We start from the raw sequence: 144,179 nt of genomic DNA, 5'->3' as shown, positions 1-144,179 counted from the left end.
GCTCATCGCCGCTGTTTGTCCACTTCCCGTAACAGCGGGTGCTTTTCACTACTATCCGCGCTGCGAGAGCGGCGGCAGCAAGCACGGCTGCAGCTCCTGCTGCTGCTGCTACGAGGCCCATGGTGTCCATGACGTCCATTTTCGAGGCTGATGCTGAGAAACGACAACGTACTGCTTTGACTCCGGTCTTTCTCCCTTACGGAAGCACACCTCTCCACTATTTCACAGGTACACGGGGCACGCAGTAGCCGTGGACCGACGCCATAGCAAGGGGCACCGCCGACCCAGCGGAGGGGCTCCCGTGGGGCAGTGCGCGAGCGCACAGGGGATTGGCTACCGACCCCCGCACCCCCCGCAGAACCCCGCCCCCAGCCCCACGTGGCGGCCGCTGGCTTCTGCCCACCCATACGTTTCAGTTGCCCCTGCCGCCATCATCCTCTTGGGCCCACCACGCGTGCCCACCACCATCTAGATTTATTCCAGAATATCGTGAAACTCCTAGAGCCATATATTCATTCATGCTTTCTATCTGTAAAACATGAGGGTGTGAGAATGATTTTTCTAGTAAAAAGAGCTTAAAGTACCAGCACAAAAAGACAGTCGAGGCTGGTCAGGAGCGAGGCATCAGCACCGAATTCTCTACAATTACTGGGAGGAAACCTAGCGGCTAAAAGGACGGCAGGCTTTGGGGTCGCAGACTCGGTTTGTAATCCCAGGCTCGCCTAACTTACTAGCAGTAGGACCTTCCGCTCGTTACTTAACTCTACAAAGAGCATAGTGTATTTGAGGAACCAGAAGTTACTGGTATGCCTGCAATGCCTAGGACACGGACGATGTACAGCTGAAGCTGAGCTAGGTCATGAAGGATAAAGTATGCCATAAGAATAAGAAGTCTGTATCCTGTAGACAAGGAGTTTACCTTCTCAAGAATGGGGACCCCTTTTTAAAAGTAAAAAACAAAAAAAAAATTATTCTCATTTACTGAAATAATGTCCACTTACTATAAGTTCATATATCTGTGTTTTGTTAATCCCCAAAGCTTGTACATTTAATAAAAATACTACATATATATTTTAAAATCCAATTTTCAATTTTAGTGGGCATATTAACTCATAGATTACTTGTAAAAACTTCTCTCTAATATCCCCCAACGGAGGCGACCTACAATTCAGGATGTACTGCTATAATATGAGACATTTAGGTAGAAACTGACACAATCAGATTGGAGTTTAAAAAATATTTTGGTAGCTGTGTTAAGAATGGATTAGAGCAAGGTGAGATTGGATGACAAGGGTCACTTAGGAGACTGTGGCACTCTCCTGGTTGTCTTTCAACATCTATTATTTTGCCTTCTACACGTGGCTGCTCAACTACACACTGTATTTCCAACCTTCCAGAATGGCCATGTCACTAAAGCCTAACCAATGTGTATATGTGACATGGGCAACTTCCACCTTACCTGGTTAAAATCCTTTCCACCTGCCCTCTTTCTCTTTCTTTTCTTGCAAATGGGGATATAGATTAGCCAGAGACCCAGCTTCAACTATGCAGATATTACAATGCTCTAGTATGAGGTTCTTTCCCTGGGGTCCCCAGATCCCCACGGAATGCACAGATAGATTTAAGGGGGCATTATCTTAAACTAAGCTTTAACATGTATTTCAATTATGAATGTAGGCACAAATCACAGTAGTATTAACAGCATGTGATTTTTCCTACCAATAACAATCAGGTATTTTCTCTCTTTTAATGCAAAATTGTTCTAATTTATTTTTCAGAAACTATTATAATTCACAAACTTCTGCATTTGGTGATTAACTTTCAATTACTTCCAACACATTTCATCACTCAAGACATAATCTAATCGAGTCACTATTTTACAGATGCAGCGTGAAACCCAAGAAGGTTGATTCTTCTGATCTGCCTCCTGTATGCTCTTTGCCCTCTGTGTTACCGACCAGAGGTTTAAATATAATGCACCTGGGTTTTAAGCCAATTGTCACCTTTCCTTAGGTAATTCAAATAATGAATTCTACTAGTAATCCAAACCTCCACGATAGGAATCAGATTTCCTGGACTGGGTATGTCTCTCTGAGGATAAGAAAGCCTCTATCTGACTTTTAAAGAGAGTCACCTTAAGAAGATACATTTGGGTCCATTTCGCTTCTGGGTCTCATCTCTAATGCAGCACTACTACTCAGATACGTGAAGATATGCCCATCTGACTTAGCAACCATAGGTTCTCAGAAATCATATATTTTCATTCTACATTGTAATTATTACATATTATTTCAAGTGACATTGATGATTATTAATACTATGAAATCATAGTAGTTATTAGAACACTGGATCTTGTAAATGTTAAAAAGTAGTACACATTACTATATCATATCACAAATTCGTTTTAATATTATAATCATATTTCAAATTTTTAATAATCCTATGTATTTTATTTTAGGCATTTAAAAACTATTACAGTATACAAGGTTCATAAGCTTTACTAGAGTAACAAAGGTGACCATGGCATAAATAGTTGGAAGACTTCCAGCCAAGATGGAGGCGCAGGTACACACACTGCGTCTCCTTCCACAACCATAAGAAGAAATGCAAGTACCTCAAAGCTAAAAACAACCAGAGTTTCCAGAAAATAGAACTGCATGGAAGTCCAATAAACACAGATATAACGAAGAAATACTCATCTAGACAGGTAGGAGGGGCAGAGTCAGGGCAGAGAGCAGTGTGGCGCAGCGGCGGCAGTGGCTGTGGCCAGCTGTCGGAAAGTGGAGTCACACATAAAAGTTGGGACATCTACGGAGCAATCCCAGCCTCAGAAGAGACGTGCAGCTCACGGTCCCGGCGCCAGGGAAAATAAAGCCTCATTGCTTCTGATTGTGAAAACCAGTTGGGGTTGGGGCGGTGGAAGAAACTGCTGGTCTCTCAGCAGAGTCCACTTATTTAATAGAGGGCCCCCATGGTCCTGGAACATCCACAAACCCACCCACTCTGGGAACCACAACCAGGGTAACAGCTGGAGGGGCGCCAGTCCTATATGGAAGTGTGAGAAGTGCCTGGAAAAGGGGCGAGTGCTGAGCAAGTGGCATTGTTCCCTCTCTGACCCCTCCCTCACACACAGCACCACAATGTGGTGAAATGGGTGGCCCCACACTGACAAATACCAAAGACTCTGCCCTTTACAATGTAGCAGATGTTGCAGCTCTGCCTAAGACACAGAGACAAACACAGGAGGCTGTCAAATTGAGGAGACAGAGAAATATGGCCCAAAAGAGGGAGCAGAGCAAGGTTCCAGTGGGAGAACTAAGTGACAAGGAGATAGCCAGCCTAACAGATGCAGAGTTCAAAACACTGGTGATAACAATGCTCATAAACTTAACAGACATGATTGAATATGGCAAATACATAAGGGAAGAAGTGAAACGAAGGAAAATCCACACAAAACCAATGGTGAAGGGGAGGAAGCTGGGGTTCAAATCAATGATTTGGAACATAAGAAATAAAGTCAACCAGTACAGAATGAAGACAGAATTGAAAAAATATGGAGAGGTTTAGAAACCTCTAAGACAATTTTAAATGTACCAACATCTGAATCATAGGGGTGCCAGGAGAAGAGCAAGAAACTGAAAACGCATGTGAAAAAAAAATGAAGGAAAACTTCCCAAATTTGGGAAAGAAATAGACATACAAATCCAGGAAGTAACAAGAGTCCCAAACAAGCTAGACCCAAAGAGGACCACACTAAGACTCATCATCATCATTAAAATGCCAAAGGTTAAAGAGAGAATCTCAAAAGCAGCAAGAAAAGAGTTACTTACAAAGGGGTTCCTATAAAACTGTCAGCTGATTTCTCAAAAGAAACTTTGCAGGCAAGAAGGAACTGGCAAGAAGTAGTCAAAGTGGTGAAAAGCAAGGACCTACAACCAAGATTAATCTATCCAGCAAAGCTACCATTTAGAATGGAAGGGCAGATCAAGTGCTTCCCAGACAACGTAAAGCTAAAAGAGTTCATCATCTCCAAGCCATTATTATATGAAATGTTAAAGGGACTTATTTAAGAAAAAGAAGATCAACACTATGAACAATAAAGTGACGACAAACTTACAACTATCAACAACAGAACCTAAAAAATAAAAACAAAATCCGACTAAGCAAACCAGAATAGGAACAGAATCATACGTATGGGGATTATTTGGAGGGTTATCAGCTGGGAGGGGGAAGGGGGGAAAATGGGGAAATAGTGCAGGGATTAAGAAGCATAATTGGTAGGTACAAAATAGACAGGGGGATATTAAGGATAGTGTAGGCAAGGGTAAAGCCAAAGAATTTTCATACATGATCCATGGACATGAACTATGGGGCATGAGATTGCTGGAGGGAAGGGGGATACTGGGTGGAGGGGAAGCAAAAGGAAAAACCAATGTGGGAGAACTATAACAGCATGATCAATAAAATATACTTAAAAATGATTAGGAACCCCTGCTTTAAAAGATTAGAAAAGAGTGAAGGAACGTACGAATCTGAAGGAATTCCTGGAAAGGCACTCTGCTATCTTTGCTCATTCCGATCATTTAAGAGAAACACATCTTACACCACTGTATTTTTTTTTTTATTTTAATTTTTCAATTAGTTTACATTCAATACTTTTTTATATTAGTTTCAGGTGTACAGCATAGTGATTAATCATATTCTTTACAAAGTGTTTCCCCTGGTATTTCCAGTACGCACCTGGCACCATGCAGTCATTACAATAGACTATTCCCTGTGCTGTACTTCACATCCCTGTGACTATAACTACCAATCTGTACTTCTCAGTCCCTACACTTTTTTCACCCAGCCCCCTACCTTCCCTCCCCTCTGGCAACCATTAGTCTGCGCTCCTTTCCTATGAGTCTGTTTCTATTTCGTGTATTTAGTTCTTCAGGTTACATCTATAAGTGGAATGACATGGTATTTGTCTTTCGCTGTTTATTTCACTTAGCTTAATACTCTCTAGGTCCATCTATGCTATAAACCACTGTATTCTGAGTCTCTTTGTTACAGCAGTTTAGCCTTTACCCTCAATGAGGTTATTAAAAGAGCATGTGTTAATGACAATAAATCCTGGATTAAGGCAATGGCAATCAAAATGGAAATAAAATATTCTAAGAAATCTTAGGAAGTAGAATTTATAGGAGTGGGTGGTTTATTTGCTATATGAACTGAGGCAGAAGGAAAGCAAAGATGGACTCCTTGATTTCTAGTGTGGGTAAGTGGGTAGAATTGCTATGTATTTTTAATCAAGATAAGGGTTATGGAAAGAAAAGCGGGTCTGATTTGAAAAAATGAGTCAGATTTTAGAAATGCTGGGTTAGAGAACTCTGTAATTCATACAGAGAAAGGGGTGCAAAAGACTATCGAATTGCATTTGGAAACTCTTAGAGGAATCTGGGCCAGGCTAGAGAGAAATCTTAATGTCACTGGTATAAAGATGGGATCTGAAACTAAAGGTTTAGAGGAAACCAACTGGGGAGTATATGTAAAGTACAAAAGAGCTTATGACTAGCCCCTGTGGAATACTAACATTTAAGATAAGGGTGGAAGAAAAGGAGCCCTTTGAATTTACAGTTAGGCTAATCAGCTGAAGAGGAACACAGGTATCGTTTCTTATTTACGTAACACAATGTATATGAACAACACAAACTACGTGTATTTCAGAAGTTCTACTTCAAGCACATTTGTATACAAACAAAGGAACTATTTAGGGCACAATGTTTGTATATGGACAAAGGGATTGTTTCAGGTTTGAGTTCAAGCATATCAATGTACTATTACTGTAAATAATGGATCCACAGTAGAAATATAAAATAGTAAACATGTCTTCAGGAGCTTCTGGCCTCTTAGTACATGTTTTTTTGTTTGCTTTTTCTCTCTCTAGCAAAACCTGCTGTGAGAAAACAACATGAAATTTAGCAAAATAAAGGTAGTTTCAGTAAGAATAAATGACTACATTTAAAAGGTTATCTTTTTATTGAGAATGTATTTTAATGAATTAAGTAAAGATAAGCTAAAAGAATGAAGCTCTGAGAATGAATTTTTTGGCCTTATTTGGGATATAGTTTTAGGACAGGAAATTAAAATTCCAATAAGATGCAGCATTAGTAATTTAACACACAAAAAAATTGTACACATTTATATATACTTTAGCTATGCATTTTTCAAACACTTGTGTTAACATTAAGTTATTTCCTTATGAAATCTTATTATTTTGCTCACTATAAGTCATAATATACAGTCTTGGATTAGTCCCGGATATTAAGTAACATTTTACATTTTTTTTTTTTTTGGTCATAACTATGTATCTTCCAGGCTTCACAGAATACGCTTTTGGGCTTAGATTTAGTAGTTAAATTCCTGTTTGTCCTCTATCTATGCCATTTGGGATTTCAAAGACTTCTTTCCTCTAAGCATGTCTCTGTACAAGTGTAAAACTTTTATATTTTCTCAGTTAACCTTTATTTGGGTGACTATTCCTAATATTTGATTTGATGGCTCCACTGTGTATATTAAAAGTTATAGTTTCAATTATTTTCTTTGAAACATACTTTGCCCCTATGTGCCAGGAAGTTTACTCACCCCATTTTTGCCCACTCAACCCCACAAAATATTTCTGTAGTTTATCCCCACTGCTTAACATTCCACCCACCAAAACTTTAAAATCCTGGGGATTTTAAATATACTCTATTCCACAACATTTCTGAAAACAACAAGTCAGGCTCTGGTACAAAACCTTGGAAACCCTGTCTTCTATCTCTAAGCCAGTTCCCTATCCTGACAAACATGTGCTTCTCTATGCTTATTAATAAAGTTAGAATTAAAAAAGCTCAGATTTCAGTTTTAAACTTCCTTTATTATCAATACAAGATACACAAACTAATTTTCAAGGGGACTTCTTTTGTTCTAAGATATATTCACATTAACAAGAGTTTATTTTTAAAACAAAAGTTAACAGATATGCCATTTTATATCTTTTAATTTCCAGCTACAGGTTTATAGTGTCATTAAAGTCATTATCAGTTTTATAAGATCTAGAATCTGTGGTTATTAAAAACTATGTAATAACATAAACACTATGCTTAGTAATAAACTGAGCTGTCTTAGTAGAACTGTTGTAGAAGAAAGCTTACTTATGCCCACAGATATAATGATGACATTTTTCAATAAGCTTTTAAGAAATATTTGTCATATCATATGATTTTAAAAGATAGGAGGACAATTATTATTAAAAGAATAGCCCTTTTGAATTTTCATTTCTTATATTTTAACATTATACATTTTAATTTTTCATCACAAACGTAAGGATTTTAAACTAATAAAAACAGCATATACTAATTATACATAAAATGTCTCATTAAAGTGAGTTTGAGTCTAAGTGGGAAGGAAACACACATTTATCTGATTTTTAGTATTTACATCTTTGAAAAAGCTCATACTTTATTGCAGTATTACCACTTAAAAATACCGACAATAACAAACTATCAAAATTTATACGAATGGCAGCTACGTAATTCGTATGTTTAACACGTTAAATACATACATTTCTCAATTTAATCTCCTGACGAACTCCCTCCAACATCAATATTGAGGAATTCCTTAATTTTATCATATAACACCAACACTAAAGCACCCCCGGTACCACGAAGGACATTGGAGAAGGCACCACGGAAAAATGCACTGATTCCCTCATGCCGGTATATCTTCGCGAAGCAGTCTACAGTGCCTTTATACTGCCGTTCGGTCTCACCACTCTATAAAGACAAACGGGTTCCTATTATCTTAGTAGCTTTTAAGTTAAGAGAGGTTTTACTCAGCACCAAAGACCGATAAGAATAACGCTGTGTTGAGTAAGTGTGCTGGGCCAACGAGCATATATCGAACACGGTACATCTAGTGGTCGGAGAGCACTCATGTTTTGTAAACACACTTGAAAACTGATCAGGTAGTCGTCGTCGGCAGCCGTCCGTCTCGAGAGACGATGGTGTAGCTTCTTAAGAGTCTATCTGCACCGCCAAGAATGGTTGTGCAGTCCGACTCGGGAGTGACACGGTATCTGTCTCCTCCCGTGTTGAATCGACATCTTGCGATGACGCTGGAGTGTCCTCTCCAGTGAAGCTGAAGCTACAGAGCCTGGGCAGGGTGATATGGAGGGTCTGCTGTTGCCCATGCAGGTAGTAGGTTTAACAAATTTCAAAAGACGGCAACATATACCATGATTTATCCCTCTCACCACAATGAAGTTTAGTGCTAAGTCAACAATAAAAAAGATAACTAGAAAAATATCATATGTTTGCGTACTCAGAAAAACATTTAAATATTTAAAACCTAATAATAACCACAAAGAGAAGGAAAACTCTGATTCCAAAAAACCTCCGCTGCCTTGCGGCATACCTCTTCAGGGGAAAGGCTAAGGGAGTAAACCCCGACAGAAAATCCGGAGCCGGAGTCCCTAAGGCGGTTTGACGTTGTAGTCAACACCGGCAACTCCTGCGGCGCACCTGAAGCCAAGCTGTATTGACTCCGTCTTTCCCTTGGATCCTTCAGCTGCGAAGAGAGGAGGGGTCTGCTGCATGGGCAACAGCAGACCCTCCATATCACCCTGCCCAGGCTCTGTAGCTTCAGCTTCACTGGAGAGGACACTCCAGCGTCATCGCAAGATGTCGATTCAACACGGGAGGAGACAGATACCGTGTCACTCCCGAGTCGGACTGCACAGTCATTCTCGGCGGTGCAGATAGACTCTTAAGAAGCTACACCATCGTCTCTCGAGGCTGTAGCTTCAGCTTCACTGGAGAGGACACTCCAGCGTCATCGCAAGATGTCGATTCAACACGGGAGGAGACAGATACCGTGTCACTCCTGAGTCGGACTGCACAACCATTCTCGGCGGTGCAGATAGACTCTTAAGAAGCTACACCATCGTCTCTCGAGACGGACGGCTGCCGACGATTAGAAAGAAAAGGCTGAACATTAATGAGCAACCTAAACATTTTTAGACAAAGAGTAAACCTAAAGAAATTAGAAATAAAAAGTAACCAGCAAAAATAAAGGAAATAGAAAATAAACACAACAGAAAGCATAAAAAGTCAAAGGCTAATTATTTGAAATAATTTACTGACAAATTTCTGGAAACACTGTTTGAGAAAAAAATTAAAAAGGGCCCCCAAATTATCAGAAATGACATCAGAATTATTAGAAATGGCAAAAGTAACATTACTGCAGATGATCCAGAGATAGGAGGAAGATGGTATTACAAACAAATTCATGGCAATTCTTCTGAAAGTTCAGAAGTAATGAATAAATTTCTTAAAAAGCATAATTTACCAACAGAATAGAAAAAACTGGAATAAAAAGTGCATTAAAGAAATTCAATCTGTTGTTGAAAATGTTCTCATAAAGAAAACCACCTGTCCAGATGGCTTTATCTGTAGGGTCTACTAAACATCCAATAAACATTTTTTAAAAGATTTTACTTATTTATTTTTAGAGAGAGGGTAAGGGAGGGAAAAAGAGAGGGAAAGAAACATCAATGGGAGAGAAACACGCTGATGAGCGGCAACATGGCTCGTCCCCTAATGGGGACTGAACTGGCAGCCTTCAGCTCTGCAGGGTGATGCCGAACCCATTGAGCCACACTGGTCAGGGCCGTCCGATAAACATTTACCTCTAACCTTACCTAAACTATTCTAGAAAAGAGAAAATTGAGACACCTCCCCAACGTATTTTATGATGCTCACATAGCCTTCATGCCAAATGAGAATACAAGAAGGAAAAATTCCCACCAATGTCACTGAAACCTGAATGCCAAAATCCTGAATAAAATTAGCCAATCCAGTTGAGTAAGGGACACAAAATATAACACATCGTGACCAAAACTGGATTTATTTCTGGCATATAAGGCTGGTTTAGCTCTGGAAAATAGATTAATGTAATATAATGTATTAACAAGTGAAAAGAGAAGAATGACATGATCATCTTGATATTGAAAAACATGACTGACATTCATAATTAATAACTGTTATAACCCAAAACAGAAAAGAACAGCCACAGCTTGACAATGAATAAATACAAAAAACCCAGAGCTAACATCAAATTACGTAACACTGAAGGCACTTCTGTAAAATTAGAAAAAAGAAAAGGTTGCCAGTTATTACTTCTTTAATATAACACTGCATCATAGATCTCAGCTAGTGCATAAATACAAGAAAAGGAAATAAAAAGGGTTTAAGTGTTGATTAAAGAAGCGGGGGTGGGGGTGGGGGGAATCCTTGTATTTTTTGCAGATTATAGACTTGTGTGTTTAAAAAGAAATCTTGAAAGAGTGTACTAGTGGATTAATGCTGGTAATAGCATTTAAGAAGACTGTGGGATATAAAATAAAAATGCAAAAAATTAAACAGTACTGAATTGTGTTCCCACAAAATTCATATATTGAAGCCTACATCCCCGGTGCACTTTGGAATGTGACTATGTAGAGAGACAGGGTCTTTATAAAGGTCATTAAGGTCAAATGAGTTAATCAGGGTGAGCTGTGATCCAATACGGCCATGCTTATAATAAGAGAAACAGAGAGATCCACAGGAACACATAGGGAGAAGAGGGCCATCTGAAGTCAAGGAGACGTGCCCTCAGAAATGACCAACCCTGTTGGAAACCTTTACTTGAACGTTGATCTTCCAGGACTGTAAGAAAATAAATTTCTGTTGCTTAAGCTACCCAGTCTGTGGTACATTATGGCAGCCCTAGCAATATACTAAATACACTAAAATACAATTCTTTTGACAGTAAATTGTAGATATATTATGACCCTTATCTTTAAACACTTCAATGTACATTTCCTAAGAATATTTTCTTACATACATACCTAAAGTACAGTTATCAAAATCAGAAAACTTAACATTGATACAGTATCATTTACTAATCGAGTCTATATGCAAATTAATTTTCCATTTTAAAAAGTTTCAATGTATTACATTAGAACTAGATACAGATCAAGAGGAAACACAGATTTAAATGGAGTAACTCTGAGGAGGGTCCAAGAGTGATGTAATAGGTTACATATGTTTTACCCTTTCAGGTGGCCTAGTGGGTTCTTCTAGGACCATTTCATAGACATAAAATAAGGATAATGATAGTAACTACACCTCATACCATTGTTTTGAGAATTAAATAAGTTAAACTGTAAAATGCTTAGGACAGTACCTGTCACATTAAATGATACAGTACTTCACTAGCTTTCTGGCCTCATTATTTTCACTTGCCCTGATAAAACTTATCACCAGGGTATATTGAACCACTTCTCAAGTACACCTCTACGTACTAGGTGTGTTTCTTTCATTCTGCTTAGAAAGTTCGCTCACTAGAGAGAAAAGCCTGTTTACTGAGATTTCTCTCTCCAAGAGGCCACGTGCGATCGCTTTAGGCATCTGGGCACACCTCCTCTATTGCATTCCTGGGATCTATGCACGTTTCCATTTAAACCATTAACTACAGGCCTTTACTACTACGCTACGGCTTTGGGTGCAGGTTTGCCTTATTTTATCTGTGTCATCATAGCTTTGCATAGATTAGGCAGTCAAATATTTGCTGAATGAACGAATATTAACGAGTAACAGCAATGCATACTGAATGCACCCAAATTTTGGTTTGGGGATTTGTATTTTGAACATAGATCATTATAAACAAATTTTCATCTTTGAAATTAAAATTATTTACTTTTATTAAAATATACAACAACAAATGGTATTACATATGTCAGTGGCTTGTGACTTGGCTTATTCTACTTGATCTAATATTCAGTGAAGACAGACATACTCACCGAATCCCTGCAATCCCCCTCCACCCCTTCAAACAACTAGGCTACAGGAGTGGAAAGCATCTGTTCTGATAGCAAAAGAAAAAGCTTTGCTGGATGACGGCTGTTTATAGTGACAGGGAAGACTGCAAAACAACCCAGCATGCATTTGTTTTAAAGTATTCAATTGTGTAAATGTACTACAGTGCCCTGACCAGTGTGGGTCAGCCAGCTGAGTGTCATCCTGCAAAGCGAAAGGTCACCAGATTGATTGGTTCAATTCCCAATCAGGGCACAGGTCTGAGTTGTGGGCCTCATCCCTGGTTGGGGCGTGTGCAAGAGGCAACCTATTGAGGCTTCTCTCACAGATCAATGTCTCTCTCCCTTTCTCCCTGGCTTACCCTCTCTCTAAAAATAAATAAACAAATAAATAAAAACAAAGGTACCATAGCTTTTTTATCCACTCATCTACTGACTACGGGTACTTAGGCTGTTTCCAGATCTTGGCTATTGTAAATAGTGCTGCAATGAACGTACAAGAGTACTACACAGCAGTAAAAAAGAAGGAACTCTTACCTTTTGCAACAGCATGGATGGATCTGGAGAATATTATGCTAAGTGATATAAGCCAGTCAGTGAAACACAAATACCACATGATCTCACTTATATATGAAATCTAATGAACACAATAAATTAATGCGCCAAGTAGAAACACGAGCATCAATGCATGGAACAGGCTGACAGCTGTTGCGGGGGGTGGGGGGGACCAGATGAATGATGGTGGAGGGACCAACGGAAGAACATTCATGCATGACCCAGGAACAGCGATATGGGGCTTGACCGAGGGCGGGGAAGGGTAGGTGCAGGTGGGACGAGGGAGAAAGAGCAGGAACAACTGTAATAGCATAAACAATTTAAAAAAAATGACCTATGCCTTTCAGCCAAAATTTCTCTAAAATTTGAATAAATTGTAACTGAATGTCAGAGATAGGGGAAAACTCAATTAAACTTTCAAATAATAATATAAAATACCTGCATCATCATACGCCTTCTAACTGTGTCAAAGGGATAGGAGAGTATTCCAGAGCACGTAGTCACAACTTGGGCAATGAAAAAGGAGACAAGAAACGGGGTTTCCTTTGGTTTGGGTAGTAAGCCCTGTAGAAGAATAATGTATAAAGTAACCATCTAAATTTCTAAAATATCTTAAATCCTTAAGTCAATGAATAATTCTAAGGAATAAATGAAAGAGGGCTCAATTATACTTAAAATGTGATTGGAAACACTTGGATTTAGTGTGGAAAAATTAAAATATTAGCAGGGGGTCAGTAGAATGAAGAATGTCATATATGACTATACTTTGAAAACATACTAGAAACAGAAAAGCATATTTTCTATTTTATTGATCTGTCATTAATGGCACTGAAAACTAGGGAAGATAACAGCCAGGGACCAAAAAAGTTCTTCCATGGCTTTTCACAGATTTGAGAAAAAATGAAGTAATGCTTGCTATTATCATCAACAGGTGCTATTTCATTTGATAAACAGCTTTAAAGATCTAGCTTAGTGAAGAAACATTCCTAAATTTCACAACTACGACATGTAATAGAGAAAAGAGGGAGAGTACACACAAATTTTTCAGTGATTCAATAAACATACATAAGAAAAAATACACTACAAACGTTAAGTTATATGTCCAGATCACAATAAAAATGACAATTTGATGGAGGGTCGAGATAATTTATAAAACTATTATAAAATTTCCATCAATTTTTAATCTTATTTAGTAAATAATACTGATATTAATTTCATTGTTTAATTTTGGAAGCATTACGATATAGTAATTAAGGGTATGGGATTTTTGCTTGCCACTTAAATAAATTACTTAACCATTTCTAGGTTAGTTATCTTTAAAATGGGGATATTAAAAGCTAACCTAGAACACTGTGAGGATGTAAAAAATTTAACAAAGTTCCTAGAACTAAATAATAGCTCAAAAAATGGTAGCATTATAATCTTTCTCTTTCCTATCTTTTGAAAATGCTATTAAAATCTGAAATGAAAAGGCAAATTGCTAAAACAGTTAGAGAATACAGTAAAGAATCTAACAGTATCCAATAGACAACTGAGCTATAGTACTATTTATTACATTTAACTAATTAATTAGCCTTGCCTACTTTCCAAAAAATAATGAGGAAATTTACTATTTGTATGTAAAAAAAGGGATGATAAAGTAAATGTAAAATCAGAAAATTCTGTCAGGAGGCTTTCTATATGCCAAAGAGTTGATTATGATATAAGCCGAAATATAATGTTTCATATTTGCAATGTGATGTATAATAGTCTTGCAGTGCAAACAGCACAAAAACTTAATGTTTGGGTTTATGCTTTGTATCTAAAGTCAGATCCACAGTAGAGTTATAACTTAATTAGGTTACGGCAAGGTTTGATTAAACAGAATTCTATAATGTCTCTTACTCCATCATTTATATAATTAAAAGTAGACATATCTGCTGAACATGTTACTAATGAAGCAACAACAAGAAGAAAACCCTTTGTTTACTATATACTAGTTAGAGCTCCAAGTTACCTTAACTGTGTCATAAGCTCCAAAATAAGAGGCGCGGTACACAATGATGCCCTGCACTGAAACACCAAACCCTTGGTATAAACCAACAACTCCGTCTGATTTTGCTATTTTCATAACACAGTCACCTAAGCCCTTGAATTGTCGCTCCTCGGGACCTAAAATAAAGCCATTTAAAATTTATTAGCAGCATTATATATCAGATGAATACTTCAAACATTTTACAGATTTTAAATATTTGGAATTGCCACTTAGAAATCTTTCTAACAAAACAAAGCACACATCAAAATCTTCCCATTCAGTAAAAAATAATTAAGGTTTCAAGTAGTATCTTAAAAAAAATTAAAATATTAATCTCTTAGAAAAGCAATCTAATTCAAGCAATATGATAGGCTTTAAACATTTCAATAAAATTACCAGAAGTAACTAGAAACATAGTTACTAGGAATGTAGAAATCTCTACTTTCATTAGGAATGAAAAAGTCTATGACTTGTTTCAGCTGAAGAGGAACAAGACAAAGCAAGAAGGAAAAGCTAAAAACTAGTAACTGACGGATCATTAATATTTTAGATGGAGCGTCATATGTTTTGAGTGTTTGTTTTGTTTTCATTGTCCCCTAACTTAAACTCTTTGACAATATTTGTAAAGTATTATATGTAGAATATAATCTTTCAATATAAACTAAATTCTCCCATTTTTGAGAAACAATGCTACTGAACTTGAAGCAAGATAACTTAGTTATTTTCACTTTCTTGGCAATAACAAGAAAATCTGGGCTGCCAGTTAAACATAAGACAGAACTCCTATTTCCATTTTTGCCCAACTGCTACCCTTTCTAAGGTATTTGCTCTGACCACTTATCTAAAATCGACGTCATTCCCCTCTCCTAATTTTTCTTCATGGCAATTATTGCTAAGTGACAGCACATTTTAGTCATTCACTCACTGTTCTATTTCCCATGTCCCCCACTAGACTACAGGTCCCCAAGCCATGAGCTCCATGTTCTGTATGGCGTGTGTCTGAGACATGTACACGTCTTGTATCTGAGGCAGGACCTGGTTCACAGTGTGCAATGAAGAAACATTTATTAAATAAATCTCTGCTTCCTTAAGACACCCTATTAAAATGAAAATAAAGAAATAAATCAGGATTAAATCCATATAAAGAAGAGTATGTGACAGTGAATAAAATCCACATATTTTAGCAAGATGGAAAGCAGGTGGAGAAGGGGAACCTCACTAAGCAGAGCTGAGAAAGGTGGAACTTGTTTTATTTTTTAAATTTCCTTTTTATCCTCACCTCAGGACATTTTTTTCATTGCTTTTTAGAGAGAGAAACATTGACATGAGAGAGAATCATCGATTGGTTTCCCCCTGAATGTGCCTGCACTGGGGATCATACATGTCCGGACCGGGGACCGAACCCACAATCCAGGTAGGTGCCCTGAGCGGGAATCAAACCCATAGCCCTTTGGTGATGGGACGATACTCCAACCAACTGAGCCACATGGCCAGGGCTGAAAGTTATTTTCTTGCAGAGGGAGATATTGTTGAGAAGTGAGCACTGGACCCTAACCTCAGAAAAGATTAGAAATTAGAGGAACTAAGTACTATTTCTGCGGTGAAAGCAAAGTAGCACCTGGGTGCTCCAAATGCACAACTTTACCCTGAGCAGCCAAGTGACTTATCTCTTCTGTCCTCAGAACTGAACACAGGGCTCCAGATTGAATGGGGCCAGTTGAGTTACCTCCACTGTCACCAACAAAAGACTCACACAAAGACACATCTTGTGAAATGTCAGGTCATCAGGGATAGAATGTAACTAAAAAGAAGAAAAGGCATGTACAAAAGTAGCAGCAATAAGAGCTCGACGTCTCAAGAGCAATATTAGAGACTAGAATCTAGAGTACTGTTTCAAAACTGTGAAAGAAATTAAACGCTGAATTTTTTTAGATGGCCAAGAATAAGAGGGTAAAACAGAGACATTTTTAGACAAGCAAGATCTCAATTTACCTCCCGTTCTATCCTCACAAAGCTCAGAAAGACACCAAAGAACATAACCTACCACAGCACGAGTGTAACACAAAGATAAGGAAGTCTGATAAGTAAAATGACTAAGGACGGAGGGGAAGGGAACCTCTGGGATGGGCGCTGCACATCTGACCCAGAGGGGAGCCGCAGCCCAGGCAGGGACCAGTGACTGAGGAGCCCAGGAGGCGGCCCCCCAGGAGCACGGTGGCAGTAAGTCAGCAGCCTTGGTCGTGGCTCCTTTGTTCCTACGGTGCGGGCCTTCCCCTGCTGCCTTTGATGGGAGAAAAAAAGAGCAGTAACCTTTAGGCCCCTGGAGCCGACCTACCATTCGGTTGAAAATAAAAACTTTAAGCTCTAACATTGTTGTCACAGCATCACTGCAATAAATAACACATTGTTCAAAACGCAAAGGAGGAGGAGTGAGTCTGGGTAAAAGTCCCGTACCTTTTCCAATATCAGCACCGAGTCGGGTCCGGGCAAAGTCTAGCGGATACACCACACATAAGGATGTTGCCCCAGCCGCTCCGCCGGAAAGCAGGTTGGCCAAAAACCACCTCCAGAACTGAAACACATTAAATTAGAAAGTGGTTATTGAACTACAGAATCTGACGGTGTGAAATCCTCATTTTTCTAGAGCTCAAAAGGCCACATTTACAAACAGCTTTTCTAAGGTGAACATACGTAATACCATATATCATACGGCCCAGAATACTTCTCTTCATGTCACTGTCACCTTTGTTTCTTCCCAGCCAGTCTGGGAGGTGCAGTTTAGATGGTGACACACTGAAATTCTAAAATACTTTAACGGCCTCCAGCAAAAGGAGCCCGAATCAGTGAAAGTGGCCACATGAGGTAGTCATCTCTTTAGATTGCATGCACCGTGTGCTCTAGTCTCAGCGAAATATGTCCTTAGTCATAAAGAAGAAACAATGAGATAGGAATACATATGTCTTGACTGTTTGTTTGTTTAATAAAAGAAGATAAAATACTGAATTTTCCTAGTGCAGTAAATTATAAAATTATAAAATATAATTTACATTACATTTAATATTTATTTGGGGAAATACTTCACTGAAATAAAAGATTCCTTAAATATTAAAACTATGTTTAAAGGTTTAGAGACAATAGGTACTATGTTTTAATTATTATTTTTTTCTGCCACTTGAGCACTTCCAATATCACAGGTAAGACGAATCCAACGATTTCTTAAAACATTTTAGCAATATTAAAAAAATACTTGCCTGTTTTTCTTTATTAATTCCAGACATGAAAATTTGTTTGTATTTGTCCTTAAAAGCAAAATTTAGAGCTTGTGTTGGAAAATACCGAATGACATTTGCCAGATTGCCACGCCAAAAACTGAAGAAACCTACAAAAGAAAACATACTAAATGTAAACTTGTTATTAAATAATGCCGTTTTAACAAACAGCTATTTGAAGTATTTAAAACTAAATCCCTTTCTCATGAAAAGAAAAGTTTATGTGTGTCTCCACCAAAGAAAAAAGGCACTTTTAACTCCATGTACCTCATTCCTTGAAACCGACGAACCCATGGAAACCATTATCAGTTGAATACAGGGCTCTTTACTAAGAGAAAAACAGTTCAGGAGTATTTGTCAGATAAGTTAGGAACCTTTAGCATAATTTCCAAGTCACAATTCCTGTAGTGGTAAGGCTGCTACAACAAAAATTGGTTTGTATACATACTTGTGAGAAGGAGAAAGGGACAGAGAAGTCTACAACATCCTCATCTTTATGTTATGGTGTTTAGACATAAAAGGGAATAATTTCCATTCAAGGGAGTATTCAGAGGCCTGAAAATAAGAAAAAGTTACCAGGCCACTTATTGGTCAACTAGCAGCTGAAAATGGAAATGGTATGCACATTTGGGTATATATTCTAGACTAGTAGGCCCCAGTACATTTGGACAGAATGCCTATCAGAAAAGTCTATGAATATGTAGTTATTAGCATGACTCGTAAATAGCTACATGTATAATTTAAAAAAGTTATATACCTTTGCTACTATCCTTGTTTTGTACATTTTAAAGAAATACCCAAAACAGAAATTACAGAGTAAGATAAAGATTGTTCATTTTAAAAACTTTTATTTGGTACCTAGTATATAGCAGACCTGCTGAGGATAGCACTAGGAACAAAGTTCTGGGTCTTAGGGGCCAGGGAGAGACACAATGAACAAATAAATATGTCAGGTGATCATAAGAACTACATAAATATGTCAGGTGGTCATAAGAATAAAAATAGAGATGCAGAATGACAAAGGGCTATTTAGATAAAGGGCCTGGGGAAAACTTCCAGCTAGAAGATATTAGAGCATAAATGAGCACTTATTTGAGCAATATTTTCAGGTATCTTGATAATCATGATGTTTTCATGCCATCATTTGCAATGATCTCAAGGCATCCTTAGGGTGAGGTTACTTCTTAAGAATAGTGTACATGAATCTATATTTCAAATAGTCTTGTAGACTACTCAAATAGCCTTGTCTCTATAAATTCATCTACTTGAACAAACATACACTATAAAGTTTATTATGTAATTGAGAATTAGCGCCTGTCATCCACTCTACACTGGGTAACTAACTTACTCCTTCAGAATGCCTTAGTGTCCTGTGATTTGTAACTAACATTTGGCCCAAGTACCAACGCCAGTGTGAATTCACATACTAAATATCCGTACAGTTTATTTTCCTATTTTATTTAAGTGAATAACTAATATTTTATTTGCATGCCCTAAAACATAATCTTCAAGAAGGCTAGAGCCTTCAAAATATTCTCGAAGGCTCTAGCCTTCAAAAAAATGTTTGGAGAAGTTCAGATTAAAGATAGTGACCAGGAACTTCTAAATGAGAAGAGTTCTGGTAGGCTCTTAAAAATGAGGCTACATAGTTCAGATCTTTAAAAGGCTATTTTACAATATATTAAATACAACAATTGTATTAATTAAGAATATATTTGCATATGCATATTTTGTTAGTGAAAAATCATAGCATATACACCAGAACGTTAACTGTGATTTTAGCAGTGATTTATTTTTACTTTTTGCTTCTCTATTATATTTTCTAATTTTCTATAATAAACATGCATTGCTTATGTAATAAAGATTTTAGCAGTATTAAATAAAAGTGCACATTCAGGGCTGGGAGATCAAAAAATCAACTAAAGCACAGAATAAACCTTTAAGAACAGCAGTCAGGATAAATCCAGAAGCTTTCATAATCCAAAGAAAGCTTATAAAAAGTATCAAAGACACTCAAAGAGATGTTTAAAGCTATTTTCAGACCAAGGATAAAGAGATTTATCCTTGGGATGGAAAGAAAGCAGAGAAAAGGTAAGAAAATAAGAGAATATCTAGTTGTGTCTTCTGAGTTCACATTTCAGACTCATTCCATGTTGCCTAAAGAAAGAAAAAGTTAGCAAAATTTGAGCAAACATAAAAAACAAGAGAAACTTCAGAACACTTGAAGAGTGGATATGTTTTGACTTTCAGGAAAGAGACAAAAGGTAAAATCCAGAAAATAACCACCTTAGAATGTGCTTGCCTACTAAATTCCAAAATGATCTAGTATGGCGATTCTAAACCCTACCAGGTTCAGTTCCTCTCTATATAAATATCTATTGTAAATACTTTACTCACTAGAAATAGACTTCAAAGACAATGACCTCTTCATTAATTTTTAAAAAATCAATATAATGCCCTTACTGTTATATAAAAGAGAAGATAAAGGAATTTATAATAAAATATGTATTTTAATTACTAAGTTGGTGAGGGATGATCACATTATAGACATAATAGATACTTGCTTCTACTTATAACGAATCAGTATATTTAAGATACACACTGAATTTGGAAAAAAGGGCTCAACAAATATATTTATGTATCTATATACAGTGATCATGAATTCAACAGTTAACAAACGCAGATGACGTAAGCGGTGAACCAGTACCACAAGCAGAATCGCTGGCATATTTTCACAATGAAGAACTCTCAGTACATTTGTGAACAAAACAAAGTTCAGCCTTCCCCCTATTTACACAGTAGCTGCACGGCTGGAATCAGTGTTTACTAGAACTACACCCAGATAGTTTGTGTTTATATGTAAAGAAGAGTTAAGCTGACAGCCTAGATAATCCCACAGAGGTTTTACTGCTACCTGACGGTCCAGCGGGAGGTCTGAGTCTTGCAGGTTGCAGGTTACGTCTTCGGTGTGTAGGACTGGCCGTGTATAGCAGCAAGATGTTCAGCCTCCCCGGCTTTTGCCTTCCACATCATTGCAATGAAAGATTTCACCCCTCTACCTCTGTGCTGAACAAAAAGTTCCCACAAGTTTCCATAAAAGCCCCTAGATGGCAATATCATCCCTGCTGTGAATTACTAACCTCTCAGCATTGGATGTATATACACCACAGTGCATTCCTAAGAAGGCCCCATATATAAGAGAAAACATTGTCAAGTTCTGCTCTTACCAGCTCATCTTTGAAGGTACAGAAAGCAGGAACCGGAAATAAACAATTCAGAATCATCTCAATTAATAAGAGCCATATTGAATATGTTCAGACTTAAATATTAAGAAGAACGTTTAAAATATAAAATAAATTAGCACTGGTCAACACAACCTGACCAGAATATTTAACTGGACCCAGCTAAAGAGTTAAAGCAGACTAGCTAATAATAAAGCAGCCTCTACTTCTCTGAGGAGGTCTTAGAATATAAACCAAGGAGAGCGAGGTTCCGACTTTTCCTGTGAAAACCTCAAGGGAAAAGAGCAGCTTGCTCGGATAAAATAAGCGGAGTGTGGAGATGCGAACCACTCGCTATGAAACATCCGGCTCGGCTCTCAGGTGGGCATTTTAAATCCACAATTCACGTGATGCCTCAAGAGTCGGCCTCGGGCCCTAAATACCGCGCTATACATCCCCAAGGAGAGAGTAACGCGCTCCCCACTCAGGCGTGGAAGGACGGGCTGCGCTGGGGCTGAAGCCACTTCGCTCTTGTTCAGAATACACAATAAACTAGGCCTATGTCCTTTCCAAAGTTCGTATCAAGTTTTCAGTGGAATCCAGTTACATGGGCGGATTATAGAAGGCTTCTGATCAATTTCTCCCGGTGTCCCTGAGCTAACATACGGGCCACTCTGCAACAGGAGCGCCTTCCATGGTTAACGGAGCACTTCCGCGACTTATCCCTTGAAATCGTTCACTATTAATGGGAAAGAAAAAGGCCACAATAAACAAAAAAGTTAAAATTTTAAAGACAGTCTGTGCAAAAAAAAAAAAAAAAAAAAAAGAAATCGATAATACTGATTTCTTTAAAATCTTATTTTGCTCATCTTGGATTTAAAAAAAAAATACTGCATTAAAACGCTATTTGCCTTTATTATTTAGCACCCGCCCCCCAAATTTGTGCACAGGCGAGCGCCTCTCAGGGCTCAGCCCTCGTCTTGTGTTCCCTCAAGAACAAACAGAACCTCTCTTCACTGAATGGGGGGCCCGAGTACCAGGAGGCTGCGATGGTCACATCTTCGGACACCTCTCGAACCTATCCTTTAACAAGTATGGAAGCAGCGTGAGCACCTGCTAACGCGGAGCAAAGTGCCCAACAGCGTCTCCCGTAATCCCGGGAGCCGACCCTGCCCACTGGGCCGGGCACGGGGGCGCCGGGGTGCAAATCCCACTCGGGGGGAGCAGTTCAGGCGCAGAGCAGGGGCGGTCTGTGCTGCGCCCGGCCCGGCCCCCTGCGGGCCCCCGTGGCCCTGGACGGGTGACGGCAACCGGCGTCTCCACAGCGGAGGAACGGACTCAGCGCGCAGCCGCAGACGCGCCGAGGCCCCCGCAGGCGCCCCCGCCCGGCACCCCCACGCCGCGGGGCCACCGGACGCACCCTGCTCGCGGGGAATCCGCACCAGGCAGTCCACCATGCCTTTGTACTGCGCCTCGGGGCTGATCTGCTTGGACGACGCCTGCACCTGCAGCAGCAGCTTCACCCGCTCGATGGGCGCCACCGCCGTCTTCGACACGGCCGCCGCCACCCCCGCCGGCCAGCAGGTCCTTCCCGAAGGACGACGCGTCCAGGAGCCGCTGTTCCTCCTTCTTCTCCGGCTTCTTCTTCGGAGGCTCAAGCTGCATGGCGGCACGTCAGACGCGAAAAAAATAAAAACAGCGGCAGCGGTTAACAATGAACCCAGAGAGCCGGCGAAGGGCCCAGGAAACCGCGGCAGCTTGGGCCTGGCGGGAAAGCAGCGCGGAGCACGCTGGGAGATCGGCGCGCCACGTGCGGGCAGGGGAGCTGCGCATGCGCTTCCAACCGCCTCCCGCCACGCCCGCGTGACTCCGGGCACGTGACTGTACGCGCAGCCGCGCGGCTCGGCGGTGGCGTGGGAGTGGGCCTCGGCGCTCCGGCTTCCCGCGCTGCGGCCCGTGCGCGCAGAGCGCGTGGGTTCTGGGCACGGAAGCTGCAGAAAGGTACCCGGGAGAACCGTTACATTTCGGCGTCAGGACGGTGTACAACCCGGGGCAGCGCAGTGCCCCCGGCCGCGCGGGGTTACCCGGGTGTAGCTTTAGTTCCTCGGGTTATTCTAGACATTTCTCCTAGAAATCACCTTAATTCCGGCTTTTATTTTACGGGGGTCCTTTAGTCGCCTGTTGCTGGTTTTTGCTGATTGCACCCCAAAGGCTTAAGGCATCATGTTCCTTTCTCCTTTATTTTTATTGAAATTGGTGATTCTGTCCAGAGCGGTGCTTCTCAGTCCAGACCGCACCTGCAAAGGAGGCAGGGAGCCTTTACGTTTGTTTAATGCTTGGATTTGGGGAATTCTAATGTGCGGGTGATCAGCCGCCCATTCTGGGGCAGCGGTTCCCAGACCTTTTGGTTTTAGAGCCCTTTTCACTCTTAAAAATTAAGAACACAAAGAAGCTTCCGTTTCTGTGTTACATAAAATGTCCCATCTCAGAAACTGAAGAATTTAAAACTATTAATTTATTTAATAAAAATACACAACACAAATAACATTTGAAATGATTGTTCAAAACAAAAAAATGTAGTGACAATACCCTTGTTTGATATTTTTGGAAATCTCTTTAATATCTGAAGAAAGAAGAGCTAGAATTGTGTACAAGGTGGGGGGGGACCCCCCCCAAAAATAAAACCAGAATTATCTCTGGAAGGCAGGCCCCTTGAAGTGCAGGCTTCCTCTGCTAGGTGAGTGTTCTGGGGACCCATCTGTATCAGTGGACCAGCTGGCGTTGTTGTGAGAGGCTGCCTTTGCCTTCACTGAATTTTTTTCTGACGTGTCTTTCAATGCATTTGCCCATTTCATGGCGGGTGATGTACAGTGCACCTGCCCACACAAGTTTTTGACCAGAAATGACATGATACCCTTCCCATGCCCCACCCACCTATTCACTTGGTCTTGTCTGCAGTCACTTTGTTTATTTCCCCAGGTGAAAAAAAGCCTTCAAAGGGAGACATTTTGCTGCCGTGGAAGAGGTGAACTCGAAAACGGTGGAAGCATTAAAAGGCATCAAAATCGACGAGCTCACAAACTGTTTTAAGCAGTGGAAAAACATCTGGAGAGGTGTACTGTGTCAAATGGAGCGTACTTGGAAGGTAACTGAAGTTTAAACGTGTAAGAATAATACACAATTTTTTTATAAATTACGGGGTTTTGCCGCCCCCCCCCCCCCCCCCATCACTTTCAGCCGGTTGCAATGTCACACCTCATGTGGCTGCTGGAAAACTCCACTGAAGAGAATGAGAATGAGAATGAAACTGGCAGATGCTGTCTTCACATTACAGATAAGGGAAGTTCTGACCTCGTAGAGGCCCAGATGTCTTGGTGACACCTCCGTCTCTGCCCACCACACTTCAAAACTGGTTCTGAGGCTGCTCAGACTGAGGTTACATGTCTTTGGGCGAGAATACTCAGTACACATGAGTATTCTGTCTGTTTCTTCCCACCTCGCTTTTGAAAAATTTGTGTATTCTAGAGATCCCTCTGTAATAGAGTCCCCGTTCCTTTTTATAGCCTGTAGGATGGTTTCTTATAAATGGAGACATTATCATCCCTTACCCTGTAGGACCTGAAGAAAACTCGAGTGAACATTTTTGAATTTAGGTTTTAATTTTTCCTTCATTATCTTAAGTGTGTTATAACACTTTTCATGCTAGTAAAAAACCAAATCTGTAGGCCAAAAGGATTCCAGAGTAGGAAATTTGTTACTATTTTGATTCCCTCAAGTAAAACAAGCTGGCAAGTCCTACTGGTCTGGTGTTTCATGCTACTTTGCTTTCCATAGCGGCCTATTTGGCTAAACTGGTTTTTCAGCCTGAGTCTCTCCCGTTTACATGTTGCCATTAGATTCTCTTTCTGAAGCAATTGCATTAGTCATTATTCCTAGGCTTAAAACATGTCGTCTTTTCATTGCATTGACTTCAGGGTCCTTTGTGAAATCCATTGCAAATTCAAGAAATAAATGATTAGTGTTTTATTGGCAAAAATCTGAAAAAAGGTTTCAATCTCCTTGAAGGGAATTTGAAACGTTAACAAGTACACAGGGAGAAACTTACGGGGTGATTACTTGAATCTCACTCCAAGGTGCCAAGAGAGGTCGAAGGAAACATCTCTGGTTACAGGGAACATAAGTATCCCAGAGGACAGAAAAAAGGGAGGAGGAAGGAAATAGAAACAGACACGATGTACTGAGTATTCTCGCCCAGAGAAGTCTAATCTCAGTCTGAGCAGCCTCAGAGGCGGTTTCAAAATGCAGTGGGCAGGGGCGTGGGTGTCACACCTGGGCCTTCACGAGGTCAGAACTTCCCTTAATCTGTATGACTAAGACAGCATCTTGCCTGCCTTTCCTCTCACCCCTGCATCTCACTCTGCGGTTGACAATGTTTATAACATATTCCTTTATGATATTCACTGACAGAAGATGGCAGAACTGAAAGTACTTAGAAATGTAGGCTTTTTGTTTGTTTTTTTTACCTGAAGAGCTTTAGATCAGCTTCTTTAAATTGACTGAGCTGAAAATGTTTATTTTAACTTGCTGCATTGCATTTTTTTTTTACTGATTTAGGGAGCAGAAACAGTTCTGGTGATTTATATGTTAATATTAAAAAGTGTAGAGTCTCAAGGCCTTTGTGCTCCCCACTCCCATGAGAGTAGGAACTTTTAGCTGTTTCTTTGTTTATTTTTAATTTTTTCCCAACTCTGCATCCCCAGCATCCAGAACAGTGCTTGGCACAGAGCAGAAATTCAATGAACGTTTTTTGGACCAATGCATGAAAAGGCAACACACCACAAACAAACCTCCAAGCCATCTTTATTAAAAACAATCCATATAGTATAAAAATAGCTTCAATTATATAGAATATAGACATATAACTATGCAAATTAAATTATTTCCACACAGTTTAGTGTATAAAGTTTTAACAACATTTAATAATATTTTTAAAAATAACCAAAGTATAAATCCTCATTCTCCAAAGTGTTTAGTGCTGAACACTGTTCCTCAGCTTCTTTCCAACATTTTGTGCAGTAGCAGGGATGATCTAGCTGACTCCTTGGTTTTCAACCAATGGATATTTGGTAATAACAGTAGCGGCAGCTAACACTTTTATAGCACATACACATGTGCCAGGCACTATTTAGAGGGAATCACACACACAACAAACAATTATTCACGATATTCAAGAATGTTCAAAGCCAACAAACCTACTAAATTGGTTTCATTGGTTTTCCCATTTGTATTAGAAATATAAAAAAGCAGACACTGCAAGTTTACTATCTTGCCTGAATGCATCAATAGTCCCTTGGCACAAGTAAGGGCTTCTCCCTTGCTAAGTACAATTCTCTAACCCCACAAAAATAAACCAATGACAGTTAAAGGAGGAGGAGAGAGGGGAGGGGAGGGAGGAGACTGTAAAATGGAATTTGGGGGAGGGGACTAAAAATATGGGGTGGGGCAAAAGCAGGTTTACAGTTGTGAGTACACAAAACACAACTTATTCTTATATTATTCATTAATTATTGTACTATTCTCTATACAAACAATTATAAACCTACTTTTACCCTCCCCTGTATATCATGGTGATAAGACAGTACTTCATATTTTTTTTAATGGTGTTATATAATCTTTTGCATTAAGAGTCTTGGTGAAAGGGACCTTTTGCAGGATGCTGACAAAATCCAACTTAAGAATGTTTCTATACGTGCTAAAGAGATATGCCTCTGTGGTATCTGCACTGTCACTCTGTCCCCTTTATTTAATAAAGTGGTGGTAGATAGGCATTTATTATCTAGTAATCAGGTTGATCTTCTTTCAGATGTGACTATGAACATCTTTGGGAAAATAGTCTGCTAAGTTTGCTTGCAATGTTTCCCTAAAACCAAGACAATGTTTGGTTTCTTTTTTTAAAAATGCAGTCTCTTCAACATGGACATTACAGTATACATCTATATTATAGCAAATTATTTCCTCTAATTAACATCAGTAGTTTACTTTGTCTTTTTACTTCAGTTACTTAATGGTGGGCAATATGATTCTTTGATACCAGAAAAGCTGTTCAATAGACTAAAATTTCATTAAATGAAGCAAAAAAAAAAAAAAAAGTCCACTATGATAAAACCCCAAGTTTTCAGTCTGTTTGAAAATTTCAGGTGATCAGTAGTTCATTTATTAATAATTCTCAGTATTACATTAGGTCATGGTGTTTTGGGGGAAAATATCAAGGAATTTAAGACATTTAAGAAATTCTTTTAAACAAAGTGCCTTCATACCTATGCTACCTTAATGCCCTGAGCTCAGACAGGTACAAAGACCTGCTCGTGGTCATGGCAGTACTTAGTTACAGGCCCTGATCATAGTCCCCAATTTCATGAATGTGATTCAATATTAGTCTTGAGATAAATACACAATGAATTGAGTACTTTTCCAAGATAAATATTTCGTATATTAATTTCATATAAAACACTTAACATTATTTCAAATAAATTAATGTTATATACCAAAATGGAAATAAGTTAACAATTCCTTCTTCATATTTTGATCACAAATCTTTTCAAAAGTCTCACAATACTCCACAAGATCTAGTGCATAAAATCCAACAGCAGATGGTCCCAATATTTAACAATATTATGTTCAGTATTGAACAGAGAAAAGAAGCTAGACCTGATCTTCTGTGTATGGACGCAGCAACCCTGAGACTGCCCGGTGCTCCATGTACGGTATTGCTGGGCAGCCAGAGAGCACCGTTACAAGGTCAGCCCAAAGAACAGCTTAAAAGCCATTTCAATGGCAATTTCCGTGACTGAGTCATGAAAACAGATGTAAAGTTCTTGAACTTTGGGATGAAGAAAGAGTCTCCTGTAGAGAAAAACACTTATTTTAGAAATTCAAAAAACAAAGGGGAAAAATGTTCACTTTCAATTCATTTCATTTTTTTGGTTTGTTTCTGAAAGTATCAGTAACAAATTAAAACACTAATCTAAATCTGTAGTAGAGGGAAATGCAGCTAGATTTACTTTTAAATAAATAAAATAAGCTTAGGTCAATTATTTTTATTTTTCCAGAGCGTAAAAAGCTTATTTTACCAATATGTATTACCATATCCTTCAGTTTTTAAGTATTAAAATTTAGTCATTATGATAAAGCCAATGGTGGCACCACCATTTTAAGTATAACAGTTATTAAACATTGTCATTTACTTTCTAAAGTTTATTATTAAAACATTTTTATACACGATAGCTCTTTTTCCGCAGTGTTGAATTAAGATTAACAATGAACTTTTACTTGGTTTTCCAAAAGAGTTAAAATCTAAAATTAATACTACTGTCTATAAATCAAACTATTTAAATCGGGGGGAGTTCCCCCTGACTTCCATAAATGCCTCTATTCTACACAGACCTGCATCATTAGAATTCAACACCTCTTGAATCTTTCTGTTCCAGTTGTTGTGAACGCTGTTTGGGCGCCACCGCACCCCGGCGTGTGCGCCTCACTTCCCATCTCTGTTCTCTCCGGAACCTATCCGCCCCGTTCCATTTGCTGCTCCCAGCATAACTGTACTGTAGCACACAGCTCTGATCACCGTACACGGAGCCGAGCTTACGCTCACACTCCCAAGCCTGGCTGGTTGCACATCAGAACCACAAGGGCGCTTACTGGGGTGAGGTACAGGCACCTCTGATTTTAACAAGTGACTCAGGTCTGTCTGTCCGTCTGTCTAACTGTGTATCTCTCTATAGATATATACCTATATCCATATAATACATCCATAAATAAATAGATAACTGAGCATAGTTCGCATTTCTTCTGCTAGATGTAAGACTGTTAGACATAGTGAGTGTGACTTTACCTCTCTGTTTACCGTACCATCCGCCTACCACCACAGTTTGCCAAGCAAAGCTCTGTTTACCAAATTGTTACACATTTATCAACATACGTGTTGGGTGTCAGTGGTGGTCAAGAAAGACATGATTCTTGACCTCCTAGAGCTGACATTATAGTGAGGGGCAGAAAGACCATCAACGAGAAAATAAAGAATAAAGGGGTTACATAACAGAGCATCACCGGGTAGCCCTTTTAATGCAGGGAAGAGATCATGGGTCCTTCTCTGAGGAGATGACCCGTCAGCACTGGTGTGAACATCAAGGAGCCGGGTATTCCAAAGCAAACCTCCCACACAGGAGGAACTGCGGGAACGAGATCCGAGACTCAGTCGTGCCAACGTGCTGTGTACATGGGATGGAGGAGGAGAGCGACAGGCAATGGAAACAGAGAGTGGGCTGGAGCCAGGTCAGGCAGGATCTTGGAGCTGGTGGGGGGTGACAGGGGAGAGTGAAAGGAAGAGGGAAAGAAACAAGGACAGAAGAAAAGATGGAATTGTGAAATTGTTTTTTAGTTTATTACTAAAATAATTTTGTAAGATAACCGAGTAAGCTTTTTGTCTTTAGTAGAAAAAGACCTGGGAGGAATTGAATGGACATACTTAGCCAATAAAATAATTCTACAATGTAGTAAAATATGAGAGATTAGTAATTGCATGCCTACATCTTAAAGCTTTGTCTCCTTTATAATTGCTTTTCTAACATTTCACTTCACTTTCGCATGCTTTTACCCACTTACCCTACGACCCAGTAAGCCATGACTGGAGGTGCTTTTCTCTGATCAGGCCCGTTTTCGGGGGAGCACTCAAACAGCACCCCGTGTTCTTTCACAGGGGTTAGAGAAGACCCCGAATTTGTAGAGCCTGAATGATCTGCAGCGCGTAGTGCTTTCTTTTTCTGTAAATTAATAAGTATTATTAATATTAACTGGTATTAATAATGTTACCCTAAAATGTTTTCACATAGAGATCTGAATTGGCTGATCCTAGTACTTAAGCGCCTGCAACAACACTGTTCTCCTGACCTGCAGGAAAGTTGGTGCTCTTCCTCACGCTTGCTTTAAATACGATCTCTTAAGAAAGACTTGATGGAGAAAGTATCGCTTGACTCTCCCAGGGAAACTTCTGGTCCTAGCCTTAGATTAGTATTTACATTATGCTATATTAGCAATTTATAGGTCTGTCTGCCCCAGTGCATGATATGATTCTTTTTCAGGGCAGAGACAATATACTACCATCTTTGTATTTTTTTGAAGTGCCTGGTACATAGTAGGTGCTTAATGAATAGATTACTAAATAAACAGATTAATAATGTACTGAAAACACATTGAACTTAAAACAGTATTGTCTCTTCCCGGATGCACACTTTCTCAATTTCCCATTGACTAAATCATTAGTGAAACAATGACTTACGTGGAATATAAAGACTTTTTGTGAGGCTCGAGCCGGAACAGTGGAGTGATCCTTGGTTCTTTTTTCTCTCATAATCCTTATCTGACTCATCAACAACTCCTTCTGGCTCACCCTCCAGAACGCATCCAGAATCCAGAAACCACTATGTTTCTTGCTTTGGGACTTTCCATACGCCACCCTTGCACCCTGCAGTGCCTGTTCCCCCACAGCAGCCCGAGTGACCCTTTCAAAACAGAGGACCATGTCCCAGCTTTGCTCAGAACTGTGCGGGAACCTCCCCGCTCCCTGGGATCAAGCCCCAGGGTCCTTAGGCTGTCAGGCCACGCGGGACCTAGCCCTGCTGCCGTGGCCGTCTTCAGCCTACCCTCTCCTGCCCACGCGGCCACTCCAGGGCTCTCAGGACCCCGACCTCTGTGGCTCCACACCTGCGGTTCCCTGTCTAGGAGCTCTGCCTCTGGATCCACCCCTTGGCTCGCTCTCACTTCATTCAGCTCTCCGTTCACATATCGCTGGACATGATCTGAAGGGTCTTTTGAAAGAGTAGCTCTCACCTCTCATCCTCCCTGTTTTATTATTCCTTTTGAAACTTATCTGATGCATTTCGCCACCTCCTAATTCCTTAGCAGCCCCTATCAGAATATAGGCTTCATGAGGAAAGGGACTTTGTTTTGCTCACTGCTATATTGCCAGCACCTAGAATAGTATCTAGTGAATAGTGGGCGCCTCAATATTTAAATAATATGGGGAAGACTAATTTACATTATTAAATATTATTGACTAAGCTAATGAGACACTCCCTTATAGAGTCTGTCAGTTGCATGAAATGGGAAAGGAGGAACGTAGGAAGGCGAAGTGCATAGGGACATGTGGGTAAACGTGATATCCTTCTGTCATCTTGAAGAAGAAATCCTGTAAGACACAGACTTTTACTGCTAACTGAGCCCTAAGAGATTATATAAATCCAGGCCCCTCACTTTACAGCTGACGAAACAGAAAGAGGCGAGGCTCAGTCCGGGATTCCTATTCCTATCCCCATGTTCTTTCACCTGTAAACCCAATTTCTTCACAGATTTAGACCCTGAATACACATACTATTATATACATTATAATCAGCTTCAGAGTTATTTGGGGGCGGGGGGAGGAAAAGATGTCTATGCCGAGTGACCAATCACAAGTAAACTTCTGTATGCGTGTCCTTTTCTAGAAGTTAATACTTACCTTTCCTGCCATTAAAACAATCTGATATTTTAATTGTATACAACATTACTACTTATCCAGAAGGTCCAATATTAAATATTTCATTCTGGATAGAAAAGCAAGTAAGCACCCAATCAACCAACTGGCGAAAACATTTACAACAGTATTGTGTCTGCTACTGTACCTTATCCCATTATGTTCCAAAATACCTTATACCGCTGGTTTAATACTTAAAGAATTATGAGAGTTAACAATTGGTAGGTACTACTGTCCAAGTAATGGCTGAGTTATAGATATCAAATATGGAGCCTAATTTACAGTCTAAGCTACGACATTCTACTTTGCTATATAAAAGCACAGGTCCACCATTTCCTGAAACAGTAATCTAGGACATCAAACTCAGTATTATAAAACAGATCTTCTGGTTAAGGACTGTGAGTATAATCCTTATACCATGAAATTAGATTGGATGAGTTAAAAAATATTAAATGAAAATGGTCATTACTGGACATAACGGATTAAAGGACTTTTAGAAACTAGAGATCTGGAAATGAAAGTGTCAGGACAGTATAGTTAGAGCAGTGCCCTACCTCTTCCCTCAAGGTCTGTTGGAAAACTGCGCGGATGGAGAGACAGCACTGATGGAAGTTCTTTATTAGCTGAGGGTGGATGGAGCCGCCTAGCTGGGCCACTTCTTCGTGGGTAGGAGTAATAAAGATCCCTTGCACTGTTTCCAAGGCAACATAGTGGAAAAGTGTGTTCTCTGGACCGGATGTCAGTCTTGAAAAAAAAAAGTAAAAGATAAAAAGATGCTGAAATAAACTTAAAAATACTGCTCCATTTTGAATTGTGTAGACTCCTAATAAGTTTATTTTTAAATCTGCAATATAATATTGGGAGTATAATTAGGCAGGGGAAACTAGGCCGAATATTTAATTCCCTCTTCCTCCTTAACTCAAGTACAGGCGAGGGTTATTCTCCGTTCCCTTCATGGAGGCAAGTATTACATATTATGCAAGGATAAATAAACGCCAATTCATTTGCAAGTAACTTAATCGTCCCTTTGCTAAACAATCCAAACTGGCCAACTTCCTCTTTTTCCATTGTTGGTAATGAATCACTCAGCCCGTGTCTGGCCCAGATCTCTGCAAGTTATAAACATGCTATCAGTTGAGGGTGGATCACATATTTAAAAAAATCTTCCAATAAACTAAACACATTTAAGTTAGCGGCATTAAAGCCTTATCACATAACAGTTAAATTGATGATACTGAAGAAAAATAAAATTATTACCAACTGCAGAGCTCGGTTAATATTCTCAAAGACCATGACAATTACTAGTTTTATTCTATTTCCCATTTTTACTTCTTTTCTGTGTTCTCTTACCATTTTCATTTCTCCATTCTTCTTCTCTATCCTTTCTGCCCCAGTTTGGGTCATAGGCCAGCAGGACTTACCCATACTGCTTATTTCTACCATTGGTGCACAGAGCTAAAGAACAACAAGGTAATAACAATGCTCTGAATGCCCTCTATGGGCCCGGGGAGGTGCTTTAGAATGTCTTGAGTCTTAATTATCATACTGATGCTGCGGGTTATTAAATAGCACCATCCTCATTTTAACCATGAGGTCGCCCAGCCAAGAGGCAGAGCGCAGCCGGCTCTGAAGCCTCGCTCCGCTGCACCTTGCTCTTCACTCTCCACTGCAGACTTCTGACTGGCAGCCTTTAACGACACGGGCAGCAGTTCCCCATCTGCCTCTCCAACACTCAGGCCGTCCCATTCTAATTCTAATGTCTATCGTAAAAAATTCCTTCAGTTGATGGATATTTTTTGCAGCCATGAGCACTGAGGCAAGGAAAAGGCATATTTCAGCTCTTGGTCTAGATACTGTCCCGGTCCCTGCTAGGCGCTGGGAGTGAGCACTCCCGGATAAGGAGGCTCCTTACCTGGGCAGCACACCGTAGCCTTCGAGTCTAAAAATAGTAAACTCTAATTTAAAAATCAGATACACAAAAGGGAGGTTACCTGTGGAAGACAGATAAAGGGCGGCTTTCACATATGAACTATTACTTTGTGTGTTTTTGATCTCTGATGAGTATGTTTCCTGTATGTGTAATGAAGAACAATCGAGAAACAGCATAGATACTACTTCTGATATGTAAGAAACATTATAGTTACAATTGCTGAATAAATTCTCTATATGGTGTGGACTTCTTTCTCATTGTAAAATTTCCTTGAAGGCAAGGTTTAAGTGGGAAAGAATATTATAAGGAAGTTCCTTACTTCATTGTGTTGTATATTTCCAGTTCTTTTTCTGAAAGGTCCTTTTTCAAGTTCCCCAAATGAAATGGATTTAGAACAGCAGACTTCTTTTTAATGACCTGAAAAACATAGTTAAGTAGGTCAGTTTATATCTAAGAATGGAGTCAAATGGCAGAAATGATGTAAAAACTAAATATCCTTCGAAGAGAACTATTCGCTATTTTGCAAGGTAACCTTTAAATATTTTCAGTGCTAACTTGTGTCTCTTGGGTTATCTTTTGCTCTCAGAGACCTCAGGGCCATGTCCTAGCAGGACATTAACGCCCTCCCTGAAAACTTTCTGCCAGGGCCGTTATGGAGCCTTTACCAAAAGTTATGTTTTATATGTATGTGTGCTTGTCTCCCCCTCCAGACTGCACTCCTCAAAGGCAGGGGCCGTGTCGTCTTCATTGTGTCTCCTTTGTGTTGCACAGCCCTGGGCACATAGTAGGTGTTCAATCAACATTTGTTGAATGGCTAAAGCTTAGAGATTAATTCAGTTTTTCTTTGGAGTTGCCCATGGCTTCTTAATTGTTTCCAAATAGTCTTAAACTACATTTCCTACCCACTTCAGTGACTGGAATAATAAGGAAGCACTTCCTAAATCCATCCACTTAGGGGTCCTAGAGGGCTCTATTGTTTGGAATTGGAAGATCAAATCTATTGGCGTTTATGCCCCGACTCTCAGAATCTCATATTTTATCCCCGCCCCTTCTCACACTCCTCCTCCTTCTCCACCCAAATGACAACTTTCAAAAATGTTTTGGAAGAACAACATTACTAGAGTAGGTACAAAACCTCCCAGGGTGGTTCCTTTGATAATCATTTGGATATAGTATGGTGTTCTCATGTAAAAAAAAACACACATAGAAACTGATAAATACACAGTCTGAAAAATGAACATTCTTTCTGCTTAACAGTCGCATTCTCAATTCTTGAGTACGGAGACCAGATCGTCACAGGTGCAGATTAAAAGAAAAATCTATAAAAAAGCAGAACATCACACACACACACATATTTTCTTACTTCTTCTCCTTTTGTTTCTGCTGACCGTTTTACTGACCAGGCAGCCAGATCAGTACATGCCTGGCCCCAGGCTGTTCCCTGGTAACGCTGTGAGCAGGGAAGAAGGTGGTGAACAGGGAAGCAGGATGAAGGCATCTCCCTGCTCGCAAATAGCGTCAGAGAAGGTGTCCTGGATATGACTTATTTCTTCCTCTTTTTGGTTCTAAATCACTGGTTTTCCAACAACGACTAAAACCACCACCAGTTCAAATGAAGGATGATCTGCCATTAAAAATCCTACTGCAATTATAAAGTAAGGACTGGAAATACGGCCTGGCTCCCAGAGTGCACACCCACCTTAAGCAACGCCTCACTTTCTTCCGGGCCTTCAGATTCCCTTTCCTTCCGTACTGCATCTGGTGTGGTGTGGGGGCTCGGGCCGCCGCCTTCTCCACCTTCATGGCCATTGTCAGACCCGCCACTGCCTCGGGAAGGGCTGGGCTTACGTGTCTTTAAGGAAGAGTCCCCAAAAAGAGTCCTTCTGCACGTTGGGGAGGTTGCTACTTTGGAAGTACCCTGTAGCCTACTGAGGATAGGCGAGGTTGTCAAACAATCTAATTTCTCATGTGACCCAGCAAGGAACGAGTCAGCACAAGACAAGCAGGGGCCCAGAGAAGACGCCAGCCATTCATTTACGCGGCCGGCCATTCCTTCCAGCTGGTGAAGAGCTGTTTTGACCTGATCCACGTAAACACAATCTGGTCCAGGATTCCCAACAGCTTTGGATGCGCAGCCCCCAGCTTCTAACAGTACACATGACATATAATGCCTCTAGAAGAAAAAAAAGCTTTTAGTATAGATTTAACTACATGAAGATATTTATATGCAATATGTATGTATCAATTTATGAATACCGAAGACACACGGGCATATGGCATAACCGTGTGCAAATTATTAAAAACGCCTCCCTCCCCTTTCCTTCTTAGTAATTCTCAGTGCTTCTTGATCACCCTTGAAAACGAATCTCGTATTGCCTTATCCTGACGTGCCACCAGTCACTACTTTCGGCACGTGGAATTCCCTGCAGTAGCTTTCAAAGAGTCTCAATTACTGGAAGTCCTTTCGCTTATAATCACATATTTATTCTGATTCTATGTTTTCTGTATGTCTCTGTTTCCCAAAACAAACCAGGGGATAAAACCACTATAGAAATGAGGACAAAAGATCTTTAGAAACTGCTAAAACCTTATTCTGAGTTTTACTAACATTTCCCCATGAGTATTAAATGGATGCTAAAGAAAAGAAATAAGGGGCATGTAACATGTTTTTGAATACTGGTATTTGACATGCTCATAATTTTAAATTGTCCTATTTGTGTATTTATTTCGCTAGTGAAAGGCAAAAAAAAAAAAAAAAAAAAAAAAGAACAAGAAGGACATCAAGGTAAACCCACCCAGCCAACAATTAGCAGAAAATATCTGCCCTCTGGTTCCTGGAAGGCTTCGGCCTCTGAGTCTGCGGAAGGCTGGAGGTGATGCCGAGGAAACACCTCCCTCCAGACCACCAGCTGGCCGACTCTCTGTTCCGCGGCCAACGGCAGCAGGCCGTAGTGACGACAGTACCCGGCAATATCAATGAGATCGTCCTTAGGCAGATGGCTGCATAGCAGATAACCCTTGAATTTAACCACAAACAACACAAGTCAACCAGTGATATCAAGAAATAATGCCATAATATATCTGTAAGAGTTTTATAGGTACTTCTTCAGTTGGCTTAAAATATTCCACTTTCAGATGGAATAAAGACATAGCAGCCCTGGCTGGTGTGGCTCTGGATTGAGCACCAGCCTGCGAACCAAAGGGTCGCCTGTTCGATTCCCAGTCAGGGCACATGCCTGGGTTGTGGGCCAGGTCCCCAGCTGGGGGCACATGAGAGGCAACCACACATTGATGTTTCTCTCCATCTCTTTCTCCTTCCCTTCCCTTCTCTCTAAAAATTTTTAAAAACGACATAATAAAAATAATAATCCCTACCCCCCAAGGTCAACTAGAGAGCAAATATTTATGATAATTTACGTCTACAATAGGTAGAAGGTAGCACAAAACAAGATCACCTCTGAATAGTGTTAAGTCTGAGTGTTTGGCAAATTTAGAACAGAACTGAATTCTGAGGATGCAAAGTGGAGAATCAAGAGTTGAAAATGAAAATACCCAAATTCATTTGATGCTTAACTTTCTTTACTTGGAAGTCAACTAATTAATGGTAAAAGATTTATTAAAAAGATGTATGGTTATTTCTGAAGATAAGAAACCAGCATACTACTGCAAAAGGAAATCCAGAACACACTCTCTCCTCTCTTACACACTTGGTTCTTTGAGTATAGTTGCTCCTTTACAAATTTTCAAATGCGTTAGAACATAATGAAACCAGAAATGTTTACTATACTTGGAAATATGCACCTACAAGTTTTAAGAGGTTCATTTTAGGGTACCTCATTCAGAAGAGTAGATGTATTTTTCATTTTTATAGAAGTTGGAGAAAATTTAGGTCTGTTCATATGGCAATTTGACATTCACAAAAGATTCAAGCTTCAACTCACCTTGTAAAACAGAGAAGACCCTAAAATCGTGTACAGCCGTCTCATGTCATAGTAATCCTCGGACTGGGGGGGGGAAACCACAGTGGAGTTAAAAATCCCAGTTAAGCGACAACCGTTAAAATGGCAATTACATTCTTTAGTATCTGAACTTTTCAAAGTACCTTTATTAGAACTCAGCATGCTAGGATATTAGGGTGACAGATAATGTGGAAAAGAAGTATTTTGACTGAGAGCAGTCTTATTTTTGAGTCTTAGAGGAAACTGCTGATTAGAGACATCTAAGCATAGACATAAGATTTGTTACACCAAGAGGGATTAAAACAAATGTATTAAGACAAAAAGCTTGTTCTGCACTATGTATCATCTAGAGTAGCTAATATTACCATATACTATTTTTGAAAGTGCAAATTCGTACAACCTATTTGGAGACCACTGAGTAGTATGTAAAAAAATTTTTTTTCAAATACATACTCTTTAACAGTAGAATTATTTATAATACGCAAAATTGGAGATAAAGTGAGTTTCAACAATAGAGAACGGTTAATGAAGTTAAGTATGTTCATAAGATACAACATCATACCTTTGTTAAAAACTAAGGCTGAGCTATATGAGCAGGTATGTTCATGCAGGATATGTTTTAGGATATACTGTTCAGCAAAAATGAAAGCTGCAGAACAAAATATCACTATGATGCAGTTTTTGTTAGAAATAGCACCCCTGACGATACACATGTATGTTGGTTTGCGTGTGGGGATGTGTATAGAAAAGGGTCTAGAAGAATACGTTCCAAACTATATGAGCAGTTACAACTGGAGACGGAACTCGGGAGAGGCATGTGGAGGGAGGACATTTGCTTTTAATAACCAGGTTTGCATTTTTACCCAATATGTAGGCTTAATTTTATAATTAAGAAAAAACAATAAAACCTAAAGGAAACGAAAAACGGGAAATAATCTCGGCACCCTTCACTGGGGAATGGGTAAACACTATCACACGTTCACACAGGAGTACTGCTCAGCAATGAAAGGGCCTGAAGTAGGGGCACGGGCAGTGTCACGAATGACCCTCAGACGCGTTGTGCTACATGAGAGAAGTCAGACCCCCCAGATTACCAGCTGTGGGGTTCAATTTATGTGACATTGCAGAAAAAGTAAAAACCGTGGGGATGGAAGACAGATCAGTGGTTGCCAGGGATCACTGGGGGTAGGGAGATGGGCTTACTAAACACGCCCCAAAGAATGTAAACTATGCCTTAATGCTTGTTAAAAACTAAAGAAATATACACTAAGGATATAAGATTAAACCTTTACTCCAATTTCAAAGAGCTCAGAATAGATCTTATTTTCATTTTCTTCGGTTACAGTTTGCATTTCATATTGTTTTGTATTAGTTTCAGGTGTCCAGCATAACGTTAGGCAATTATATACTTTACAAAATGCCCCCCTCATTTTTTTTTTAATTAAGGCAGAATTCACTGTGAATTGTTCTGAGAGTTTTGGCAAAGGTACAGCTATGTAAGTGCCTCAAGATACAGAACAGCCCCCCCATCACCCCACCAGGTTTCTTGCTGCGTTCATTGCATGGAATACTATTCACCTGTTCATGGACATTTATTTGAATCGCTTTAGTTTTTGGCTATTACAAATAACGCTGCTATGAACATGTTTACAGGTCTTTCTATTGACACGGGCTTCCCTTTCTCTTGGGCTAACAGATGGGATCAGAACGGCTGGATCATACGGTCAGTGTAGGTTTAGGTTATTAAGATACTGCCAAACTGTTTTTCAAAGTAGTTGTAGCATTTTACATTCTCGATTTATCATTTTTTTCTTCTATTGTCTTGATGTTGTATCCACAGAATACTAATAGATCCTCTTCTAACCGTAGAAAATAGTGCTAGTTCTACTGCTCATTAAAATGATGTTCTATAAAGGCAGGGATTAGAGTTTTCATTAAACCCACTGGAGGTAAATTCCTAAAACCCAGATATTTTAATACTTTAGATCTAAACTGCTCCTAATGATTAGTATCTATCTAAACATTATCCGTTAGTGAAAAAATTTATGGGATATAAAGAGTCCACCATGCTTAAATTTCCTTATTTTTATAAAATACCCTTCAGTTTGCTCAGGAACTTAGTTGAGACTAAGTCACCCTTCAAGCTAACATGCTTTCCCCACTCTTACGGCATTCTTCTTAAGAATGATTCAGCCCCCACTGCTTCGACTTCCTAACTTCCCATGTAGTTTTCAAAACTTCTAGTACTAAAAGTTTTAGCATATGCAAAAACAGAACAGTATATCCTAATTAGCTCCTATGTACCCATCAGCACCTGCTTCAATTGTGAGCAGTACGTGGCTAATTCTGTTGCATCTCCATCCCTCCCTCCTTGCATCCTGCTGAATTCCTTCAAAATCCATCCCAGACGTATGTCAATTCGCTTGTAAATACTTCAGAATGTGTCTCTAAAACAAAAGGACTTAAAAATATATATAACCCTAATACCATCATCACATCTAAAGAGTTATTCTTACCTAATAGTTACCAGTATTTACATTTTCTTGATTGTCTCAAAGATATTTTTAATTTTGTTTATTTGAATCAGGATCCAAGTGAAATCCATATCATGAAATTGGCTGATATGTTTTTTAAGTCTCTTAAGTTCTCTCTCACCCTCTCCCACCCCTACTCTTCTAATTCATTCGTTGAAGAAACTGTCCTGTTACGTTTCCCAGTCTGGCCTTTGCTGAGTGCAACGCCTCTTCCTCACATGGGGTCACTGAACATGTCCCTTTCCTGCTGGTATTTCCTGAGAACTGGTAGTTAGACCTTGAGGCCTGACCAGGTACACTTCATTATGAGCCATATACTGTGTGGCTGACTTTTGTGTGTGTGAAGTTAACAGCTACTAAAATCACTGCTTAGATTCACTGATGCACTGGGAGAGTTGCAAAATGGTGACGTTCCAATTCTGTCCTTCTTTCTTGATACATTAGGTAAACCACTTCCATAAAGAGAACCCGCCCTCCCATCTCTGTTCGGTAACCTTGAGGTATAGTTGATATAGGAAAGGCAAATAAATGTTTGATTCTTCTTTTGTATTTACCAGTTTTCATAATAATGACTTGGTTCCCTCACATCTTCCCAAGTTGACCAAGAAATTTATTTTTATGAACTCACGCACTTCAACATACCTGATATTTTTCTATCTCTCGCAGTTATTATCCTCATAGATGCTCAACTGGGAACCTCTTTAAGCTGTCTCCTGATGACTTGAACCCTACATTAACCCTAGTAATTTTTGAAAGCTTTCTTGATTCCTGATATAATAAGATGTTGCCAGGCTTGTCATGTATACTTTCAGGCCCAAACTGGATTTAGCCATTTCTCTTAAAAGTCTTGGTTCCTTTTAGCAGGAAGTATTATTTCTACACCATGGCCTGGGCACTAGTGATAGTCATTACTACTGGGGATGGTCATGATTTCTGGGCTTTTTCACTGGACAGCTAGGAAATATACATATTTTTAATATTAAAAACCATACCAATACTTTCAATTAAATTCAGATTTATAGGGTCTTTACCTGATTTAATCAACATTACATGTATCTCCAGCCTCTCAAAGCCCAGTTCTTAATGATACTAATGTGTAATTAATCATTACCCATACATTATATAACAAGTATTTTTAACTGAGTAGAACAGCTTAAGACAAGCAAAATAGATTTTGTCCTTGTCAAGGTAGAGACCTAGTGTTTTGTATTTCAAGATTATCACATACCCACTTGCAAAATACTTAGAATAATGACTGATTTGCAAAATGAGAAATCAACACTGAGTCTTCCCTAAAATTCACCGCTTCTCTTACCAGTTCTGCAAAATCTGCAGCCTCCAAGTCGCTCAGCGCTGTGTCCAGTTCCACCTGTGTGGCAACAGAAGTAACACAATCAGTGAACTCATAGTTACTTCTTAATAATGGCCACATAAACGTGTTTAATAATTACTTGAAGGATTGGATAAGCATCTTTCTTCTTTGTATTAAGAACTGTCCCTAGCAGAACATCTTGTTTTCAAGCTTTCCAATACAAAAAAGTTAATTTAACCTATAGGCATTTTTCAATGAAATCACAATTGCAAATGAACTTCACTCTGTATTCAACATAAAACAATTTATGAGATCAAAAAAATTGCTTTTAGTTTTAAGTTAGAAAAAATTTAACACATTAAAATTCTTGGAGGAAAAAACTCAATCATTATGTAGCCTATCTATTTTGAGTTGTTTTTGTTTTTCTATTTCTTTTTCTCAACAGATTAGATTCTTGGAAAATATCAATGTTCTTCTCTCTCCTGTGTTTTCTATAAAAGGACTGTTAATCTTTACTTGTGGATTAAAGCATGAAGGCAAGTGTCCCCTGGAGTCTGGCACAGCTTAACTACTCTACAGAGTTATTAGAAGACTCTTTTACTTAGGGTTTAGCTGTTGTTTCTGTAGAAATTGCCTGAATGCCTTCTTCCATTTTTCTCCCTGAAGCATTCACAATTTAAAAACAATAACTTTAATCAGTAGTTCCATCTGTAATGCATACACCTAAGTTAAAAACCATCGCCAATTAAAGTTTGTAGCATATATGCTATTTGTGAAGAAGAGCCCTCTTTTTCAAGTCCGAGGTGCTCTCTGCAGGACTGTCCCACAAGCTCTGTCCTCCTGAGGTGACAAAGCTTTGGAAACATTACTTGCTCCTTCCAGTGCGTTTCACACGGTAGGACTTATTCCTCACTTGTGACCTACATTTTTCTGCGTCCAGTAAATACTTCTTGTTCTCTTTCTGGCAGCTATAGTTTCTCTTGAGAAAAACCACAGGACAAAGAGGAAGTTACCCACCTGTGATTTTTGATTTCAGAAATGTTACTGTTTAATGAGTCGCTATCTCTGCTACAGAACTGTACGGGCGGGCCAACGTACAAGGTTGCTGTAATTCTTTCCTCACATTCCTCAAGAGAAAAGGTGAAGTATCTTTTAACTATTGCAGTGTAACTCAGGAAAAATGAATTTTAAAAAAGAGAACATTTGACAAACAAAATAAAGAAATGCTCAAACACCCGGGAAAGAAAACTGAAGACCTCACCGTGTACTAAACTCAGAGCGAGTCTTCTCCCAGGTTAAAGTAACTTTCTACCTAAATTTATCAGGCGTAAGTAGCCTTGTATACATATGTTTTCAGTTAGATTCCTTCTCTGAAATCCTCACCGAGGGCATGCTTATTGATTTTAGAGAGAGGGGAAGGGAGGGTGGGGGGGGGAGAGAAACATCCATGTGGGCTGCCTCTCATACGTGTCCTGACCAGCAACTGCGCCTGCAACCTGGGCTTGTGCCCTGACCAGGAATCAAACCCCCAACCTTTCGGTTTAAAGGAGGATGCTCCAACCAACTGAGCCAGACCGGCCAGGGCTCCACCAGGTTTGTTTAAGGCATAAAATTCCTTAATATTTTTCATTAGAAGATGCATAGTCACTAAAACCTATTATTTTGCTAACACAGTAAACAATTTCAAAGAGAAGAATGTATATACATAAAAGCGTGTAAGTTCATTGAGTTCACTGGTAAAACAAAAACAAAAACAAAAACTTCAAGGATTATTAGTTTTTAAAACTTTACTTCACCAGAGACCTTTAAATCACTTTATAGAAGATATCTAACTCTCTTTCCAGAAATTTCATTCTTAGTTTTCTTAACCAGACCATAAAATACAGAAAAAGTCTGAGCTATATCCTCAGTGTTTTCTGTGCATGAAATTCGCCTACCCCCCTGACTTGTGAACATCCGGGGAGGCCTTTCTGGACTCCCCAAAGCACAACACAGATCTGAGTCCCTGGCACAGGAAGACTGATCTCCAGACAGCAGTCTGGATCAAAGCAACTAAAAGTCTGGTAAGATAAACAAATGATGTGATTTGAGGCAAAAAATTGAAAAATATACACTAGAATTCACAAGTGGTTTCTCAGTTTGATATTCTTATATGTTGAGATAAATAAAAGTATACAGTTCTTTTAATTAAATGCATGCTAAATTAAGGAAAGATAACAATAAAAAAGTAATCTGAATATAAAAGGTAGCCTTCACATGGAATTTATAAGACCAAAATAGGCTGTTTTAAAATATGTTTAAATTTCTTAGGGGGAAGATAATATTTAATCTTTTTAAATAAGTTTATTTATAGTTTTTCTATTACAGTTGTCCCACTTTTCCCCCATGGCTCTCCCCCACCCCCTCTCCCACAGTCAATCCCCATCCTCTTGTCCATGTCCATGGGTCATTTATACTAGTTCGTTGACTTAATGTATCAAAAGTCTAAAGACATTGCTCCCTAAAACAGTAAGTACCTATAGTCACAGAAAGAAGACACCGCTTGTTCTGAAGGAAGATATTTCTTTAGTGAAGAGGTTCTGAGACGGGAAAAGAACCTGCACCGGCCGGGCCGGACTGGCAGGCCTCCCAACCTTGCACTTTCTGACTCACGAAATCTGCCTTCCCTCATTCAGAGGGAAGAAGAACCCCCCCTCCTCAGTGGGCGAGACGGACTGTGGAACGAGGGTCTTTCTATCTTAAAGTTTTCTATTTCTGTCTATATTGAACATTTATGATTTCTTATGAAAACACTGGTGGGGGTAGAATTACATATGGTACTTTTTACACGATTTAAGAAAATGGCAATCATGGCCTGAGATATCAAAGCTGCAGCAGCAGCAGCAGTTGACAAAGCCAAGGACAAAATACAAATACCAGTAAGTCAAGTTTCCTCTAAACATGCTCTGACCCTTCAACTCCTTCCAAACAAAAATTATATAATAATACTCTAACCACTGCAACTATGACTGCAATGTGCTGGGCTTGGGTCTGAGCACTTTATCTGCAACAGCACGTAGCTCCTCTATGAAGTACCTACTGTTACTGTCCCTGTTTTTCAGATGAGGAAACTCAGCAAAGTGACTGATGTGTCAGTTTCAAGTATTACTGAACTGTCAAAAAGGCATTTATTTGATCTTAAAGAATTTCATGAAGAGGAGCATCCTGAGTTGGGTTTTCACTACAGCATAGCCTGGGTTTCTCCAGGGACAGGGAACTGACTATGGCTGAGCGCCTCCTTTAATACTGATCCCGATGCCATGTCTAAATACACCGCTGGTGACAAGGATGGCTGAGATGGTCTTGTCAGTTATTCAGCAGTGAAGTTCTTCCAGGTCCCCAGATGTGACTACAATCACAGCGATAATACTCACCTATCATGAATACTTATACTTGGTAAACTATCTAGGGAACAAGGCAAAAGCTAACTACAACTGTTCATGTAAAGAAAGATTCTGTTATTATTAGTGGCGATCTGTACTTCAGCTAAGAATGTTGTTTGTTTGCCAATCATTTCATCTGCCTTTAATTTATGAGAAACAAAACCCTAACATAACCTTGCATTATAAAATCAAAGTCACAAAATTTGTAAGTAAGATATAGCCTATAACTATAATTTCTGAAAAGTATCCCAAGTTTGGACAAAGCTTAAATATTATAATAAGATGAAATAACTCATTTCTATTTAGAAAAGAAAATTTGCCTAAGTTCACTCACTGGACCTCCTGCTTCATCAACTCATTGCCTTTCTAATGCTTAACCTACAATCTTGAAAGTAACGAAGAGTTTAAGGGAAAAAGAAGAGAGAAGGTAGAGTGAAAAGACAGCTGGGTCTGATTCTTGTTCTGTGACACCTCCGATTACCTTGATTTCCTGCGGAAGTGGGAGCCACCGCACTGCGGGGAGACCGTCTAGGAGAACCGCACTGGAGGCCGCGTACCGCTGGACCGTGGGGCTGGCCCTGCCGCGCGGCCGGGCAGGCTGCAGTGTCCTTTGAAAGAACAGCTCAAAAAAATGATCCAGACGGGGAACGTTCTCAGCCTGGCCAAAGGCACTGCGGAACCAAGAGTTCTAAGTTAGAACGACACGTGGAAACGGCGGCCACCTTTGTGTGCTGCTCAGGGGACTGGGTCCTTTCCAGCCACGTGGGCGCTCTTCCTTACTCCTGTCTCTCAGCAAGAATTACTGCTGTCGTGTGACTGATGGAGCGTGTTAAGAAATTCACCCTGCTCGTATTTTTTACCCTAAAATCTGCTCTCAAACACACTGAGTAGATGATGCTCTGGAAGCACCAGGGGGCTAATACATGCGGTGCATCTACAACAGAATGGGCTAGGGGCCCTTCCTACAAAAACTGTAAGTTGGTCTTACCTCTGACTGTCAACCATTTACAACGCTCAAAACCTTTCAGGCCATATGGGAAAATAAAGAGGTTTTGACCTTTGTAATAGGACAGAACTGGCTTTGAATCTTATTGCTGCACTTACTATGTGGGTATCATAGGAAAATCACCTAAGCTTTCTCCCTACCTCGGTTTTATTTTCAGAAAATATAAGCTTAATTTTTATACTTGATTCCCGTTTATTTCTAACCTGACCCCTTATTTCCATTCCCACGTATTATTTAATTCATGATTTCCTAATATAAATGCTTTTCCTCCTTGTGTTTTTTTCTTTTGATTGTCCAAATGTGTGGATGGAAATATCAGGATTTTGTCACATTGTGGGTCTTAAAATGCAGAAATTGATAGAAATATTTTGTTTTAGAAGCAACCTAACACATACAAACTCCTGAAAAAACAAAGCAAATCAAAAACACCAAAGGTTAGAGCTGGGGAAGAATCACTGGTTGAGAACCAATGGTCTCAGCTAATCATGGCATTCCTGCCCCCTCCGCCCAGACTCGGCATCATGGGACCCCCTTAGGAGCACTGAGACCTAAGGGAAGTCAATTGCAGGGGCTCCATGGGAAAACTTTTTGATAGTTGCCAGATGGGGGGGGGGGGGTCGTGGGGGGATGGGAGAAAGGTGCAGAGATTAAGAAGCAGAAGTAGGTAGTTACAGAACAGCCATGGCGATGTAAAGTGCAGTACAGGAAATGGAGCAGCCGAAGAACTTACACCCATGACCCATGGACATGAACAATGGTGGGGGGAGTGCCTGAGGGAGTGGGGGTGCTGGGTGGAGGGGGGCAAAAGAGGAAAAGTCAGGACCACTGTAATAGCATAACCAATAAAATATACTTAAAAAAATATTTTACACCATTAAATTACTAAAAACAATCACTCTAACTGCATTTGAAAATTAAGTGGACTTAATTAACTTGGGGTGGTGAATACACAGTACACAATACAATATACAGATGACGTATTATAGAATTTTATAACTGAAATCCATCTAGTTTTATAAACCAATGTCACCCCAATAAATTCAGTAAGTCAAACTTAAAAGAAATTTAAGTGGCAAGGAAGGAGGCCAGGGAACGAGTTGGGAGTTTACGGCAGCAGTGAGAGAGGGCTGCGGCAGACCGGGTAGTAGTGAGGACGGAGAGAAATGGGGATGGGCCGCTGCGGACTTGCTGACGGGCAGGCTTGGAGCGGTGAGGGAAACCGTGACCCTGACTCTGATCACAGCACCGGACTCTGTTAACGTATGATCAGTTTTCTGTGGCGCAGCGGGCCTTTCACATCTTTCAGAGGTCATAAGAAAAACCTTGTTATTAGGAAGTTATTGCAAAATGGCTATTAACAACATACTGGATCCCCATGGCTTTTTGGTTTTAAGAACTCAATGTATCTTCACATTTATTGCTTCATTTGCCTTTCAAATTCTCACTTGAACAAGAGGAAACTGGTTAAATTTGCTGCCAACTTGGAGATACTTCCAAATCGGTGGAAGCTCTGCCCCCAACCTACTCCATTGAAATCTGTGTAATAGAATTCATTGCGGGAATTTATTCTTTGATTATCTCTTGTTTTATGCACACACAAAGCTTCAATTAGGGCAAAAACGTAGTAAGGTTTGCTTGTCTATAGTTTATAACCACATCTTCACACTTCAACAGCTAAAAATGTCCTTATTAGTAAAAGGTAAAAGCCCTGTTTGCGGCTGCCTGGCCTTTTGTCATTCACACATTTGGAAAATGCTAATAAGTAAGTAATTGGGTTTGAGAGGAGCACGTCACCTAAGCAGCTCTTGGAGGAGAACACAGCAAACCAGACAATGTTCCCAGATGGCGCAACCACAGAAAATTCCTGATGGCTGCTTTGAGAACAGAGACAACAAAGATCCACATAGGTAAACAGAGAGCTGATACCACTGTGGTTTGGAAAAATATAGAAACTGTCTTTAGATTCATATGTTGATATATCTTTAAGGCTCTAAAGGCACAGGTATCATTTTAGCTCCCTGAAGGACTGGGACTTACAAAATCCCACAAAGAGAAGAATGTATTTTCCATCCATAATTTTATGTGTTGAAATGTTGAACAGTTAACCTCAAATATCCTTCTTCAGGTCAAGAAAGATGCATCACATTATGTTGTAAGGTTAAAAAAGCAAGAGGCAGAAAAATATGTATAGTATGAGCCCATATGTGAAAAAGAGTATGTATATTCATATATATAGAAAATATATGGAAGGATACACAGGAAACTAAATAGTTAATACCTTCTGTATTGTGTCTTTGTTTTAATTGTGTATACTTTTTACTTAAATGGTTTTTAGAAGAAGTATCACATTTTAGAATAGTGAATTTTACAATAGTCTTATAATTAGAGGAAAACATGCAAAAAAAAATTAAATCATCTGTTATGCAAATGTTCTTACATTTGCCCCTACAGAAATCTATCACAATCAGAATATAACTGTGGTTATACTTCACTAAAGTAACATATGAGACCAAAAAAGAAAAAGCAAGGGATCGAATGAAAAACTGCATAGACCTGTGAAATAAGAAAGAGGAGGGGGTGGGAATCTCAAACAACTAACTTGCCAAACAAGAAATAGCAGCTGAGTGCGAAAGATGATTTAGTCATACACTTAAAACTTGAGGTTCAGTTCAAAGACATACTTACCTATCTAAAGAACCATACATAAATTTTAAGGTTTTGACAACATCTTCTATCATATTCCTTAGCTGAGAAAGAGGAACTCTGAAAAAGGCATAAACAACTTTGTTTATTTATAATACAACCAAATGATACATATCTAAAAGAAATAGATCAAATTTATAGCCTCTGCTCAGTTCCTTAGCTGGGCCTTGCCTCTCCAATTGCCTGTGCTACCTTTACCTGCCATTGCATTTTGTTCTTCTCTTGCCTTTGGGCTACTACAGAAGTCTAAAGACAAATGTTTTCCCCTGCCACTGCATCCTAAAGTACCTTATTATGGATGTTCTACAATTCTTGTAAGCCCCTGCTTGCAAAACAACCCAGCTTTTCATAATCCAGCCCATTGGCTTCAGGCAGTCTCCTGGAAGGGTCCTGTGCTATGTCATTTAAGGAACTGAATATCCATGGATTCATGAGGGGTCCTAGAAGCAATCCCTTGGGTATAGCAAGGGACAACTACAGTCCCCTTCAGACAGAAAAAGACACATCAGCTGTTTAAAGACGGCCACCATCTAGTGTATGTCATAGCATCATGATCCCTTCATGTTAAAAGTTGTGAACCCTACATTTATGATTGATCATATCTCTGTTGAAAACTAAAGTCACCTTCAAAACATATCCTTTTGATATTTCTCACTGTAGTCTACGGTGGAGTTCCTGTTTGTGGTGTTAAAACACAGCCAGAAATTGATACTCGTCCCCGACAAGATACGGAATGAATTCCCTCCCTTTGAGTGTGGGCTGGACTCGGTAAGTCACTTTCATAGTAAACAGTGGAAATGATAGAGCACCTATTCTACAACTAAGTCATAACAGGTCTTGCAGCTTCCCCCTCTTTCTCTGTTTATGATCTTGCTTTGGGGTAAGCCCGCCGACATGTTGTGAGGATAGCAGCTCAGGGGAGAGGTGCAAGTGGCCAGGAGCTGCGGCCACCTGCAGGCCACATGCGTGGCTCACATTTGATTGCAGCTGCAAGAGACAGCCTTCGCCAGAGCCACCCAGCCAAGTGGCTCACGGATTCCTTGCCCACAAAAATACCTATAAGATCATAAATGTTTACTGTGTTAAGTCCCTAAGTTTTGGGTTAATTTGTTATATCAGGATAACTATTACACTGTTATGTAATCAAAGAAGTCTGATTAACAAAGTCATTAGTAGTTAGGAAATAGTCATATTCGTGTTCAGATTGACGGAAAAATTTGTCCAAAATGGGGCTCTTTTAAAAGTTGTGTCAGTTACATGCTATAGTATTCATTTTATGTTTGATTACAATATATGATGGTTCGAGGACCAACAGGGCGAACTAGAATGCATATAATAGTTTACAGAAGTTGCCCAGTTACTTCTTAAAGTGGGCAAATGTCTAAATTACAAGTTTTACAAGTCACTGAACAGGGACATAGACTAGTTCACCACTAGTTAAACCCATCTCTTCGGGACTGTTCTCCAGAGTCCTGCCTCCCTTCCCCAGCTTTTCATGTGCTAACACTTCAGGGAAGTGACGGACTTCAGACAGACTCTTGTTACATTTCCAATTCTGCTTTTTGCCGATTATGTGACCTCTGGCAAGTTACTTAACCTTCTCTTCATTTTACTTTCCTTATTTATAAAATGGGGTCAGCAGTCATTAAGTCCATTTGGAGCTGATTTTGAAGATTAAATGAGATTAATGAATGTAAAGTACATAATGCAGTGCCTAGGTTCATGGTCAGATCATTATCAATATCATCCATGCTCTTACCTAAAACCATTAAAATAAGAAAGATATATTTAAGAAACAGTTTCAAACAAGTTAAAAAGGAGACCATGATAATACAATAAGATGTACTATTGGAGAAGTCACTTTAGGGTTAAGTATTCCTTATTTTGTCAAAGGTTCTCAAGTTGAGGTCAAAACACCTTTTTGCTGACCATACTTCAAAATCTCAATAGTTAAAAACATGCAAAATCGTAATCATGGTATCGTCCAAAGTTTGATCAGAGGACAAGCTCACCTGTCAGTTACCTGTCCTGGCCATGTCACAGAGAAAAGTGATGGACAGCTCCTACCTTTACCAACTGGTCCCATGGGCTCTCCTGGCCCTTTTCTGAACTGTTATCACAGGACACTCGTAGCTTTCATACTAGTACAACGACCTTTGAATCATAAAGCTGTTCAAGGAGTTTGCCATGTGACGAAAATGTAATTTTAATGAGACAGACTTTGTGAGCAGTATTTGAGAAATGACTTAAGGTAAATAAAAATTTCAACTTACTCTTCAGAGGGCAGGCCAATTAACAATAACTTGTCAGATTCTTTCCAATAAGCCACGTGAATTTGTTTCCCATTTAAAAGAAGGGATGAGCTGAGAAAAAAAAATAAAAGTCAAAATAAAGTTAGAATATCTTTAAATGTTATAAAATTATAGTCATTCAGAAAATATTACATATGGTATGATTTAAGAACTGTATGCTTAATAAGCATATTTCTTGGCATATTCCTAACTGCCAAGGAATTGTATGACAACAAAATTATATTCTGAAATATTTTTTTAAAAACCCACAAAAACTAAAAATAAAGTAGACCCATTACAGAAAAAAAAAAAAAAAAGATTAGAAAGGAACCCTGCACCTTGAAAACATTATGCTAAGTGAGAGAAGTGACAAATAACCACATATGATGATTCCATTCCCTCAAATGCCCAGAACAGGGGGATCTACAGAGACGGGACGCAGCCGAGCGGGGGTCTAGGGCGTGGGGTCGGGTCGGTGGGCCGACAGCTAACGGGCTCAGGGTTTCTTTCTGAGGTGATCAAAATGTTCTAAAATTGACTCTGGGTGGCTGCACATATCTGAGGATGTACAAAACCACTGAACTGTATGAAATATGAACTACATTTCAATAAGACTGTTTAAAAATAAAAGCAGTCTTGCAGCATGATTTTATGAATGCAAATGTATACACTAAATGGAACCTCAGTCACTAGTGTCTTGGAAATTAATATTTTCCATGTCGTCGTCGGCAGCCGTCCGTCTCGAGAGACGATGGTGTAGCTTCTTAAGAGTCTATCTGCACCGCCGAGAATGGCTGTGCAGTCCGACTCGGGAGTGACATCGTATCTGTCTCCTCCCGTGTTGAATCGACATCTTGCGATGACGCTGAAGCTACAGAGCCTGGGCAGGGTGATATGGAGGGTCTGCTGTTGCCCATGCAGCAGACCCCCCCTCTCTTCGCAGCTGAAGGGTCCAAGGGAAAGACGGAGTCAATACAGCTTGGCTTCAGGTGCGCCGCAGGAGTTGCCGGTGTTGACTACAATGTCAAACCGCCTTAGGGACTCCGGCTCCGGATTTTCTGTCGGGGTTTACTCCCTTAGCCTTTCCCCTGAAGAGGTATGCCACAAGGCAGCGGAGGTTTTTTGGAGTCAGAGTTTTCCTTCTCTGAAATATTTTCCATGTACACACTATATTAAAAGTCCCACAGCTAAACATGACTTCTGTTTAGAAGTACAAAGAAATTTTTCTTTCTGTTGTCTTGCAGATCCTACTTTTAAAAAAACTATAGAGGTATCAGAAAGATGAATGAAGAAAAGTTAAAGCCTAGAAAATCCAACTTGACATTTTATCAGTATTTTATGGCTCTTACAATTTGAGATAAACTTTTTTGTAAAGTCAAATATTGTTGGAATATTAAAGAAAATGGTTTATATTTCAAAAATTCACTTTATGGAAAGAGAAAGCAACCCCTAAACATAACTTAAGGGCTTTGAGCCCCCTCTTCCTAGAAGTTAACTATGGCATTTCACAGTCAGGGCAGCATAAATCAACGTGGAATGGGCTATTTTGCTGTATAACTGATGATATGATATATTTTATTTTTCCAAAAATTATTTGACTTCAGCCTTGCTCAGCACTGAAAAACTTGCGCAGATGATACTGCATTCTGCATATGCCTCCAAAGTGTGTTCTGTACTTTTCTGTCATTGCTGTAAGAACTATATGAAAACAAATAAGCATTTAGTCATTCTTACCAACCACAAAAGTATTATCCACCCAGAAAGTTAACAATCAAGATAAAAACATGAAAAAGCCCAGCTCATCATAATGCCATGCTTAAGAGATATCTATCACCTTCATGAAATAAATTCTAAAGTAGAGGTCACTGGTCCAGCTTCGTGATTTAAAATGTGCCACACACCCAGCTCTACAGTGGTATTGAGAACCTGCTCTTCAAACAGATGACTGGCAGAAATAACTTAGGTGAGAAACAAAGTATCTGCAGATAAATCTGCATTATAGATAAGAAGTATATTTGTGTAATAGATACTTAGCATTTTGTCAGAGTCAAGGTAAAGAACCTGAAAGACAAAGAATTGAAGCTAAATAAAAGTCCATTATTACCTAGTAACCTGTGTCCCAGTTAGGTTTTCCAGCATGTCACACAGTGTGAGAAATATCCCTCTCACACTTTTAAGTTTCTGAGATGCATCCGATACTGGATAATGATAAAGAATTTCCTGCTGTTAAATGAAAACAAACAAAAATGATCACACTCCCCAGATTTCCCAGCCCTTATTTATTGTCACGGCAAGTTTAGATTTTGTATTAAGAAAAGAACAACAGCAACAGAAAGAACCCTCTCAGCTTTAGTGGGAGTTTTATTCAAACATAAGAGAAATATGCCTGGAATTTTAGTACATTACCTCCCATTTAAAATATTACATTTGAAAATAAGTTGGAGACTATCAGAGTTGGTCATGATACCAAAATATATACTGAGTAGGACACTAATTAACTGGAATAATTTCAGCTGATTTCAGACAATGTTTTAAACTTTAATGTCCTTTACAATAAATTCTATACTAACATTTTATTATATCTCATTATACAGATATTTTTACCCCCCTGTAGCCAGTATCTACATAGATACCACATGCAATTTTTAGGACTCTTTAAATTTAATTACTTTCATACTGACGTTAAAAAGATAATTTCTGTCATTTTTGGTGAATTCATTAAATTACTAAATCTTTATTTAAACCCAAGACAACACTGAAATTAAAAAGTGAGAGCACAGAGTAGTGCAGATAGGGAGAAAGAAGTATTATGATATTACAAAACTGTATCTGTCTTAAATTTGAAAGGGTTTGCCCACTACTAATTAATATGAGAAAAACCTTTAAAAGACAGAACTTTGCAAATTATGGAAAATTCTAGATCTATAAGATGATTCACAAAATGCTTACTACTTTTCTATCATATTTTCAAGAAGAGCATGTTCCTAGGAAACACGCAGTTTTAACAAAAGGACGCATTTCAGAATTTGGAGGTGCCCTTCCACAGAGGGAGGGGTCGTTCTGTGCCTCACCCCTTTGCTGTTCCTTAGAGCAACGTGCCACTTCCTTACGAGGCAGACAAAAAGCAGGTAAAGCAAAGACTCCCAGACAGAAGCCTGGAGAATTCAGAGTAGCTTCCACTAACACAGTCTAATGGCACTGTCCGTGAATAGTAATACAGCCACTGTAAAAGCCCAGACTCCTAAAATATCGTCAGATCTTGGCTCTTTATCTCTCGGAGTGTTTCCAAGGACGTCTTCTCCCTACGCCTCGCTTTGGTCTCCTTTTACAAGAAACAATTACGTGACATGGTATGTATGTCTTGGCAACTTCTGCATTAGGAAAAACATAAATAAACATAAACTGTACACACATGCTCTTTATGCTTAGTAGTAAGCGCATTCAATATATGCAAAGTGCTACGGAGTATGTTGGCCAAATACACGCGGCCTAACAGCTCAAAGCTTCTCGCAGTATTTCTGAACGCTTTACCTCTAGAAATTAAGTCAAACGTCAGTTAAGATCTGTTATGTCTACTTAATGCATTTAAAACTTGGCTGGTAAATAAACTTGTTGCCTTTAGCCAAATGACAAACGTTACTTGAAACAAGTAACCATATTTCCTTTGGGTTTTGTTTTTGTTTTTGTTTTTTGGTAAAGTTTCCAAATCACGTAACTCAAAGAAAACAAGTTTTTCTTAAATATGTAACTCACAGGAAAACAAAATGACCCGATGACATTTTATTGTAAAATAAGTCCTACAAATAAAAGAGGTCCTTTGAGAAAACCTCTATCCCCACTGCCCGCGGCGACTGGCCCGGGAAGCCGCCAAAGGCCCAGCCAGCTCCCCAATCCCTGGCGGCTTTAATGAGCTGCATTTTGCGGCACTTGTTAGCAGCAGCGTCTGCTCTATTCAGCGAGAATAAAAAGCCTCTCCTGATCCCACTGTTGATACAGGGCTGTCAACAGACAGCAACCTGTTCGTCTGAGAAACGTCTACACTTTCCCATGGAAAGAAAGGCCAGGGGACAAAAGGCTCGGCAGTCCCTCCCCTAAGACAGTCTCGAAAGCGTCAGGGTGCCCCCGCCCCAGAAAGCTGTTGCATTTTATCCAACATATGCTTGAAGGACTAATCATACATGGAGGAAATTAGAATGATGAACTCTAGGTCTCTGGGCATTTCAGAACACAGAAAAGTAATAAAATTACAAACAAGTAAAGCCCTTCTTTTCCATGTTACTAAATTTTGATATCTGAAGAAGCAACGCAAGGACATCCACCCCTTGGATGAAATGGCTTTGGCACTGGGAGTCCAGACGGAAAGGATTTCAAAAACAAATAAATGTAAATTAGGTAAAAACTTTTTAGAACCCACTTTGCTCCAAGCATTATGGTAAAATAGATGCGTTGACAGACCTTTGTGCTATAAAGCAACTAGATCCATGACCAAAACATAATGCTTGAACTGCTGGCTACGAAGAACTAGAGGTTCCCAAGGACACCTCTCCCCGCCTGCCACACCCCTTCTCCCACACTGCAAAGCATGCTGGGGCCTCAGCTGGGAGCGGTGAGTCGGGGGCAGAAAGACAGGCAGGGTTGTCCTGTAGTAGCTTTCCTCGGGACACTGAGAGCATGAGCTAGTGGCTCAGTAGGTGAGCTAAGCCTGAGACCAGTGTGTCAAAGCCAGATCCTTGGGTAACGCTGAAGTGCCCCAGGGCAGGGGCAGAAGCAGAAGCAGCAAATTCTCTCTGGATGAACACATTCCCAGTTTAGAAACACAGGACTCCCAAAGATAAAATCAAGCAGTAAGTTTAGTCAGTGATCTCCAAGGACATAAGAAGGCAAGCCCCCACAAGTCAGGGTCCCCTCAGGACTTGGAGATAGTGGGATGGGCAGATTCAGAGCAGAGAACTCTGTATGAAATGCTTAGAGAAATATAGATTCATGAAGATGAGCAAGTGATGAGACTGCCAGGAATAGCGTTGCAGATTTTAAGAAACTTCTAAAAACAAAATTGTGGCTATTTAAATAGAAAACACAGTAGAGAGATTAAAAAGCTGTATAGACACAGCAGAATCAAGAAACTGAACAAAGAAAATAAAAGACATTCCTTACAGAGGAATGACTGACAGTAGACCTCTTACCAGCAGTCATGGGAGTCAGAAGACAAAGGAATACTATCTTTAAACAGATCAGAGAAAATCACTCTACCTGGTTAGCATAAGCAAGACCATGTCTTGATGTCATCTTCTTCCTGGCCACACAGGAAGATTACATTTCTTAGCTCCTTGCAGTAGGAGAGACCATATAACTAGTTCTAGGCACTGGGACATGAGCAGAAGGGATGGTGCTACTTTTAAGTCAGGCCTCTGAAATGTGCCATATGTCACGACACGCTTTCCCTCTTCTCACCATGGCCAACTGGAGGCAAAAGATATGACAGAGGACTCAGGAATTCTTGGGAATAGTGGAACCACTAGATGAAGGGCTCGAACTACTGAACCACATGGCCAGCAACATTCACATTGAAATGAGAAAAATAACTTCCATTATGTTAAGCCACGGAGACATGAGGGGTGTTAGTAGTGACTGGCCTATTCTGACTAATACAATATAGAATTATAAAGCTACTTCTCAAGAAGGGGTGAAAAACACATCGACAGACAGACAACAAAGACACTTTATCACAAACACACTTTCACTAAAAAGAAATTCCTAAAATATATATTTTGGGAAAAAATAAAAAATGATCAAGTAAGGACAGTCTGAGATGTAAAAAGAACGGTGAGTAAAGAAATTGTAAGCATATATGAAAACTTAAAGAAGGTTCATCTCCAGGAAGTATGTGTGAAACATGAGTTTTACAATATATAATTGATATGTTTTATAAAGTATAAAATATAATAATCGTTAGTAGTAATAATAGTATACTTATGCTCAATTTGATGGCACTAAAATATTGATGACAATAGCATGTGGGTGAAGAAGGGGATGACTGAAGTCAAGGCATACCGAAGGCCTTTTGAAAAGGGGTGAAGATAGTGTTTAACTTTGAAATGTGTTAAGACAAATACAATCAAGTTTTAAGAGTAATCACAAAAAACAGAAATAGAGTATACAACAAGAATGATATAAGCAACCAAAAGGTACGAAAAATATCATGGAAATATCAGTTCAGTTAGAATTTTTGAAGAAGATGGCAGAAGCAAATTCAAGTATTTCACAGACCTCTACAAATGGACTCACTGAGCTTGTCAGTTAGAAGCAAGAGTCATACTCAAAACACAAAGACACAGAATGACTGAGAAATCACTTGTTCTTCGCTTGGAGGACGACACAGGCCATTCTGGGTTCCCTTGCACTTTTGAGAAGACACTCACCTCCTCCTTCGATGTCTCGGAGTCCAGCTCCAGGGTGAGAAACATAGCGACGTGAGGGGTGTTGAGCGCGTTCTGCTCCACGCCTTCATCCTCTCCTCCCCAGAGAAGTTTGACTAAATCACCTTCTGTGTTCAACTGTGGCTTTTTCTCTTTTGGTTGAGTTGCTTCCTTTTTCACAGCGTATGCATTTTCAAAGGTCAGTTTCACCTTTAAACATTAAAACAATGTGTTGATGTTCCAACAAGGGGAAATGAGCTGTAGATTCTGCAGAGGAGGCCCTGTACATGCACATGCACTTGGGGACGCTCCGCACGCAGAGGCGTCAGGCTACAGCGCGGGCTCCCGGTGGCAGGGACCACGTGCTCTGTTTGTGACGGTACCTCGGGCTCTGAGTGCAGTGCCCACCGCACGTTATCACAGATATCCGCTGAACAAGAGCGTGTCATTCTCTGTACAAAGATTCATTTGTTTAAACGTAACCATTGTAGTCTAAGTACTGACAACAAGAACAAGAAGTGCTCCAGAAACACAAACATTAGTGCACCCCGACAGCGTAAGGAAGACTAACACTGTGTTATACACCTGTTGGCACTGACTCATCTGGGGAAAGCGAAGGCGGAGATTAAAAGCCACCTCGTCCAACCAGAATTAGTGCTCCTTTCAAGCGAGGTGACGCTTAAACATTCTTCTGTTGGACCCCCTTTAAGGACAGTAAAAAACAGGCACTGTGCTGGATCCTGGGCCATGGCCCTAAGAAAGATTATCTGTCAGTTTTACCAGGACAGCTTTCATTTCATGGCCTGATGTCAAACCAGCTTGGTGAGCGTCCAGGATATGGCCCTAGTCCAGTGGCTGGAAGGGAGCTTCCACTCCTCAATTACCTTTCCTTGAAAAAGGAGATATGTGTCTAGATGCCCACTGGCCAAAGATAACTCACTCATTTCAAAACACCAGTGTGTATCATAACTAAAAGAGGTTCACTAGACTGAAAGAAGTTTTAAATATGCTTAATATTGTGTAGCAAGGACATCATTATAAGAGGCACAAAGTATTCCTAATGTTTAAAACCTGACCAGAATACAGATCAGTAAAACGGGACAGTCTGACTGTAACAATCCATTAAATTTTAAATCTAAACATTAAAATGCAATGACTATTTTAAAATTAGATTAAATTTTAAAAGTCAAAAAATAATTCATGCTTATCAAGAAAAACGTCTGGCCCTAGCTGGTATGGTTCAGTAGATTGAATGCTGGCCTGGGAACCAAAGGGTCGCTGATTCCCAGTTAGGGCACATGCCTGGGTTGCAGGCCAGGTCCCCAGTTGGGGACATGTGAAAGGCAACCACACATTGATGTTTCTCTCCCTCTCTTTCTCCTTCCCTTCCCCTCTCTCTAAAAATAAATAAGTCTTAAAAAAAGAGAAAAAAGTCCGGTCAACATATGTATATTAAATATACTATATACTTTTTAAAAAATCACATCATACAATTAAGTATATATAATTTTTTTTGTCATGCAGGGGGTTTTAGATAAAATTATGGTCAATATTTAAAAACAGATAAAATTATATGCAGTAAGTTGCATTTGTGGATAAAATATCTAAAAATTATTATCGAGAGTAATAATCCCTATTTTTATAACTTCATTATAAGAGGTATCATTTTCAAGGCCAACTTTAAATGTATGATAAATACTAACATATTAGTAACTTTTTAATAATGAGCTTTATATATTTTTATTTAAAATGTTAATATTATTTTTAAAATTCATTCATAATCCCACCAGCCCATCCATTATTTATGTTATACTGTAAAATAAATCTGCCCCAATGAATAAAATGAATGAAAATATGTAATGTCCTATTTCCTGGTGGCAAGGAGTGACTATTTCTGATGGTGCTCAATTCTGCTGTCTGCATCTGTCTGTGGCATTTCAGGGCCACTGTTACCTGTGCCTGCCTAAAGGGACTCAAGTTAAAGAAGCGTCTTTTCTAAAGTGAGACTCAGAGTTCATTTTAGTAACAAGCAGAAAAGAGACAGGAGGTTGAAATTCATCAATATGTATACATTCAGAATAAAGATAAACTAGGTCACCGTTAGCAGTCATTGTATGGCGAGTCAGATGGGGGGAGTGCCTCAGGAAGTTTTTCTGAGGCCTGATGGGATCCTTTATAAAACATTTACCATCATCCCAAATGGAAAAGATCAAACTTTATTAATTTCTTTTTGTTTCTGTAAACCTGATATTGAGAAGTGCATCTTGGTATTAGAACACTGTATCAAAAAATGGCTGAAAATAAAATTAGTGTATTTGGGAGGGGTATTTAACTAAAAAAATACATATAAAAAATTACAGATCCTACATGAGAGCTATCAAGATTTATCTGATGGAAATTAATATATGGTTAAGGTGAGGAAGAGCTTAAGAGACACTATTTTAGAAATGATCTAGGATGTGAAAAACAGCGTTTGGTATGCAGTTTTGACCCACACAAGCAACACGTGAGTGTCATATGGCCTGAAAGGCTGTTTTCTGAGGGCGGCACCTGTCCCGTGGGTGAGGCTCCACACATGCGTGCGTGAGTATAAACATGAGCGTAAGCATGGGTACAAACCCCCTGCAAAGGCTCTGAGGACGTGAACGGCCTGCTGGTCAGGGGCGCTCTTTCATCTGAGAATAAGGACCTCGGAGTGTCCCAAAGCAAGTAAATGGGAGCCTTTGAGGGGGTTCCTTGGAAACGTGAGACATTTAGAATTTGGGGGAACCCTGAGTGCAGACTTCGGGACAGGACAGCGGCACTGGGCCGGGGCAGGAGGGAGAAGCCTGACTGCAGGGAGCAGGAGAGGAGCGGCAGCCGGGGAAGCAGGCGCCACAGAGACAGGCTGGCTCCGTGGTGCTCGCGGGGAAGCAGGAGAGAGACGTCCTCGGGGAGAGCCGTGCGCCCCAGGGCAGGAAGGGCTCCTTTGCAGCTGAGATTCCAGCAGAAAGGCCTAAAGACGGGCGTGATTCCCCGGAGCCGGCAAAAGGAAATGACTGGTAGACCTCAAATGACCGCTCGCCGCTTTTACTTCCGGCAGCCTCCGCCACCTAAGACTGGGGACCGGTCAGCTGGGCTCCGGCACGAACGCGACGCCGGAAAGCCGGCCTTAATGTTACACGCGGCGCCCAGCCGAGGGCCTCCCCGCCACGACAAAGACTCACTCCCACGCACACACCACAGGGCCCACCGTTAAAATTCTCTAAGGAGCTATTTTAGCCACCACTCTTCTGACTTGAGTAAAATTTGCTCTGTAATTCAACGTAAGCACACTTCAGCAAGACATTGTGAAAAAGCTTACCTGCTGGGGGCCATGACTGTCAGGAAACCGGGCTGCCTTGATACATTAACGAAGGGTGATACAGGTAACTACATTAGGAGGTGAGTGCTGTTTTTGAAAAGGCGGTTGATATATATAAGTATTAGGATATTCTGTGTTTTACAGGAACATCTAATATAATTCATAGTAAGCTTCTGATGAAAACACCTACTACAAGATAATTTATATGAAGCTCCTTACAAAAGGAGCTTCCTGTTTTTCTTCCATGGACCCTACCCTGTGACCATTGTCATGGTTACTTGTCTCCTGTCTCCCTCTGAATGGTCTGATTTGTGCAGTTTGCCCACCCTGTCTCTCCTCCTTGTCCCCCACGTCAGGGGAAGATGAGCCTTTCCTCAGGTTTGAGGACGTGTCCTCTGTGACTTATCACTTCCAAGTACTTGTTGCTTTCCTTTTCCTTTTCTCTACTTCCACCTCCGACTCACCCCATTTCACAAGCATATTCTCTCCCCTTGATCCGCTGCTCTTTGGGGCAATCTCACGGAATTACGTACTCAAGACCAAACCTGGAAGGCCTCTCGGACTCCGCTCTGTCCTGCGGGGACAACTATCCTCTTCACTCCCCACATGTCTTAAATGTAATCTCCTCCTCTTGCCAGCACCTCACCTCAGCCTTGATCAGCTCTGTCCTGGACTGCTCTGAAGCAGACCGACCCCCTGGTTTCCCAACCTGCGGGGTCCCATCCAGAGCAGTGCATTCCTAAAATGCAAATCTGCTAGACTTTTAATTTTACATTTCCAAAGATAGCTAAATTGACAGAGAGAGAGAGAGAGACAGAGACTGAGACAGAGAGAGAGAGACTAATTTAACAGAAGGCAATGAACATAGTGAAATCTTATTTCTTAGAAAAGGAATTTCATCATGGGTCCCATTATGTCAGAATCCCAGAGCAGATGCAGATCGGATTCTGACTTACCGGGGATTCTGTCCACCCTGCTCAGTCCCCAAACCACTCCATCCTCTCACTACCTACTGTAGTCTAACCCGCCCGAAGCACACCGTCCTCCTTGCCCCTCAAGAGAGAACGTGGATCCTGATGTCAACAAGGGCAGAACATTCTTAAACAGGAGACACAGCCCTTTCAAAATACACAGAATGACCTGCAAATGTCATCTCTGATACAGAACATCAATGCTTGGAGGAGCAAAATAACTTATGAAAGAGATTTATTTTTACCTGCAAGGGATGAAAAGTAATTCATTAAGTAGCTAAACAAAAGCTGAGGAGTATGGCTAAACTAGATAACAGAAAAATCAAGAAAATAGTATGGTTTTTTAAGTAAATAAAACCAAAGATAAAAACTTGATAGCAATAATGATTTCAGTAAGTCAGAAAATAGAAAGTTCCATAACTGTTTAAAGTGACTTTTCTAGGAACTGGATTTTCATGACCATATATGGTAGTTATAATGGCAAGCTGGTCATTATATGTTTTTATTATTGTTCTTGTTCCTGCTTTACTTAGGATGAATTTTATTTGTAGATCCTATTCTCTCACTCTTTCTTAAAAATATTTATTCATTTTTAGAGCAAGGGGAAGGGAGGGAGAAAGAGACGGAGAGAAACATCAATGCAAGACAGAGAAACATTGATCAGGTGCCTTTCATATGAACCCCAACCAGGGATTGAACCTGCAACCCAGGCATGTGCCCTGACTGGGAATCAAGCCAACGACCTCTTGCTTTGTGGGATGACACCCAACCCACTGAGCCGCACCGGGCAGGGTGTTCTATTCTCTTTCAAGAACAATCTCCAAAAGCGAAAAATGTTAAGATCTAAAATGTTTTAAATACCCAAGTATGGAAGTAGAACTCACCTGTTAAACATGATAATTTCCAGAATCTTAAAAAAAGCAAATGACGCAAGAGGCACTTATTTTATGTAATTCATCATGAGACCAGGACAAAGAGCGTCCCTACCTGCATAGGTCCAGGAATGCAAGACAGAACTCTCTCTATGTTCTCAGAGGTCACATCAACATCATTCACAGCAACAAGGACATCACCTGAAAAAGAATAACAACAGAGGATAGCTGTGTGAATATCCAAACACCAAAAAGATCAAGCATTGGAACAGTAAAAGACACTTATTCCAACCTCTTCAAAGTACAGGGGAAAATACGGCGCAGACATTCAGGGGCTAGTCCAGGGTTGTCAGGCTCATTAGTGGCAGCGCAAACCCCCCACTCCACTGCTGCTTAACCTGTGACACAGCCTGAGACTGCACCGTGACTGAATGCACCCTATGAATATTTAAAGAGATGACTATTCTGATATTTGACACAATTGGGAGAATTATGTAAGCCCAAACTACAAATGGAAAATTTGCAGCATAAACCAAGTGTTTGCCCGTAACAAAACTGAATGTGACCACTTTCACCCACAGAAAAAACCTCAGCTGAAACTTTAATTACATCCATGTGGTACATCACAACTCAGTATGCTGTGGTATTATTCATGGTTATGGGTCTGTGTCTACACAGAGCTCTGTTTCAAAGGCCCCACCATATCAAAATCCATAGCATATTTTGGTAAAAATCTCCTTTGCCATAGCTTTTCCTTAAATGTGTAGGTTTATAAATTTGGGGGCTTTGATATAATAAAGATCAGTCTCAAGATGGAAATTTACATTCACAACATAATTAAAGGTAATATCAAAATATCAGTAAGCCATAGTAATAGAAATATATACATAACAAGGTTACTTCTCAACATAAATGTATCATTAGGAAACTGATCGAATAATTCACACCCATCCATTCATCAGTTCATCCAACAAATATTTATTGAGCACCTACTGTATGCCAGGCACTGCAGATAGAGAACTGAATTAAACAGAGAAAAATCTCTTCATGGAGCTTAATACCCTTTGGGGAAGATGGATAATAAACATGTACGTGGATAAAAGTGTTGACAGACAACTTGCCACTGGTCCCTCGTGTTTTGTACACCTTGCAACCCAAGGCACTGAAAGTCTTTGTTCTGGATTATTTTTCCAAGGATGTTTGCACGAGGGGGACCCAAAAAAACATGGAATTACCTTCTGGATGGTGGGCCTCTTGTAGTCCAGGCTTTTCCCATTAGGCGAGTGTTCTAGGAACCCATTTGTATTAGTGCACCAGCTGGTGGTGTTGTGAGAGGCTGCGTTCGGCTTCAGTGAATTTTATTTTTAAGACTCTTTCACTGCATTTGCCCATTTCACGTCGGGTGATTTATGAGCCCTGAGCCCTACTCTCCCTATTCACCGGATCTCACCCCAGTGACTTTTTTTTGTTTCCCCAGATGAAAAGAGTCCTCAGAGGGAAACATTTTGCCAGTGTGGCAGAAATGAAACCAAAATTGGCAGAAGCACTAAAAGGCATCAAAATCAACAAGTTCAAACACTGTTCTGAGAAGTGGAAAAAAACATTGTGATAGATATATTGCATCAAATGGAGAGGACTTTGAAGGTGACCAAAGTTTAAACATGTAAGAATAAATACACAATTTTTTATAAATAAATTGTTTTTTGGGGGGGTCTCCCCTTGTATAGTGAACAGCCTTAGATGACAGAGATATAGTGTCTCCCTCCAGAGCAAAAGTCGTTTGTTCAATGTACAGCATAATAAGGATGGTGTTTCCCTCAATATCTTATTATCAATAATTGTTCTTTATAGAAGATTCATGTTCCTTAAGGTCAAAGTTCCTCTCCCTTTACTGCAACTCACTACAGGTACCTGCATAGGTGTCACCTGGCCCTCTTCACGTTGTCCTGGGAATGAGGGTTGGGGAACAGGTGAAAACGCTGTCCCTTTAGCTTCTGCCATCCCTCCCTCTCTGCCTACCCGTCTTGGTCTCCCTGACACTCTAGCGCACGGGGAAGGGGGTAAGTGCAGCGTGAGCAGGCGGACTTTGTAGGCCATCGCCGTGGTGGCTTTCAACGGCCTGCGCCGGGTTCCAGCTCTTCAGTCTGCAGCTCTGCAGGTGTGGGCACTGAGTCACGATGATGGGCAACTACCGCAGCCCCCTGAGCAGACTGGCCACTCTTCTTAAAAGTAAGAACTTGCAAACTAAAATAAACTCCCAACTTCAGTTCAGCCTGGGGTTGAAGCAATATACCACCCATTTTTTAAAAATATAGATTAAGTAAGTGTACTATATCAATTATTTATAGCTGTAGGTATTTTCTTGTCTTTTTTTTTTTTTTTTTTTTAAGAAAAGAAACAATGAAGGATATTGGAGTGTTGATGCAAAACAGAACACTTCTGGACCATTCGATCCATGGGTTCCATTGTCCATAAGATGAACAGAACACCTACGTGGTGACACCATTTAAAACTTGCTCCTTGAAACCAAAACCCCATTGGATGATGTTCCCAATGGCTTTTTTTCTCCAAACCCTAGTGAATAGAGACCTATAGTTGAGTGCTTTAGGGACTGTCACCTGGAAGTGTCGCCTCTACGAACCCTTTAAAAGTAGGAGACATGTATCATCATAAAAGATGTGAAAATAACTTTTAGAGCAAGTGGAGTAAAATATTTCAGAATGTTTAGTGGAAAATTCTGTCTCTGTAGAAGCAGTGTTACAGCCCCTTCTTGTCCCCCCAGAGACTGGCTTCCCTGAGTTTCCCTGAGCAGCTCCGTGGGCGACGCAGACAAGGCAGGCCCCCTGGGTGGCCCATCCAGCGGCCGGCGGCTGCACCGGAGGAACGCTCGTCCTCAGCAGGTACCGGGGAGTCACTGGTGCACACTGTCCCGTTTCAGAGGCTGAAAGGAACGTGCATTGGCTGAAACTGTTAAATAAGAGATGGTCTAGGGATTATTGATGGGTAGAAATAAGGAGAAAAATTTATCGAGAGATAGCCAGGAATCAAATACAGCATAGAGAGGTGAGATCAGTTTATCACAGTGCTTAAATCAATTCCTCAATGTAAAGTTAATTGTGTGAGAAAACCTATCCATTTCTCAGCATCTGCTTCGTATCAAACAACAAACGTGTACTGAAGGGTCACTACACCAGGCACCGTGGGCTGTGAAAATATGCCAAAACCCGTTTCCTGCTCTACTTGTTTCCTGCCCCATTATACTATCTAAACAAATATACCGTTCAAGAAATTACTTGTGAAACACACTACATGTGAATGTAGGAAAAAGAAAGAATAGGTCTCACCCAAACAAACAAAAGCCACAAAAAACACCAACCCACTGTGGTAGGCAGAGTAACTGTCCTCCAAAGACAGCCACATTGCAAGCTGTGAATGTCCCTTCCAGTGGCAATAGAGACCGCAGATGTACGGAGTTAGGTTAAGGACCTTCAGGCAGGGAGAAGACCCAGGTGAGCCCGAGTGCAGGTCTTTATAGGACAGAGCCAGGAGGGCCAGGGAGAAAGAGAAACGAGGATGCTACAGGCTGGCTCTGAAGATGCAGGAAGAAAAGGGCAAGACAAGGAATGCAAGTGGCCTCTGGAAGCTGGCCCAGGGAAGGGATTCCCTGTGGGCTCTCTGCAGGGAATGCAGCCCTGGGGGCACTTGTTTTGTGCAGCAACAACCGTTTTAGATTTCTCATTTCCAGAGCTGCCAGATGGTGCATGGATACCATCTTACACCACTCAGTTTGTGGTGATCTGTCATAGCAGCAATTAACAATGACTACGCCAGGTAGCAACATAGAGCAAGGCTGGCCAAGCACCAGCTGAGAGTCAGGGGCCACGAGTGTTTACAGAACAGAGACGGTTATTTATACAAGGTACGTTTGGTGGTCGCTGGGGAAAATAAATAGATCAGTCTAGGTAGAAGGACAGAGAAATAGGTATGGGACAGTAGGGTGGGGTCAGACAGTGAATTCAAATCGATCATTTAAACTAAGTCCAGCCCTGGCTGCTGTGGCTCAGTGGATTGAGCATCGGCCTGTAAACCAAGTGTGTCGCTGGTTCGATTCCCAGTCAGGGCACATGACTAGGTTGCACGTCAGATCCCCAGTTGGGGTCGCGAGTGATGATTTTCTCCCTCTCTCCTTTCCCCTCTCTCTAAAAATAAATAAGTAAACAAACAAACAAACAAACAAATAATAAAAAATAAAGAAATAAACTAAGTCCAATTTGACCTCAATGGGGAGAGGACCTGGGTTTTGAAACATAGTTACCATACAGACATTTTATACATTTAAGTTCATACATTTACACTTAATGCATTTACTGACAAACTCTTAAGTTTTAAGAGATGATTTTTATTATATTTTTTGAGTCCGAGTATCAATCCCTTATCAAGAACATGCAAGTACTAAAGTAGGACAAATTAAGGACCCTCTCAACCTACTCTCCTAGAAGTTCTTGGATAACGGCAGCTCACACATTGTAACTGGTCATTCAAAACATTTGACTTTGTAAAACATCCCACTCCCTGGTGACGCTGGACAAGTAATGCAGTTCTTATTTATCATTAAAATAGAAAAAAACCTGCAGAAATGTTGGGAAAATCAGTGATGGCCCTAACACTATTGCCATGATCATTTTTGTAAATTATTTTTAGTCTTTACCTACATTCATACAAATGAGGTACTAAAGATGTTTATCCTTTTAAGCCTGTCAATAAATAAAAACTTTTGTACTAGTACAAAGTTTCTATAATTATAATTTTTACAGTCGAATAACATATAATTTATTATAATTTAAATAGCAATACCCTTGTTTGACATTTTCATGCTTCTTATTATTACTAAAAAAATGGTTTCATAAGCATTTCCGGCACATAGTTTTTCCTCCTTTTATGTCTGTGGTCAGCAAACTTTTTCTATAAAGAGTCAGATAAGTAAATATTTCAGGCTCGGTGGGTCACGTTGCCTTTGTCACAACTACCAAAATCTGCGGATGCTAAGTCCCTGATATAAATGGTGCAGTTTTTGCATAAACTTACACACCTCATCCTATATACTTTAAATCATCTCTAGATTATTTTTAATATCTAATAGAATATAAATGCTGTATAAATATGCTATGCTATATTATTTAGGGAATAATGACAGGAAAAAGTCTGTACATTTTCAGTACAGACACAACCACCATAGTCTAAACACACAGTACTCATCAGCAATAAAGTAACAATTTCTGGAATGTCCCCCATCGAGGCGGTGTAACCCACGGACGTGGAACCCATGGACGTGAAGGACTGAGTGTGTAGAGAATGCATTAGCTGGGAATTCCCATCACGTGGGATCGAAACTCACGGCGGTCAGCAACAACCGGGCGGGATTTCCTAAGCAGGAATCTGGCCTCCTGTGACAGAACTAAGAGAACCAACTTGAAGGATATTTTATCCCAACCTTATCATAATACAAAAAAAGGAAGTTGAGGATCTGAGAGACTGGAAATTGCTGCATAATGAATTGCCCCCCAAAACTCAGTGGCTTTTAACTACGTGTGGTGACGGATGTGAACTAGACTTCCTGTGGTTGTCGCTTCCCCACATGTACAAATCTCGAGTCACCATGCTGCACCCCTGAAACTGGTATCGTGTTACATGTCACTATGGCTCAAAATGAAACGAACAGCTACCATGAGTTGTCCCTGCCGGTTCCGGGGTCCGCTGGGCCCCGCCGAGGTTCTCCCGCAGGGCGCCTCATACCGCTGCCACCGGCCTGGCTGGGGCTGGAGGCACCGGGAAGGCGTCCTCGCTCATGTCTGCTGGCTGCTGCTGCTGCAGGTGGCCGGGGCCGTCAGACAGAGCTCTGCTGTGGCCTTTTCACGTGGCCTGGTCTCCCTCCCAGAAAACCAGGCAGAAGCTGCATCACCTTTGCTTTTGTGATCCCACCTCCTAAGTCACCCAGGGCCACGCAGACTCGGCCTGGGCGGGGAGAGACACGCAGGCCGCAGCCCTCCACGGGACGAGCGTCAGTGTGTCACTGCAAGAGGAGAGTGTGGGGATCTCATTGCAACCCCCGTCACACGCACTTCGCCCAGCTGCCCTGCTCACACAGTTGTCCCTGCAAACCCCGATCGTGGCGCCTGCCACCCTGCGTGAGATGGTCAGCCGTTCCTGACCCACGCCTTCTGCTCCAGCATGAGCTCCGTAACGGGAGGGTTCGGCTCACCCATCTTTGTATTCCTGGCACTTAGCAGGTGCTCAAAAAATCATTTGTTGCATCAGTGAACAAAGAAGTCTAATTCAGACTTCATTTAAAAGTAGTTTCAAATGTTTCTAAAGCATCAATAGAAGTTCCTTTGTCTAAATCTCTTAGGCTAGATCAACTTAAGACCGTCAGCTTTTAACACTGTTAATACCTTTAAGCTTTATTAATGATATATTCTCACATTTGTCTAAGTTATCTTTAAGTTATAAAGTTACTACTAACTCAAACATTACATATGCAACAGCAGAAAATGTGTCAGTAACACCAAATACTCACCTTAATATATATTCAGAATTAACTTGTGAATTTATTTCCCCCCCTCAAATGGGTGGGATATTTTATGGCAAGTCCCCTAAAAAGGAACTTTATGGATAACACCTCTGTTGCTAAAAACGCCAAGTGAAACAGTTAAAACCACTCCAAGATCTTAGTGCACTCAAGTGCAAACATACAATTTTAAAGTATTTTTATTCATAAATTATATATTTTTGTATCATGGTACTGGATACAGGTCATTCGACCCTAAATTATCACTCTACAATCAACTTATTTTCTTTTACTTGTCAGCAGATATGACCAAGATGACATAAAATTATATCATTTAAAACTCAAAAATCAGTTACGCTCTTCCCTGGCCTCAGCAAGCGCACACGCGCGAGGCACTGAAGCACTTCAGCTGGGTCTGGGAACACCGTGCCTGGCGGTCGCCGCCCATAACCACCTCACTACTGTCCCACACGTCACCACGCAGCCCGGGACCCGTTCCGACGCTGCTCTAATCCTGCTTCGATCACACCCCTCACAAGGCATCAGTGATCGCGTCCGTCCCGGCAAACAAGGACCGCGAGTCCGCAAAGGCTCTTACCGATCAGCACCTGACCGCTCTTCATGGCCGGGCCTCCGGGCAGCAGGCCGTGGACCACCAGCCTCTCCCCGACGGCCTGCTTCTTGGTTAGTCTCCAGCTCCACTTGGTCTGATGGATGACCCCAACCAGCACTTCCAGGAGCTTGAGGTGCTCTTTGGCTTTGATGACCGTTAGCTTCTTGGGGTTCACACAGATGTTCACGTCTTTGTACCTCTGTTGGACAGTGACCCCCGCTTTCTGATTGGACTGATGCTTTAGAATGGACACTGGCCCGCTGTCATCGCTATTTTTCTTATTGCCACGCTTGGGCAAAAGATGTCTACTTTTTAAAATTCTGGTAAACCGCTTGAGTTTGGGCCCATACTTTCTTCCTTCTCTGTAATCATCTTCTTCAATGATGATCTCATTCTCACTGAACCTGACGTGGTTCACCACAGGCGGCTCAGGAAGGAGGCTTTCTTCTTCGCCCTCACTCAGTTCCAAGTAAAACAGCTCTCCATTTCTCTGCACACTGTCCAGCCACTCAGGCTCCAGGCCGCTGTGAAAACAACAGAAAAGACCATCTGAACAGCAGCAGAGCTGAAGAAAACCAGTTATGCCTCTGGCACAGGAGTGAGGGCGGGGGCAGGGGGCAGGGAGGTGGGAGCTATACAAGCTCTTTATTAGAATCTGATTATCTCTAATTTACTGTGAGTGCCAGTAATTTATTCTGGAGGATGCTTTTTGTAGCACCTTGAAGAACAGGGTTCGGAGAAGGAATCCAAAAAGGCATAGTGACTGAAAAAAAAAAGAAAAAAAAGATGTCCCCTTCTAGAATCTAAGTATTTTTTTAAAAGAAATTTAGTTCAGTTCCTGTGCGGTTGTTAATTCACATTACACAATGTCACTGGACAGTAATTTACATTAGTAATTGATTATGTCATTACATCCACCCCCATGAGCCATTTGGTAATTGAACATAAAAATATACTATTTGCATAGAAATTTTTCAGCGTGGCTGTCATTTTAAAATGAACTAAAGACCAGTATTGATAGGCTTTAATAATAAATTTTCAAAAAAGAAATATTCCCTCATTGTGAATAAAAATTGTTGCTGAAAACAACCAGTTTATATTCATAGTTAATAATGATCGCTTCTATAGCCTATAATTTCTGTAAAACTCCTTTTTATGAATAATTGTAGTTGAAAAAGTACACCACATATTATACAATTCATCGTGTGCTTGTAAAAAACACTTTTAACTGGGAAGCAGGCCACGGAAAGAAATAAACTTATTGCCATTAAGAATGACTGAAAAAGCATTAAAAACAAAAATGCTCATCTTACATTAACACACCTAATCACAAACTCTGCCCTGTTCAATGTCATGGACATTTACTTTTCAAATTGCTAGTCTCTAAAGCGAAATTGGTGAGTGGAAAAACTACTAGTGGAGAGAGTCTTTTTAGAAACACGAGCTGTAACATCCTGGCACGAAAGGGTATAATTTGTGTCCTAATCATTCAGTCAGAAAGAAGACAGCCTGGTTTTCTGCAGTGTGTATTAGCAACTCTCGTTCCTTTAACTTAAAAGTCTCTAACTACGGTGAAAATCAATCCAAAAAACGCACCGTTCCATTACTCAACTCTGAAACTAACCACCGCCCTGATCTGTGGTTGGGAATGAACAGAATCTCTAACTATACATGAAGGGTGGAAAAAAGGCACAACTCGCCCCAAATATCAAAACCAGCATTTCTCTGGCCCTCGCTGGGTCCCAGTGTGTGGAATCACTGGAGGCTCTTCGCACCGCTTACCGCAGGGTATTAATCTCGTATTGGTTGTTTCAGCCATTCCTCTACTTTCGGAAATCAGCATTTCAGAACTGCACGCTGCTTGGAAGGGACAATCTAAATAACTGTGTCCCCACCATAACATTTTTTAATAACAATGTACCATTATTTTAAATGGCACGATATAGACACCATGATTATACACAATTACTTAATGAAGTATCAATTTAAACAATGAAAGAATGTATTTGTTTTATAATCCCAAATCTCACTCTTTAATCTGGCATGTTATTTGTATTAGAGATACAATATATGACCCCAAAGAAACATTTCCCCCTGTCTGTTAAATGTGAAGTTTATCTTAATCCCTAAAATCTAAATGTGAAACCAGTTTGGGCTATGCTTTAAAGATCCATGCAGAGTTGGGGGTGGGGGCTGGTGCTCAGGGGGTGGCATTCAATCTTGAAGCCGATAAACAGAGCCAGGTGCAGCAGTAAAATCTAGAACCACAGTGATGAACACATCAGTTCCTTCCCTTGTCTAGTGGGGAAGAGGAACTGAGGAAGGATTCATGACGATACACATGGTGGGTACTAGAGAGGGGGCACCTAGGCTAGCCAGGGGTTGAGGGTGGGGTCAGGGGAGACTTTCTGGTAGATGAGACCCCAGACATGAGTTTTCTTCTCATTAATTTAATCTTCATTGAATGTTTTTCCATTACCATTTAGTCCCATTATACCGCCTTCCCCGCAGCTGTCACCACACTGTGGTCCACCAGATGTGAGTTTTAGAACAACTGACCAGGGAGGGGGGCCTGGGGCGCCCAAGGGGAAGAGAATTGCAAAAAGAAGTAACAGCATGAGCAAAGGCCTTGAGTGGCGGTCTCCATGGCCCGCGTGGGCAACTTAAGCTGGTCTGCGGTGGCCAGAGCTGAATTGGTGAGGTGGGGAGCGGCAGGAGGGGCAGTCAAGCCCTAATTTGGCCAGGCCGCTGGACTGCAGTACAGGGTCTGGGCTTTGGAGTGCAGGTAAGAGTTTAGGTTTACATGCCAGCTGTCCTTGGGCAGGATTTGAGGTGAACAAGACTCAACACAAGAAACCATTTAGGGTTTTCTTTTGGTCACCAGGCAGAGATGACAATGAAGACAATGGGAGAAAAAATGAAAAATAGGGAAAACATTTAAGTGCTTGAGAATCACCAGGACTGTGAGGTGGGTCAGGTGAGAGAGTGACAGAGAGGAAAGGACGGATGGTGACCAGACTTCTAGTTGGTGACTATGCTTCCTGCGCCCTTTATGGGCACAGGTGCGCAGACCCCTTCTACACAAACGGAATGGAGTCGCCACGCAGGGTGGCGTTAAAAGTCGATGTTCTTATCAACATATAAAAACACACAGGGTTGTTTTGTCATTGTTTATAAGAAGTGGAAATGTGTGTGTTTGTGTCTTTATTATTTGTCAATTAACAACACAATTCAGAAATCCCTAATGGCTGCATTAATTGTCCATAGCACAGATGCAACACATTTGGTTACTCCCCTGATAGGCTTTGTGTTCAGTCCCCCCCTCCCTACCACGGGCAACAATACAGTAACCATCTTTACATGTATGTGCATACAGAGATCTTTGTCCAAAAGACTATACCAACTCACATGTCCAACAACAATGCATGAGATCCATTTTCTTAATCTTTAGGTTAAAAACACTTCACTTTAAGAGGAAGAAGAAATTTTTTAAAGAGAAAAATTACAGGAAGGGAGGCAGAGAGACAGGAATAAAGACAGGAACTGAACCTAAGAGACTCTGCAGAAGAAGGTGACGTCTAGGGAAAAGAAAACGAACTGAGAAGACACAGACATTGGTTCTTTGTGTAGATACTCCCCACTCCGGGAGACAGCTTGATCCTTCCTCCCCGTGAGCATGGACTGGAATCAGCGATGTGCTTCAAAAGAACAGAGTGTGGAAAGTGAAAAACAGTAACCAAAGCGAAGAAATCTCGCTGACATGACCTTAACCAAGAAATGGAGGTTATGAAAAACAAGGAAGGACCGAGAACTGTCACAGACCAGAGGAGACCAAGGAGACTTGATGACTAAATGCAATGCGATATCCTGGACTGGATCCTGGAACAGGAAAAGGGCATAAGTAGAGGAACGGTGAAATCCAGAAAAGCCTGCAGTTTACTTAATAGTGCAGCGCCAACGTTAATTTCTTCGTGTTGAATAATGTGCCGTAACTCCGTAAGATGTTATCAGTATCAGGGCAAACCTGCTCAAGGATATGCAGGAACTCTACTATCTTGGCAACTTTGCTGTAAATCTAAACGTATTCCTAAATAAAAGGTTTACTTCTAAAACGGAATTAAATCTAGCAGTTTTAGTTCAGATTTTTGTTACATATGGGTCACAATAATCGATATTAATAGAAATATTCTCTCATCTGTCTTCTAAGACTCCCGTGGTGCAAGCTGCAAAGTTGTCCTTGTGTACATGTCTGTCAACAAAATTCTTATTTTGGTTAGTCTATTTTGCTCTAATCACAGATAACTATAGTTATAGTCTGCTCCAAGTTATATGAATATATGCATATGCATGTGTATACATATACACGTGCGTATGTATACATGTATACACAAACATACATGCATGTGTGCATGTGCATAAACATATATACAGAGGTGTGTGTGTGTGTATGTGTGTGTATACATATATTCGGAATTACAAAATACGTTGAAGTAACAAACTTTCCCAACACTAGGTCCTCAGATTCTCGTTTCCTAGGAAACATGACTAGCTTATCTTCATTCTCCCAAAATCAGGGAGCCCATTTGAAATCGTGTCTCCTAAGTTCCTATACTGACCACATAGCTGCATGGCTATGAGCAAGTAACAGATTCTCTCTGGGCTAAAAGTATGTGATTTTAAGATGTAGACAAACCAATACTTTGAGGCTCACACAGTCTATAGCTCCCATAGCAAGACCAAATGGGTTCCATATAAACCATCCTTCCAGCAGCCTCGACTGATAACCATGAATTTTCTAATTATTTTTAAATAACCACAGCAGAAGATTACATGAAATATGTGATATTCCTAAATTTGTTCAAGTCTTCAGGAATGCAGTTTGTCCTCATTAAGCCTCTAGAATATATTAAGGAGCCATTAGTAATAATTTTCCTCCATGTTTTTAAAGACAATGAAAAATGTTTTTCCTACTTAGAGGTGAAAGTAATTGCCAAGTAACTGTTACTCCTGAATACACATTAAATACTAGTTACTGTTATTCCTAAATACACATAAAAAATGTCATCCTAAAACTGATGCATATGGCAGTCCATTATAGGGTCGGTCGGTCGATGTTTTGGTACCTGGACCTTTTCATTGTTAGTCATTTTAAACTATCACTAATCAACTTTTCCAAAAAGTTCTTAATCCATAGCAATAACAGATAGATCCCTTTAAAACTGAAGTAGCACTGGGTACCACTGAATCAAAATAACTTTTTCATTATTACTAAGGATATAAAAGTGGAAAGCAATACTTAGGTATTCTGTATTTTAAAAATTACATTATGATAAATAAAAAACAAACAAACAAGAAAACGATGAGGGTGTATAGGAAAACAGAGCAGAAATACTCCCAAAATGGTAAGAAAGGTTGTCCTCCATTGTGAGACTATGGATGGACTTTCTTTTATATATTTATTCACTTTTATAACAGGAAGAAAAGCTACATACTTTAAATAATTGTCTTATAAAACGTGCGGCATGCCCCTTCAATCTAAGTATCATACTAACGAGGTTGAAGTCACAAAGATCAAGATGCTCGAGAAGCAAGAAGACACAGCGACAGGACAATTTTATGAACACTCCAACAAAGAAACCCTCATGCATTATGGGACTCACCACAGAGGAGAGTCTGATCATCTGAGCACCCTAAAAACCTACAGTAGCAAAGAAGGGCACCCCATTTGGGCTCACGTTATCACAAAACTGGAACGTGGCGCAAATAAAGCCCGCTTACTATAGAAAAGCGATTTTCAACAGATGTGCCGCAAGAATTTTTAAAACATACAATACCTATTTAGTCAGGGACACTGATCTCCTCTCCCTTAGATTGTCAAAAAGGAAAACGACAATAGCCAACACAATAATAGCCATCCAGCGTGAATGAATTAAACTTATACCCTTTTTTTTCTTTTTTTGCGAGACTGGCAAAAAATATGCTTTTTTTTTGGTGTGCCACAGGCTTTCAGCGATTAGTTCAGGTCACTCAATCCCAGCCACGCAAAACCTCGCAGTCCCCCGGGCCCACACGCAACCTCCACTCCCGGGACAGAAGGAGATGGATTTAATTGGCCCTTTCCCAGAGCCTTACTCGTAACCGCTACTATCAGAGGAACAGGAACCCCAGTCGCTGGCCTGATCTTCAGGATCACAATCCTCATCTTCTGGAGAAGAGGGGTCTCCAAGGAGCCGCTCTGGGCTCTGGCCGGACCCGCACAAAGCCGCAGACGCCATCCGCCGAGATGCGGCAGCGACAGCAGAGCGATTCAAATCTCGCAGCCGGTACTTGCCAGGGCCGCCATGTTTCCTCCGCTGGAGACGCGGCAGCGGCCACGTGATGCCAATCCTTGGCTGCCATTGGTGGCAGCTCGGGTTGCCCAGGAGACGGGGAAGCGTCCCCGGGAAGACTAGGAAGACTGAAAGGAGCCAATGAGCTGAAACTTCTGGGAGGGCGCGTGGGTAGGGATGGAAGTAGCTGGAACCCGGCGCGCGCTCTCCTAAGCGCACCCCTCTGGAGCAGGGTAATTTAGTGAAACGGGCGGAGATCCACTGTTTTCCCCCCTTTTCTCCTCCAGTTTGCACTTCTGTCCGAACATTAGAGACACTCATCCCACACCTCCCTTGAGGTAAAGGAAACTACCTTCTGCCTTTCCTCAGGGCTCTGCATCTAATCTGGGGACCGTGGCTCTTCAGCAATACTCCCCAGGTGTTAATGAAACACGTGCCGTTGCTTCTTTGGTTTTCATATTATTTCGCATTTGCAAACATTTCTACAGTTCTCCCAAGCAGACACTGTAGACAGCTGCTTCAAGGTGACAATATTGTGAAATCGACTGTTTATCTTCTAACTCAAAACTTTATAATTTAATGAATGAAGTGTTCTCATCACTGAAGTTGAGAGTGTAAACAGGTAAATTGTACCTGTCATCTGCAAAAATCTGCGCTAAGTATTTCCTGTAAGTGCAAAATGGCTAGCATTTACTGAGCGTTAGACATTGTTCCGATTACTTCCTGTATTCACATACTATGCTAAATAGCCACATACTATGAAATAAATACCCTATAGTAGGCAAAGCCGACCGAGAATTGAACTTAAAGTCATTAACCACTAGATTGTAAGCGATGCAAATAAAATGGATAAAAGTGTAAAGCTGAAAGCAATCTAAATGTTCAACAATAGCAGGAACTTTTTAATACATTTATAGGTAATTTGAATATTATGATGTTAATAGAAATGTTTTCGAAGAGGAATGCGTGGGGAAAATGTTCCCGATACAACAAGAACATGAAGGATATACTCTAATGTTATTTTATGATATCGGTGGATATCAGTTTAAAGCGACGGGACAGATGGTGGAGACTGAGAGGCGAGTGGGCATTTTATGACACACAGTGATAAGTATTATATGATAAATACAGACTTCTCGTGGAATACCCAAAGGAAAACAAACTGGAGTGTGCAGGGCCACAGCGAATTTCTCAGGGGAAGTTTTAACTTATCCTGTTATTATAGGGTACAATGTTCCGAACTCAGAGTATTGGGAGCTGAGTCGCCCCTTGGCCCAGACTGATATCTGCATGGAGGACCCAAAGAACCCGGGTCAAATATGTGAACTTTCAAGCTGCAATTTATTTTACCGTCACATTAAACTGTGTCCACTTGAATACCTCTGTTTTATGGTTTTAACTGTATTAAGTTTCAAATGTGCATTTTTATATTTGTATACCAGCTATTGAATTTTATTTTGTAATATTTTGTATTGATTTGTAAAATGGCTTTTATATAAGAACTATAAAGCACAGAGCTTATAGCTGCTTGTTTAAAATGAGGGTTTCCAAAGGAAGTCTGTCATCCCTGGAAATCCCCAAGCGCTTTTTCCTTAAAAGAGGTCCACATGTCAGTGAAATCAGAGAGCCGGGGACTAATTCATAAAGAGATAATGGCCACAGGAGGCGTGTGAGGTGGCAGGCGGGGGTGGCAAGGAGATGGAGGCCTGTGACCTCGCTGTGACGGCCTTTCCTTAAAACGGCTTCCCGAAGGTGGGAGCAGGTGCGGATGTCTACTTGCCAGTGGCAGTAAGGAAGCGGAGACAATCCGCATGGGACGGTGTGTATTTGCTCTGGTAGACGTAAGTGTTGGGCAGCCTTGCGGGCGGAGAGTGATGGAGGAAGGAAGGCAGTCCGAAGTGGGAGGGGGGCAGGTCCAGGAAGGACGGGAAACAAATGTTTCCATCCGCACTGAGGGCCAAAAAGACTAGTACTTAAAAATATACATATTTCTAGAGAGAGGGGAAGGGTAGAGAGGACAGGGAGAGAAACACATGTGAGAGAAACATTTTGGTTGCCTCTCACACACGCACAGCCGCAGCCAGGGACCTGACCCACAACCTAGGCATGTGCCCTGACCGGGAATCCAATGTGTGACCTTCCAGTTTGCAGGCCGGCCAGGAGAGGGGCGGGGTGGGCGGGGCAGGGGAGAGCAATGTGGGGGAAATGGGACAACTGTAATAAAACAGCAATCAAAAAAGAAACTTAAAAAAGTAAGAGAAATTATAATTTTATAAGTTGGAATCGCTTCAATGGTTATCTTACACTTCATGTTAAAACACACATGCTTAGTCTCACCACAGTCTCCCATGTTGAAAGTGCTTAAGATTCCCTTCCAAAATAAAACCTGCTTTAGGAACTCTTTAATAACTTAACCTTTTCTTACTTTAAGAGCACCTTATTGGAATTTTTTTTAAAAAGACATTTTAAGTTTAAACAAAAAAATTACATTTTATTCCTATAAATAACACTTCAATTTTCTATAAGCACCTAATAATTATATAACCTGTTCAAAAACTTTCAATCCCACTCTATTAGAGAATAAAGTGCAAACTGTGTAGCTTCCTTTTCTTAAAAAAATAAAATCCCACTTCTACAAATAATTGAGCACCAATTACAGAGTTAGATGCCTTTATTTCCTGCTATACATTAATCAGGTTATTCAAGTGTGCTCATCTTGCTTGATTAGAAGATGACCAAGAGTCCTTATTAAAAACGAAGATTTAACACCCTGCCCCACTTCAAGAGTATCCGAATCTCCAGGGGAACCCACCTGGAAATCTCTGTTTTAAACAGGCATGCCATGAGGCCCAGGTTGAGGCAGTCTTGGGAACACTAGCCTAAGGCCTTCCTCAGCTCTGTGCTTCCCAACACCTGCCATTTCCCGCCTAGGCTGGGCCCCATGCCCACCTCTGGAGTTTAGCAGACACGCCTCTGCCTGCTCCAGATCCCAGCATTTCTATCACCTCCAGCAAATCAACCTCGCCAAGCTTCGCTTTCCATGTCTGTGACACTGGATATTGGGTCCTGCTTCACAGGACCGTTTGGGGTGCAGTGAATTAATACATGTAAAACCCCTAGCACAGAAAGTGTCGATAAAACTACTTTATAGAGCCTTTGCTCACACAGAGCTCTCACTGGGAGTGCTACTTACCCAAAACACTACACTTCCCTTCAAGATCCAATGCAAACAGTACCAAGAAGCCTTCCCAGACTTTTCCTATCTCAGTAAGAATTCCCTTTTCCATCCTCCCCTCACAACGTAGCCCATAAAGTTCTTTCATAATAAGTAGCAGTCTGTTCAGTATCTAAATTATTTTGGGATGTGTCTTTCTTTGCTGCCAAATGACAAATTCCAGGAAAAAAAAATGACTGGACCTTTTTTTTTTTTTTTTATCTTCCTCTTAGACAAGGTTGAAATGGAGCAAGAAATGCCAAAATGCCAAGGAAAAGAATATATTTTCAGAAATATTCCTTCGCACTAGATGTATCTGAGGTATGTCAATTTCCTTGGATAATTTATTTTTATATGTTAGTTTAATAGACAAAATACCCTCCACTCCCAAAGTTACCACTTCCCGTGATCTTTCACAATAGAAGAAATAATAGCCATCGCTTTAAATTCTTACTTCATTTTCAGGGTGTGGTATTAGCTAATCAGATTTCTAACTTTAGATGTCATGTTTGTACTAATTAAATTAATATTTAACAACCTTAGATGTACTGGAGAGGATGAAGGAAGGAAAAGAATAAGATGCCATTTTCAGGGCCTTTTTAAGAATACTATTTGTGTCTGTTTCATAAATTAACAATTGCAGGAAAAGTTACAAGAGTCAGACTGGTTGGTATATTCTCATTTTCTATTATCCACTTCATAAATGACCAGCCATCTTCTGAGGCCCAAAAATGTTTAGTTTAATATACATGAAACTTAAAGTCCTTATTTCCATAGATTATCATCTCATTTAGGCAAACAATACAATTCTGACATAAAATACACCAGATAAGAACATAATTAAATATTTAGTATCTTAAGCAGGTTCAAGAGCTCTTCCCCTAGTAATAATAGAAGCTAGCATTGAGAAGTAAATGCAGACAGAGCCCAAAGAGGTCATGCCCATTACAAAATTTTAAATTTTGTTGGAAATTAATTAATATTGCCTTACTTGTGAACATGGAAACGGTAATCCATGAACTATGTGGTAATACTGACAATCACAACCATTTTTAAAATCATGAATAAGTACCTTGGTAGATCAGCAAATTACATTTTGAAAACAGACATATCATGTGGAATTCTAAAAATCTGGGACAGAGACATAATATATAAAAATAACATTTTGGCAGTCCTCTGTTTATAGAACTGCCTTATGATTTAAAATTATCATTCGCCTATATAAAAACCGAGTTATCTGTAAAAATGTATGGAACTTGTTCCAAGAGCATGCGTTCTGCATTTGAATAATAATGAAAGACAGATGACACTCTGGAAGTAAACAGAAAAGTAACTAAGGTAGATGGCACAGACTCAAGCCCCACGCCCTTCATCTACTCCTTCATATCCTCACCTGGTGTTTTCGTTTGCAAATTATAACACATTCAGTGAAATGGCGAGCTGCTGACCAGAAGGAAGGGGTCCTCCTTCCAACAGGAATACAACAGCAGCAGAAATTGCTGATGACTGACAGTCTGCCGATGAAGAGGAAAGTAGGAAACCAAAGAAGACAGCAGAATTACAGAAAATCCTAGCTTCTAAATGAGTGCCAAGTGCCCTCAGTAATACTTAAAAAAAAAAAAAGTCACTGCATCGTGGAACCTTACAGTAACTTGATGACAACTGTGACAATGCTTGACAGTCTGTAAGTGCCAATCAGAGGAGCTGGGTTCTCATCCTGGTTCCGGCACTAAACCAAGTGAACATGGACGGTTTCCTCATCCGAATGCAGTGATAAGAATCCCTGCCTACTACGCAGCACTGCTAAGGACCAAATGAGACAACCCTTGGAATCTCATGCCTTACTTACCCCGTAAGAAATAGAGCAGTGTCTGCTACATGATATATACTTTAAACGTTTTGATCCTATTAGTTATTTTAGATTTCACTTTTTTTAATTTAAAAGGCTATTTTGTTCATCAGAAATATCTAATGGGACACATCTTTATCCCTGAGAGTTCTACCTATTCAAGGTATTTTAAATACACACGTTTTGCTGTTGACAAAAGTATGACGATGTATAGGTCATCAAACATTTTCAGAGACTCATCTCTAGCTTGCTTTCCCTGCTGGCTTGGGGGCCAGAACACACCAGCACCATACATTAGTCATTAGGCTCTGGGCAAAGTCACACAGATGAATTTTCTCAGAGCCTTTAGGGTTAGCTATCTTTTTGTGCTTTGTTTTAATACTTAGGACAGTTGTTAACATAATCCTTTATTTTCACAGAACTTTACATTTGTAGAGCACTTATATTTCATCTGAAATTCACACCACAACCTAGTAAGGTGGATATTATCTCTTCATATTACTGGGAGAACAGGAAAATATCGACAAGTTAAATATCTTGCCAAGTCACACAACTAAGTTTGAAACAGGACTCCAAGGGAATGATTAAACTGCAATAGCCTTGTGCAAAATTTTTAAAAAAAAATCTTTGAAAAATATTGAGTGCTAATATTTTTGTACATGGGTACTTTTTATAATCAAGATCACATATGTGTTAATTAGGTAAAAGTAACTAAGAAATGCAAAAACTTTTCCCTTAGACAACCTCTGTGTAACTTTTTATCAAAATACAAGATAGCTGAACACTTTTTGTTGCCAAGATGTTGTTATTTTAGTATTGACGTAATTTGAAGCTAACACCACATGCGGAGAAAAGTTTGCAACTTTGCTTCAATTTTGGTTTGGCTAAAGTATCTTTTTCAAAAGCATATCAATTTAATGCTTTACATTTTGAAAACCATATTTGCAATAGAAAATATACAAGTAATTAAAAAATAAACACTTAGAAGGCATCCTTTAAAATAATATGTTAAAATTAAATAGAATAGTCAGCTAGTCTCTCTTGTCTATACATTTTCTATGACTCAAGGCTACTGGTCTCTTTAATGCAATTTCCAACATTTTGTGGATAGTCTTCCTGGGATGTTTTAAAGGAAAAACATAAATATTTTGTAAAACTGATCTTAAAAAAATAGGCCATGCACTGGAAAAGGCAATGAGAGTTATGGAGAATAGATGAGTACGGTTTAAAAGTTATCTATGTTCTGTTACGTTATGTCTAACTTTATATATATTTAAGCAAAAGTCACTTGATTAAATATATTTGAACTTATGTGAAAATATAGCTCCTTTAGATGAAATAGAAGCCTCTATAGATGTATAAAGATTTAACCGTGTTTGAAAACATTAAGGAACAAATAAATAACCACTAGTACAAATAATGCATTGCAAAAGGGTTTTCTACACTGTTAAAAAGAACATACTGCTCAGTATGATATCAACAAACAGATTAATGGTTTCAGATTCCACTGGTTCCTATAGCATGTGGGAGCAGTTATTTGTAATTCAGATAAAGTAGCTTTTCATTTACCGAGCATGTGTTTTGTTTTGTTTGTTTGTTTTTTTCCCCAGAAACACTTAACTACTTACTTCTGAAATAATCATCTCAGTCTTGATAAGTACAGTTTAAACACATTCTTTTGCCCTGTTTCATTCAGACAGGTTTGTGCTTTGGATCTGAAACACTGTAGTGTTATCAGTTAAGAATTTTTTTTTGGCACCTGACATTTAAAACAGGAAGTTCTGTTGCAGGAAGGTCTTAAGCTTTTAAAGCAAACACACCTCCCAGCTTTATCAAAGCCATGTTGTGAATGAGTTTCTAGTTAATACTTTGGGGGATGATTTCTGGACTGTAATTTTATCAAATGCAGGGGAAACTGTCATTGGGAATTTAGCAGAGTCCCCTTTTAGAGGCTCAGTTGATAATATTTTATTGTCTATGGCAGGGGCTCTCTCGGGCCAAGAGGGAAGGAAACCAACTGTGGGAAATTGTGGGTTTCCAACGACAGCTTTTAAATCGAAGAGCCCCAGTTCCTTCCTTGGACAACGTCTTTCTTTTTTGCTCACAATTCCAACAGAACAGGGTTGCTACAGCTCCTGTGGTTCTGTACAGACTTAAAAGGGTCACTTGAAACGTTTACAGATGAGAGAACTCCCATAAACCGCCCCCTGACAGTCACTGAGCAACGCTTGCTCTCTCGCACCACAAATGTATTCAAGAGATCCTCTCGCTGTATTTCTAGAAGGGTTTTTCCCATGTAGTGTATGAGCATGGGCAGGCTTTGTGGGAGTTCAGGCGGCATTAAATGCCCGGCACGTCATTCCTCCTCTCAGTCTTAAAACGGGAAAGGAATTTGCTTTCCCCGTGGATTCTTATTTCTTTCTCTTCTGCAAACTCCTCGCCGTTCCCAGGGAATTTCATGTTAGCCTATTTTGCATAAAGCATAAGGTTGGACGAAGGTACTAGCAGTAAATTAATACCCTAGCAGCCTACGGAAAGTTGGGGTTCTCATCCCTCTAGAGGAACTCTTAAATTGCTTTTGTGTACTTACGTTTGTGGACACGCGTGTGCGTGTATGTGTGTGTGTGTGTGAAATTTAGATTTCTTCCAAAGTGGCTTGTTCTAACTCCAATCAAAACCAAACTCTAAACAAAACTCTCGGCTATTTTTTTTTTTTTCCTGGAGAATGTCTATAGGTGTTTAAAGAACACTGATGCTTAATCATGTTTTCGGTTCTTTAGAAAGTGGTGTTTTCTGTAGGGGGTGGGTATGCCGGACCCGCGTGGGACCAGCCTCCCCGCGGCGAGACCCCGCGGACCCAGGTTTCGAATTCTGGAACACGTGAGCGCGGGTCCCACCGCCTCTCCCACGCGGGCCCCACGCGGGGGAGCATCCCAAGGAGGCTTGCGCGAGACCCCGGGAACCGTCGCCCCTCCCTCGCCGGCCCGGAAAGCGGGGCGGGTACTCCCCGAGCCCCGGGCAGCACTGACCTGTGCAGGAGGACGCGCTGCACGGAGTCCAGGTCCTCGAGACTCCGGGGTGCAGGTTTGGGGACGCTGTCCCTGCCCACCTGAAACATGCCCGCTGGACCCGCGCTGCGAAGGCCCACGGCAGGTATCGGGCGGGAGGTGAGGGCGCACCCAGCTCTCACCCCTGCGCTGGCGGCGCCGCCTGCCTGGGGCGCAGCTCGCTCTGCTGCTGGGAACCCGGGAGCCGAAGGAAAAGCCGGCCAGCTTCGGACGCGAGACAGGGAGGGCAGCGGCTAGGCATCTCCTTCGCCCTCCTGATAACCCACGCGGAGCCTGGGTGGGCGCGCGGCACCCCGGCGCAGGAGCCCCGGGGCAGACAGGCGTTCAACGGGCCGCTACCCCGCCGGGGCTGACCAAGTCCAGAGAGCCCCTCTTTCGAGTCTCGGTCCCAGACTTTCACTGTCCACTCGCTCTCAGGAGGAACCTCGCACCAGTGGCCCGCCGTCGAGCGTCTCTGGCCTGGATACCCAGAGCTGCGCTTTCTCGCCGCCTAGTGCTGGCCTAGGGACACGGTGTCCAGGCACCGCCCCCAGCGAAGGAAGGTCCCACCTGCAGCCTGGAGCACAGGGAATATTGAGGGGGTTCCTTGGAAGACTGGAAAGTGAGTGGGAAAGAGAAGCGAGTTAGGTGTCGGTTCTTGGTGGGATTTTAAATTCTGCATAAAGACACCACATCCATCCATCCATCCATCCATCCATCCATCCGTGTAAACATATTGACCTGCTATGTGCCAGGCTGAGTTCTAGTCTCTGTGGATAAAAGGATGACTACGACGGGGTGGCCAACCTGCCTAGTGTGGACCCTGTAGTCTCCTTTGGGGATCTATTTGCTTAAAAACACACACACACACACACACACACACACACACACACACACAACCATATACATGATAGTACAGGAGAAAAGCTGGATCGCTGGGTGTGCTGATGACTTTTAAATAAAACACCAACAGGGTGATCCATGAAGAATTCTGATAAACTGGACTTAATTAAAATAAAAATACTTTGTCAAGATAAGAAGATACAACGTGGGTGAAGCATGGAGTAGTGTCTTGTTTCTACCCTCCAGCTCATACATACGTAGGATGTCTAGGTTTTTTAATTATAGAAATATCTTGATCTAGTGTTTACTCTGAAAGAGATTAGCTTTCTTTGGTTTTCACAATTGACAGAACAGGCTTCTCTACTTCCTTTACACTCCATCATTTAAGGGGGGTCTTTTAGCCTAAAGATAGATTGACATTACTATCAGTTGTTGGGGGGGGGCGGTTACTTATTGAGTAGGTGTTCCTTTATGAAGACTTTGAGGATCCACCAGTATACTATAAAATGGAACAAAAATAGATCTCAAAACTTTGACCACAAAGACGCCGGAAGGATGGTCCCTGTCAGAGGCAGAGTGGAGTGGGAAGGAGGTGAGGAGGAGGCTGAGCAGGAAGAAGGAAGAAGGACGGGGCTTTGGGTCCATACCAACCTATGGAATGTGAATAGTGAAGAAACGTGTACCCTCTGGAATCTGTGGTCGTGACTGTGTTCTTTCTGCTGATAATCTGTGCTCTTCCGGACCCTGAGGAGCATACTGACAAGGTCACAACCATATAGCATCTCTGACTTTTTCTCATTTATTTAACAAAAATGTCATAATTACTCTTAAATGCATACCACTGTGCTATCATTTAGGCATGATTTTAAAATCCCTCTATACTTGGTTCTAGTTTCATCTTCCTCATAAATGGAGGTGTCTCGTTTGAAGTGCAACCTCCCACGGGGCCAGGGACCCTGGTGACTTTCTCAGGAATTGGTCCTCAGCTCTGACCAGCTGGGCTCTGCCCTGTCTCAGCCTGTTCCTTCTGCTATTTCACTGACACGGAGCAGGAACATCTATGTCTCCACCGCTGATATTCTATTAATACACTTACCATTTTCCAGACCACTGAATGCACATTTAGGTTTCGTTTTCATCCTAAACATGTTAATAAATGTGTGGAGTGATACAATTGACTTGCCTGGATCCAGACCCTTTCTGTGCGCAAATCTTTAGAACAAAGTAAGTGACAAGGGATCTTTCTTGCACCGTCCGCTCTCCCTAGGGCCTGGCATGTACCCCCTCTTCAGGAGCTGGGGATCCGTTGTGTGGCACCGAGACCACTTGTGACGCCCCTACCCTCTTGAGGTGGGGGATAAACTCGGTCTTAGAAAACAGGGGTGTGTTTTGAACACGCTCTTCTGTGTGTTTGTGGGAGCTGCTGACTGTCCCAACCCGTCACTCCACCTTTAAGGGCATCACGCAGAGGAGAGTGAGGTCGGCCGTAAGAAGGTGTGGGGGCCTGTGTGGGAAGCAGGAGCCTTGGGGAAGTACCTTTTAGTCTGCCGTGGTCCACACATAAGTGACGGCATGGTGAAGTGGGCAAAATAAGGATGCTGTGTCCGCGTGCCTGACAATTAAGGAAATGAAATGAAAGAGAAAAACCCGAAAAGGAAATAAAGTAAGGGCTGCACAGAAAGCCACTGGTGATCGCAGCTGGCTCATGTGTGCGTTGTGAGGACATCTATGAATGAGGGCACAGAAACAATATATAATTTGTTATATTCAGAAGCCTTTTGTGAGATTCCCCAGTGCTGCATGGGGTAAGGTGAAGATGGTTGACAATTTAAAAGGTGTAAAGAATAGTATCAGAGACATAAAACAAATAGTCTCTGGGAAGGGAACCGTGAACAGTAGGGGCCTCCAGAAGCAGAGCGAAGGCTGGGTGGGTTTAACAGTTTATACATAATGGAGAACAGGTATAGGCACTGACATCTTTGTGCTTGAGGGTTTCATCTGTTGCTAAGCTATTTTGGAAATTCTAATGACTATGGAATAAACTGTAGGAACATTTTGATAACTATATGAAGAGACCAAAAAAGGCATATTAGATTTCAGTGATAGAAAATACACAGGAGCCCTGGCTGGTGTGGCTCAGTGGGTTGAGCACTGACCTTCGAACCAAAGGATTGCTGGTTCAATTCCCAGTCAGGGCACATACCTGGGTTGCAGGCCAGGTCCCCAGTTGGGGCCGTGCAAGAGGCAACCACACATTGATGTTTCCCTCCCTGTCTTTCTTCCTGCCTTCCTCTCTCTCTCAAAATAAATGAAATCTTATAAATCCTCACCTGAGGATATGAAAAAAAAAAAAAAAAGAAGAAGAAGAAGAAGAAAATACACAGGAAATTTATCAATATTTATGTGTATCAGTTATGAGCCAAGCAATTAAGCCAGACAGGGAATTAAGCCAGACAGACAATTAAGATATACTCTCAATGCATATAGTCAAGAAATTCAAGCTTTTTTTTAAAAAATGTTGATATTAGATACAAAATAAAGGTTATTATCAACTGTAGGTCAAAGATAGGGTGCTCTTGTAAGAGAATTCCATGCACAGTTTTGGGTGATACTCTGTATTAAAAATATAAGGAAACCAGCAACTAATTTCAAAGAGGCACTTTAAATGATCCTGAAGATGGGTGGGTTGAAAGTTTTTAAGGGATTAGGACTATAGTTTGGGAAGATGGCCAGAGAATGTGATTTATTAATTGTTTCTTGATTTTTTTATTTTGAAAAATTACAACCCTACAGAAAAGTTGGAAAAACAGTACAATTCACATCCATATGCCCTTCAACTAGTATTCGTCAATTAGTGCTTTTCCACATTTGCACTCCCTGTTTTTCCAAATTATTTCCCAAATAAGTTGTAGAATATCATGTCACTTAGCATGTATTTCCAAAAAAAGGACATTTTCTCCCATAACCACAATACCATTATCACAATATCACCGATAAACCAGTATTAGCTAATAAATGGTATCAAATGTTTTCAAATTTCCAAATTGTTCAGTAATGTCTTAATAGTTTTGTTAAAAATAAACAGGAGGCAATAAGCAATTATTTGTTGTCATGCCTCTTCAATCCTTTATCTTGAACATACTGCCAGTCTTCGGTTTCATCTTGGTCTTGACCTTTAGGAAGCGTCAAGACTAGTTGTTTGGGAGAATGGCCCCCAGTTTGGGTTTGCTTGTCGTTCCTCAGGACCGGGTTCAGATGAAACATTTTGGATGTTTGTGCTGCATAGACGATACTGCTTTCAGCGTGTGGCCCCAGGAGGCATGCAGTGTCAGCTTGCCTCTTCATTGGTGCTCTCAAGTTTAAGCACTTGGTGACGGGGAAGCTGGTCAGATTTCTTCACTTTGAAAGCCACTTTTTCCATTTGTAACCAACAAACAGTCTTTGGAGTGATATGCCAAGGCTGTGTTCTACAGCAGCTTTTTTTTAAACTAGAGTTTTGGCACCGTCGGAGCAGCTCATTGAGAGGATGTGATCTCAGGTTGACCCTCTAGCTGGACCCGGGTAGTGGGAAGCCCCCCTCCACTGCCATCTGAGGATTGTGTGTTCCAGTGTCTTCCTTGTGGTAGAAGCTGCCTCTACCCCAAGGGTGCAGTCTTGAGACAGTCATGTGAGACCATCTTGACTGAGGATGTGTCTGAACCCCATTAAGGCTTCCATATTAACTCTAAAGGTGCTGGCTAGCAGGTGCAGTGGTCATCTTGCAGCTGCCCCAGACAAGCCTTGCACGTTCCCTCGCTTACTTAACCTGGCACCGCCACCACCAGTCTGGAGGGGTGGGTCTCCTTCTCTGTCTCTCCTTGCCCTCTGTGTGCGGGGAGAAGCTTACAAAGCAAGAAGCACTCATGGATGAGCCGTAGTGCGTTTTTCATCCTTTCATTGCCTTTTCAGTTATTCGCTGGCATTCTTCTGTAAACACAAACTCCCTCCACCTCCCTTTTAAAGAATTACTATGGCCTCGTGGATTTTTAAAAATACCATCGCTATGATCCATTCCACAACGATTTTTTGATGCCCGTATTGCTCCAGCTCCCGTGTTCTTTTGAACATCTCCAGCAATGTTTCCGGATCCCCTTGCTTTCTGACACAGTAAGGTACTCCAGACTCACCTGTCCTTTCTCTGCCCGAAACTTATAATCAGCGACTTATCAAAGCAGTCCTTTTCTTTCCTTGTTGTTTTCCTTAAGTGGGGTACAGTATTTAGACACTAGGACCTGGGTGTTGTGAGACAATTCTCCATGGTTCTCTCAGGTTTCAGTACATTTTGCGTGTGACGCAGTGACTGCCCTTGTTCTGAGCTGTTTTCTCAAGGCCGTTTGTACAGTGAAGAGCTTTAGAAGATACAGATACTGTCTCCCTCCAGAGCAAAGGCAGGTCTGCTTACTGTCCAGTATAACAAAGATAATGTCTCCCTTTGGGGGTGAACCTAAGAAGGCTCCCCATTCTACAAGCTTCTGATCTTCCCCAAGTGCAGGGTTCTGTAACAGAGCCCACTGTGTGTCCAGGCAACACTCGGCCCCTTTCACATTGCCCTGTGGGGTTGGGGCTGGGGAGCTGCCACCAAGGCTGAGACTTCGGTGACTGCTCTTACTGAGAGTAATAAAGTCCTCTGTCACGGACCCAGGGGTTCCTTGTGTTCTGCCTGCATTCATGAAGCTACGCCAGGCAAGCTTATTAAGTTGCAAATAGAATAAACACCTCAGACCCTATACAGTTCTTGACACTGGGAAATAGGTATGTTCACTACTAATAATGTGTCACTGCCTCTGTGCCCTCCCTATGGAGAAGACTGGGAATACATATTTCAAAAACAAAACAAAACCAACATGAGTCGATATTCTAATACCTCTTATTCCAAAACAATGCCATGAGGTTCTTCCTCTCCTTCCCCTAACCCATATTTATATCTCTCTTCTCTCACACAGAAAAAATATCAATGTATTCATTCCTTTGCTCTCTCCTAAAATTCATATAAATTAAGATTAGAATTATTATGCCAAGTCCACTACCAAGCCCAAACCTTTGAAGCAGTTCTTTTTGTCCTTAGAGTATATCACGCTAAGGATACAGTCAGATTACTATTATACTTTAAAGATACTTTAATTCTTTTTTTCTATGATTATGTTATCAAGGCAATATATAGTTAGGGTCCTTTGTTTATATTAAAATTCAGCTTTAGCATGACATAATACTCAGTTGTGTGCATGTTCCATGGTTTTCTCAAACAAGCTCCCGCGGATGGGCACTTCGATTATTCCTGATACTCTGCTATAACCTGTAACGGCACATTGAATAGACTTCTGTTTTCGTTTGTTGGCTTCTGTTCTTGTTTATTGGCTTGTGTTCTTGTTTGTTGGCTTGTGTGTATGTTTTGTTGGAGCTATATCTGCGGGGTAAGTCCCTAGAAGTGAGAATGTGGGAACAAAGAATAAACACATACACAGTTTTGGTCGATGCTGACAGTCCCCACCCAATGGACCGCACCGCTGTGCGCCACCACCTGCAAAGTCGGAGGGTGCCTGTTTCTCCATAGCTTCCAGCGTGTATTGAAAATCTGAATTTTCGCCCACATGAAAGGTAAAAAATAGCATCAGTATTTTGCATGTCTTTTATGAGAAGTGAAATACTGGTCCTTTCATATGTTTAAGGGTATTGATTTATCTTTTTTTTTTAACTGTCTGCTCAGGTATTCCCATTTTTCTATTGGGGTTTTGGTTTATTTTCTGTCCCTCTTAATTTAAATTTTTTTCCCTTACAGTTTTACCCAGGTATAATCAACATACTATAAACTGCACACATTTAAAATATACAATTTGTTGAGCTTTAACATATGTGTATGTATAATGTACATACTAATTACCCCCAAAAGTCTCCTCATGCCCTTTGTAATCCACCTCTCTCTTCTCCCTCACTCCCATCCCCAGTTACCACCTTTCTGTCCTTGCAGATTTATATCCTGATTATTTCCAGGACCCTTTACTCTGCTGGTGGGGACATAGGCTATTCGCAGTATGGCATAAGCTCTGAGGATTATTTCATCTGCTCCTTTCCCATGGTTTTTTCTCTGGACTCTGGAGCTTTCTTCACATGCATGTTCTTACCAGTGCTTAGCAGAAGACTCAAGAGGAATCCTCTTGGCCCTCACAGGGTTGCTCAGTTGGTTAGGGCATCATTCCCACACACACAAGGGTTGCAGGTTCAATCCCTGGTCAGGGCACAGAAAAAACAATCAACCAATGAATGCATAAATAACTGGAACAACAAATCAATGTCTCTCTCTCTAAAAAGTCAATCGATAAAAGATAAGAGGCAGCCTCTTCAGTGTCTGGAGTCCTCTAGCTGCACAGCCCTCCCCTCTGTGTGCGTCCTTCCTCTCACCCATATTCTGCCCCACCTTGACCTCCCCCCTCTGCCGCCTCAACCCCGTGGAGACAGGCTGGCTTTGTTTGGGTTCCCGTTCCTTTGCTGTGGCCTGGAAACGCCCCCCAGGCAGTAAACTGGAGCCTTCAAAGACATGACTTCATTTGTGTTTGCTTCTCTCCGGACTCAGCCTGTGCTGCCTGTGGTCCAGCGTCTGAAAACTGTCCTTTCATGTGTTTTGTCTGGTTTTCTGGTTGTTTGAGATGGAAGAATAATCTAGTCTCTGCTGCTCCACTGTGGCCACGGTCCCCATCACGGGGACTTTGCCCTGTAGCTTGCATGATTTTTTTTTTATCCTCTGACTTTGCTTATGGTGTCTTTTTTTCTTCATGCAAAAGCTTTTTCTTTTTATGCACATTAATTTAACATTTCCTTTAGTTGTATCTGGATTTCACATCATTTTTAGAAAGCTTTGCCCACACTCAGATTATAAAGGAATTTACAGTAGCTATATTTTTCTACTACTTGTATGGTTCCTTTGTTTCTTCTTATATTTGGTTTGATCTTTTCTCCACTTGAAGTTTATGCTCGTGTATTGTGAGAAATGTGGATCTAGTCTTATCTTCTTCCCAATGACTATCCAGGACACCATTTATTTAAAATCTCATTTTTTTCTAGTGATTTGAGATGCTACCTTTGTAACAGTACGAAAGGAGCTTCTGTATGCACTGTGTCTATTTCTGGAATTTCCAGTCTGTTCCTCTGTTCTCTCTGCCCCTGGCACTGTGCTCTTTCCATTCTAGAGCTTTCTACTGTATTTCAGCTTCTGTTCTCCTTGTTGCTCTTCTCGGAGTTTCCGAGTTTATTTTTCCATGTTTATTTCTCTCTCTCTCTCTTTTCCATAAAACAAAACATTTTTACTCGGTCTGTCAGAGCTTGAGTCTGGAAACACCCATGGAGAATCACCTTATGGCACTGGGGACCCTCTGAGAAAAGTGCATCACAGGAGCCGGCTGTATGGACAGGGTTAAACACATCCACAGCCCCCCAGTAAAAGCAGATCATCCAGAGGAAGCCCAGAGGGAGGGGAGAGCTCTTGGTCTGATGATTCTCCAGGTATACAGGTGTAACACCCCCCAGCCCTGCAAGCCCCAGGGGAAGTGCCCGCGGTGGGCCGGTGTCCTGAGCAAGGGCGCATCCCTGAAAGGAGTCACGTGTCCACAATGCCCGGTGTATTAGCTGAGGCCGCGCAATTAAGCCACATGCAGGCCACACACAGGGAGTGGGAGCTTACGGGCTAGAAGGGAGCAGAGCCAGCATGGGGGAGGGGTGTCCCCATCTCCGGTGGCCACAGGGGGAGCAGTGGGCGTGGGTCTCAAGCCAGGGGGCTGCAGTAGCGCGACACCTCTTGTGCAGTGGAAATCTGGCAGGGCTCCCCGCGTGGCAACTGTACAGCCAGGCTCAGCACCCGCTGGTGGGAGGCTGGACCAAGCCCCACTCGTGTCTGTGTCCAGATGGAGGTTTTATCTAAGCGTCCAGGCCGGTGGTTTGGAACGTTCTGAGCCCCTCCCGAGGGCAGTCCCTTCCCTCAGCCTCCCTGGGCAGGCCTCTGTTGGGGGTCTCCCTCCTACAGTGCACGTTGGGTGGGGGGCGCACAGGTGGGCAAAGGCGGGCCTGTGCAGGCCGCGACCTGGCCCGTGAGTGGGGCGCTCTGTGTGCCCCCGGGGCCCCCCAGTCGCTGAGGAAGGGCCGGCTGCCCTGTGCCCAGGCCCTGGTGGCGGGAGAAGCCCGTGCTGCCTCGGTTGCACCACGATTACCCGCTGGGCGCGGACACGTCCTGCAGCGGCCACACCAGTCACACCGCACGTGCAGGTGGGACTTGGGGTGCGCGTCCTTCACTACCACGGCGAGCGCGGCCCAGGGGGGTCAGGTAAGGAGCAGGCCATGCCCTCGGGTCCCTCGGATGGACGGAAGCTCGCCCCGGCTCTCCGTGAGCAGGACGGCGTCCACGGCCAGCGGCCCGCGAGCTCGGCTGCGCCTCCGTGGGCGCCACCGGGACCAGCCTGGTGCTGCACCGCCAGCACGTGGCCCGCGGCTCGGGGCGGCGTGGGACCCTGCCCTGTCCGCCTGTCTGCTTATATCCTAGTGCCTGATTTAATTGCAATAACGTTCTCGAACAGTATGGAGCCCACGGGCATCCTGGCTTTGTTCTCGGGGTCTGTGGGGACGCCTTCAGTGCTGCTTTGCTCAGAAGGGCTCTGGCTGCAAGGCTGAGCTGTGTAAAATCATACTGTATTTATCTGGGGGCTGGCACGACTGTGTTAGTTTGGTAGGGCCCTCATAACAAGATACCACCAACGGGTGGCTGAACAGAAGTTGATTTTCTCACAGTTCTGGGAGCTAGAAGTCTGAGGTCAAGGAACTGGCAGGGTTTTTACAAAAGCTCTTTTTCTTGGCTTGCAGATGGCCGCCTGCTCACTGTGCTCTCACTCCATGGTCCTTCTGTGTGTGCGTGTGTCCCAATCACCTTTTCTTATAAGAACACATTGTTCTTATAAGGATCAGCGCCCACCCTAGCAATGCATTTTAACTTAATTATCTCTTTAAAAGTCCTATTTCTATATACTCTTGGGGGGTGGGGTTTCAACATACACATTTTGAGGTTACACACTTAAGCCTATGGCAGCCCATCTGAGGAGCAGCTATAACATTTTTTCAAAGACTTAAAAATATTTTTTTTATCCTCACCCGAGGACATTTTTCATTGCTTTGGGAGAGAGAGAGAGACAGAGAGAGAGACAGAGAGAGAGAGACAGAGACAGAGACATTGGCATCAATGTGACAGAGAAACATCGATTGGTTGTCTTCTCATACATGTTCCAACCTGGGATCAAATCTGCAACCTGGGTATGTGCTTTGACTGGGAATCAAACCCACAACCTTTGGTCTACTAGATGATATTCCAACAAAAACAAACTGAGCCACACCAGCCAGGGTTCAAGTGCTTTTTTTTTCTTTTAGCATTAATGGAGATAATCATAATTTTGTCTTTACTACGTAACTATAGTAAATTACAATGATGGATTTCCTAATATTGAATTATTCCTACATTACTAAGTAGATCTCATTCCATTTCAATGTATTGTTTTGTTAATGTGGTTTTGAATTCTATCTGTAAATATTTTGTTTAGGTATTTTGCATTAAAATTCATAGATTGGATTGGTCTGCTACTTTTTTTGTCCTGTGTTTATCATGGGTAGATATGAATGCTATATCTGCTTTGTGAAAAGGATTTGGGAGTTCTGCTTCTTTTCCCATGCACTAGAACAATAGATATGCCATTAAAATTATTTGATTTTTGATGTTTTTAGTCAAATTTGCCTGTGAGATCATTTGCACAGTAACTTTGTAGTTCCTCAGGAACTTTTAATGTTACTTTTTTTCCTCTACATCTTATTGTTGTGGAAGCCTATTTACACTTATTGTAACATCTCAAATGTTTGGTTTTAACTCTATTCTTGATGAGGACCTTTTTTTTTTTTTGATTAGTGACATTATTTCATCTCTGAAAACCCTAACATTAAATTAAAAACATGCCACAAATTAAAGAAAGAAAGCATTTCTGTGACTGTTGATGGGAAAATTATAATGCATTCCATCTCATCCAAAGGTAACCAAACACTTTTCATAGGTAGAAAAAAAAATCAATTGAATGATGTAAACAGAAATAAAAAACAACAATTGAAAAGTAAATAAATTCAGACTGTACATAAAACGTCACATAATGAAGATTTCTTATGTCCTCCAAAGGAGGAAGTGATGATTTGTTAGTGGGTGGAGGGGGAGGGCACAAGGGAGCCATTCTTTGAAAGGTGTGTTCTTCTGTCTGCAGGATCTTCTTCAGTTTTTTTTGTTAACATTAAGGAAGCTCACGATTACTTTGTCCTTAAAAAGAGAGTTATAGCAATTAAAAGCACCTTCAGAGAAAAATAAAAGTGAAACATCATAGTGCCTTTTAAAAAAAAAAAGTTCTCATTTTTCAATTACAATTGACGTACAATATTATATTAGTGTCAGGTAAACAACCCAGTGATGAAACATTTATGTAACTTATGAACTGACCACCCCCTGGCCTTGGAAAGCTGTGTCTTCACCTTAAACACCCTGACTTTTGTTTTTCACCTCATTTTCTCCTACTGAGGTGTCTCAGCTTAACCTTCATCTTTGGGAAGGTCTTCTCTGTCTCCTAGATTAGGTCAGCCATCAATTAGGTTTCTTTGCTGTGTGCTCCCACTCACAGTTCTCCGTATTTCCTTAATTACAGCAGCCTTTATTAGATGTAACTGCTTGCTTCATTGTATGCGTCCTGCTCTCTCAGGCTCCAAGAGGGCAGGCACCGTTGGTCTTATTCGTTCCTCTCTCTTCAGCACGGGTGAGCTCTCTCAACTATTTTCTGAATGGATGAAAGAATAAATAGGTACACAAACTATTTCATTAAATACAGGTGTCTCTTGGTATCTGCAGGAGATTGGTTCTGAGACACATACACGCCCCCATACCAAAATGGGGGGTGCCCAAGTCCCTTATGTAAATGGTGTATGATTCGTATAGAACCTGTGTACATCCTCCTGCATACTTTAAATATCTCTAGATTACTTACAATACCTAATAAAAATGTAAATACTATGTAAGTAGTTGTTACAATGCGAAGTTTTGTTTTTCCTGATTATTTCCAGTTGATGGAAGTTGATGGAATTCCCGGATGCGGAAGCAACGATGCAGAACCCAAGGACATGGAGGGCCGACTGTGCATTCCTTGAAGGGTAGGTCAACCCTGTCATTAAGAAATTGTTTTTCGATACAAAAATTCATTGATGTGTATCTGTCTCTGTCTCCCTGCAAAGAGAATGAAAGAGTTCCCAGAGGCATGGGCACCGAACCAATGATGTCTCCTGTTGCCACAATTTACTTGTAAATCAGCGTGTCTCCATTATACAGTGTTAATTCGGTCCTTCGGCTTCTTTTGAGAGTTGGCATAGAAAAGTTGTTAAAAATATTACACTTTATCTTTATAAGCTAAAACCTGTTTTAAAGCAATATCTTTCCTGTAAAGGTATTTTGGATAAAAAATGAATGTGAGCAAATTGGGGGTTTGGGAGGGCATTTTCCACAGTTGATTTGTTTAAGGGTTTTACTATGAGATTTAAATTGGGTTCTTAGCTTTTTCCTTTGAAAGGATGCACACATTTAGGGTGGTAGTATTTACAATTTTTATTTTAGGGATTTAACAATATTTTTAGTCTTGGGGGTTTTATTTTATTAATGTTGCAGTTCGTGGTATTTGGAAAAGACAGGCTTACAATAGTGACAAATATGGTGTGAGTGCGCTCAGATGATTATAAAAGATGACTTAAAAACTATTAAATAATTAGCCTAAGCCCGCATTAAATTTAAAGAAAAAACAAAACAAAACTTGCATCGTTTTACAAAGCAAAAGAGCTCCACCTGGTGTTGAACAAAGCTACTGAATTATTTTTATTTGACGTGTTCCTTTTCTAAAAACTGTAATTGAGAATGCTTCTGTGAGTGTCTTTTCCATTTATATTAATGCTATTGATATTATTCCCAAAGAATGTGAAATTTATTCTTTAATGAACTAGGGCACTGCTGATAAAAACAGGCCTTCCCTTTCATGTTTTAAAGGGTTTTAGAAAAGTGTCTCTCTGCAGTAGAGCAGTAAGAAGGCTCCTCCCAGACCCACGGCCCCAGCTGCTGTGTTTTAAGATCCACGCACCCCTTGGTTTGCACGCGGGCTACCCCGCCCGCCATTGGCTGTTTCTGCCAGTGACAGGCGCAGCGGTAAATTGAGGCAGACAGGACCTGGGAGACAGGTGGGACTCCTTAGTTAGCCCTTGGGCTCCAGGGCCTCCCATGGTTTTGCCAAACCATTTCTTGACTGCTTAGCAGTCTTGACTGTATCCACTCAACCGTCTCGCATTCTCCTGAATTAGATCTGGACGCAGTCTGACAACTACCAGCTTTTCCCAGCCCCTGCCACTTGCCCCCCTTAAAAAAACAAACAAACAAACAAAAAAACCCAGGCATTCATTTTTCTCACACAAAATCCTGCCTTGGTACCTGCTTCTGAGAGATCCCAGACTAACACTATATCCATTCTGGACTTCTTAGGGAAACTGTGATCGTGGAGACACCTGTCTCATTTTGTGAGATCTGGGTTGTCTAATATATGGCTCACGCATTAAATTCAATGTTGAGACATTAAACTCAGGCCTGGGTCTCTCCTCGCTTGGCCGACTAGTGCGTGTATAGAAAAAGGCATGTGTCTTGTGAGGCCACTTGGTTTTTTGACGCCCAGGCCAAAGGGGGCCTCCTAAATTAGCCAACCACCTTGTTCACAGCAGTCAATAGGGTATTTAGTCAAGGGTATGAATCAAGGCAAATCCCACTCCTCTTCTAAAAAATACCTTCATGGATTAAAAAAAAAAATACACAGAGGGAGGGACTTTAGTGTCATTGTTGTATACAACAATAAATTATACTCAGTGTTACGTGCTAGTGATTTATGTGCAGGTGTAGATTTGTTTGACTTTATGATTGAAAAGGGACACACGTTACTGGAATATTCTAGAGAATAACCCATGCTCTGAAATGAAAGATGCCTTGCAGTCCTGAGAGAGGCGGTGAGCAGCAGTCATTAATAACCCCTGGAGAGCGCCCGGGGGGGGTGTGTGTGTGTGTCCTGTCACATTCTTGGTTTACGTCCGTGTCACTGATGCTGATTCCAGGCGGTAATACCACTCTAGGCCAATAAACGGCACACCACCATGTGTGTGGTGAAGTGCAGTGGGAAGGACATGGCCTGGAAGATAGAATGTCCGTGTTAGAGTTGGCTTCACTCCGTGATAACCCTCTTTCAGCCTCAGTTTCCTGGTTTGTCAGATGGGGCTACAAATCTTGGACTCTTTCACACACTCATTAGGTTTAAATGCAATAATTCATATGGAAACATTGGCTGAGCTAAAGCGCATAGCATATTAAGGTTAAATTTTCATTTTTAAATTATATTTGTAATGAATTATCTGCTAAAGTAGGCAAATAGGTGTTCTGATCTTATATAGGTGTTATGGATTTCATGGTCCATGCAAAGAGATTTCTTAAATAAAAATGTTCTGAAACTATTAAACAAAATTGACCTATTTTACTTTGCTCCTTTACATATAATATCAATTATTTAATAAGAAAAATATTTTATCATTTAACTATCCTATGAAAGATTAAAAATAGAAAACAGAAGTGAGTATAAATTTAAATAGAAAAATTTGGATGAGATAGAGAAGTAATTCTCTCCCTTTGATTTTGTCTGGTAGCGGCGGAAAAGAGACCTATTTATACATACCTGATAATTAAAGAGTTAAAAAAGAAAATTTAATTAATTTGTAAACAATAGCAATAAAATAATTTTCTCTGATTTTTTAAAAAATTATACTCTTTTGGAGGTTGTTATGAAAGTACATTAAAATGTAATTTCGCCACAAATTCTGCTTTGAAACTATAGCTGACAGTGTTATTCTACAGCAAAATACCCCAAATTACTCATTTATAATTAAAACACAACGTCATTATACCATTTAACTTTATTCTTCATGTTTTATGCACCCCGAAGTGTGTTACGTGTAACATTATTACCACGACTTGGTTCAGTGTGGCACCCTGATTCTGGTTACTTTACACAAAAAGAGAAAATAATAAGACACTGGAATCTCATACAGCTTTCAAGGAAAAGCTGAACATCTAGGCCGGGGTCGAGCCAGAACAGGCAGCCCTGGGGAACTGGGGAGCCACCTTTCTTCCTCTGCCCTCTGTCCTAGCTCCCTACTCCTCAAAGTCAGGTCTGGCCAGATGCGTTCCGTGCCCGCCCCTTGCTCCTGAGAAGGTTAAATACCCTCCATGCAACACCCATTCCATGGGCCAGGAGGGGGACGCTGCCCCCAAAACAGGACAAAAGGAGACTGTGTAAAAAAAAACAAACAAAAACAAATACCCATTAATTCATGTATTCAGCTCAAATATTTACCCATGTTTTTTCTTTTTTTGGCTTGTGACAGTTCTAATCATTTCGCTCGTTATTGAGACGGTCCGCTGTAGCCTGTCACGCTGTGACCGACTCGGACCCCCACAGCCTGCTTTTGATTCCCCCGCGTGTCTTCTCTCTGAGCGCACGCTGCCTCCCGTAGACCAGGCGCTGGCCCGCGACCACTGGGGCGCAGGCGGTTTTCATTCTCGGTGTGGTCGCGGCTGGGTGGTGTGAAGGCGAGGCGCGCGGGAGCATCGCGGGTCTGACGCGCGTCCGGGTAAACTGCGTTCCTTACTGCTTCCTGTCCTCACCATGGCGTTGCCAACGGGGGGACTGAGCAGAGGCCAGAGGCTGAAGGGGCCGTGGAAACCGTGTTTTCTGTTCCAGGAAGAGAAGCTCTGTGTCTGTACGCACATGCCTGGGGCCAGGTCCCGAATGTGGCTTTGGGGACTAATTTGCTGTATGTTCTCCTGTAATGACTTTGGTTTGGAGTTACCTAGGAAGGTAGCACTAAAAGGCGGAAGGTGTGTTTCAGGGGTATCCGCTGCCCCATTTCTGAAAAATTCAGAACAGCTCTGATTTCTTTCCTCTTGGCATGTACATCACAATATGTAATATCTATTATTTAGGTAGGACAACACTTAACCACATGTCTTGACACCTCATTTTTTGGTAATATTTAAGACATTATTCACATTTGGGTTTTACTGTTTATGAGTTTACTTGTTAAATAGTTATGAAAATATTATTTACATATCAATTTATCTTTATTATTAAACCTGATATTCTAGCAAGAAACACTAGGGGGCGTTCATCGCTCTGTTGAAAGACATTTGTATGCTTTTTACACTTTCCAATGCAGTTTGCTCATATGCTTGAGAAATAAAATATGAAAATTTGCATTTTCTAAAATATGCCACTGAATAATAAAAAAATAAACAAACAAAAGCAAAAACAAAAAATGGATAAGTGGGTCATGGGGCACAAGAATACCCAATATACACTGAGGTTATAGTGGAAACAAATCCCTAAATAATTTTTAATGTGACTTAATTTGTCTTAAAATATGTCAACAAATAATACAAAATGTCAAGTTTTTAGAATTTCTAGCACGGGTAAACAAATTTGACATAACCCTAGACCTTTATTTAAATGCACACAGATTTTAAAAATAGAAAAATAAATTATGATGTGGAAGTAATGTCAATGAGTTAAATGAATCTATACATTACTCATTACTACTTTATTATAAAATATCATCAAAATTGCCTTACTTTTACTTCCATTTTCAGTCGTTCCTGTTATCCTTACCTTGCTCTCTAAACAATTTAACTTACTCATTTATGAATTCAACTCTTGTATTGGGCACATTTTTTTTGTACAAGGTATTGAGTTGGGTGTTGCAATTCTCAAAATACTGTGTTCATGCCACCACAGAATGTGCCCAAATGACTGAAACTGAGTACAAATCTTCATGAACTTTTACTGTGGAGATAACGGAAAAAAAGTAGCACTTTATTTTAGCCTCAATTTCTTTTGGATTGGTTTGTATTAGACTATACATATGGCTAAATATTTATTTGCTTGATATTATACCACACTACATAAAATCATACTAACAATTTCATAGATAGGTAACTTAAAAAAAAAGACCACATAGTTTAACAAAGATCCTAGACAACATTTTCTTAGCATATTTACCTGAAATCTTTGTGTCTATATGTGAAAAAAGTCTTCTTTTTAATCCAAGTGTCATAAACATAAATCTTAACATATTCCATCCTGCCTTTAGGAATCCATTGTTTCAGATCAAGGAAGAATCTAATGAAAGTTAAGTATGATAGGTATGACATCCTTTAAGGAGTATAAAGTACTGTTTATCTGCAAGAAGTTGTCATTTGGGGCTTTGAATGCTGACTTTGAGGTTTACAAGCTCAGGTTTTTCATCTGTACGAATGGGAATGAAAACCTATTTTGTGACTCGCTCTTCTTGTTTTGCTTCAGTACTTGCCTGAGAAATGACAATCTAGTCGACGGACAGTGTCTCGGTACCTCACCTGAGGAACAAGAAAGATAAAAGCAGAGGCAGATTATGTCAAATAAGGGAAAATGACAGAACTGTGACAACGTTTTTTTTTTTTTTTTTTAATGGTAATATAATACTACCAACCTAAAAGAGAAGACAAAAAATTACAAAGGGACCTTTGCATCTCTCTTAAGTCACTAGCCTTCCAATATCTCAGTTGTTCAACTCCTGTATGAGGATTACCTGTTTTACAGCTCATTCCGACAGAGTTTGGAATTTCCACAGGCTTCTCCCTGTCAGCGCTGCTTCTAAGTCTGTCTTCTTGTTATACCTTAGTGTGGGGTGAGGACATACAATAGCAGGTCAAGTGAAACGTATTTAGAAAAGTATACCAGTTAGCATTCCAAAGAAAAACATACATGACTTTTGGATTATTCACTTTCCCTCCCCCCGCCTCTAGTGTAAATAATTAGGAAGTTTAATAAATTATCCTTTTTGAGTGTTGGAATCAGCTCTGAGACAGCAAAGCACTGTTTGTGTTCACAATAGCTCTGGGTTAGAGTCAGTGTTTTTGCTCAGAAATTAAGATGCACTTGGTGTGGGACAGAGGAGTGTATTCTGGAAGGTTGCTGTTAGAGACATCAGGACCCAAACAAGCATATTTAGTTTAAAAAAAATGATATCTAAATGTATAATTACTTGGATGTATTCTTATTTATTATTTTACATTGGAATTTCAAATAACAGTTAAAAAGAGGCCGGGACTTTTTGGGTTTTTTTAGAAAAAGGCAACAGATTTTAAAAAAAAGGTTGAGAAGCGGATGTGGACTGCTTTCTCAGCACAAACGATCCTTTGTTTGGCAAATGGTAGCGCTGCAGGGTTCCTGGGCAATCAGAATACAATTTGCTCTTTTAACGTTTTATTTATCCACATTTTGGGAGGGACTGTATCTACTTTGGAAATGAGGCATGTCTGGAACTATTTTTTTCCATCTTGGTAATGTGCTGGGCAACTCCTCCTTCTGATAACTACCACGGAAAATGGGGCGTTTGGGGTACCAGTCTGGGGCCAACAGCTCCTCCCGGAACCCTTAGACAGCGTTTTGTCTTTTGTAAGCTACCAGCGTTATTTTGACCTCTCTCACCCTCAGCCTGCCTCTTACCCTGACCAAAATCTTCCGTGACCCCCCAGCTTATTTGAAATCAAGCCCATGTTCTTCAGCCTGGTATTTAGGGCCCTCCCTAATACTCATATACATGATCGATATCACTTCTCGGCTGTTTTTATTCATTCTCTATACTTCAGTCAAACCCATTAATTTGCCTTTTTCCCCCTAAAACTGTGCCACATTTTCTCACCTTAGCACATTTGTTCCATTGAGTAGGAATACTCTCTTTCCATTTCTGTCTACCAGAATTCTGTGATCTTCAAGATGCATTCAAATACCAAATCCTTGATGAGCCCCCTCCCTCATTTCTTACTTGGACATGACACCTCCCTTTTCTGAATTATCCATTTAGCTTATGTCTTTACTAGGTCTTATGACTTGTTTCATATTATAGTTATTTTACATTTGTTTTATAGTATTCTATCCTTGAGGACAGAAGGAGTATCTTATCTATAGTCTTATCTTTTCATGCAACGTCCAAAACAGGGCTAGACTCATAATAGGTGCTCAGCAAATATTTGTTGAATTGAGGTTAATTCCCAAATCTACTCACGAACTTTCTACTGGGTCATCTCCCATGCATTTAGAATAATGAAGTTCTATGAAATTACAGATACTTTTAAAGTATGTATTCTAATTATTAATTCTAAAAATGTGCTTTTTAGGAAATGCTTTTACTCTCATTTTGCAATCAGAAATAAAAATTGTTTTGCATTATTCTCTTATTAATTTGGGGTGTTTTAAAGAATTATTATTATTATTTTTAAGTATGCCTGATCAAGGACTTTGGTCTCAATGTGTATTGAATTCCTCAGTTTACCTTTGGGGAGGTTGTGATGCTTCTGGATTTAAATCAAATTATAAATTGAGGCCAATATTTACACTGAAGAACATAATTCCTGAGTGGGTAGAGATTTTGGTGTTGACTTGTTACCTTATTCTCTTCTCAGTAGGAAAATGTCCTAAGTCAAGTTGGAATTAGACAGTTGCTTGAAGATCATAGTGTCATTATGAGCAATTAGATGATCCTAATGGATTTTGCCAAGCTCTGGTACTTGTAACCTTTTCACTAATTTTACAGGGCACCCTCTTTCCAAAGGCTTTTCCCCAAGTTTTTGCCCCCAAATCCACATAGAACACAAAGTGAGCCAGAACAGGGAGAACTTAGTGGAAAGGGCTTTCTACCTATATCAACTTTGATTTGTAGTTCGAACTGCTTATCGGAGAGAAAAAGGATGGATCCATTCATTCCGCACTTGAACTAATGTCTGCAGGTCAGGGTTTTGGAGACTTTGACCTCTAAAACACATCCGCTTTACTTCATGTAGACACATTGTAACTCTGCTCCTATTGACCTTACTTTTGCGGTCCACGTCTAAATGCCCAACTTCCAGTCATAGTGTTTACCTAGTGTGATCTATGTGCGGCAGAGGCCTCTCCAATGTCAACTTTCTCCGTCTGTCCACTCTCTGGCTGCCTAAGCTCCCACAGAATCACATTTATAAACCATCTCACGGCAACTCATATCTCACTTTGCTCATTATCTTATGCAGACGGAGAAACCAGCTCATTCGATAATGATTTCAAATGCACTGAACCTCTCACCATGGAAAACAGGAGGCATCTTACAAATAGTTCAATTCTTTTATATAAGACCAATTTTTTATTGTTAGACTCTTAAAAACCCTAACCCCAATTCTGTATTGTAGTGGTTATCTGGTAGCATACTTGATGGAAATACATGGCCAATTATACAGACTCTACAGAAAAACAATAAATGGATTAAGTCTTCTGGTGAAAGTAGTATCCTGTTTCCAGAATACAAATAATATGCAGGCCTTTATAAGTAATCAGTGGACATACTGTTCATCAGTGTGAATTTTTAAATGTTATAGCATTTCCTCCATAACCTAAAGTCATTTAAGCAATTCTTTGCATATAAAGTTAAATGGAGTCTGAAGAGAGATTGTAAAGAATAATTGAAAAACCATAGAAACCTCGTAAGACAAGGTGCATAAGGAATATTTAAGAGGTAGTATGTGTTTGGGGTTGGTATATGTGTATGTGTGCACATAGGTGTGCGTGAAATCCTTTTGCCTGGCACAGGTTTAATATTACATTATAAATAGAAGCTGTCCATTTAAAAGACCAGTCCAATGGAGAGAGTGGTACCGCAGAGGTCCTTGGATTGCCTGGGTAATGAAGTGTTAGCTGAGACACTCTGACTAAGTGCCAGCTCTGTTGGGGAAGGATTCGGACCGAGTCTTGGTTACACTCTGTTGAGCACACAACTTGAACAAATGCCACCAGTCTGGTTGATTCTTAGTGTAATTTTTCTTAGCCATAAAACAGGTCTTCAGTCAAACACGGCTGCAGCTGCTTGCTCAAGGTTAGGCTATGGGAGGTTAGTCAGCAGGCAGGATATCTTCTCACTACTTAAAAAACATGGAGGAATGTACGAGAAAGAAGCAGCAGTAATGACGTTGTGGACTTTTTAGTTGGGTGAGCCTTTTGACGTAGTATGTGTACGTCTGAGGATGTAAGTGTATCTACCAGGGGTCACCCAAAGAAACAGGACTCGTAGGAGGTTTGTATTAAGAGATCTTTTGCAGGTGATTGGCTTATGGCGGGTGGGGGCTGGCGGGGCAGGTCAGAACTCCGGGGGACAGGCTGCAGGGGAGGGCAGGCTGCGGTGCTCTGGTGTGGTCCACAGGTAGCCCTTCTCCTGGGAAGCCTCTGCTCTGCTCTGAAGGCCTCCCAACTGATGGAGTGAGGTCCACCCAGATTACCAGTGTGCCTTTCCTTACGTTAAGTCCATCAGTTATGTCTTCAGTCACATCTACCAGATGCCTTTGCAGCGCACCTAGACTATTAGTGTTTGATTGAATCACTGGGGACTGTAGCCTAGCCAGGTTGCTTGCTATAGCAAACCATCACATCAGCCAAAGGAAATAAGGAAATAAGTCTAAATGCCGAAAAGTTTAATGTGTGAATCTGTTCACTTTCAGAAACATAAAGTAATGATTAATAGGCAAATGGTTAAATTATGACGTTTTAAAATTATGCTTAAAAATTATATGTATTTTTAAAAATTCACAATAAAACATCAAGAAATGTGTGATTATAACTTTTTAATAATTTGAATGGAAAAAAAATGGACTCTTGCTTGGACTATTAGAGCAAAATAAACTAAATTCCTGGCCATTCGCTTAAAACTTAAAAAAGAAATCCAAAAATTTTATTGTGAATATAGGCAAAAGTGAGTGTATTGCTATGTAATGGGTTAGGCCCTATCTTCATTTAGCTCACGGTGAAGAAGACTAAGAAGAAGTATGGAAACTCCGTTCCCATTCAGCGTCCCGTTCTCAGAGGAGCACGTGGCCCACGGAAGGGAGGAAGGTAGCGGGATTCCATGCAGGGCCCGCGAGAAGGGCTTGCACACCTACCAGCTCAGCCCGCATTTCTCCTCTGCATCCCACAGCAAGGCCTCTTGGGTTGGAGTCTTCCCACAGCTGACCAAGTCAGTTCTGGCCCAGCCTAAAATCCTCTTTCCTCCCAGTCTTACTGCAACCAGTCAAACATGCCCACATGAAAAATGTTTCTTCTCAATAAAGCTAGAAAAAAGCCGGGGAGGTCCTATCAGTTGAAATAATTAAGACTACTAATAGATTGAACACATTTTTTAAAATTTTTTTAGAGGGAGGGTGACAAATTAGCGTTTTAATACCTGATCCACTCCTCATGGGCCTTTCTTTTCTTCCCTCCCTCCTCCCTCCCCTTCTCCCTTTTCTCTCTCATTCATTCACTCATTCATGCATTCAGCTGTCATATATTGAATATTTACTGAGTTGCTACAATATACCAGGCATACTTCTAAACTCTGGGAATCCAGGAAGGAACAGGAACAAATCTTTTCCATCATGGAACATACTGTATAGAGCAGGACATAAACAAGAACAAACATATATGTAATATGTGGGGCAATAAATACTGAGAGTCTGGGTATAGAGACCAATAGCTGGGGGGCAGTTTGTAGTCAGGAAAAGTCTTTCTGATAGGAGCCGTATGTGAAATGAGGGAGCGAACCACGTGCACATCTAGGGGAAGTGTCATGAGCATCTGTTTGTGACATAGTCTTTCCTGTAAGTCAGCAGGGCAGCTGGTCGGCTCGCTGCCTGCTGAGTAGCCCGGCACCAAGGAATAGACAAGAGTCACACACGGTAACTATGCTGTTCACTCAGCTTTTATTGATGCAGGTTCACTCAGAGGAGCACACCAACGTGCATTAATGTCCTACTCACACTCTGACAATGTAAGAGAATTGTAACTCACACACACAGCGATCAGTGGGGGATGATGAACCCGAGTCCCGGAGACTGTCTGCAGGTCCGGGAGACGGCGCGGCGGGCAGAGCAGTTGTCAGCGTCTTGCAAGGAAGGGTCTCCGGAGCCGGGTGGGCAGAAGGGCAGGTGAGGTCCTCAGTCCAGCCGATGCCGAGGGAGGTCAGCGTGGCGTGGAGCAGCGCTCTGGTGTGTGGGGCTCGGCTGTCTCAGCAGTGGCCTGGAGCCTGCCTCAGTTATACCGGGAAAGTGTGTGCTCCACCCTTCTGGGTCTTTTCGGTAAGTATCTTGGCCCCTCTGATGCCAAGTTTGGAATTTGTCCAGGAACCTTTGGGTGGGACATGGCTGTTCTGCCTGGCACCCCTGCTGGCAAGCGTGGAATTTCCCCAGGAGCCTATCAGAGGGTGGTCCCGCTCTGCAGACATGGCCGTTCTGATCACATGGGCCAATATCTTAGCTGTGTCTCCTGGCCAGACATGTCTGTTCTGACCACGTAGGTAGATGCCTTATGTGTGTCCCCTTGTCCGATGTGTCTTAGAGGGACTGCAGCAGTTTTCCTCTTGAACCGAAGTGTCATAGCTGACTGAAAGACATTTTAGTTGACATGAATAACTTCACTTTGTTTTATATACTTTATGCTGTCTTGATCAGACCCATGCCATTGTGTTGGTCCTGCTCTCCACAGGAAGGACATTCATGGAAGAGGGAACAGCAAGGATAAAGACTCCGAGTTGGGATTGTGCGTTGTGTATTCAATGGGATAACAAGGAGACTATAGAGGCTGGGGAGAGAACGTATTGTAGGAAATAAGCTCAGGGAGGTGTGGATGGGGGACAAGATCACGTGTTTGAGTGCATATGTCTGTGCCCCACTGGGTGAAGTGAAAGTTGAGGCCTCAGTTGTCAGTTGTGGTGACAGGTACTTAACCATGATTACCTTATGTGAGAACAGTTTATAGTGAACAACATGTATGTTTTAAAATCTCAAGTACTGGGATTAAATAATAAACGTAGAAGCAGATTTTGTGTCTACACAGTATTTTGAATGTAAGTTATTTGAATTAGAAATGAATTAGAAGAAACTGTAATAATCATCAAGTAACATCTTATTTCATAGGTGAGCTGATTGTGATTCAGAGAAAATAATAACATATAACCATTGCTATGTCAAACATGGTGCCAAGCACTTTACACATTTAACCCCACCGCAAACATGTGGGATAGACATCAGTGTCCTCATTTTAAAGATGAGGACACCCAGGCCGACAGAAGTTAAGAAACTTAGACAAGATCAGACCCCTGCTAAGCAGCAGAGCCATGAGTCAAGGGCAGACACAATCTTCCCCTTGTCTGGCAGAAGCTTTCTGACAATTGCTGTTTTATATGTAGACTTCCCAAAATTCCAATATCCAGGTTCCTTGAGTTTTGGGACGAGGACTTCTGTTTTTCCTTTACTTGACTCAAAAACTTGGGCTTTTGACCAATGCGTTCTCCTGCTCCTGAGTGATAATGTGTTCCAAGTTGACAGTTGGAATAGTTAGGTCTCAAACCGTAAACCACAGCCATTGCACTCCCGATTTGGTGTTCTTCACAGAATGCCACCCCACTCTTTGAATACCTGCGCCCCTGCTTCTCCAACCAGCAAGTCAGGGGCCAGGCAGGGAGGTGGAGGGACGTTGCATTAAAGTCTTGCCACAGCCTTGTCTTCAGATCACCCGTTCCTCTGACAGAACCAATCGGGAGCGATCGCTTCAATTTTGCTCACAGTCCACGTTACCTTCCGCACTTCCCCTAAATTAGTTTGGATGTTGGTCCAAGAATGTTTCCAAATTAAACTACACAGGAAAAATAATTCTATCAGTAATTTTTTTGGAAGAGTTATTAACTAGGGGAGAAATTGGAGTAAAGACAGAACACATTTAATGGTGCAGATCATACTGTTCTGCCAGAAATTCTTCCTTGTTTTTAATTCTTTTCTCCAGAGACAACATTTTAAGGAACATTTAGGAGGAATTTAGGAGGAAGACATAAAAGGCTAATATCTTTGGAGAAGAGAAATATCTGTTATCCGAGCAGACTAACCTCACCAACGTTTGCAAATGACATAATAAACATCAGAAAGGCTGAAACCAAAGAATAGCAGGTTACAGCCTTCCAGAGTTTTCTTTGAGTTTTTGCCGCGTCTTTGTTCTGTTTCTCTTGTGGGAGAAGCCCATTATGCATGCATCCCAGAGGACTCAGGCTAGTTGGCTCTTTCTTCCTCTGTCTACACCTGGCTAAATACTCTTTGGTGCGACGGAGCCTGGGATAATACTTGGATTTATGGACCAACGGGTTTTTGGGGGGACTGTGTCAAAAGAGTACATTCGATAATTTTTCAGGCATTCAAATGAGCAGGAAGATTCTAAAGACTTAGGAGTTTTGAAAATTAGAAAGTTGACTTAGCTAGACCACATCTAGACATTTATACTCAGAAAAGAATAGAAAAAGTAAACAATATTATAAATGCAAGTTGTTCATTGAAGAGTCATTTAAAATAGTAAAAATAATAAAGAAATATATACAAGAATGTATAGGAGAATTAAAATGTTTTAAAAATGAATTAGGTACGAGATGTAGGCCTCATGGTGGAATAAGCTCTTCCTCATTGTTCCCCCCGCCCCAACAATAATTTAGCATTCATCCATGGATGATAGTGCCTTTGTGGGAGCTGTGACTCATTTTTCTCCAGCCCCATCAAACTACTGAATCATGAGCCAGATGGTTTCACTGGTGAAGTCTACCAAACATTTAAATAAGAATTAATCCTTGTGCGCTATTGGTGGGAATCTGATTTGGAATACCTACCATGGGAAATGGTATGATGGCTCCTCAAAATAATTAAAAATAGAAATACCATATGATCCAGAATCTACATTTCTGAGTATATATCCAAAGGAAATGAAACCAGCATCTTGAAGAGATATCTACAACCCCATGTTAATTGCAGCATTATTGACAATAATCAAGATATAGAAACAACCTACCTGTCTCTCAACAGATGAGAAGATAACAAAGATGTCACACATACACACACACACACACACACATATACACACACACACACACGTATTATTCAGACATGAGAAAGAAAGAAATCCTGTCATTTGCAGCAACATGGATAGACCTTGAAGGTATTACGCCAAGTGAAATAAATCAGACCGAGAAAGACAAATATTGTGTGATATCATTTATTTGTGGAGCCTAAAATAGAGAAACTCCTAGAGACAGAGTAGAAGGATGGTTACCAAGGGCTGGGGCGAGAGGCCAATGATAAGATACTGTCAAAATGGTACAAAGTTTCAGTTTCTACAGGACTCACTCCATCTCTTTTGCATCTTTGCTCAAATTATCTTCTCAATGAGGAAGTCAGGATAATGTAGATCATTGTTTTTTACCTCAAGATAATTGTTAGAAATCAATAAGTCAATCAAACAATAACAAAATAAACCCCCTATATTTAGAAATTTTAAAAGAACCTTATGTAGTTCATTGATCAAAGAAGAAATCATAATGGGAATGAGAGAAATTTGTTTTGGAATAAGAGAGACGTTGTCAGAAATGTGTAGTTTTATATACTTGTGTTATTAAAGAATAAACTTAAAAAAAAATGTTGACCCAATCAGGTCATGTTAGAAATGAGAAAAAGCACAGGAAAATACACACAAATTTTAAAAGGAAGGAAATAATAAAGGCAAGAGAAAAATTAATAAAATTAAAAATAAATACAATAAAGGTAATCAAGAAGTCAAAAGCTGACTCTGAAATGCTAGTAAAATTATCAAATACACAGCAAGATTTATATCAAAAAGAGAAAGGTCACAGACAAACAATAAAGAATGAAGAAAATGACTAAGTATAGCTACAGGAGAGATTTAAAAAGATAAAAGAAAATTACAAATCACTTTATGCCAATAAATTTTAAAATAAAGAGGACAAATTCCTGAAAAAACAATGTTTATTTTAATTGACTTAAGAAGGTTTTAAAAACCTTAATCGACCATGACCATTGAAGAAGTTGATTCAGTAGTTCCATATCTTTTCACAAAGAAAGCACCAGGCCAGAGAGTTTTTCTGTTGAGATCTAATAAGCATGCATGGAAAACATAACCCCAATTGTTCAAATACTGCTTAATTCATTTTATAAGGGTGATACAGTCTTGATATCCAAACCAAACAGAATGGGAGCAAAAGAAATTGCAGACTGATCTTGTTCATACAAATAGATGTAAAATCTCTGTACAGCCTCATAAATCCAGTAGTATAAAAAATATAGTACCTAGATTATTGAGTGTTATATTTAAATATCTTGCACCATATTACAAATTAAAATATGAACCCATAAAGGAAAATATCGATCAACATGCTTGTATTAAAATTAAGATCTGTTTATCAGGATACCTAGGACAAAGTGACACACAAGAGTTAATGTGGGAGAAGAAAATTGCAACATTTATAACTGACAAGGAAGTGTTGCCTAAAATATAAGAATTCCTTTGAAAAGAGCAATAAGAAAAATGCAAGCAACCTTACCAGGAAAACAAGCCAGTGACATGACCAGGCATTATACAGAGGAAAAATCAGGAATGATCATAAAATTACAAAGAGATGCTCAACTCCATTAGTAATCAGGGAAATACAAATTAGAAGCACGATGAGGTAGTGAGGTACTGTTTTATATCCATTATAGTGGCAAAATAGTAAGATGCATAATACCAAGGGTGGCTAAGAATGTGGATAAAGCAGAAATTCTTATACACTGACGATTAACATATATATTTGTACAAAATCTTGGAAGAGATTTTGGGATCCTTGAGAGATTTTGAAGGTGTGTAAATGTTAGAAGTCAAAATGGTCCTGCTACTTTTGTACCTAGGAGAAACTCTTGCACCTGTGTGTGGATCAGCAGACATGTACAAGAATGTTCACACCTGCACTGTTTCTCGTGGGCCCAGTCTGGAAGCAGCCCAGAGGCTCCATGGCAGGAGACTAGGCAAACACATTGTGGCAAATTCCTACTGGGGAGTACTATACTGTAGTGGAAAAGGAAGGAAGTATAGCTACTCACATTGCCCCTGATACAGCTCACACACAGAATGTGGAGTGCAAGAACAAGCTGTAGATGACTACGAAAAGTGTAAATCCATTGAAAAATATTTTAGAAACAGGCAAAATTCAACAATACATTGATATATCTTTTTATTTTTCGATTACAGTTTACAGTTGGTATTATTCCGTGTTAGGTTCAGAGGTCCAGCAGAGTGGCTGGAAAATTATCTATTTACAGCGTGGCGTCCCCAATGCTTCAGGTGCCCCCTGGCACCGTACAGTTATTACAATACCGTTGGCTGTATTCCCTGCACTGTAACTTACATCTCTCTGACTCTTCTGTTACTACCTATTTGTATTTCTGAACCCCTTTATGTTCTTCACTCAGGCCCGACCCCCCTCCTCTCTGACAATTGTCCGTATGTTTCTATTTTGTGTCAACAATACATTTTTAGAGTAGTGCAGATATATGGCGCAGTATCAAGGAAAGTAAGATAATGATAACCACAGGTCAGGACTGAAGGGAGAGAGGAGGTGAGGGCAGGGCCGCTGGGTGTCCCGCTCCGGGGCACGCTCCCCCCCGCACCCCCGGGAACGAAGAGCCCGGGGTCTGTGGCTCACAGTGGCCCTCGGGGAGGAGATTGCAGAGGCTTCCCTGTCAGCGGCAAGGTTCAGGTCCTTAAGCTGAGCACTTGATCGTAATATGTATCTTTTTGTATATAAAAAATAATAATAAAAAAAAATTAAAAAAGAAGTGTAAAAACGCCCTGCGGATAGAGAATGTGTTTTGTTCCAGCTCTACCTCTAATAGAAAACTATGTCATCTTTGGCAAATCAGCTTCCCTGAGTTTCATTTTCCTCATTTTAATAAATGGCTCTGACAAATCCAGCCCTGCCTGTTTTATAGGATTGGGTGAGGATCAAGTGTACTTGCACACATTTAATATGCTACTAATGAAATGAAATATTCACGTGCGACAGTTTTTTTCTGTGTTTGAACCCAATGGTTTGTCTCTCCAGTGAATACTTAAACACCACACGATGAAAGGGAAGAGTGTTCAGTGTGATCAGGCAGCGCTCCCTCGGCCAGCTGCAACGTTCCGTAGGGCTACTAGCTAAGAACTGTCTAAAGCCAGAGCGGCAGCGCCGTAGCCTTGGAAGGATACGGCCTTGGAATTGGGAAACGTCGCTTTGAATCCTGGCTTTGTCATTTACTAACTCTGAGATGTGGGCAGTTCACTTCCCGCTCCTGCCCTTAGGTGTCCTGATGGATAAAATGATGGCTGTGTGGGCCTTGTTCAAAAGAGGGAACTGCAGTGTGTGCCCCCACATGGCTGCGTGGCACGTGGGCTTGGCGAACAGCAGCACAGTGTCCTTGCCCAAGGTCATTCCAACGAGCAGTGGCTTTTCATTATGGCGAACAGCAGGCCCAACCCACTTGTTTTCTTCTCTGTTGGTTTCTTGTGACTAGGCCATTGTCCTTCCACAGACAGTGACCTCTTCTGCCTTCTAATTACTGACTTGCCTGTGGAGGATTGGCGAGGCGGGACCACGGGCTGCTCTTAGGAGAAGGTGCCACTTTCCCTTTCGCCCTTCTGTTCCTCACGCTCCCTACTTGTAATCATATAATAAAATGCTGGGCAGAGTCAATGCGGTCTGCGGTCCTTGTCCCAGCTTCACGAAAGCTTTTATGGGTTCAGAGTTAGTTCCAGTACATCACATCGTTTCGATGTCTAAAATGTAGAGATAATTTTTCAAGGGGAAGTTTCTTATTTTGAGATAATTGTAGATCCCGATGCAGTGGTAAGAAATAATACAGAGATGCTGTGTATCCTTTACCCAGTTTTCCCTAATGGCACCATCTTGCAAAACTGTGGTATAATATTACAAGTAACCCACACATTTTATGTGGATTTACCTGTATTCCTGTGTATTTGTGCATCCAGTTCTCTGAAATTCATAATCACATGCGTAGGTTTGTGTATCTCCCATTCCTCACCTTTGGCAACCACAAGTCTATTCATTGGTAAAGTTTTGCCGTTTTGAAAATGTCATATTGATTGGATCACACGCTATGTTTCTCTGGTGATTTGCTGTCCCACTCAGCACGATTCCCAGGAGCGCTGTCCATTGTTGCGTGTGCTAACAGTTCATTCCTTCTCATTGCTGTGGAGTGTTCCACGTATTTAAGCTTCCATTCGTTGAAAGACACCTCGATGGTTTTTCAGTTTGGGCTTCCCTGTAGAAAGCTGCTGGAAGTGTCCATATACGTAGTTTTCTGTGGGCATAAGTTTTCTTTTCTCTGTGACAAATGCCCAAGGGTGCAATTGCCGGGTCGTATGGTAGTTTTATAAGGACGTGCCAAATTGCTTTCCAGAGTATCTGTGCCATTTTACAGTCCCCCCCAGCAATGTAGGGGTGATCCAGTTTCTATGAATCCTTGTCAACATTTAGTGTTGTTGCTATTTTTTATTTCTGCCACCTTAGTAGGTGTGTAGTCCTATCTTATTATGGTTTTAATGGGCATTTTTCTAATGGCGAATAATGCTGAACATCATAGTATCTTCAGTGGAATGTATGTGCATGTCTTCTGCCCGTTTTATAACTGGATTATTTTTGTATCATGATATTGTGAGAGTTCTTTTATATTTTAGATACTAGTCTCTTGATAGACATGTGTTTGTAAAATATTTTCTTGAAGCCTGTAGCTTGTCTTTTCATCCTCTGCACCTGGTGTTTTGCACAGCAAAAGTTTTTACTTTTGATGAAGCCCACTTTATCAATTTTTCCTTTTATGGATTGTGCTTTTTGATGTCAAGTCTAAAAACTTTTTGCCTCAACCTAGATCACAAAAATGTTCTCCTGTTTTTAGTTTCTAGAGTTTTATAGTTTTAGGCTTTACACTTAATTGTGTGCTCCATTTTGAGTTAATTTTTGTGTAAGGTGTGGTTTGTTAACTTTTTTTTTTGCCTATGGATATCCAGTTGGTTCAACACCATTTGTTTAAAAGGCTATCCTTTCTCAATTGAGTTAATTTTGCACCTTTCTAAAAAAATCAGCTGTGAATATTTGTGTATATATATGTATGATAAAAATGAGAAAGGAATAAAATCAGGAATCGAGAAGTCACAATAATCCATTTATAAATTCATAAATATAACTAGAAATTCTCCACATTAACTTCCACATAGAATGTAATGTTTATTTAAGCGTAAGTAACACAAATATGCTAATTTGAAATTCACATGCATATTATTAAAAACTAAATAGTAACCATAGCAACTGTTTAGAAATTAGGCCAACAAAATTTTTTTTTTTCAGGTAGTACTATTTTCTTACTGGCATCGTTTGGAATTGTTAGCTCATGGTGATAAAAAGCAGACCAACTTTTCGTTTGTTTTATTACTGGGTTAAAAGTCTGTACATATAATGAGCCCCTTTATTGCCTGCGTCTGGGACAGATTGATAAGCTACGGGTTTGGGGGGCCGGAGATGTGTGGGCCCTGCTCAGGGTGGCTGGAAAGCTGTGCTCAGCTGACTGCGACGGGGGCACCTCCTGTGACCTCCCCGGCATGGCAGCCCCCCGCTGGCCAGACTTCTCACACGGTGGCACAAGGGTGTCCTAATCACTGCCGGCAGAGCTGCCTGCAAGGCTCCTTGGACCAAGCCTCGGAGGTCAGGATTTTGCTTCCCACACACTCTATTGGTGAAGCAAGCCACTAAGGGGTCTGGACTCCCGCGGGAGGGAAATTAGCCTCCGCCTCTCAACAGGAGGGGCGGCAACCGTCTGCAGACCCTGTCATCTTCCAGAGTCAGTGTGACAGTTTGCACTTAGGGGGTCACCTCCTCTCACCATTGCATTAGTTTTCGCTCCTCTCCCTTCTCTACCCCTGATTCAGTAAGTACCCAAGTCTGCAGGTGCTTCCTCTGTCAGGCCCTTAGAATTTGTGAACCGATTGTTGTGACTTCCGGACTTCTGATTTTCTTGATTTACTCATTTTATTCATATTTTTAAAGGCGCGTGTGAGGTGGTGAGCAGCGTAGCGTGGTACAGGTGCCCAGGCTCCGGAGCCATGCTGGCTGGGTTCAAAGGACAGGTGTGTAACCAGTGTGAGGTCCAGTTCCCCCATCTGGACATTGGGGGTCATGATCATAGTCTCTGCCGTATCTAGTGGTGTAATATTTAAGTGGTTTAATGTAAAGTTTAGAACAGTGTCTCTCCCAGGGCTTACGCTGAACAAATGATAACTATTATTATTCCCATACGACTTGATGGGTTTACTAGCAGAAGCCCCTGAGGGAAAGCCGTGCCTGACTGCAAGTGGTGTAACTGGGGGTGATCCCGGTAAACACCACTAAGGTCTGAGGGTGTGAGAAAGGGAAGGGAAGCCGGCCAGTAAAGGCAAGTTAGCTTCCTGGAAAAGCAGAGCTTCATCCCGCTGCAGAGCACGGAGCCGGCGCAGAGCAAACACTGCAGTGAGCTCCACTCAGAGGCCAGGCAGCTGGGCATTCACACACCAACTCGTATCCATCATCCGGCAGAGACTTTGCCAGAGAGACTTCCTTTCTGTGTGTGAGAAAGCCCTCGGGCAAAGAGAGACAGACCCCGGCAGCTGGTGGTCAGGCCGAGGGCGCAGAAATGATAGAGCCCAGCCTGAGGGACACAGAGGGCTCCCGTTACCCCGGAGTGTTTCACCTGGCCAGGATTCCAAATTCGGTTCCTGCATGTGTTGACCACCCAGAGAACTGGCCAAACAGAGCTTGGAGGGAGAGGGCAGAAGCATTTGGAAGCCTGGAGAGAGGAAGGGTAGAGGAGGCAGAAGAGATGGGCATGGAACAGTGGCAGTGACAATTGCTCGCACGCCCACATGGAGATCTTTACTGGCTATTCCAGGCCTCTCCTCTATTGGACTCTCTGTATGTAGCCACTTTCTTTCTTAATATTTTTAAAAATCGTTTCTTCAGTTAGCAAGTCTGAGCTACTTGCATAGCACACAAGATCCTTGATGGTCCCCACTTTAGGTGCAGAACGACACCCCACCTTAAAGGCAGAATGGCAGTGCTGCACACACCGTGGGGCAGGAGCAGAAGCCCTCCTCACCAGCCCAGCGTGAGTTTACGGCTGCGACCGGACCCTGCAGACTACACAGAACAAGCGTTTTCCCTAAGGTGGTACTCAGTGCCCCTAAATATCGAGGAGGCCATTGGAACCTATAGGCCAGCACTTCCAAATCGGATGCGAGTTTGTAAAAAGTCACTCAAGACGGCTGCCGATCAGACAGCTGCTCTCCTGTTGGAGCCTCTCATGCAGCTATTCAGGGCTCTTCTCGGAAAGCCACAATTAAACAAGGAGGCCATCAGACGGAGGGGGCTCTAACAGCACCGTGGCCACGTGATCAAACCCAAACCTAAGCCTGGAAGTGCCTCAGGGTTACAAAAGAGAAACCTAAGGACAACCAACCACGAACAGCCAACAAGGCCTGAAGCTGCAGCCAGTCAGTAACATCCTCACACGCCTTCCATCTTCCCCGTATGAACGCCTCTTCTTGGCCGCTGCTGGTGGAGAACTTGACACCACGTCTGGTTTGGTGCTGCCCAATTTGAATCAAGTTTTACTCAGATAGAGTCTTAAAATTTTTTAATGTACCCCAGTTTATCTTTCTAACAGTAGGAAGCACACTCAGGAAAAAGTCATAAGGGAAGGGCATTCATTGTGTTTGGCTTCTGTTTCTGGCCTGCGTCATTCTGGGTAGATCTTGGAGCTGATCTGTGACCTGGGGACAGAAGGATTTAGGGCCCGGCGGTTTTCATGGAGTGCTTGGGGCTGGGCCACCCTAGGAATGTTTTTGAAGTGGGAAGCTCCTTAAAACAAACCAAGACCAAAAGAAATCAGAGGAGTCAAGCATTGCAGATCGCTCTGTTTATTTGGGCAGGGTGTCACCCCTGAGCTGGCCGAGGTTTTACTGCTTCAGCTTGGACCCCGGCCCCTGGAACCAGAGCTAGAGCCTCATGAGATGTTCGGTCAGCAAGGGTTTGGTGAGACCCAGGAACGTACTGCTGAACGTGGGATGTGCGTGTGGAAAGCCCCAAAACTCTGGCCCGGAGGAGTTTATAGTTTTACAGGTCAAACTAATGTTTAATTGGAACAAACGCAGACTTATCAATACGACAATGACACGCGTGTATTTGGGGAGACAGATGGGTTGAAGAAAGGGTACAAGTTAGTGAAGGAAGCTGCAGAGATGCGATCCCTGATGCTGCCGCCTCCTCCCTGGGGTTCCTCACGCAGGCTCTACGGGGAGCTGCAGGCACGGGCCGCTGCACAGTCACCAGGCACTTGGGAGGCTACCTCCCGAACTGTCACAGCGTGCAAAGGAGGGTGACAATGGCTATTAAATTAAAATATCTATTTTCTTTGATTTCAGTGCCCCTGCTTTGGGGACTCTGTTTTAGTAATAGAAGCATCCATATCAAAGAACATATACAAAGATACTCAAGGTGCATTATTTGTAGTGGCCAAAATGTTGGAAAAAAAACTCAACTGTCCATCAATAGGGGGATTGTTGTATTATTTGGAGAGCATTTATACTATAGAGTGATTATACAGTTATTAAAAATGAAGTGAGGGCCTACCTATTAATCCAGAGGGATATCCATGACCTATTATATTTAGGAATATGTTCCAAAACTTGGAAATAAGGCAAAAAAGATGATTGCATGATCTTCATATCCCTCTATAGCATTTTCTCACAAGCCCGCCTGAAGGTCATGTAGAGAGTCTTGGCTTGACTCAGCGCTCCCAATTGATTAGGGCCCAACGTTTTACCTCAGTAATGCTAAGGTTCAGCTTGTAGAAACCTAATAAGGTGCAATGATTTTTTTCTGTGTAGCGAAGGAGATAACCCCAAAGGTTATGGTTTTATTTCCCTGTAGGACAATGACCAGCTTTTTATTTAATCGAGCAGCCTTTTCTATGGCGTGCCTTTTTTCACTGTTTGTGTGAGTCCAAGTTTCCCATAGCCAAATTAAATCAATATCGTCATTCTGCTGAGCTCCTCATTTATGAGACAAATGAAATTTTGACAGGTAGCTGTTATATTTGTGTGGAGCTTTGTTTTAAGCGATTTGAGAATTAGGTTTTAACAATTGTGTTAAGTGAGAAAAGCAAGTTGCAGAGTAATGTGTATAGATTATTTATATAATGATGCAAAAGCCCTTATTCACATGCCTGCCTGTCTGTACATGTCTGTATGAGCACAGATGCAGGTGTGAGAAAACACACACTAACCTCAGCTAGCATTACTCCTGTTCACTTGGGAAGTGGAGTGAAAGGGAAATTATTATCATTTTATATATATATATATATATATATATATATATATATACATATATATATATTTGTTCATATATTATGTAAATTAAACATTTTGATAAAAGAAAATTGAGGGAGAAATCCTTTAAAAAGATCCTGGAACAATTTATCACCCATCTTATTTCAATAATGTATATAATATATTCATAATAAAAAGTTTATATTTTCAAATGAAAACTAACTTGACAAAATCGGGGTTCTATTGTACTAGCTGCAGTCAACCATGCAAACTAGTTTAACATTTATTAATATGCTTCCCTCTTTTTCTCTTCTGAATATGTAACTTTAGTTCTGTCTAGTCCAGAAAGCCGGTTCCCTGGGTGGGGGCGGGGTGGGGGTGGAGAGAAAGTATGTCAGGAATGCAGCTCCTGGGTTCCCAGTTGCTCCAACACCACAGCTTTGCAAGCCAGGCTATTGACAAGAAAGGCTGTTGTAAAATCCTGCATTCTCTCCTTTTTGCATATCAGGGAGCAAATTTGGAGCCTTCCCTTCACGGAGGGGGTGGCCCTGCCTGGCCATCTAGAACACGAATCTTGCTGCTCTATGGGACCATGAGATGCTACCTGGGCAAACAGTGCAAACACTTGAATTGGACTAAGGTCTGAAGCAGATTTGGCATCTAGTCATTTTCCCTCTACTACCCAGAGGGAGGGTGGGGGCTCATGAGAAAACCATATTAACTTCACGGTGGGGGAGTTACGTCCCCTCGGTACGCTTGGGCTGACGTGTGCGTTAACTGAGAGCACCTTTACATTTTTGTGTTTTCTGCCCGCAGTTAGGGCTGTGTACAGTGTGGTAAAGTGGGAAGGGCTTGGGCTCTGAAGTCAGCCTGACCCTTCAAAATCATGTGTTCTTTAGTAGGTAATGTCTTGCGACCTGTAAGAACCGCAGTTACCTGCCTATCTACGCACTGTAAAATAATAATGTATTTGTATATAATGTGCCTAGTACTGTGCTTGGCACAAGGTAGGCTGTCAGAAACAGCGACCTTCCTGTCTTTCAGGGTGAGATGTTAAACCACTCAATTCTGGCAAGAGTCTGTAAAAGAGCGACTTTGCCAATACAGTGCACATAATGGATATTGCCTATTACTGCTTCTTGGCTCAGAGAAACCCTCCACTATTTGATATTTAATAAGACATTTGTAATGGTTGCCACCTGCTTTATTAATAAAACGTTTTCTCTCATTAGTGTAGATGAGAAAAGCTGACTGTACTCTGGGGTCTGGGTGTGTTCTGCTGAAATCAGTAGGAATTTTGCAAGGGCAAGTCCGTCGGGATTATAAGTATGTGTGACTGTGGTTTTGGTGGTCTGAAAATGTATAAGAGACTCCTTTTATGGCAATCCCTCATAGTTATGCTGGCATAGACAAAGGGACATTGAGGTCTGAAGCAATGATGTAGACAACTCGAGCGGAGTGATCTTTAATGAGTCGTTTCTAGTGCATGGACTGCCTAGTGATCGACAGCTGTAACCCTCGATGACTGTATTTCCCTTGCCGGGGTAGCTGGAAGTGTTCACATTTCTGTTGCCTGGAGGCAGATTCTCCAGCGTGAGAGGAGGATAGCCTTCTAAGGAGCAGTGTTAGGAAGAACTTAGCATTTTATGTAGCCACCGAGTCTTTTGATCAACTCCGAGGCATGTTTGCGCAAACTGGCAATGTTTGGTGAAACAATGAAAATGTTTAGTGAGCCCATCAGATTAACATATGAATAATGCTTCAATTCATAAAGGGCTTATTGATTTTTGTTAAACGACCTCCAGATGTGTTTGCATTTTTTTCATAACTTATTACAACCCATATTATAATATTTATATATAATACGGAGAATTCTTTGGGGATGATGCTATATATAATAAGCTGATCTACACCAGATGGCATTAGGTAACAGGCAAATACTGTTAAACTTAAAGGCCTGTGTGATATAGGACTTTAAGCAATCCTCAAGCAAGTCGTAAAATACCAGATAGCTAAATTCTAAAAACGTACATCTCTTCTAAAAGGAAAACTTTTGCAAATCTAATTAGATTTTTTTATCTCACGTGTGAGACGGGTTTTTGCTGTTGAAGTTAGCTAAGGCGACTGCAATCTGAGACCTTACTATTGATTCTATAACTCAATAGCAAATGTTAACATTTGCAAAGGTCACTTACCTGAGTTGCTGAACTCAGTCATAGAAAGAATTAGCTTTTCTGTCATAGGCCTATGTTATGTATTAACTGAAGAGGCACTGTTGCAAAACATAGTGTATATATGTGTACACACACACACACACATTAGAGCAGCATAATGTAAGAGAGAGGTGAATCTCACCTAAAAAGAACTAGAGAAACTAATTTAAGCAGTATGTAAATATAAAGCAATTTCAAGTTTATTATAATAAGTAATGTTGACAGATTACTGTCAAAACAAAAACAAAAACAAATAAGAGAAGAGATAGAAAGTTCTTTTTGGAAAATAGCACAGTTGACAGACAGCAAAAGAAGCCCGATTTTCTCTGTGATGCTTTGCGCTCGTCCAGTTTCTCTGTAACAAGTGCTAAATGCCACTTTTGGAGAACCAGCTACCTTCATTTCACGGGCTCCTTCGTAATAAGGAACTGGACATTATCTTACTTCTGCCACCTTCATGATAGTGTTTTCATTGCTGTAATTACAAGGTCGACATGAGGTCTGCACAGTTCTGTTGCCAGGTAAGTGTCGCCTCAATGAACATTATCACTAATGCTGCCCTTTCTATTTTTAAATAGAAAAATACTAAACCGGTGCTCAAATTCTGAACTGACAAATAAACGTGAAGTTTTAAAGCCCTCTTATTGTATAGGTGATTTTTTGATTATGTTACTTTAATGCTAGATCGAGATGTTTTCAGGCTTCAGCCTTGTAATGAGATAGCTAATTCCTCTGAATGTAGGAGAAGGATCGCGACTTCAGGTAACTCTGGTGCCTGCTCTCCATCCATGTCACAGTCGCCCTCGTTGGACTCTTGTCATTTCTCTGCTGGACCATTTCCAGGTGTTCGACTACCTGGCTTTCACATTGGCCAGTCACTGCTCTCTGCAATCTGTGATGCACATTACAGAGAGAACGGTATAGGTACTGGGCTGCACACCTGACCGCCTGTACCTGGAGACGGACTCCGTGGTGAGGTGCTCCCAAGGGCTGGGCAGTCAGATGGCACTCTGGGAGGGAAACTTTAATGCCAGCACAGATGGTCAGATTGTAAAAATCCCTGTGGCCCCCAGGAGAGCCTGACTCCACTGCAACCTGATTGAATGGATGCACTCACTCACGGAGAATGCTAGGCAATCATGGAGGCTAGAAAAAGGAGAGGTAGAGGTCAGCTTGTGCTGTCGAGGAAAGATGGCCTCTTGGCCACCAGGTGAGCTGGTTCCATTGGCAGGAGTCTATCTGCGGTGGAAGTAAGCATCACTGCTCTTCCTAAGGACTGCAGAGGCTCTGTCTTGCTGATGTGATGAGATGAAAGTTTAGTGCACTTGCCCTTCCCTTCCATCTTCCTCCTCCTGGCTCACTTGCTCTGGTGTAGACATCACTCCCTCCAGGAAGCCCTCCTCTCCTACTCTGTCAAGCACCCTCCTTCCTCTTTGCGCTCATGGCTGGCACTTTGCACACTACACTGAAGTTATATTTTATGTGTCTAACTCTCCTTCACTGTTTCCTTCTCTAAGACAGGGGACAGAGACTGAGCATGCAAGGACAGGAAGTGTGTCTTACTCATATTTATCACCAGGGCTCAACACTGGGCTATTCCCGTGTTCTGTTCCTGCGGTAACTGCTGCGTCTGCTTTCCTACCAGCAGAGTCCAGGCCCTCCTCGCCAGGAGAGCGATTGTTCTCATTTCTGTCTCTCTGTGTGAGGGCCAACATCACTTTGTAAAGCTGAGGGCCATTGCTGTGTAGCTTTTTTGTGTGAGTTATCTGTTTAGGTCTTTTGCCCACTTTTCTGTGTGTCTGATCTTCCACTCTTCAATTTTTAAGAGTTCTTCATCTATTAAGGGCATTAGCCCTTTATCTGTGATATACGTTGCAAGTTTTTTTTTCAACTTCTCTGTCACTTGTCTTCATTTTGTCTTTTTTCCGCTCAATTAGTTTGTTAATTTTTATGGAGTCAATTTGTCAATTTAAAAAAAATTGCTCCTAAATTTTTAGTTATGGTTAGAAAATTGTTTCCTACACCAGGTTAGTGAAGAACTCAACCACATTTTTGTCTAGTACTTGCATAGTTTTATTTTTTACATTTAATTCTTTACACCACTTGGAGATGTGTGTGTGTACGCATGTGTATGTGTACTGTGATACCGCAAGGTATAGATCTAATTTTATCTTTTTTTTTCACATGGCTAAGCAGCTGTTCCAGTTCCATTGATGAAAAAGTCCGTTTTTTCTACAATGAACTGAAATGCCATTCTAAGTATCAATTGTCTAGTCTATTTTTACCTAAAAGCTTGCTGCTGTTTTCACTGAGAGATTGTATTAAATTTGTAAATCAACGTAGGGACGACTGACATTTTTAAGATGTCAAGTCTCCCTGTCACAGAACAAAGAATGGTTTTCTCTGCATTCAGCACTACTTTATGTCTTTTAGGAGTGTTTTAAAGTTTTCTAGTATAGGCTTTGCATATTTCTTGGTAAATTCTCCCAAGTATTTAAATGTCTTTGTTAATATTATAAATGGGCTGTTTTCTACCCTTACAGCCTCTAATTGATTATTGATTGTTTATATGGAGGCTATTAATTTCTATATGTTACTTCATAAGTTATTTGGACTTGGAAGTCACATGAGTGTAATCCATAATTTTATTAAATATAAGTAAAAAGATGAAAGTGCATTTTGGGTAAACCTTGATAAAATTGAACTTTATCTGAAAGAAGAAATATGTGAGAAGATCCAGGAAATTTCTTAAAATAAATGTTAATGAGGGGACACTTGGTCACTTACATATTAAAATAATTTATGAAGCTTTAGCAGTTAAAATAGTCTGATATAATAGACTATTTTAGTCTGACATAATAGACTATTAATCCATTTGGGTTAATGAAATAGAATTCAGATACAAACTTTGTATATATAGAAAATAAATTTACAATAAAGCTTTCATTAAAAATGCTAAGGAAAATATAAAGTATTTATTGAATCATAATGGGAAAGCTGATGATCATTTGAAAAAAAATGGCTGGATCTCTTCTTTTAGTTTCTGCATGTCAATGAATTTAGATGCATCAAAGGTTTCATTACCAGAAGTGAAGCCATAGAATAACAGAGAAAGCATAGTTGGATATTTTCATGATGTGGGCGCGTAGAAACTTTTCACAGCATGATCCCTAATCCAGAAAACAAATCTCTGTAAACCACCACCATCAACAACAAAGTTAATAGACCAAAACAAAACCCTAGAAGATTGGAAGGTAAATTACCTAGAAAAAATATTTAAACGTATATGTTAGGTATTGACCAGGAATTGTTTTTAATTTTAATTTTTGCCGTTAAAGGTTTTGACTTTTGAGATTGCCTCCTGTACTATAGATAGTAAGTGCTTATTTTGAAACCCAGAGTCAAGAACTTGAATTTTTTTTTTTTCTCCATTGAACACTCATTCCGTTGAAGCAATACCTCCTTCTTGTGGCTACTTTTAATAGTGGAATGGCCTTGAGGGAGAAGGGAATTTCCAAAATGAAAAATAAAAACTAGCAGTGGATAAGTATGTTGCTTCTTTTAAAATAGCTCTTATAAATTGATAGGAAAAAGAGAAATCCACCAGTACAAAAATGGACAGAAAGATAAAGGTAAAGATGTTACTAACAAAAGAAGTGAAAATGGCCAATAACTATATAAAACAGGTTTTCAACTTTGCTTGTAATGGAAGAAAAGAAAAACTTATTAAGACGTTATTTTCACGTATCATATTAAAAAAGGAGAAAGGTTATAATAATGTCTATGGTTGGAAGTCAGGTGTAGGAAACAGCTCCCATGTAGTAAAAGCTGGCACTTAAGAGGGTAGTTTAGAACACGTGGCATAAATGTATAACGTATATACCTTTTATTCTACGCCTAGGAATTTGTCCTAAGAATATAATCTGATATCTGCACAAAGGTTTGTTTGAGGAGTTAAGTACAGCATTAATTATAATGAGAAATAAGGGGTCAGTTGCATGCGTCGGCCACTGACAATGGAATATTATCTGGTATGGGACACTAGGCAGGCATTAAAAGTAATCATATATAACCGTCTTTAGTGATGGGGAAACTGTGCATGGCTCCAGGGAGTTACACAGTCACTTCTATAGCACTGGGTGCCTCTGTGCAGGACCAGGGGGACACAACCTCAGGGGTCCCATCCACACGGACTGGGATGTGAGTGGTGGCCTCGGTATTCTGTAACGTAGCAGCCCTGAGAGTGGGGTACTATTTTGTTGTCGTTAAAAAAAAATCAATATATTTGTGGAGAGAGAACACGATTATGGCCTCAGAATTCCCCGGGAGAACGCAGTGATGGTGCTGGAGACGTGGGCTTGCTTATACGGATGAGGCTCCTTCCCACACCTGGGATGGGCAGGCGAGGGGTAAAGAGAAAGCTGAACTCCGCCGCCTGGGAAGCTGAGTGGAATTTTGGGATTAGATGCTCGGCAGAGACCGGGGCCCGGGGGAATGCGAGGGGGTCATAGAGCAACAGGGAATCCATGTTGGACGTCGTAGGAGGACATTTCCGTGGAGCAGAAATGGCTCAGGGGCTTCGTTAGAAGAACAGGATGTGTGCGATGACATTGGACATCGGTCTCTCTTCTCTGCTGCCCCCACAGCCGTCTTAGGCGGCAGTCATTTCCGCTGCACGGAGCTGCCTGCAGCAGGCGCGGTGGGCAAGCTGGACGCTCAGGGTCAGAGTCCAGGCACCGGGTTCTTACCAGCCACAGGGAAGCAGCTGATGCTGAGCTTGGGTGTTCATGGAAGTCGTTCATCAAAATGAAAAAAGTTTCTGCTGGTGGAATTTAGGGTAATTTCTTTTTACAGCCTCGTGAATGACTTACAATGATCGTAATTATTTTTTTGAATTAAGAAAACACTAAAATTATTTTCTTTTCACCTAGCGCTACTGTGTAAATACACTTAAAGCCAACGAACTGTATTCTTTTTAAAAAGGGTGACGATGGTAAATTTTATGTTATGTGCATTTTATCACAGTTTTAAAAAAAGGCCTCATTAATGGCACAAGACATGGATATCCGTTACAAATCCTGTGACCTAGAGGCCGAAAGGAAAAGTAACGATATTTAAGAAGTGGGGTACGGTTTCTCTGGGGAAAGCGGATGACTCCTGAAATGTCGTGCACTGTTTGTTTTGGGCTTCTTATCGTAGTAGGAGAGAAAAAGTCCTGAGTAGCCAAGAAAATTCACAATTAAAAAGCTGGTGTGCATTGCAAGGAAGACATGCATGGTTTTTGATTCACACTTTCCGTATTTTATTTTTGCCCTCGTCACCGACCCCGTATTTCTAACAATCGCCACCAGGGGGCAGGAGTGTGCCAATGCCAGGTACGCGAACCAGCCAGGTTTGGGTGTTCCTTTCAGGCAATGACCCGACAGAGGAATGTCTGTTTCTATTGTACAGATTAAGAAACCGAGGCATAAAGTGAAATAAATAGTAGGGGACCGAGCATTTCATGAGTGGCAGAGGTAAGATTTAAACACCAGTGTCAGTAATCTATCACTTAGGCCCATGTAGGGCTCACCTGAGTTTATAGTTATGATTTCCACAGGTTTCCAATTTTTTAGGATTCCCTTTTATGAAAGTCAATGCATTAAACTATAAACAAACAACCAAATGAAAAGAAAACAGGGGTGTTTACTTCATGGATGTCACGGGGGTAGTTAGAATTAAAGTGAGACAGTCACAAAGAGGACATGAAACTCAGGGGAAGAAACAGGCTTGGCTTGCCCATCCCTTTTCTGAAACCCTTTCTTTCAGAGCTTTTAACTTGTAAAAATCTTGGTGGTTTTTCTTTCTTTCTTTTTAATGCCACAAGATGCCTTAAAGATGGCAGCAGCGGGTGATGAAGATGACGTAATCACCGGTAAGAGTTTCTTTGATAACAGCAGATTTCCTCAAACATCACTATTATGGGCTGAATTGTGTGCCCCCTCCATCAAATTCATGTGTTGAAGTCCTAACCCACATCACTCAGAATGTGATACATTTGGAGATGAGGTCTTTGAAGAGGTAACTGTCATAAAATGTAGCCATTAGGACAGGCCCTAATCTGGTATGACTGGTATCTTTATAAGAAGAGACGATCAGGACACAGATACATGGAGAGGACCAGGTAGTCACAGTGAGGGAGGGCCGCCTACAACCAAGGAGCGGGCCCTACAGAAGAAACCCACGCTGCCGACTCCCCGAGCTTGGACTTTTCGCCTCCAGAACGTGAGGCAATACATTTCGGTCGGTTCAGCCACCCAGTCTGCTATACTTTGTAACGGCAGCCCTAGCAAACCTACTTCAAAAAACTCACAGCGGAAGGACAAAGGAGGCTTGTGAAAAGCGAGACCTGTGAATGACTGGAAAAAGAAAGGGAAAATACTAAAGAAGATGTCTATACTTTTAGTTTCTTCTGAGAATAGTCAGGGCACAGAGCTGTCAAAAAGATGGCATTGACCGTATGTAATTTTCATTCTTCAGTAACCATAATCACATTACCATGTGAGCAAACCACACAGATTTTTCTTTTTGCCTAAAAAAGAATGCTTTCCTGTCCTTTAGAATACCACTGTTACCTACACATGGGTATGAAGCAAATGAGGCAGCTCCACGTTGGCCGACTTCAGATGCCAGCCACGGCGGGTGGATTCTCCGACCAAAACCTTGAGACGTAGACCAGTGACGTGGGGCTGAATCTGTGGCTTTTTCTAAAGTTCTGACTGGTCGGCTTCCTGGGGTATTTACTCCTTGTGTGTATCCCTAGATACATAACCAGAAGACCCGAAAGCTGTCCAACAAATAGTGTTCATTGGTTAGCCGAGGAATAAATGGTTCTGATATCTTTGCCTCTTTTTTATGACATGATAATGTTCTGTGTATTTGTTCCTCTTCTTCAGGGCTTTCGTGGCTTCGCCTTCCCTTCCCTCACTCCCTCCTCCCATCTCCTTGTCCCTATCCCTTGCATGCTCTGTCATTGCTATAATGCAAGTCATAAATCCTTGTTGCTAATTCCACACCCAGTGGCTATTAAGATGGTGTTGCACATATGTTACAATAGATGCGTGCACGTGGGAGACCATTAGCATTATTATTCTTGGATGTTTTCCTTTAAAAATGTATAAGCGGAAGACTACATAAACAAAAATAAAACAAAAGACAAGCATTTGCTTATAAAGCGCGCCATGCTTTTTGGACGGCATTAATTTTACAGCAACCCTGCAGGGAGAGGAGAAGGAGCTGATTTTCAGCTACTCTAAAGCATTTTGCAACGTTTAATAAAATTTTCTAAACAAAATAAGTAGCAATGCTGTTTCATATTTAATAATGTTTTGACTAGACTTTGTGGCATTCCAAAGCCTCGCTCCTGAAAGCATGTACAATGCCGTCAGTGCAGCCGCTCTGTAGCAATGCTCTATGGAGATGCTCTCTCAGTTCAGTACCAGGGGAGAAGGGGGCAGCGGGGGGTCTGACGTTACCTGAGTGAGAAGAAGAGGAAAGAGGAGGAAAGGCATCTGGAGAGGAGGTGAAAGAGGACTGGCATTGCGACCTGTTGAAGTGAATCCCCTCCTCTTTGGAAACTGGGGATCTGGAAGCATGGGGGAGGAGCCAAGGCTGGCTGACGTTCTGAATCTAGAAGGGGCAAGGGGGAAAGCCGAGGTGCTACAATGGGGCAGGGTTCTTCTATCTGCCTGGCCCCGGGAAGTACACCAAGAGGCTGGCCCTGGGGGCAAGACTGATCTACTGGCCCTGGACCGATGGCTTCATCTTGGAACAGAGTGAGCTCAGCACACCACTTCAGCTCTGGAAAGTCGGGAAATGAAAAAAGAAGCGTGTAGGTGGCAGAGTTCTCATGCGAAGGAGACGTCCCATTTGCTGGCTTGAAGAAGGACAGCGCCAGGCATCCACGACCTCAGAAGAACTTCTAGGAGCGAAGAGGGACTGCGGGCCAGCAGCCAGCAGGAAAATGGGAACCTCAGCCTTACAACCGAGAGGCAAGGACTTTGACCAAAGGCTCCAGCAAGGTTGTGAGCACTTTCTTCCCCAGAAATTCTAGGTGGAAGCTCAGGTGGGTTAAAGCCAGGTGAGATGCAGAACCAGGGCCGAGAATCCATGGGAGCAGCGTTAGGACTTCAGATTCATGCAACTGGGGGAACACGGGGGTGTTCTTAAACCGCTAACTTTGTGATGCTGGTATGCAGCGTCAGAAGGTTAACACAGCGACAAAGTCCTGAAAACTCTTTCCTTAAGATAGTTCGCTGTCCCTAAAGCAGCTTCAAACTGGTTCTGCCTTCCACCCGCTGTTGGACCTTGGCCCCTCTGCATCTGTTTTCTCACCCGCATAGCCAAAGGAAATAATGACTATGAACCTCCTTAAATGGTTTCTAGGTAAAGTGAATCAGTACTACTAAATTCCTAGCAGGTAGACTCTCATAAATGTCTTCTCCATCCTCACTCTTTCATGAGTGTATTTAGAGTTTTCCAGAAACGACATACCTTATCACAATAAATGGGATGCAGAAGGGGGTATGAGAATCTAGTTGTCTTCTATTAATCCAGACTTTAAAGAGACTTGCAAAAAAGAAAATAAAAACTTGCAAGAAATTAAAGAGACAATGCCAATCTTCCCACGAGATAGTTTTGTTTGGGAAAATACAGTTACCTTTAAAAAGAAAAAAGTTATTTATGTTAACATGTAGACATTTTATTATATTCATTTTTAAGTGAATTAATAAAAATCTAAATTTTCTTAGTTTTAATCACCAGTACAGTAAATATCGAACATCAAACCTCAAATAATTTTTAAGAAGGCAAAGGGGTCCTAAAACCAAAATTTTGTGCTTTATCGGCGGACCCAATATTTCCTAGTAAGTGTTCACCTTCCATGGGGAGGTAAAGGGTGGTGAGGTCAAGGAGTCTAGGGAAAAAGGAACGTTGGCAGCACCGTGAGGTAGTCACTGCTATGCCACCCCTTACGCCACAAATTCAAGGGCCAAGGGATTCTGGAAATACACGTACACTTGAAGTTTGCTTGATTCAGCATTTCCTCCCCTTAAGCTGCCCTGGACTATAAAGTGAAAAACAGAGCCAGGATTACTTCCGCAGCTGCCGAGGGCAAGGCTGGCGCGCAGGCTTAGGCTGTGGGAGAGTGATCGTATGGTAAAGGCATCAGAAAACAAGGTTAGGATGTTCATACTAAGGAAGACAATTTTTTTCCAAGGAAAAAGAATCTGAAAACAGAATGTCTATCAAGACATCAACAGCCTTTCCTGTTCCCAAGTTCAAGGAGCTACTCCAGCCAAGCTGCCTGTGCTGCATTGCAGCCCCTGCCCCATCCCCCCCGCCCCGGGGGCACTTATTCATTGTGGCCTCCTTTGTGCAAACTTGCTGCTGCTTTGGAAAATGAAATTTTAAAAAACACCCTTTCTTTCCTTTCCTTTCCTTTCCTTTCCTTTCCTTTCCTTTCCTTTTTCTTTTTGCTTTGAATGCACAACCGTTGTTTCCAGAAAACATTTTTCTAAGCCATGCATGATGCCCTCAGAAGACGAAGAACGGCTGGAAGAAGAGGGGGAACTTAGTTATTACTAATTCTCTGCTAATTCCTCGTGCCCAGTTGCGTCCCTGTTCCCCGCCTGTCCAGTCTGCCTGGGCCTCGGGTCCAAAACTGTCACTCCTCTGGGGACAGGGCTGCCCTCCCCTTCCCCGGGGAACAGGGAGCCAGAGCTGCTGGGTGTAGTGAAAGGTGTGACATTCTTTCCCTTGTTCTGTTTCTGTAACAGCTCAATTCAGTGACATGAAAATCTCCCTCTCTATCTTAAAATAGTCTGCGCTGAAAGACGCAAAGCTGTGAATCATGAAACGTTGCCCCCTACTGATTGCTAAGGAGCCCAAAAATAACAAAGAGGGGTGTTGGGAAGTTGAGGAAATTCTTCCAGAGAAGAAAAAGGAATAGAACTAAAAAGTAGGGATTTCTGGACCCAAGGGTAGGTAGGACGACGACCATGTCCAGCTTGAAGCAGCTAGAGGAGCTTGAGACCTTCGCCCATTGTCCTTTACAAGATTACAAAGGGTCTTAATATCTGAGAGGGAGGGATAGTTATTTTTTACGAACCATGGGTATGGACTTGGGGGGGGATGCTGGGGGAGGGAGATACTGGGTGGAGGGGAGTAAAGGGGAAAAAATTGGAACTACTGTAACAGCATAATCAATAAAATATATTAAAAAAAAAAGATATGGCCTATTAGGAGCTCAATAATAATAATTAAATTTATAAGGACATGGTTGGGAAAAAATTAATAAAATACTTCACCCTCCTAAAAAAAAAAAAAAAAAAAAAAAAAAAAGAAAAACCTCAACCTGTGATTAGGGATTAGGAAGTCAAGGAGGAACTGGTGCTTTTTGAAGGAGAAAGACCGCTTTGCAAACGCCTGCAAACGAATCTTGACGTCCGCAACGGAGTCCCGAGTGGAAAGTTCCCGAGCGTGGTGGGCAGAGCTGGGCGAAGGCTCGTCCTGGCTACGCCTGTCCCGTCCTACCTTTCTGACGCCCCGCCCCCCGAGTCACCCTCTTTTTCACAGTGACTGATCAAACAATTGCAGCCAAGAGTTTGATAGTCAACAGCAGTTTAAAACAGTGTTGGTCCCTTTGGGTATTTATATTTCAAGGCCGGGGAGAGCGGGCGGGAGGAACAGACTGGCAGGTCCAGATGAACGCTGGTTGTGTCAAATGTTTGGTGCCGGTGTCCGGGGCTCTGTCTCCACTGGGAGGACCTACCTGGACGTAGACAGTAAACTCTGCAGTGTGGACTTCATGCTCACGGTTTGTTGCTCTTGGTTTTTGGTGTTTGACTTAGTCCACACAAGCTTCCTGACGTCAGGGTTTTCCGTCTGCTGTGCTCAGAGTTGTGTGCGTACCTACCCGCACCCGGCCCTCGGCCCTCTCTCAGGCAGGTCTCCGTAAGTCCTTTATTATACAGCGCTGAACAAGGCACCCCAAAACTAAAGGCATTTGTCAATATGCGGAAGATTAGCAGTTTCCATTTTCTGCTTCGTCCTTTAGAATTTCCATGATACATGCAAAGTGGTCAGGATGGGTATAGTATCTAAGAGACTGAGGGTGTCATATTTCAATAGTGCAGCAGAAACTCAGGGGGTTCGTTCCATATCCTACACATTAATTAGCTGAATGAGGATTATTTGTTTCCATAACATAAGAATATGTCCTTCTTTTGACTTTTCTGATGGGGATTTTTGAATTAAAGACCAACTACCTACTGATTCCAAATAATTTGGTCGTCAGCTTATCTTCCACACACTTGTAAGAGATGTAGTACCTCCAGATATGTACAAAATCCAATTGTCGGTATTTAAAAACTTATATTATGATGAAAACTGAAATAAAACTTAATGTACTTACAGCCATGTGGTCTTTGTACTGATAGTAGATTTTAAAATTTAGAATGGACATAAGAGGGACTTAAATTAGTGTTTTTGTTCTGTTTTTTAAAAGAATTACCTATTTGTTAATGGATTTGTTTGGGGCTAGTCTCCTGGAAACATGAAGGACATTCAAATTTATCATCATTTATTCTTTGATTAGTACATACTTTTCTGTAGGAAACAGAAACTCAAAGTCTATTTTTCTCTTTGCCCTAGAGATTTCACTCATCTTTTCTGTATTATCCTGCACTGATTAGGTGCACTTATTTTATGTTTCCTCTCAGAGTGGATTTAAATTCTTTTACTTAGAAGCCATCCCTTCGGGGGATGAAGGGGCTTATCTTAGCCGGCCATGTGGATTCCTGTGAACTCTCTTGTCCAGCAGGAAAGCAATTTACATCCCAGTAATGCAGAGCTATCTTGCGTTGCTCCAATATTTGGTTCGTTTTCAGTTGCTTTCACCCGTATCTATCGTGGCCCCTTCTAGCTGTTAAACACTGAACTCGCTTTCCATTCTTCAAAACCTTATTCATGAATCTATTCCTAGTGAAGCTCTTCCTTCCCATCTTCACCTTCCCAACTCCTTGCCCCAACTCCTAGGCCAGAGTTTATCATGGCTTCTTCTCTGGTGTAACCACAGCACAGAAATGCCTCCGTCATTACATCAGTCACACTATATTGTGGCTATAATGTTAATGTTCCTAATTTCATTTAGCCTCGGGATTATAGCTGTTGACCTTCCCAATCTCTATCAGCTCTGCTCCAGGGTCTGCACACAAGACTCCGAAATAATGAGTTAATACGTGATGATAACAACATCTAACACATATCAAGTGCTCACTAGCATATTTTGTCAGTTTCAAGAGGTACATATTTTCCTTTCATATGCAAATATCTCTAAAATCAAGATGCACCTTAAAATTGATGAAGTCTTAGGTGAAATACAATGTATGCCAGTCACTATACCAATTTCTTCATATTTCACTACATCATTAACAATCTAGAGTTAACGAATGTTGCTTTGTCATTGGAGTGGCGGTTTCCAAACGTGTTCCACACAGTATTGGCGCTAAGAGTTGACCTTTGAAGATGAGTTCCATGGTCAAGTTAATTTAGGAAATGTAGCAAAACTGTTAGGCTCTCAGTAAGTGTGTTGACATTTCACGGAACTAGTGTTTTCTTACTACACTTGGGGGGACACCAAATGTGGGAGAGACTGCGGGTGTTCCCCAGTGTCCGTTCTCTCTTTTTTTCTTTCAGCAAGACACCCTCTGAATTTGAGTTAGGCACATAGCTTTCCAGCTAAAGACGACCTTTTCCAGCTCCTTTGTGACTGGCTGTGGCTGTGTGAGCAAGGTTTTGCCTGCAGTGATGTGGGCAGTTTCCGGGTTACTTCTGTAAAGGAAGTGGCTTGCTCTCTGCTTCCTGTCTTTCCCCCTTCTAGCTAGTGACTCAGTTTGGACCACACGGCCAGGACAACATGTTAGGAGATGCAGAGGAAAAGGATACAAGATGGACTAGCCATCTATTCCTGAATTGTTTCACGGAAGAGAAATAAAATTCCATCTTGTTTGAATTATTGCATTTCGGATGTCTTTGTTGTATAGCTGCTTAGCCGAAACTATCACTAATCACTGTCCTAGAATTCTCTAAGAATTTTATGCTTGGGTTAGCATGAACTTCCTGAATTCTATTGGCTTCTCTTTATAAATGTTTCTAATGAGAAATTCCTAAATGCTTTAGAGGAAGCTAAAATTTTAGGTCAAATCACATTTAGAATGAAGCTAAGTTGTTGACTTAAGATTAAAATAATGTACAGACTAATCAAGAAACATTTGCTCAGACTGAGCCAGGTTAAAGACTGGCCTTTCTAATGAAAGAAGATGAGGTTTTAAATGACTCATGTTGTATATAGTATCACTAATTCTTCTAAGTGTGTTTATACGTAAGTGTCTCAAGCTACTGAAATAAATGAATGATTCATTTTAGCTTCAGAAAGAAAACCTTTGGGGTTTTTCTGTGTCTGTTCAGTATTTTACTTGCCATCATTTAAAGGCTTATTCAAGACATTTAATAGCAGACACACTGGCAACAATGTCATTTCTGACCTCAGTCAAACATAATAGGAGAGAGCAAATTGTGTTTTCCTCGGAAAAGAAAACCACAGCATATTTTCCTCCTGGAATAATTTGATTTCCTTTTGCTGTAGAAAGTCCAGAGAAAATGACTGCAATTCTACCATGAGCTTCCACACGTTGAAACAGAACGTCTGTGATTTTACTTCGCGTGATGACTTTTCTGCACTCATGCTTGGGTTTCCACTTGAGGGCCCCTGATTACTGGATGTGCTGGGAGATCGTAGTGTAACTGAGCACGCTTGGCTTGGCTCCGCTTTGGGGCAATGGCATCCTGCCGGCTTCTGTGATGGATGTGCCTGGAGCTGGAGCCCTGAAAACTCCAGGCTCCAGGGAATGGTCGATTTTGCCTCTGACATTTATGAAGGACACCTGTGTAATGTCTGACCGTGGCCCAGAGCTCTGTATCTCCACATTTATCACGGTACCTGTGTTTAGCGGCAAGCTGGGCAAGCAGAAGGGGCCATTTACTAATTGGAAATTGTAACCAGTTTTGACTTTTTCACCGCTGCCTCTGTGAAGCAGTGTGAGATTCGATCGGTGTCTAAAAACCTCTTTTTAACTTACTACCAGAAGCAGATCTAATTTCAGATTCCCTTTGCTGGCATTAGAGTCAAGTTAAATCTTTTATAAGGGTATACAGAAATTCTAAAGGAAAAATGAACCCACTGGCTTTTTAGATTTTCCTTGTTTTATGTTGGGTTTCCTAGAAAAAAAATAATGGTTTCTGGGGAGAAAGTTTAAAAAGTACTTATGCAGAAGGACGACAGAAAGCGAACCATGATTTCATTATTTTGATCCACTTCCCGTTCCTCATTTAAAGATTTGCAGGCCGTGTCATTTCTGGAACATTCTCCCTCAGTTATCAGTGAAGCCCAAAGGCGTCCGTGGGCGTTGGCTATTCTTACAAAAACTAGTACAGATGGACTATCGACAGAACAGAACAGCACGACCCTCTACCCTCTAGTGTCTTTTGAGAAGAGATTTGTGAGCCTTTTCGTTGCACATGCTATAAAAATGCAAAATGGTGGCAACGGATGATGTCGAGGGACACAAAGATTTCTATAGGGTCCCTTTTTTAAAGAAAGCAAAAGCATGGGATCTACACAGCACCCGTGATGGGGCGCGCCTGTGTCTCTGCCAGGCCGCTCAGTTTCCCTTTGCTCATTCTGTACAAATAGAAATGCGTTCCCCACCCATTTCAGATGGCAGGACTGCAGACAACCGGGGCCATGTTTGTGAAGCGATTTTGGTGAAGAGCTTTAGTGCAATAACAGTGAGTACATGCCTAAAAAAAAAAAAAAAAGGCTTCTGATCATGATGTCTCTTAATTTTTAGGAAAAAACACCCCTTTTTTTTCAACTGGCTAGCTTCAGGTTGTATCGTGTTATTAAGCAAACTGGCCAACTGCCCTGAATCCTTCTTGAAACGAGGCAGGATTTACTCAGTAAATAAAACAGACATCTGCTCATCAATGCAATAAGCGTTTGCTCTCTGACAAGGTTTGACAGAGCGTCACTGGGCTTCTGCCCTCATCAGTGTTAGAAGCCGTGGGCACACGTGAGGTCACATGAACTCTACCAATCCAGATTTTACTAACTTGTGAGAGCCTTCGCCTCCTGACAACTCCCTGCCCAGTATAGTTTTAGGGTATCCTCTGGGGGTGTCTCCTCTGCACTCGTAAGTAGCCCTTCTGCCCACTGGGGTCCTTCATCTGAGAAAATCTCTGAGAGTGGTTCCTGCCTGCTGTGCCCACACTCCTTAAACTCCCGAAGCTGCAGCCTCAAGGGACCAAGAGCAGTTGCATGTCCTGCGGTCGCCCTGGTCTGGAGACAGACTGTGCCCCACACAGAATGTGGTCTGTCAACGGGCACATAAAGAGGGTCTTAGGCTCTGTCTCCCAGGTTCCTTTGGGAAGACAGTTTTGGGTTATTCTCTTCCCATTTTGGTCTGTAGCACGTCTCTGTAGAGCTCAAACACGAGTCTCTGAATTCTGAGCAGGATAGTCAACACGTTGTTCCCTTCAAATCCCAATTGGCTCCCACAATGTGCCTTCAAAAGCCCTACTCCCTGCAGCCACCCCACACCCCCAGACAGATCAATTTGTATAAATAGACACCCGTGGGCTGCCACTACCTCATCAGACATGCTCAGACATGTCTGAATCTCAGCAGAAGCAACAACTTTGGCTGAAACCAAAGTCCCTGTGTATGCGTAACAAAAACACATACAAAATACTATAGGACATAAAGTCTTTTGGTGGAAAATGCCTCGTATTGACTTGGGTCATGCACGCATGCTTCATTTATAATCCAAATAAATTCCAAGTCTCCATATGGTCCCCTCTTGGCACTGTACCACATTAAAGAAACACAGGCTAGCAACCAAAAGTAATTAAAAAGTAATTCCCACATTTGTTTGGGCTTCTTTAAGAACACTAAATGAGCGACAAGTTTGTAACCCTTAGGAACACTTTAAAGATCTTTTTCTTCTTCCCTGTATTTCTCTCCCAAACCTGCTTCTATGTATCTTACTTTGTCTTTGTATTTTGCCTTTCCAGTTGTCCCTCTCCTTCTCAAACTCTAGAAATTTCTGGCAAAATTGAACTCATCTTAAGGGGCCAAAGCAGCAGGGAAGCTAGAAGAGCAGAACGAGATTCGTTTTAGTGAGCAGAAAGGGTGGAGAGAAAGTGACAGTTTTTGTTCCGGTTGCACATTCACCCGACCTCTCTCGCGCCCGTTGTGTACGGGGCCACTGTGCGAGCACCAAGGGCGTGAGCAAGTGAGATATGGTCTCCAGCTTCAGCAAGCTCAAGCCCCTCAGAGCGTCCAGGCAAATCAGGCAAATGGTTGTGACCGGTGGGGCAGGTATTAGAATGGGGTTAGACTTCAGGCCGTGGGTGACGTGAAGCGTGGGTGGGCCAGTGAAGACTTCACAGAGGAGAAGACTTGGCCTTTAAGGGTAAGCTGTACTTCTACAAATGGGTCGTTTCCCGAGACAGAAACCCAAGAGCCATCTTGGAGCCTCCCCGTTCCTTTGTCCTCTCCAAGCACTCTTAGTCCTTATGAATTATTGATTATATCTCTTTGACACCTCCTCTGTCTGACTCTTCCTGTCCATCTGCATTGCTATTGCTTATTGTTAGCACACCTTTCACGATGAAACTGTCCAACCGGCTTGGTATTTATCTTCTTGTCTATAATCTGATACATTTTGAAAATAGCTACCATGTTGCTTCTTGTCTAGATGACTAGTTTTCAAATTTTTTTTTTTCTCCTTTATACTCTCAAAAATTATTAAGGACCCCCAAAAGCTTTTGCTTATGTGGGTTATAGAAATAATTACCACATTAGAACTTCACAGTAAGAAGTTTAAAAATTAAATTAAAAATTTAAAGACCAAAATTATTGCATTACATGTTAACATAAGTAACATATTTTTAGGAAAAATACATTTTACAAAACAAAATAAAATTCAGTGAGGAGAGTGACATTGTTTCTGTTTTTTGCAAGTCTTTGTTTGTTGGGTTTAATAGAGGTTGGAAGGATTCACATATCTATTTCCAAATTCAATCTGTTGCTGTATCATGTGTCGTTAGCCTCTGCTATAAACTCATAAAAAATGAGAGTGAACAATATTATTATGAAAATACTTTTGACCATGCGAACCTTCTGAAAAGGTCTTGGGGACCCTGGCGCTTCTCGTGTTACACTTTGAGAACTGCTGGGATAGATCTTTCTAAGGTACAAATCTGATTTTGTTTCTTCACGGCTTAGGATCTTTCAGAAGCTCCCTTTTGCCTACAGAATAAAGTAAACGAGGGCATCGGAAGACACTGAGGTGACCCCTAGGTTTTAGGCTGACTCCTGACGCACCGTGTCTCCCCTTCGAGTGAAATACTGAAACCTTATTTCCATTTGGTCTTCTTACGTTCCCCAGTTTTTAAATACAATTGTCTCAAGTATTTCCTATGTACTGAGCACTACATCAGAAACGGTGCCATAGTTTTTGCTTTAAACCATCAAACATGATTTACAAAAGAGAAGAGAAGGATAGTCTATTATTCTCACTCAAATTCTATCCATTCGGATTTTCTTTTCTTTCTGAAATTCCAAACCTTCTTTTGTTATCAGATCCGATTCCTTTGGCGAGATCTGTAAGCGATTCTTTAAGTATAGGTCTGCTGGTAACAAATTCTCTTAGTTTTCTTTCTGCTGAAAATGCCTTCATTTCTGAAGGACAGATAGTTTCCCACGACTTCCGAGCCAGGACCAGTCAGAAAAAGCCAAACAGGTTCTCCAGACCAATCACATCCTGTGCCCCGCTTACCTCCAGCTTCCCTGTGCTGACAATCACCAATCAGAGCTTACCTGAAGCTTTTTTTCCCCACTGTAAAGCCTCTTCATTCCTGTCTGTCGTTGAGCCTTGGTCAAACACAAAAGATGATGACTGACTCCCTTGATACAGCAAACTCTGAATAACTAGCCTCTGTTTGCTCTCTTTTGGGTGACCTTCGTGTATTTCTACCCCAGTAAGAGAAATGGACCATGGGAGGCGGGACTAGGGTAGGTATGGCTGGACAAGCACCACCCTGAGCAACGGGCCAACCCAGAAACCTTGGGAAGCTGCTTGATCTCAGTTGTTTATGTATAAATCTTATGTCAGTTGTCCTGGTTCCAAATCATTTTTATAGTTTAATAAACTACGGAAAGCATTGTTTTTATTGACCTGCTACCCACTGTTTCATGACCTGGGAGCTCTGCCTTTTGGTTAGCATTAAGCTCGGTTAATTTTTTTCTTCCTTCTCTGTCACGTTGCTGCTGCCCTCGTCCACATGTTCATGGTCTCCTAAGCAGCCGTCACTGGTGACCCCTTTGGGCCTCTTTCCACGCTATATTGCTGTGCACGCTGAGCTTATGCTGATCGTCCCCTAACTGCCATCGCATTGGTCATGTCCTCTAGAACTTGCTTTCTCCGTGAACTTCATCTGGCATTGGCGGCCTCCAGCGTACGGCTCCCCTAAGTAACCTGGCAGCCTGTGGGCCGCTACTCCCCTGCGTGTCCTGGGCTCCTACCCACACCACGCTCATGCCACCTCGTCCCTCCGGTCCCTCTGTTGCTTCGCCTCGAATATCTCCTGTTCTCCTTCCCACGTGCCCTTGCCTGACCTATCTTTAACTCTCCCTTTGTCCTGCAGTGGTCTAACCCCCCGTACTAGATCCTTCCATTGGGAACTGACGTTTCCCTGTAAGGTTCCAGGTTAGACTTGGCCGTAAGTGAAGCTGCAGCGCATCTGGGAGGCAGAAATGAAAGCAGCAGCCCTTGTATTTGGAAAGTTGCTTGTTGGTTAGATGCCAAGATGCCAGCAGGTCCCAGTGTGTCTGCCCCACTCCACCCCCAGCTCTCCTTCCAGGGGCCCACCCGGCTGACCGAGAGTAGCCCAAGGCCCGCCATCAGATGCTTTACTGTCTGCTAGAGGCAGTAAACCCAAAGACTCAACAATCTTCCATCCAGCAACGCCTCCTACTACCGGCGACTGGCTGTGCTGGGCTCCTGGACTCAGCCGTGAGCGGGGAGCAGAGCGCTGCACTCGTTTCTCACGGACCCACGAGCGTCTGCTACCTGGTCGCACACTCTCTGGTCTTTTTCTTCCTCACTCCCACTGAATTCTTATCATGTTGGAGGCCCAAAATCTAATTTTATGTTATTAAACATACTTCCTTACTCTGTAGCCATAATAGAGATATATATTAAGTTCTGGATTTTGATATTTTAAGGGAAGGTATTTTTATTTTTAATTCAAGACACCCTCTCACGGTCACGCACCTTCCTGGTGCAGTGGGAGCCGGGACTGCGCAGTAGTTGTACAAAAGTCTGCTTTCGAACCCGGAAGCCACGGATTTGACCGTTTTCTTTCTGAGTCTGCCCTGGCTGAGGGGCAGCTCATACAGAAAGCTGTTGCTGCTTGCTCAGTGTGGGAGGCAGTGAGCCGGGCAGCTGTGGGGTGATGGGACCTTGGTTTCATAGCCCCGAATAGTCTCTTCATGTGCGGGAATAAAATTCAAGACTTCTCATGGAATGAATGGATTGTATGTCCTTTTAGTAATGCTATTTTTTTGCAACCAGACTTTTGATAAAAATTGGGCCATAGCCAATTCGAGGCTGCATTTTCTGGCAACCCAAGTTCACGTGTTCTGTGTTCTTGATTAAGAGCAGATCTATAGCCTTAGAAATCCACTGGAAAAAAATGAGCAGAATGCAGGCTTGAAGTGCTGTTGCAAAAAGGAGAAAACATAACCCGCTTTCTTGCCTGAAGAGATGGTCACCATAATCTTTTTTTTCTTTTTTTTAAAGAAAAATGAATGTGCTACTTTCTGTAACTTCCATCATTGTCTTTTTATGGAGATAACTGTTCTGACCTCTGACCCAGGCAGATTCTCCATCTCCCAATGCCCCAACTTCTTGAAACCAGTTTTTATTGGAAACTGGGCAGGACAGTCCATTTGTCTGGGGAACCTGGTGGCCCACAGTCTATGAACATGTCGTTTGTGAGTCATTAACCCCGGGAGCAGAGCCTCAGGATGCCTGGAAAACAAAGGAAGAGATTACCATTCACTGCTAATTTCTCCAGAACCATTTTTAAAGAAAAATTCTGGCTCTTATTATATTTTTCTGTGCAGTGATTGGCCTGTCAGCCCTGGCCAGGTAGCCCCGTTAGTTAGAGCATCGCACTGGTATGCCAAGGTTGTGGGTTTGATCCCTGGCCAGGGCACATACGAGAAGCAACCAATGAATGCACAACTAAGTGGAACAACAAATTGATGTCTCTCCCCCTCTTCCACTCTCTCTCTTTCTCTCTCTCAAATCAATGAAAATTCATTAAAAAAAATTGGCCTATCAAATAGATAGTGGTGATGGTGCGTGATATTATATGTTAAAGCCACTGAATTGTGTACTTAATAATGGTTAACTGGCAGATTTTATGTTATATATATTTTACCATAAAATTTTCCAACAAATAAAAAAGAGGGCCCATCTTCTCATATAAGAATTCTGGATAAGCTTATAAAGGTCAATGGATTGGTGATTTATATTATGGCAGAAGAAAGAAGCAAGACTCTATTCACAAGGAAAGAAGATTTATATAATGTTCCTGGAAACGGATTCTGTGTTACTGTTTTATGAGCAAAGACTGATTTTTAGGTTGCTCGCTTGGAGAGAGAGAGACTGAGTTTCTTTTTCTTCATTTATATTTTCCAAGGCCCTGATGCTTATGGATTGTGGGATTTATTCATATTCATTCATTCTTGGCTCTTTAGCAAGTACTACCTCTAAGAATGAGGGAAATTTTTTTTTTATTTTAGGAAAGGATATGGTAATTTGAAATGTAATTCACCTATACAGATCATGACATGAAAAATATGGAATCAACAGTACATCAGTCTTCATAGTTCTGCCTTTGTTGAGTTATCATCATCTGAGATTTCCAAAGGAAAGAAAATCCTTCTTTTCCTTTTCTTTTTTTCTTCTTTCTTTCATATGAAAGTTAGGGGAGATGTCTTACTGATTTTCAAAACATTTATTGTATTTGATTCCTTCCATTTCTGTTTTTCTTATGTATTTTTCCCATAACCTGGAGACAAACTGCCTTTACTTACATCACACAGGCATTTTTATAATGAAGGAAAAGTCACACACCTGATCTAGAGCCCGGGTATCTATTATTATATTGTTTCTGCTGACTTAAACTTTACCTCAGAGTGATGTCTCACTTGCTCCAGATAGCTGGATGTGAAATGCATAATTTTTATCTGATTAAAAAGGAGTTGCCATTTTGATTATCTAGGGTTCCTCCAATAGGTGCACCTTTGGAAAAGGAGTCCTATCTTGGTTTATAGAAATTGAAATAATTGTAGTTGTACATTTAGCTTGATTTAAATGTGAAGATTTGAACTGATGGTCTATGTCTTTGGGAGATCTTGATTCTGCCAACTTTATCATATTGAGCTGTGTCAAAACAGATAAAAGAAAGTGGAAAGTTAGACACTTCCCTATGATTATAATGATAAAATTATCTGTATTTATAAATGAGAACTGGGTGTTCAAATTATTTGCATTCATGTAATTCAGGTATTAGAACCATCACCATTTTCCTTCATGAGGACACACATAACACATTTTATTATTGCTCTTTTTACTTAAATTCTCTAGGCGATTTTTACTCTTCCGCTTCAGTTTTCGAGGGTAGATGTGGCCGTACGGGAGGCACACATGCACACTGCTAACTGCGTAGTCAAGCTTTCTTCCAGGGCCAGGACGTGATTTGTAACAAACGTGCTGATATGATTTCACATTCTCTGCAGAAATCACTCTGTGGTAAACCAGGGTTTTTGGCCACAGCAGGGTCCCCCGCTAGGAGCTAAATAAGCATGCTATTGAGAAGCCAGGCTGGAATTCAGCTGTTTAATTGTTTTCATGTGTTTGCATCCGAACGGCTGTGAGCCCTGCCTAGTCTTGCTGTACAGAGGTCAGAGTCGGAATCCGGGCCTTGCCCTCAAAGGGCCAACGCTACGGTGCTCCCTTAGCAGCCTGACGTAGCAGCCCCTGTTACTCAGGGAAATAGATTCCATTGCTTCTGAGGGAAAGGAAAGTTCTTTTAAGACAAGACCCTCTCTCTAGGCCAGTGACACTGCCACTTCCTGCTGATATTTCTTAGAATGCTGCAATAACCCACGTAAATGAACCTGAGTCTCTACTACCAAAAAATAGCTTCCAGGCTACCCATGTACCGTGGGTTTTATGTTCTTGCCTAGATTCCCCATATCTACTTTCTGAGGTAGGTATATCAGAGCATTGACAACTTTTTAACAGCTTTATGAGATTTAACTGATATGCAGAGAACTGCAACTAATTAATGAGTACAATTTGATGAATTTGAACATACACAAACCCCCATGAAACCATCACTACAATCAAAGTCACACAGGGTCAACGAGAGAATTTTTGTTTAGGATCCCAGAGGTAATATGCGAGCCCGTGGGGATGTGAACATTGGTCTTCCGGACTCCCAAGTCCATGCTCTTTCCATTGCCAGGCTGCCCAGTTCCCCTTTCACCTGGACTGATGTTGATGGGCTGGCCTAGGACTGGCTGGGGATACTC

The 144,179-nt window shown here is 41.3% G+C and overlaps 2 protein-coding genes across 2 annotated transcripts; both read right to left on the bottom strand.

Moving 5' to 3' along the window:
• Positions 1-7,598: 7,598 nt before the first annotated feature.
• Positions 7,599-22,605, bottom strand: SLC25A31 (solute carrier family 25 member 31). The gene is given in 7 exon segments (XM_090289008.1): positions 7,599-7,799; positions 12,875-13,000; positions 14,433-14,587; positions 16,905-17,022; positions 17,702-17,829; positions 22,361-22,511; positions 22,513-22,605. Coding segments are annotated over 7 exon segments (972 nt in total).
• A 5,121-nt stretch (positions 22,606-27,726) lies between these two features.
• On the bottom strand, positions 27,727-75,788 carry INTU (inturned planar cell polarity protein). Its single transcript, XM_090288501.1, has 16 exons — positions 75,580-75,788; positions 69,433-69,971; positions 62,385-62,470; positions 57,087-57,293; positions 52,772-52,890; positions 50,650-50,739; positions 48,359-48,436; positions 45,149-45,338; positions 41,249-41,302; positions 37,382-37,444; positions 36,236-36,457; positions 35,140-35,613; positions 33,760-33,857; positions 32,065-32,254; positions 29,605-29,762; positions 27,727-27,843 (listed from the first exon to the last, which is right to left on the bottom strand). The coding sequence occupies exons 1-16, from the start codon at positions 75,720-75,722 to the stop codon at positions 27,732-27,734; spliced, it is 2,823 nt and encodes a 940-aa protein (XP_090144627.1). The 5' UTR covers positions 75,723-75,788; the 3' UTR covers positions 27,727-27,731.
• Between the last annotated feature and the right edge of the window lie 68,391 nt (positions 75,789-144,179).

The sequence above is a fragment of the Furipterus horrens genome, unplaced genomic scaffold (assembly GCF_987537825.1).
Source record: "Furipterus horrens unplaced genomic scaffold, mFurHor1.1.pri manual_scaffold_10, whole genome shotgun sequence".
Classification (NCBI taxonomy): domain Eukaryota; kingdom Metazoa; phylum Chordata; class Mammalia; order Chiroptera; family Furipteridae; genus Furipterus; species Furipterus horrens.
The sequence above is the reverse complement of the archived record's forward strand: the minus strand, read 5'-3'. Positions and strand labels throughout refer to the sequence as shown.

What these genes read in the sequence shown, in the direction of transcription:
- INTU (XM_090288501.1), bottom strand. Translation starts at nt 75,722, where the DNA reads ATGGCGTCTGCGGCTTTGTGCGGGTCCGGCCAGAGCCCAGAGCGGCTC. An exon ending in ACTGGGACACAGGTTACTAG is followed by an intron (nt 50,740 to 52,771) that starts GTAATAATGGAC and finishes TTTTTTTCTCAG; the next exon opens with CTCATCCCTTCTTTTAAATG. An exon ending in GAAATATACAACACAATGAA is followed by an intron (nt 32,255 to 33,759) that starts GTAAGGAACTTC and finishes TTTTTTTTCAAG; the next exon opens with ACTGACATCCGGTCCAGAGA.